Below are 144,179 nucleotides of genomic sequence, written 5' to 3' on the forward strand. Positions count from 1 at the left end.
TTGTGTCCTACTCCATTGACGGAGTCAAATCACAGGGTTGGGGGTCCTGGTGGCTGCACCCCCTAGAATGGCATGCAGCTCATCATAGAAGCGGCATGTCTGGGGCTGTGACCAGGAGCGGCCGTTTACCTCTGTTTTTTTGGTAGGCTTGCCTGAGCTACTTAATTTTCACATGGCACTGCCGCGAGACCCTGTTATAGCCTCTGTCCTTCATGCCCTTGGAGACTTTTTGAAATGTTTTGGCATTTCGTTTACTGGAACGGAGTTCAGCTAGGATGGATTCATCTCCCCATACAGCGATCAGATCCCATACCTCCTGTTCGGTCCATGCTGGAGCTCTTTTGAGATTCTGGGACTCCATGGTCACCTCTGCTGATGGGTTCTGCCAGGTGACCTGTGCTGATCAGCTCACCACGTTGGCCAAACGGGAAATGAAATTCAAAAGTTTGCGGGGCTTTTCTTGTCTACCTGGCCTGCTTCTGAGTTGAGAGCGCTGTCCAGAGTGGTCACAATGGAGCACTCTGAGATAGCTCCCGAAGGCCAATACTGTCCAATTGCATCCACACTACCCCAAATTTGACCCAGCAAGGCTGATTTCAGCACTAATCCTCTCGTAGGAGGTCGAGTAAAGAAATTGATTTAAAAAGCCCTTTAAGTCGAAAAAAGTGCTTCGTCATGTGGATGGATCCAGGGTTAAATCAAGGTAATGCTGCTAAATTCGACCTAAAATTGTAGTGTAGACCAGGCTTAAGACAAGGCTACTGCTGCACAGATGACAGATGTTTCTTTCTCTTTCCAAATGTAGCAGCAGGGTCTTTCCAGGAATTTTCTCAGAAATGCTTCAGGGGATACCCCTCTCAGGGAACTCTAGTGCCAGAAGGAAGTGACATGGCTTAAGTAGTGGGGATGGAGGAATTTTGACAGTTTCAGATGGTTGACTTACGTGACAAATATTTGAAGAGGGTGAACAGGGAAGGAGGACTGAAAAGACCAGGAAGAGCAACAACAGAATTCAGAATGTTAGTGGTTAGAGAGGATAGAAACTACAGCACTGGACAAGTTTAGCCTCTGTCTGCCAGGGGGCATCCACTAACTGCACTTCCCCCATGTCCATAATCCATAGTTAATGTTTTCACCTAAGATTTAATCTGGAAAAGCTATGTTGATCAACTATTGCAACTAGGGGTATCTCAGGCACATAGCATTGTTTCAATGTTTGGGTGAGTACATGAGTTCTTGTAGGTAAACTCCAGGAAAGAACAGAAAAGGAACACAAGCACAATCGCTTACAAATAGTGGTGGAAGTTTATGGACACTGGTGGGCATGACTACTAACTGCTAACCCACCAGGAGATAGAGAACCACATTAAAAAACAAAACAAAAACCAAACAGTTAACATTTGAAATATTAGCATGGAAAATAAACTTTTTAAAACAAAAGCTTAAGGCACTGAGTTTGTTCTTCATAGAATATCAGGGTTGGAAGGGACCTCAGGAGGTTATTTAGTCCAACCCCCTGATCAAAGCAGGACCAATCCCCAAGTAAATCATCCAAGCCAGGATGTCAAGCCTGACCTTAAAAGCCTCTAAGGAAGGAGAATCCACCACCTCCCTAAGCAACCCATTCCAGTGCTTCACCACTCTCCTCCCCCACTGCAACTTGAGACCATTACTGCTTGTTCTGTCATCTGCTACCACTGAGAACAGTCTAGATCCATCCTTTTTGGAACCCCCTTCCAGGCAGTTGAAAGCAGCTATTAAATCCACCCCCCATACTCTCTTCTGCAGACTAAATTATCCCAGTTCCCTCAGCCTCTCCTCATAAGTCATGTGCTCCAGCCCCAATCATTTTTGTTGTCCTCCACTGGACTCTTTCCAATTTTTCCACCTCCTTCTTGTCGTATGAGGCCCAAAAAACTGGACACAGTACTCCAGATGAGGCCTCACTAATGACGAATAGAGGGGAATGATCACGTCCCTCGATCTGCTGACAATGCTCCTATTTATACAGCCCACAATGCCGTTAGCCTTCTCAGCAACAAGGGCACAGTTGACTCATATCCAGCTTCTCATCCACTGTAAACCCTAGGTCCTTTTCTGCAGAACTGCTGCCAAGTCGCTCAGTCCCTACTCTGTAGCAGTGCATGGGATTCTTCTGCCCTAAGTGCAGGACTCTGCACTTGTCCTTGTTGAACCTCATCAGATTTCTTTTGGCTCAAGCCTCTAATTTGTCTAAGTCCCTCTGTATCCTATCCCTACCCTCCAGCGTATCTTACCACTCCTCCCAACTTAGTGTCATCTGCAAACTTGCTGAGGGTGCAATCCTCACCATCCTCCAGATCATGAAGATATTGAACAAGACCAGCCCCAGGACCGACCCTTGGGGCATTCCACTTGATACCGGCTGCCAACTACACATGAAGCCATTGATCACTACCCATTGAGCCTGACGATGTAGCCAGCTTTCTATCCACCTTACAGTCCATTCATGCAGCCCATACTACTTTAACTTGCTGGCAATACTGTGGAAGACCATATCAAAAGTTTTGCTAAAGTCAAGGAATAACACATCCACTGCTTTTCCCTCATCCACAGAGCCAGTTATATCATAGAAGGCAATTAGGTTAGTCAGGCATGACTTGCCCTTGGTGAATCCATGCTGACTGTTCCTGATCACTTTCCTCTCCTCTAAGTGCTTCGAAATTAATTCCTTGAGGACCTGCTCCATGATTTTTCCAGGGACTGAGACAAGGCTGACTGGTCTTTAGTACCCCAGATCTCCTCCTTCCCTTTTTAAAAGATGGGAACTACATTAGCTTTTTTCCAGTCATCCAGGACCTCCCCCGATTGCCATAAGTTTTCAAATATAATGCCAATGGCTCTGCAATCACATCTGCCACCCCCTTTAGCACCCTTGGATGCAGCGCATCCGGCCCCATTGACTTGTGATCATCCACTTTTTCTAAATAGTCCTGAATCACTTCTTTCTCCACAGACGGCTGGTAACCTCCTCATCAATACTGTGCTGCTCAGGGCAGACGACTGGGAGCTGACCTTGTTTGTGAAGACAGAGGCAAAAAAAGCATTGAGTACATTAGCTTTTGCCAGATCCTCTGTCAGTAGGTTGCCTCCCTCATTCAGTAAGGGGCCCACCCTTTCCTTGACCACCTTCTTGTTGCTAACATACCTGTAGAAACCCTTCTTGTTACTCTTAACATCCCTTGCTAGCTGCAACTCCAAGTGTTATTTGGCTTTCCTGATTTCACTCCTGCATTCCTGAGCAATATTTTTATATAGTCCTCCCTGGTCGTTTGTCCAGTCTTTCACTTCTTGTAAGGTTCTTTTTTGTGTTTAAGATCAGTAAGGAATTCCACTGTTAAGCCAAGCTGGTCGCCTGCCATATTTACTATTCTTTCTACACATCGGGATGGTTTGTTCCTGCAACCTCAATAAGGATTCTTTAAAATACTGCCAGCACTCCTCCTTGTACCTTCAAGATTAATCTGGAGGCCAAGAGAAAATATACTGAATTAGGAACGAGAGTATGTATCTCCCAAATAGGCTTCTTTGCCCACCATCTAAACACTATGTTTTCACAACATTTCATATAAGCCATCTTTGCTGTTTCTATGACGAGCTATTTTTGCTTGTGGTGCAGTACAAAGAGTTAAAACTTAGACATGATTATCACTTCCTTTTCTCCTGCATCTTCTCAGAAAGGCACTTGAGCAAATCCCCACAAGTTTCACCATATAGTTCAAAAAACATTTGAACTGGAAGTTACTTGAAAAATAAAAAGCATTTTATTACTGAAGCCAAAAGAATCAAGCTTAGGCTCATTCTGGAAAGCAAAGTTTTAACCTTTGATATGAAAGAGTTACTAGCTATAAGTAAAAAAGGTGCATAAGGACTAGCTAGATTAATATGTGAAAATAAAAACCTATACTGCAAGTATAGGAATGAAAAGTGGTTTATTTTACACACAGATCTTCATTAAAAAGTAAGGCTGGTAGTGGAACTTTTTATTTTGATGCATAAACTTGATAAAAGTTGAATGTTACAGAAACGGTGTACAATGCTGAACAAACAAGTCACATGTATAGGGTTTTGTTTTGTTTTTTTTAAAAATCAGAACCAGTAATTAGCATAGACATTTGTGATTTCTAGTTACATTGTAAAGTGTCTTGTGTAGTCATATTCTATTGTTGGAATGACCGCTTGTACAAATTTCAAGAAAATAAGAAGGTACCTGAATCTCTAGTTAAGGTAAACATGGAGTAAAAGAGTAATTAAACACTTACTTTATATCCAAGAAAACTAGGTGAAATCATGCCTTTTGTAAGTGGCCTAAATCTTATTAGTATTTCATTAGATAGGAAAAGTACAGCTTAGTCTAAAGGGGGCAAGAAAACAATTCACTAATACAGTGAAGAATGGCACTTCAAAACTTATGATTTGAATGATTAGGTATTATTTCAAGTTTAATAAATTCACTTATTTAAAAAAAAAACACTTTACCCTGCTAACACTAAGCCAGTTTTGCATGAAATACTGTGTGTGTACATTGAATTGCTTTCTACGATTTACCTTCCAGTTTAACTTGCTTTAGACATGTTACACCAGATAATCTGTCACATCCACAGGTAGCTGATATGAAGCAGATTCTACAGTTTGTGTCCATCTAAAACTGTAGCAGAATGAGACAGCCACGTGAAGGGTTAAAACCCCACACCATTAGCTTAGTTATCAGCTTACACTAGCTGTAATTTATACTGGTACACCTTTCTTGTTTATTCAAGGCCAGACTAGCTGGTATGAAAGCTGCTGTTGGTGGTTCAGAGCTTTCAGCAGCACCACAGCCCCCCTTCCCTTCTTGTTTTAGGGCAGGAAAGCCAAATGAAGGATTCATTTAATGGGACACTGGTATCTTGAAAGTGACATTTCTGTCTGAAAGTGTTGAACTAATATACTAATTGTGTAATTATTGTACCTACTGTTATTACAAGTATCATTTAAGATCCCTCATCTCAGAGATCAAAGAAAGTACTATTTGTACAAATGCAACTGACCAAAAGAAGAGTGAAAGCGACTAGCTCTAATGTGAATTATTTTCACTGTTCTGTTGGGTCAATTGCATTTGTTTTAGAACTAGCATGAGATCACTAATGAACTTTGCTAGGGGATCTCAGTCAGAACATGCATGCTACTTCCCAGTTCCTGCACATAAGAAAAAATGGCAACTTGGTGTGCCTTGGATGTTATTGCTAATCTAAAAGTGACTTCTATAGCGGTAAGACTCACAAATAACCTGCAAAATAAAGTTTTAGGAATGGGCAGAGGATGGATTAGACCTTTATTAGATCACGTACTCTTCAGAGGTCTCCTGACATTCCATGGAAAGGATACATATGAACTCCAAGTTCTCCCCCGCCGTCTGCAACTGTTTCAATTATTTTCTTCATCACTTCTGCATGTCTGAAAGTAGATTAGGACTCTTAGAGATATCATGCCAAGACAATTAAATCTTCCGTAACTCAATAAAATTAGATTATTTATGCAGATTAATAGCCTTAAGTATGACTGGATGGCTATGGAAAGTGGCATTTGGATAGGAAATTTTTTTAACCTTTAGCTTACTGGCATCAAACAAACTCCAAACCATGATGAAGTTATTACCAACCAACAGCTGTTTGGTTAGGCTTCTGAAAGAATAGGGCATACTTAGTCCACATCAGAAAACACCCTGAAAAATGTTATCTTTGTCGGTAAGTTTCATGCTTCACCTTGGACACTGTTGCACTGTGTCAGAGAGGAAGTACAATTTATTCCAATGCTGTCTCAACAATGGAATTAACTCACCTGGGGTAGGTTGCTTCCATCACTAAAACATTGTTTTAAAAAGTTTTGGTGCTGGGCAAGCAGATCAATGCATGAGAGTTTTCACAGACCAGTTTTAAACCATAAGATGCCCTCCATACTGTTAAGTCTCATACTTTATGGTTTAGTATTAGTGGCAATTGTCAAGCTAGTTATGGCTGAGATTCTTATTCCAGATCATGCACAAGACCTGAAAATCAAATCATACTAACAGAATACACTTCAAAGTTACAAGTTTAAAACTCAGATCTTGCTTTTACTTACCTGCCATATCAGAGTTAGAAAGTTCCAGTTTTTTGCAATAGTTGTGTCAACACCTTAAACTGCAGTAAGATTATCTTATTTTATTTTAGGGGGTTTAAGTTACATTTAACCCTTCCACAAATGGCAGTTTAAATTCACTGTCCCATTAATCAAGTCATTTTACTAGCTGTTAGCATAAATCTGACCATGGAGCACTGTGGCCAGAGTGAGATTAAGATCAGGTTCACTAATTATTTATATCTGTATTTTCAGCTAGCATCTTTCATACATGGTGCTTTTCAAAACTATGAAGAAAGCACTTCATCCACCACTGAAACGGGCTGCAGAGAGATAGGAGCAATTAGAATATGTTTAGGGCCCTTCGTTTTCAGTTTTTATTTTATTTAATTTTTCCCAGGAATTTATCAGCATTTATTACAACAACAAAAACATGTGGAAAAAAAAATCGATGAAAAACAATTTTTCTGGGTAAATATTGGGTTTATTTTGGTGGACAGAAGGAAAGGGGAAAAATATTCAGTAGATTAATGCTTCAATGAATGGAATTTAAATATGGTTTGCTGCAGAACTAAAAACAATGCCATCTCTGAGTTTAAGGAAACACTCTCTCTAATCCCAATAAAACTTTTCATTTGAATAAAACAGTTTACTGTTTTAGACTTAGAACTACTAGTCTGTAAATGTTTACATTTACTAATTGGGCCATGCTGTTTGCAGTGCATATACTCAATTTCATCTTTTCTCCTGTTTTTTGGTTGTTTTTTTGTAAATACTTTCAAATACTTCGTGTTCTGAAACTTATTCCAACACATTTTTGTTTTCTTTGCATTTTAGTGTCTCAGATCTTGAAAACGTTATCTGCTAACAGCTTGAAATGTGAACATGGTGGGCATGAGTGTCATCAGTATGTTCAGATGTGTACACACTTCAGAGCTTGTGGGTGCGCTTGTTTACTGTGTGCATCTTCTAGACTAATACATGGCCTTACTTCAACAGACAGCTTTGCATATACACAAACTAATGAATTATCATAATACATATATCTCATGCAATGTACTGGACTTTCCTAATAAAACAAGTTATTTTTTATATATTTGAATGACAAAGGTAGGGCAAAAATCAGAAAAACACAAAATGCTTTTTGTAAAACCTGGGATATTTTCAAATCAGTTTCAATTGAAAATGAAGGGGATTAAATATGTTGCACCATCGTAAGGGAGGAGAAAGTGAGTATTTCCACTTAATGACACTGGGGCAAAACTCTACTCTTTAAGAATAGCTATGGGATCTTTAATATGTCCACACAGACCACAAACCCAGTTAAAGATTTTATCAAAGCTCTACGTAGTTCACTTTGAATTTATTTGCCCCAGAGAAAGGAAGGGCTTGATCATCCCTGCCTGGATCCAAACTTGTGCTCCCAGATCTGATGCTCAAAATACTAAGAAATATTTTGGCCAGTGGCAATTCTACATTTTACATACACTGTCTGCCATGCAAACCAAGTTATGTAATTTGATGGTCAGTAACTGTTCTTTGCTTGTGTAAACTATCACCACTGTTTTTCTTTTATCTCAAATATGGGCCCAGATGTACTCACTTATTGGCATTCTAAACACTGGAAATGTTTCTCTTTTAAAGTGTTTGGCACTTTAAGCTGGCATGTTTTGACACATATCTGGAGAAACTATTTCAGTAGCTGCATATAGATCTGCTCCTGCCAACGCATCAGAACTTTTCACAACCAGGTACAGTCTCAAAGTAAAGATGGCTGTCTAACACATTTCCAATATAACATTTGTAGATATGGCAGGGCAGGGAGCAGCAGTGAGAAGGGATACAGAGTGGGAAGTAGAGAGGACTGAGCAGACAATATTTCTCATGCAGGATGGCAGGGGAGAGAAGGAGGCAGCAAAAACGACAAAGGTTGTGCTTCACATGAAGATTGCTTTAGCTATGCTTTTATTTTAGGCTTTTGTAGTCAAACCTTAATTTGTGAAAAAATCTTCAGATTATGAAGACGAACCAAGGGAAGACTGCAAAGAAATTAACAGGATTTTTTTTGTAAAAATGGTCATCTCAAACTGATCGCTATTTAGGGGAAGCTTACAGAATTTAACGAAAGGGCTCAGATAGCATCATATAAATGCTTAAGTAGATGGCTATTAATTTGCATTCAGTTACAACTCTGTCAGCTCAAAATCTAGCCATTTTGCTCATGTGAATCTGAGAATGCAAATAAGTGGTTACCATGTTATTAAAACAGATATTGTGAAGTGGAATGAGTCAGAGAGAAGAAGTGGTGTTGGGCAATATCAGAGGACCATCTCTCTCACAAGTTATACTACTTGTCCTTACATGCACTTGCTGGGAAATCATAGTCCATTAACATTTTATTAGTCGCTCTGCAATACTACTGTAGAGTGCATTGACAAAAATTTACACAGCAGGTGCTTTAAATATTTATATTTCAGGAGCAGTCAAGCTTTTAGCCTCTCTGAATTCTCTCATGTCAGTTCAGCCATGCTAAGGCTGTTTCATCCTAGTTCAGAAAGTAAAGGAGTTCATTCCATTGCCATTGAATACTTCATCTCAAGACAACAGAACAATGGTGCAGCTTGGTGGAAGAGTTATTACAATAGCACTGCAATTTTTCATTATACAATCTACCCATAAAATGCTGCCCTTGTGTTCCTTAGAATGCAAGACCTGACAGATTTAAATAATTAGCAGTCCCATAGGAGCCAGCATATTAGTGTCACTCTTTCATCCCTACAGTTTTATAAAAATATGCACAAGCACTTGTGAAAGCAGAACAAAGACTGGAAAGATCTGAAGTGTTAGATTTGAGCACTTCATTTTTAAAGGGAAGCAAAGATCTTATAACTTCAATATCAGCCACAAGCCTCCTCCCTTCAAAGTAGAGAAAGAAGAGAGAGTAGTCCTGCAGTCTGTACTAGACTAAGCCAGAAATTCTAGGCTCAACAGTCCCTCACAATTTTAAAGCGAAACATGTACAAAAAGTAATCCTGGGAAATGCTTTTGAGTGTATGATGAAGGATGGCTACCTGGACTCTCAGGAGTTTTGAAGAAAAGATGGGAAATTGTATCTTTGCTAGACATTATCCTGTATCAAACCACACTTTCTGGTTTTCAATGAGAATGAAAAGGAATGTGAGGCAGCCATGTGAAAACAGCAATCTGAAGAACTGCAACCTAAAAGGGTCTTGAAGGCCTTGTTTAATTTAGAGTTTAATCCTTTTGTAATTAGAGTTAAATGTTTGCCAGTTAACTTGAGCTAGCTAGATACTCCACCAATGTTTATTTCACTACAAACATTTGATCCACCCTGTGTCATAGAACAAATGTTTGCAAATGATGATCTACACATGTCAACCATATTAGTTGGCTTAAATTAACTAGCAATCAATTAACTAGTTACACTAGGACTAAGAACTTTCATCCAGGTAAGGTCAAACATTGCTACTCCTATCAAAGAAGATTTGGTGACAGTCATGCATTGGGCTCTTTCAGTCCCACAGCCTTCAACAAATGGAACAGCCATCAAAATAAGCTTCCTAACACAAAGGCCTCAGTAAACTCTCACTGAGAATTTGTTCTCCCAATTCCAAGGACCCTCTTCCTACCAGTGTAGGAGACCAAATGAACTCCCAGGAAAGTCTTTCAGACTTCCATGCACCTTGAACATATTGTATTAAGTGACTAACTTAAGCACTCAAGTTTGAAAATGCTAGCCTGGTGGCTTAGTTACACTTTGTGAATTGTGTAACTCATGTTCATTAAAAAAAAAAAAAGTTATGTCAAAAGAAAAAAGGTTTTCCAGAATGGAATGAAACAGGACAGTCTGGTCCAACAAAAGTGATTTGTCTCTTGGGCTTTCACCATGACAAACGTCAACAGGATAGCAAGTTTTAATAATGAACTAGGGAAAATTCAAAGATCCTCCATAATAAAAGTGTGTCAGTGTGGAACATGTTTATGAAGATGACTTCTGTAGCTGCTCAAACACAGTGAAGTGAACGAGAACTAGTAGCAAAACCAGCATTAACTTTAACTGCAGCTTCCTGGACCTCCAAACTGACCAACACCAAGCCATCTTGGAAAGCACTGAAGTTGGACACACTAGATGGTCTCCCTCCTCTACTCCCACAACACTCATTATAATACAGAGTGAAATTGCACCATGGACACTGAAGGACATAGGAGCGAATCCTTCAGCTGACAGTATATCACCACTTTTTTTTGGGTTAATTCTTTAAATCACCAAAAAATGCAGTTTTAGGTCAAAAAACTATTTGTGAAATCAACTCAAGTTCATATAAAAGTTTTGAGCAAACAAATATCAAAATGTTTCGGAAAAGTCAAAGTCACATTTCATTTTGACCTGATTCAAGGGTTTTTTATTTTGATTTTGGGCACTGACAGTAGGTCTAGAATTACAAAATGGGAGAGGGGGAAGATAGGAGGAGGGGCAGGGATGGTGATGCCCCCACTCCTTAAAACTCACTGGGATGCAGACTACCCAGGTTCAATTTGCAGAGAAGGAATTTGAACTTGGGTCTCCCACATTGTAGGAGAGGGTCCTAGCCCCTGGGGCAAGGGACTCTCTCAATTTCTCCTCTTGAAACTGTTTTACTTACAAATAGTGGATAAATAATTATTGGAGCAGAGCCTTGAACTTAGTCTCCCACATCCTACATGCACGCCCTAATGAACCCATAGGCTACAGAGTCTCTTTCCCTGACTCAGTCAGTCACTTTTCATTGCCCAATTCCTACATCTACAAACTTGTGGATCAGCATTTATTATTGACAAATTGACTAAATGGCTACCAATTGACTACTTCTAACAGGCTTTCACCCATCAAGCAATTGCCAAAACACAACTTGTGTGACACTGTTGATTGAACTGAACGTTTTAAGTAATGATTCAGCAAGTGGTTAGCGTGCGGCTTGCCATCGTATCTCTTTTTCAGTTCCTCTTTTGATACACATGCTACAAAAGAAAAACTGCTGAGTGAGCAGGCTGCCAGAGTGTTGTGAGCCAACAGGTACTTTCCTAGTTGTCGTCAAGCATAGCCCTACGTACATCACATTGCACAATCTATGGGGTGGGCAAGGCTGTGACAGAGATGAGAGGAAAGACTGGAACTTATTTGTTAAGCAAAGATTAAAGCAGCACCCCTAGCTACCGTTTCTACCTGAAATATCTAGAAGCAGCTTGGAATCCAACAGGCTCTTTTAACTTCAAAAGTTAAGTGACTAGAGTGGGCAATTCCCACTCAATAGTCAGATACCTTTCACCCTCTCCCCCATGCCTCTGCCCCAAATCAAGCACTTCCACACCATCTAATTCAGGGGTAGGCAATTTATGGCATGTGTGCCAAAGGCAGCACACGAGCTGATTTTCAGTGGCACTCTCACTGCCCAGGTCCTGGCCACTGGTCCGGGGAACTCTGCATTTTAATTTAATTTTAAATGAAGCTTCTTAAACATTTAAAAAACCTTGTTTACTCTACTCTACATACAACAGTTTAGTTATATATTATAGACTGATAGAAAGAGACCTTCTAAAAGCATTACAATGTATGACTGGCACGCAAAACCTTAAATCAGAGTGAATAAATGAAGACTCGGCACACCACTTCTGAAAGGTTGCCAACCTCTGATCTAATTCATAGACCTTAAGGTCAGAATGGACCATCATGATCATCTATTCTGACCATGTCCACATTGCAGGCCACAGAACCTCATCCACCCCTAATCTCTGGCTGAGTTACTGAAATCCTCAAATCATGGTTTAAAGACTTCAAGTTACAGAGAATCCACCATTTACAATTCAGCTTGATTTTCTGATGGTTCTGAAGCCCAATCCAGCTGCCTGTCTCCCCTAGGTGTCTCTCTCACACACAGGCACATGCCAGATGAGATGGTAGAGAACTGCATATTAAACAAGCAACAACTGCCCAGATCTCACTCTCTGGCTCTTTGAGAGAACAGCTATTTAATTAAAACCTGTATATGCCTCCCAGAGTCTGTAGTTGCATTAGCACTATCAAAGGCAGCTGGCCAATTTACTAGTATCAGCAATAGTTAAATGCTCCATGTCCACAGCCAGAACATATACTAACAAGACCTGTGGTAGCTGTACCACACACTGGCCTGAAGCCAGACTGACAGGACTCAAGGAAGATCAAAATGCTGGTTAATATTGGAGTGGTCTCAGTATAGTCTCCGCTTTCCCTCTCCAACCCACCATCCCTCCAAACAGGAAGAGCAGCAATTGGAGAGACTATCAGCACGAAAAAACTGCTTCTTAAGCACAGGCCTAAGTTCCTTGACAAGAGTGCTGACACTTTGCTCTGCTGGGGAAGGGTGTGGATGGTGAAAGGTGTGTGACAGTATCTACTGATAGTATTCCCCCTGAGAGATTATCCCAATCTCCCCCATCCACCATCTCTAGAACCTTGCTGAGTGAGAGAAATTCAGCTGAAGAAGTTATGTTGTTTGCCAGCAAACTCATGCTGGTAGGTGCAGGATGCCCAAACACCTCTCAGCAAGAAATTCAACTGAGCAGACATGCTAGATTCAATACACCGGGGTGGTCAAACCTGTGGCTCCGCAGCCACATGCTGCTAGTCAGAAGTGGCTCCTTGTATTAATCGACTCTGGGGCTGGAGCTACAGGCGTCAGCTTTCCAGTATGCCAGGGGTGTTTACTGCTCAACCCCTGGCTCTGCCACAGGCCCTGCACCCACTCCACCCTTTCCCACCCCTTACCCGGAGCCTGTAGTGCTCTCGCTTCCCTCCCCGCAAGCCTCCTGCATGCCACAAAACAGCTGATTGGGAGGTGTGAGGAGGAGGTGCTGATCAGCGGGGCTGCTGGTGGGTGGGAGGTGCCGGGAACAGGGTGGGAGAGCTGATAGGGGCTGCTGACGTATTACTGTGGCTCTTTGGCAATGTATATTGATAAAATTCTGGCTCCTTCTCAGGTTCATGTTGGCCACCCTTGCAATACACTATCCATGCCCCAGATGGAACTGCTGGTTGGGACTTCAAGTGATACAATGGAAGAGAGGACAACTTTTCATTGCTCTCATAGGAACAGCATAAGACATGACTTTTTTAAATGCAACCACCTCCATGATTTCTCCCCAATACTCTGTTCACCTCCTTTCACATTTAAGGCACGTCTACAATTAATGCTACAGCTGTGCCACTGCAGTTATGCTGCCATAGCACTTCAGTGTAGACACTACCTGGGCTGATGGGAGGGAGTTGAGAGGTGGTAGCTAGGTCAATGGAAGAATTTTTCCATCAACCTAGAGCATGAGCCCTCCTTCTGTCAGTGGTGCGCATCTCCACTGGGAGTGCTTCCACCAACTGATGGGGACAGTGTGGGGGGCAGTTGCCTAGGTTTCTCAGGCTTCTTACCTTCCTGAGCAGGGAGCCTCCAGGCAGCTGCAAAGCTAGGAGTGGGGATCTGGGGGCAGCCAGGCTGTCTTATCAATTTCACTGCTCCAGCATGGAAATTGACAAGACAACCAACAGCTGAAGTAAGTAACACTGTGTCACCCTAACTACAAAGACAAATGCTATGCCTCTGGTGGGGGTGGAGTTATCATATCGGTGTAGTACAGCATTTAGGGCAGTCTACACTATAGGGTAAGTCGACCTAAGTTACGCAACTCTAGCTACGTGAACAACATAGCTGAGTCGAGGTAGCTTAGGTCGACATATTGTCATGTCTACACTGCACTGGGTCGACAGGACTTTTCTTGTTTCCGATTCCTGTGGAGTATCGAGTCGACGGGAGAGCGATCTGCTGTCGATTTAGTGGGTCTTCACTAGACCTGGTAAATTGACCCCGGTGGATCAATCGCCACAGCGCTGATCCCTGGTAAGTGCAGACACTCTCTTACATCAGCAGGACAAAACTGTATCATGTACAGACAAAATTAGGTCAATGTAAAGCAACTTACGTCGACCTAACTGTGTCGTGTAGACCAGTTCCTACTGCTATCTATACGTGGACTTAGTTAAACCAACCTAATTTTTTTATTGTAAACTAGGCCTTACTCTACTGCAGTCATCTGAGTACCAAGATGACCCGCAAAGTTGCATACAAGGAGAAGTCAGTTTAGCAGCCACTTGACTGTCAATTGTTAGAGCATCCTACTACAATATCAGTACAGTGGACTGCTGCGTGTATAATACCCATTTAGTGTGACCTCTGTAGGGGAAGGTTAGTTAATGTCAGAGGGCAGCCCAACAACACAGGGCCTGTGGACCCAATAGGAGTAAAGGTAACGTTACACCTTGAGGTGTGTAATCCTCACCCTAATCACTACCATAGTGTGGGACCATGTGTGAGAAGACAGAAGCGCCGTGGGATGGACTCCCTTTGTTAACCTAAGTGTCCACATGGATCACTTTTTCTGTTTGACTTCAGTGCTCATGACCCTCTCGGCAACTCCAACACCAGGCTGGACAAAAACTCAAACTGTACATCTAAGAACAGTAGCTGTATCTATTTTAAATCAATTCTGGATCTTGCATATATGGTTGCTGCACTCCAATTTAATCTTGGAATGAGACTCCTATATTTAGAGTCAGACGCAAACAAGGACACACACAGGTTGGTAAGCATCAATAATTTCTCATCTACAACAGGGTGAAGAAGCGACACTGACTTCATGGCTACGCCAGTTTTTACCATTTCATGATGGCTCCTGCAAGGTGAAAGTGTTTATTTTCTACAGAGAAGTTATTCCAATTTCAGACAAGCAGGACTATTTATTGACCAATGTAATGAGCAGAGCAGTATGAACTTTCCCCTGTGCTACTTTATCAATAGACTATCTTGACTTGCATCACTTCCACTGTTATACTTCTGAGCTTCTCTTGAGGCTGTTAGATATGAATACTAAAGCCATTCATTAGTGGCTAGGCTGAAACCACAGAAAGTGACCAAGCGTAAGATTTGAACTTGAGACTCCAGAAGCAAAAAGGCCAGCATGGTATCCCATTGTGTAACCAAAACAATCCTAATGTCTCTGATGTTTGCGGTGCTGTCTAATGGCAATAGCATTAACGGCACTGTCTGAAAGGACCAACAGGCTGCAGATCCTGTGGCTGCACAGAGGCAGAGATAGTGCTCCTCAACCACACACACTCACCCCCAAAGCAGAGCTATGCTCAGTCTCCAACTAACGCTTGTTTGCTACCAGGTCACGTCAAGAATTTTGATCTGTTCAGTGCAACGAAAGCCACCTCTAATTAGAGAGACATGAGGCAAGAACCATAGGAAGTGGTAGTGATGAGCCAGCATAACAGCTACAGAAGCAATTTAAGCAGGTACTGCTTTACTCAGTGGCAAAGGGGTAAAAGTCAGTCCTGTCAATGCCAACCCTCCCCTCCCTGTATCCCCTAGTTGCAAAACTGCAGAGGAGACACCCCACCCCTGGGGGTGGGGTGGGGGACTAGGGCTCCTGCAGTGTTGCTCCTCACCTCACTCATGTAGGTCTGGGGACATACTGCAAGGAGGAGCCAGTCAGAGACTGAAGCTGGTGGAGCAGATGCAGAAGCATTGGCTGTTTGTTCCAACTGCCTCCCTCCCAGGTCTAGCATACACCAGTAGTTTTCAAACTGTGGGTCGGACCCAGTACTGGGTCACGGCAGCTCTGGTCAGCACCGCCGACCAGGCTGTTAAAAGTCCTATCAGCAGTGCTTCCCAGATAAGGCAGGCTAGTCCCTACCTGTTCTGACACCTCGCTGCGTCTCAGAAGCAGGTCTGGTTCCTAGGTGGGGGGGCCATGGGGGTCTGCATGCTGCCCTGCCCCAAGCACTGGCTCTGCACTCCCAGCTAATGGGAACTGGGGGTAGGGGGATAGGAGGGTGGTACCTGCAAGCAAGAGCCACGTGGAGCCACTTGTGTGCCTCCGCCTAGGAGCCAGATCTGCTGCTGGCCGCTTCCAGGACACAGTGTGGTCCACAGTGCCAGGACAGACAGGAAGCCTGCCTTAGCACCCCTGCTGCACACTGACTGGGAGTTGCCTGAGTTAAGCCCGCGCCCCAATCCTCTGCTCCAGCCATGAGCCCCCTCCCACATGCTGAACTCCTCATTCCTTGCTCCACCCCACAGACCTCACCCCCAAACCCCAACCCTCTGCCCCAGCCCTGAATCCCTCCCACACACCAAACCCCTCATCCCCAACTACATTGGGTTGTGGGCATCAACAATTTTCTTCAAGTGGGTCGCCAGAAAAAAAGTTTGAAAACCACTGGTCCACAAACTTAGAAGCCACCTCACGTCTACCTAATAATGTATGCGTGTACCCTGCCAGGTCCCTTCCACCAACCTGTCTCTTACGTCAACTTAATTACTCCACCTGTGCGAGACATGTCACACTTAATTCGAGGCTGATGGGTCAACAGAGGCAGCGTAGACGCAGTGCTGTATAAGTCAACTCAATTGGCTTTCAGGAGGTGTCCCACAATGCTCTGCTGTGACCACTCTGGTCATCTTTTTCAACGCCGCTGCACAGCAGCCAAGTATACAGGAAACATTTCCTGTTTGATCAACATGGAGAGCTCGCCATCCCAGCGGATCATGGCGACTTAACGCCCAAAATAGGCTACAGTGTGGAGTACACAGGATGTGGTCAATCTTAATGACCTGTGGGAAGATGAGTCTGTGCAGGCACAGCTCTGATCCAGCCATAGAAATGTAGACCTCTATGAAAAGACTATGCGAGAAATGGGGGAGAAGGACTACACCAGGAACACGCAGCAGAACTTTGGCAGATGTACCAGAAGACAAGGGAGGTGAATAATCGTTTTGGTTCTGCACCTTGGACTAGCAGCTTCTACAATGAGCTATGTGCAATTCTCCGCGGCAACCCCACCACTATCCATACACACAGTGTGGGTACCTCTCAGGAGTCTGAGTCCAGGGCAGAAGTTGATTAAATGGCCCTGCACACTTAGATCACAAGAGCTCCCACGGTGGACTTACAAACTCCAAATTGATTCCCCACTGAGCGGTAGCCCTTTGGCATTGTAAGCTTCGACAGAGCAATTGCTACTCTTCTCCACTGTCAGAGCAGATCTCAGTTTAGTGTTTCAGGGCTGGGTAAAGCTCTGCAAAAAGTTCCTGGAAAGTGGTCTTCGGCATTTGAAAATTCTGCAGCCACCGCTTCTTATCCCATAACGGCATAACGATACGATCCCACCAGTCAGTGCTTGTTTTCCAAGACCAGAAATGATGCTCCATCTTGTTCAGCTGCTGCGTGACTACCTTCCTCTCCCAGATGCTTATGCTGTCCCCAACACAGCACTTCTGCAAAGACCTCTCATCCATACTGTTGCTACCCCTGAACAGAGGCTTCCTCTGGCCACTTCCATTTTGTGAGCTTCCTCCAAGGCACTTGTGATGATTTGGTTCTGGCGGGACCCAACTGAGTGCCAATTAAGGACCAATTGCTCAAACAGGGCAGTCACAGCCCAAGGCTGGGGGTTTTCCACCTCTAAGGAAAACCAAACCAGCCAGACAAAGATGACTTCGGTTTCACCCCACTGGCTAACCACAAGTCACACAAGCAATTTCCTTAGACACTCCAGTCTCCCAGTATCACCACCAGTGCCACCCGTCCTGGGGATGAATGGTTATGAAAACCAACACCCCAGTAAAAGAAAAAGGTTCTCTCGATCCCAAAGGACCAAGCCCCAGACCCAGGTCAATATATACATTAGATCTTACCCACAAATCACGCTGTTGCCAATCCTTTAGAATCTAAAGGTTTATTCATAAAGGGAAAAAGATAGAGATGAGAGCTAGAATTGGTTAAATGGAATCAATTACATACAGTAATGGCAAAGTTCTTAGTTCAGGCTTGTAGCAGTGAGGGAGTAAACTGCAGGTGCAAGTCAAGTCTCTGGAGAACATCCCCCACTGGGATGGGTCCTTAGTCCCTTGTGTAGAGCTTCAGCTTGTAGCAAAATCCCTCCAGAGGTAAGAAGCAGGATTGAAGACAAAATGGAGATGAGGCCTCCGCCTTATATAGGCTTTTCCAGGTGTAAGAACACTCCTTTGTTCCTGCTGTGGAAAGTTACAGCAAAATGGAGTTTGCAGTCACATGGGCCAGTTTCTGCACACCCTGCTGAGTCACAGGGCGTAACTGCCTTCTCTCGATGGGACAATTGTGTAGGTGATGGTCCTTAATGGGCCATCAAGCAGGCTAAACAGAGCTGACACCAACTTGTCTGGGATCTTTCCCAGTAACACAACACAAGTTTGAAATACAGACAGCATACAGCCAATATTTATAACTTCAACTACCAAAATGATACAGACATACAGACGCATAATCATAACCAGTAATCCGTAACCTGGTCTTAGATACCTTATATGGCTCCCTTTACATAAGATTTGGTGCCAATACAGAACCTTGGTTGCAAACCATGTTCTATATGGTCCCAATTTATATCAATAACGTCACAGCACTCTTACTGCTGCCACAAATGGCGAATTCCCAGCTGCTTCTTTCTTGCCAAAGCAGGCTTCTGCAGAAACCTCCAATTAGCTTCACGCCTCTTCTTCCCTTTTGCAGTTTCATGCCTCTTTTTCCCTTCTCTTTACACTTCCTAGTCAGCCCTATCTGTTCTGCCTCCCAGCCAGCTTGCCATGTACCTCTGCTTCTCCTACTCCACATCCATGTGTCCTAATCCGAGAGTTATATGTATCTTTAGTTGCAATAATGGGGGGCTCAACCAAGTAGATCCACGGGGGAGGGGGGTGGCATGCAGGATGTGCTTGCACCAAATCTACAAAGAGTCAATTCAGAGATGAGTGATTAAACTGGACACTTTCAGGAAGTCACTTGAACTTGTACCTTAACTGACAACCATACAATTCAATAAAAGGCAGAACCTTAATTGAAAGCATGATCCTGCTGGGTAGATAGCTGACAACCAGTCCAAGTAGCTCAACAGCTGGTAGTTAGAAAACTGCAAGACTTAACAGCAGATAACTGTAACCCAAGAGAACCAACAACACTGGGTTCTAAGGCAGCACCATAGCATGAATACAGTCAAAAAATTAGTTTCTTTACATGTAACAGTCTAAGCCAGAGGTGGGCAAACTATGGCCCGTGGGCCACATCCAGCCTGCGGGACCCTCCTGCCTGGCCCCAGAGCTTCTGGCCCATGAGGCTAGCCCCCAACTCCTCCTCTGCTGTTCCTCCTCCCCTGCAGCCTCAGCTTGCTCACTCCGCCACCGGCGCAACGCTCTGGCTGGCGGGGCTGTGAGCTCCTGGGGCAGAGCAGCTGCAGAGCCCAGCCTGACCCAGTGCTCTGAGCTGCGCGGTGGCGACAGCGTGCTTGTTCCAACAGGGCAGCGTGGCTGTAGCACCGCCAGCCACTAGTGCTCCAGGCAGCATGGTAAGGGGGCAGGCAGTGGGGGGATTGGATAGAGGGCAGGGGAGTTCAGGGGTGGTGGTCAGGGCAGTCAGAGGGCAGGGAACAGGGAGGTTGAATGGGGGCAGGAGTATCAGAGGGGGCAGTCAGGAAGGAGAGGGGGTTGTATGAGGTGGTGGGGGGCAGTCAGGGGACAGGGAGAAGGGATGGTTGGATGGGGCAGGGGTCCTGAGGGGGGCAGTCAGAAGCAGGAGTTCTGGGGGCAGTAGGGGGACAGGGAGCGAGGGGGGAAGGGGTGGATGGGGCAGGAATCTGGGGGGGGAGAGGGCAGCAATATGTGCCAGGCCATGACCCCCTCCTTCCCTTAACTGGCCCTCCATACAATTTCTGGAAAAACAAACAAAAAAACAACATGATGCAGCCCTCAGGCCAATAAATACAAAAAACACAAAAAAAAAAAAAAGTTTGCCCACCTCTGGTCTAAGCATAGCTGTCTGCCACCTTCTGGAGTTGATGTGAAAGTGCAATTGGCTTTTTTTTTTTTTTTTTTTAAATTGGATACACAAAAACAACCTGTAGTAGCTTTCAAAATACAATAGGTTTTTGGTAAAAAAATTTAACTTCACAAAAGATCATGCTAGAGTAGAATAAAGATTTTTTGCAGCAAAAGATCAAAACAAGAATAGCTTGATTCTAGACTTTCTAGAAGAGGAGACTCATGGAGAATACAGTTTTGAGATGCTATTACAAAAGAGGCACAAAGGAAAAACCAAACCAATTCTCTTAATGCACATTTAGCACTGGGATGGCTGCTCAAACAATTGCTGACTCTTCTTACCTCTGCAAAAGGGAACAGCTGATGCAGACAGACAGCTGTGGAAGTGTCCACGAAAGGGGAATTTATGATTGTTTGATAGATCACAAAAGGATGAACAAAAGGCAATTTTCATTAGACAGAATGACCTTTCACAAACATATCCATAAGCTGGACTCAGTAAAGAAATACTGAAAGACTGAAGATACCTGCATGGATGAACTGAACACATAGGTGGTGGAGGAAGATGGGGATGATTTTCAATTGTTACTGTTTTTTTGACATGATCTTGACTAATATCTTCATACATGTAGTCTACCGTTAAAGGCTGCCGTTGCTGAAAAGAAAAGAAATGTGTAGCAAGAACAGTGTCGCACAAACAATCTTTTCCTCCTACTCAGAAAGTAGAATAGCACTAATGTAGCATTTTGCAGGTATATATGTTATTTCTGCTTACAGGACCCTAGAGTACTTTATAAACTAAACATAGCACTGAAATCAAAAGTGGCAAGCAACCATAGGGACAACAGGTGAGAAAGGGGATCTTAATGACAGGGCAAAACTCTATTCTTATGAAAAATGCTGCAGGATCCACAGGATCCATACAGAGTAGATATAATTATAGAAACGTAGAATCATAGACTTTAAGGTCAGAAGGGACTATTAAGATAATCTAGTCTGACCTCCTGCACAATGCAGGACACAGAATCTCACCCACCCACTCCTGTATCAAACCTGTGCCTGAGCCACTGAAGTCCTCAAATCATGGTTTAAAGACTTCAAGGTGCAAAGAACCTTTCAGAAAGTGACTCGTGCCCCACGCTGCAGAGGAAGGCGAAAACCCCCAGGGCTTCTGCCAATCTGCCCTGGAGGAAAATTCCTTCCTGACCCCAGGAAAGAATTCTCTGTAGTAACTCAGATCTCACTCCATCTAACATCCCATCACAAGCCATTGGGCACATTTACCACTAGTAGTCAGACAAATTAATTGCCAAAATCAGGCTCTCCCATTATACCATTCCCTCCATAAACTTATCAAGCTTAGTCTGGAAGCCAGATATGTCTTTTGCCCCCGCTACTCCCCTTGGAAGGCTGTTCCAGAACTTCACTCCTCTGATGGTTAGAAACCTTCATCTAATTTTGAGTCTAAACTTCCTGATAGCCAATTTATATCCATAGTACTTTGTTTATAGTACAGTGGGAGAACTGGGAGCTAAACCTGTGGTTTCAGGGAACCTAGATATTTCTAGAATGAGGCTTATATCACTAAGTCATCAAACTTACAAGATTCCATAGTGTAAAGTGGAAGAAGAATGCTTCCTTACTCAACTTCCTGCTGCCTGTGTACACTTGGTTCTCACACCTTCTTGCTTTACTGACAACAGATTTACTGGTTTTCATTCTTGTTATCCAGAGAAAGCCAACAGCTCAGAGAACTACAGTCTTTTCTTTCACATGCACCATCACAACTGGTTACGAAGATCCAATTACAGTGCCATTCAAGGTGTGGCGAGATTGCTTTTACTTATTCTCACAGGCCCAGTAAATCTTGGCTGAAGTCCTGGCTTTACATTGTTCTCCTCAATTCTTGCCTTAAACATATATTTAATCAAGTAGCAACAAACTGACCTTGCTACCTTAACCGGTGAGTCTTAACACTGGGGGAAAAAAAATACTGGTAATACCTCATCATATCCAAATAACCACAGCCTTGGAGTTTGGTAGTATTTGTCATAAGTGATGTAGAGGTCATAAGTTCTGGTCTGCAGGATGGCATCTTCCCCTCCGACATCAGCTTTAGCTTCTGCTATTTTTCTTGTATCAAGAGTTGCCTGAGGGTAAAGATTTAAGATAAAAGAATAAAGTCAATAACAGTAAAACAAATATTAAGTAACATTATGCCTTTATTCACCTTTGCCCCATACCTAAAAAGGCATCTGAAGACCATGGTATTCTGATCAATGTGTCAATTACAATATTTATTTATAACAAAAATTGGTGCTTTTAAAAGTTTTAGTAAATGCATTTTAAAAAAAAGCATATTAGCCATTTGACAGTGTTACCAGTTTGAGCACAAAGTAGAAAGGGTGTTAATGCTGTGGAGGAGGTAGAGAACAGTTCACTCACGTCATCTGTCTCCAATAGCCCACTCTCTTCATATTCTGAAAGGAAAGAGAGAATGTCTATAAGTTCATGCCAAGCTTGTAATTGGTCATCAGAAGCTTAAAAATAAACAACCAAGAGTGCATCCTTAAATTCTGCAAGCATCTAATATACATGCATTATCCAAGTAGACTTCCTAATTTTCCAGTACCATTAAACTACACCTAGACTCTCTAATACTGTAAATCTGAAGATTGTCTACCATGTGACTCCACTAGACACTCATTATGGACGCCTCTAGGACAGGGGTCTCAAACATGCGGCCCGCAAGGTTATTTTTTGCGGCCTGCAAGCTCCTCGCCCTCCCCCCCCCCGCCCTCCCACAGCCTTTACCTACAGCAGCTCTGGCCCTGCCTCGCCCCCACACTGCTTCAGGAAGCCGAAAGAGTCTGGGGGAGGAGGCGGCGCAGGGGTGTGTGTTGATGTTGCTTCAGGCACCGCCCCCAGCAGCTCCCATTGGCAGCGGTTCCCCGTTCCCGGCCAATGGGAGATGCTGAGGGCAGTGCCCCGGAACCTGGGGGAGCAATTTGTTTCCCGGAGAGGCGCGGGTGTAGGGCAGACAGGCAGGGAGCCTGCCCTGCCCCCGGTGTGCGCCAGGCCAGAGCCCGCCCCCCAAACCCTTCCTCCAGTCGAACCCCCGCCTTGAGCCCCTTGCTGCACCCTGCACTCTGACCCCCGCCACATCCCTCCTGCAACCTGATCCCCTGCTGCATCCCTCAACCCCTCCTGCAACCCACACTGCAACCAAGTGCCCTGAGCCCCCTGCTGCACCCTGATCCCCTGCCCTGACCCCTGCCACACCCCTCACCCCAACTCCCTGCTCTGAGCCCCTACCACACCCCACACTCTTCCTGCACCCTCTGGGGGCAGGTAGGGGGCAGAGTTGGGGTGGGGATTTGGGGAAAGGGGTGGGAAGAGGCAGGGCAGGGAAGGGGCGGGGCTTCATGGAAGGGGTGGAGTGGAGGCGGGTTCAAGGGTGGCGGGGGTGTGTGTGTGTCAGTAATGTGGCCCTGGGGCGAATGTACTAGACCTCATGTGGCCCTCATGGTCATTTGAGTTTGAGACCCCTGCTCTAGGAAGTCAGCATTTTTCACTGGGTGAGTTTCAGAAACTGAAGTTTGTGTTCAAAACAGTCACAGAGTTGCCATGCTAGACCTGTCTATTCCACTGCCTACTGGCCTAATTTTCCAGTCACTGACACTTGTGCATTCCAGTGGAGTTGTGGTGGAGTAAACCCAATGTGAAAGGAGAATCAGATCCAACATGGGACTGTTAATAGGCATTACATGGAAACAAGCAGTAGTTCTTTCCTAGAGTGCTGCCCTAGTTACATGGCTGAAATAAAGTGCATCCTATCCGACTTAAAGGGAAATACCTTCCATGTCAGCTGCTTCCCCTTCATCTTCCTCATCATCTTCACAAGAGGCTGGATGTCCTGGTAGTTTCATACTGTCCTTTTAAGTTAAATTGAAAGCAAATGAGAACAATGCTTTACGGACACTTGAATTGCATATCACATCTCTTGAACCCATCTGCCTTGGAAAATCTATTTACAAATGAGTATTTTCCATTTATTCCTATGAAGTCAATCAACATATATAAGAAAAGTGATATTCACATTAGTAGGTACTACATCCTCAGGCATTTAAAGGTTTTTGTACATTAAAAATCCAAAATCTCTTGCTTCCAGATCAACTCTGTTCAGGCTCAAAGTCAAAGGATGACTTCTGTAACTATCCATGTTGTAAATTCTGCTCTGAAAATACATCTACTCCTATATCACCACCAAGATAGAGACTCTGCTGTCAAAGCATAACTGATGAGCCTGCTGTTTCCCAAGGCAGAACAGAATCCAGTTTGCTCAGAGGCACCACACAGACTATACAGCAAGCAGGAAGAAGTTGTCAGCAAAGAGCAGTGACTTGAAGACATACAGAGCTGGTACATTGGGCAAGTCAATTTAAAGGAATCAGGTACAATTATACTTAAAACTAAGTACCTGGTTTAAAGTTTGTTAGTACCATAGCAAAAGCCAGTTGTCCAATAATTCCACAATTGTTTTAAAGCCATACAAGACTCTCAGCTTGTTTGAGACACTGATCCATAGTCTGACAAGTCAGAGATCCGAGATTGGAAAAGAGATCCTTGGTGTTAATGGCCAGCATAATTCCCTTTCCATATAAAACAGGTTCTAACGTTAAAGGTTCTATACAGGCTTGCTAAGTGCATAATAAACTGCTTTGGGATACACTACCTGTGTACTGAAGACACTACATAAAAGCAAATCTTGTAATATTACTACTACACAGGAACGCCAAGATTTGCCATGTTGTATTGGGCCATTGACCCATCAAACCAAGTATCCTGCAAAAAGCAGATTTTTTTTGGCCCTTCTGATGAAGGCAAAACCCTTGCCACACAATGCGTACGTAGAGCCAGTTACACAATGCATTACGTACAGCGCAGATACTTCACAGTCTGAAAGAGCAGGTGACAAGCATGCCAAGGGCTTTTATTTCTGCTTTGAAAGCGTGTATTTGCCCTGGGCCCCATAAACATTGTAAAAATATTGTTGTACAAGACAATGTTGTTGGTCAGCTACAATAGGCCTGTAAGCACCATGAGGACCACCAAATTAAAGTGGTCTGTTGCACTCCTTACCAATTCCACCCCCAAACACTTCACACACCAGATTTATACTGCTTTTAGATTCAAAGAAGCCTTCCAATTGCAGCTCAGAGGCACAGCTCCATTTTAGTCAGGTTCCTTTTTAAGAGGCATTTCTACAGATGCCTTTCACCCAATAATGCTTTTTAAACATATACATGTTATTGTTGAGAATGGAAAGGTTCATGCTATCTTAAGTGCCTCTTCAGCCTTAGAGGAAGCTGAGAGCAGTTGGAAATTTTCCAGATTTCATCTCGGCCCTGTGATGATTTGAGAAGTATGGTGGCAGTTAATAAAAACGCACTGAAAAAAGAATGAATTTAGCTACATTAGTGCCTCAGCAACTGGAGACAGAAGTTTGGCAGGACATGTGACTTGTCCAAATCAAGATGTACCTTCCCTAGCCTACCTTAAGGGACCAGGATCTTAAAACTATATAAAAAACTTGTTGAATAAGCCCCATTTTACCATATAATAAGTCTTTTTTTTTTTAAATCTAACAATTTGTCAGCATTCTAATAGCTCTGCACATGCTCACCTCAAAGTTGAGTGAAATCAGTTTCTAGTTTATAGGTGTATGTGGAATATTAGTGAATGTGTATGTTGAATGGAAATACTCCAGACAAACAGTGCCTCATTCCATGATAATGGGAGGGGATACATGCTTACACTGATATTATAATGGGTTACTATTTCAGTTCATAGCTCACCCCACCTTCACATATTTCCTGGCCTCTGTACTGGTCTTTCATGTACAGAATTAGCTCACATGGCTGTTTAGGGACACTATCAGACATCTATAGTACTTTAACCTTCTAGTATAAAAGTCAATATTCACAAGCTAACAAATACCTTGCTCTCCAGTGTGATCTCCTTAACTGTTTCTGTCCCGCCTGCAATACCTGTTGATTGAACATCAACATTGAAAATAGTCCAGATTAGAAGAGCCTGTTTCTTTATTGCCAGGATGGTACAAATTGCTCAATTAGGTTTTTATAAAATAACTTTAGAATCTGTAAGGACACGTCATTCAGAGCTGGAAAAGACTATCCCTCCCTCAGGGAGACTTATGTAGGCTAATACAGACTAATCATATAGGGAAGACTTATCATGAGACAAGAGTTTTGATAGAGGAATCTTAAGGAGTTTCTGTACAAGTAATGAGTTGGGGGGAATAATTTAACTGATGACTGATAGCTCGTACCACTGCAAAAAAATCTAGTCGGACTAATAGTCACACTGTACTACTCATGAACACTATCTTACACATAGTAACCTCAAGCACATGAAAGCAAGGTGCACTCCAAGAATAATAATAATTTGAGCATGTGGCAAGAGCTACTGTTCATTCAAAGCATCCTGTCCATGTAGCAGCCTTGACTGTGGTTGAACATGCTTCCTTCTTAGCCAAATGTTATTTCTATAGTGCCATAAGTGTATAAAATAATTCAAATAAATACTGACATGTCCCTGTTCCAAGGAGCTTATATTTAAAAAGTAGCAGCTTGCCACTATCAATTAATAAGCATTAGGAGAACAGCCTGATACTGTAGCTACACTAGAGAGCTTTGTGCCATGTAAACACTTTAGTGTAGCTGCTCTAAGGCAACAGGAGGGAGCTCTCCCATCAGCTTAACTACGCCAGCCCTGGGAGCAGTAGTAGCTATGCTGGTGGAAAGATGCTCTCTGGCCAACATATGCTGACTTAATTTAGTGCTGTCCGCATCAGCATTTATATCACTCAAGGGGCTGGCTAATTCATACCCCTGAGCGACATTACTTACATTGACTTAAGCTGTAATATAGCCGAAGCCTCTGTCATTCAGAAAAAGGAACACCCAATGCATTGTCACTTCTTGTCAACCCATCCCACTTATCCTTCTATTACTTCTTGTTTACTGCTGTTCTTCTCCCCTGTCCTGTAATATTACATCACTTTGTTTCGATACAATCTCAGGTCCAGTTAACCAACTGAAGAGGAAGGGGATCTCAGATGACTTCCTCAAAGATATAGGTATTCTCCTAAGATAATGCACTGTTAGTAGACAGCATACCCTACCACTCAGGAAAGGCACAGTCAGCATACTAGCAACGCAACACATCAGCAAATGAACACTGTTTGAGAACAATCATTTCAACTGGCTAGTGAAGTCACTCCTACATATTGTTTCTCCTGCCAGCACTGAAGATACTCTTAGTTCTTCAATATCCTAGCACTGTCAGATATTTTTGTTTACAGAACTGGTTCACAATATCAGTGAAATTCCCAAAAATCACCAGGAGTGACCAATCAAAAATACAGAGATGTATAGTGACAAAAATAAGAATTAAAACATCAGCAGACACAGGATAAAGAAATTAACTTCTTCTGGGGTATTCCAATCACACTAAGGAGTAGTTTCTCTTAGAGCACGTCTTCACTAACAACATCAGTGTAGTCACGGCACCAGTGCTGGGAGAGAGCTGCCCCAGAGCTACCAAAAAAAAAAACACAACAACCCAGCTCCATGAGGGGAATAGCTACCAGTGCTGGGAGAACTGTTTACATTGCCACTTTACAGCGCTGAAACTTGCAGTGCTCAAGGAGGTGTTTTTTCACACCCCTGAGCGAGAAAGTTGCACAGCTATAAAGTGCCAGTGTAGACAAGCCCTTAGAAAGCCTCTGAAAGGCTACACAGCTACTGAGAGATGTTGCGTTACTCAAGGGGTGAAAATGCTTTGAGTACTTTTGATACATAGAAAGGAGAGAAACTTACCTTTAAGGGCTATTCTCAAACACCTTCATTGTGGAATTTAAAGGTCAGCCTTCTCAGGCTGTGTTAAAATAATCATCTACTCAAAAGAAAAGCTGAAAGGAGTATACTATGGAAGAGATTTTGCTAGGCACTTCGGAGTTAGATTGACTACACAGTAGAATCAGATGAATGGTTATTTTTAGTTTTTGAATCTCTCTCTCACAGTGACAAAGGCATCCACTTAGAGAAGTCTGTTTCTAGGACTAAAGCTTTCAAATTTATGTAAAGTACTAACTTAATTTTCTGTATTTAACTAGTTTCCTTTTATCATACCAATTTATCTGGGGGCCCTTAGATACCAAGGAGACAGGCACCTTCTAGCAACACGGAGCTGTTGGGGCTAGAGATCAAAGGTTCATCTAAGGTAGGGAAATATCATAGTTGTGTCATTGCTTAACTAAGATAGAAACTTAACTGTTGCACGTCTCATACTTAAACTCACTGACAAGGGAGGTCAGTATGCCATTCTTCACATAAGGTGAAGCGAATGGTGCTTTTATTTCTCTCAGTATCTCTTTAGTAACAAGTTTGGTCCCCTGCATGTGGGATATTTACCTTACCAAATATAGTAATATGCATCTCTATTGTGCTTCTCAAAGGACTTAAAGCTTTAAGAATCCACACTTCTGAGGTATTACTTCATTTCATGACAGAAACAGACACAGACTAAGCAACTTGCTAATGTCACACAGAGTACACAGGTATTTAACTGGGAATGTAACTCAGGTCTCTCAAACTGGCTATTAAGACACATCACATATGAGAGACATTTCGAAATTAAAATTAAGAGTCAAGGTCTTTAATATTAGTTAGCAGTGGAAAGTTAAAAACAAGCGTTTCAGTACCTGCATTGTGAAATGTGTCTACCCATCCCCCATCACCATCATCTTCTTCTATGATTGCTTCCAGTTCATCTGAATACTCCATCTGTTTACACCGCTTGTAGCATGGCACTGTAAAGATCAGCAAACTCTTACGAGTAATAGAATAACTGCAGTCAGATACTAGACAGAGCAGAGACACTCACTCTGCAAAGCATTCTGCAGTGAATACGTTTCCCCAGCCCCTATTTGCTTTCTGTGGTACAAGGTTGGTTTTTTTTGGTTTTTTTTTTTTTTTAAATAGGTTAAAAATACAAATTTAGACAAAATACGTTCACATTATACAATTTCAGTACATTTGGGTTAATCTTTTAGGATTTCCAACTTTAATTATTCGTGTGAATTTAGTGCAGGGGAAGGTAAGATGATACTTGGACTCTAGTTAAAGAGCTGGTACGTTCTAGGCAGTGATTACACAATCATCTTATATTTTTCTGCCACTTGTCATTGTGCCTCAATCCTGACCTGTAAGGGTCAAAAGGGAGTTTGAGTCTAGATTTTCTGAGACTGCGAACCATTTGGTGGTATCTGGGAACTACCTATCCATTTGTTTCATGCATGTCACTGAACAGCTTTTAGTTAGTGCAGAACTTGGCTGAATTTGAACATACAACTTTTACTGGTTATCTGCTGGGCAGACTTCTACTTAAAGTGCAGTAGTCATGTAACTGACAGATCAGTTTGTCATAAGCTGACTGTAGACCTTCTACAAAAAACAGGGCATGGGGACAGGGTCAAAATGAAAACTAGAGGACATCCCCCAGGAAACTGGTTAGTAGGGTGCTCTGTGGCATCTTTTCTGCAAGCATTTAACTTAAGTCAGAGGTTACCAGTATATCATGGTCCCAGACAACTGAGTGCAAGAAACATGGAATCCTGGATTTTCTTCCTCTGAAGAGTGACCGGGAGAGAAAGGGCACCAGAAGACCCCACAGAAATTGCAAGTACATCACTTAGCCATGCAGTCATTGCTATTGCCTGCATAGCAAGTTCATTGCAACTGTAGGCAGCACTGGGGTGGGGTGGTAAATAATTCAATTACTTTCTCTGCAGACCACAGGACATTCCACTGGCCCACTGAGGATTTCAAGTCTCCAAAATAGGCAAGTCAAGTCAAAGCATGGAATACCACCTCATGAGGCCATAATTCCTTCTCGCAGGCCTTCAATTACATAGCCCCCTCAGTTCTAGATTACAAAAACTACAATTGCCTATCACAAAAATGCCAAAGTTTGAGACAAAAGACAATGTTTCTTTTGTGAAAAGAAAGCTTCCCCCATAGTTTTGGCTCAGATGCAAGCTTTCCTCTTTTAGAGCAAGTGGGGCAGTCAGCACTACCATTATACAATGCTTTAATTTTGTGACCATCAGCTGACCTGTTTCACAGCAGAATTCTGCAGTTTCACTAATATGGTGATCTGAGTTACATGGTTTGTATGAGATTAAAAGTATGAGTGTTACCAAGTAAAGCATTTTGGAATAATTTTAGTAAGCCAGGAAGAACCAGAAGATCCAGTATTGGGGAGGGTGAAGGAAGAAGAATTTTAAGTTAAAATATCACCCTTGCTAACCATTGTGTGTGGAAGGGCGGGGGAGAGGAGGTGGAGGATTAGAGGAAGCAAGCAAGGAAGGAAAGATAAGGAGAGTTATTTAGTGTTTCTGGACTTAAAGTTTTCAATTTCACAATGCAAGCTGCAATGCTCACCCCAAGCATATATTTATCATCTTCATGCTTGGTGATGACAGATTCTGTGAGACAAGAGATCTGAATACTCAAGTTCAGACAATCTACTGCTTGTGTCACCACAAAATTAAAATGCAGAAGATACAAGGGAAGGTAAGTATTCATTAACAATTTTATGTAGAAGGTAAAATTTGGGTGCACAAGCATGTTCCAATAGGCCTACAATTATTTTCCCCTCGAGTCATTCACAAGAGCCGTACTGCATTCAACTCCAAGAGTCATTCTTACCATTTTTAGTTACCAAAAACTGCTTGTCTGTTGGCAGATAAGCCTTAACCTTTAATTCTTCTCCTGAAGCCCTTTAAAGAAAGCATACCACAAAAAAGTGAAAACTTGTTCTGCAGACAAGAACACTTCTATTTTCAGTCTGTGTGGCCAGAAGACAAAAATACCACCTTCCTGCTTCTATTTGACACTAGTAACCACCACATATGTAGTAGCAGAACTTGAGATATACTGCAAAAACAACCTACCTCTTTGCAATTTGAAACATACCAAGCTGACCAATGAGGTGAGCCCAAGTGTGAGCAGGAAGGGGCTGGGAAGAAGTATATTTAAAAGCTTTCAGCAGAATCACCTCACAATCTATTGTGACGCTTGCCACGCTGATAAATCTAAATCTACTAATCGTATATTGCCCACATGCATTAGTTTTTGGCTTGAACAATAATAATCTAGACACTAATGTTATGTTCTAACCACTAACCATTTCATGATTTATTTTTGTGATGCAAGAAAGACCCTGTTAAAATGTACTGAATACATTTTTTGTACATTCTCATTGCATTCCAGAGAGGTAAAAAAAAGCCTTCTCAGAGTGACTATGGCATGTATATTCAGAGATAGATTAGAAAATGCTAGTCTATAACTCAGCTGGATATGGACTCAAGATCAAATGTAAGTAGTGTAAGCTATTGTTTTTAATATGAAGGTTACAACAAGGCAATGACTTCACAAGTAGCCCCTTGTAGTTAGTAAGTTCAGTGACTCTCTGCCACCATGACAGAGAACATGGTCTCAAGATTTCAGATTCCCCATAACCAATGGAGCAAAGAAAGGCCCAAGGGAAAATGAGCCTGTATTACCATTGGAAATTCAAAGTATTCATACCAGAGTGGTCTGTTTTCTATACCACCTCAGAAGAAACCATCCTAACTGCAGCTACAAATCGTAGGTGATACAAAAGCCTCCCCCACAAAAGTGACTGTAATTTGGATCATGACAAAGATATCAATGGCATGGGATCTATGGCCAGAGTTCACGTCTAGATTTAGTTCTTATCTGCATTAGCTGAGATATACCATACATTTTTGCATCTGATGCAAATGTAATATGACAAAAATGTGCTGTTCCTCTAGCTTTCCGCACCTCTAGCTCTTTGTGCCTCGTTCTCTTTTACTTACCATTGCCAAGTAGGACAGTGGTGAACTAAATGGTCTCCAGCTGCCACAAACTGTTTGGGCACAAAGAAAAAGGTGAAATGCGTACGTAGTATAAGGAAACTCTTATGAACTTGAACAGTATTAACACTTCCGTTGTACAGAGATCACATTTTTGTAAGTGTGTTCCATCTTCATAGCACTTTATGCTTTAGAGATCCAGTGAAAAGAAAAAGCATTTGTTTCCTCCAACTGGTGTAGACACTGATTGATTTCTTTCATCTCAAGGAACCATGCAGTAAAGACAGTCATAACTGCAAAGATGGACAAAACTTCTAAGAGTTTTCTCTATACCTTATGGCAAACCCAAAAAGGTTTATCAACATTTACCAGGCTAGTACATTTAAAATATACTAGTTGTCATAAATATAAAGGGAAGGGTAACCACCTTTCTGTATACAGTACTATAAAATCCCTCCTGGCCAGAGGCACAAAATCCTTTTACCTATAAAGGGGTAAGAAGCTCAGGTAACCTGGCTGACACCTGACCAAAAGGATCAATAAGGGGACAAGACACTTTCAAATCTGGGGAGGGGGAAAAGGCTTTGTTTTGTCTGTTGTGTGTGCTTGCTGGAGACAGATCAAGAAGGCAAGAAATCCAACTGCATTAGAATTAGTAAGTAATAATAAGGGAATGTGTTAGCTTACCTTTATTCTGGCTTGTAATTTTCCTTGTCTAGAGGGAGGTCTTGTCTAGAGGCAGGTTTATCCCTGGATTTGTAACTAAGGTTTTGCCTAGAGAGGAAATCCTCTATGTTCTTGAGTCTTTTGTTATTCTGTAAAGCACTTACCATCCTGATTTTACAGAGGTAATTCTTTTACCTTTTATTTAATTAAAATTCTTCTTTTAAGAACCTGATTGATTTTTCATCGTTTTAAGATCCAATAGTTTGGGTCTGTGTTCACCAGTACCAATCTGTGAGGATATTATTCTCAACTCTCCCCAGGAAAGGTGGTGTCAGGGCTTGGGAGATTATTCTCAAGCCTGCCCAGGAAAAGGGGCGTAGGCAGTTTGGGGGGATATTTGGGGAAGGTAGGGCTCCAAGTGGCCCTCCCTAAACATTTGTTTAAGTCACTTGGTGATGGCAGCATCACTAATCCAAGGAATAGGGGAGTTTTTAACCTAAGCTGGTAAAAATACGCTTAGGGGGTCTTCACGCAGGTCCCCACGTCTGTTCCCTAAAGTTCAGGGTGAGGAGAAAACCCTGACACTTGTTCACTCCACCATGAAGACAGCAATGAAAAAAGCGAGTTTTATTTGCCCATGGGGAAATTTACTCTTGCCTATATCAGGATTTGACAAGACTGCTTTATTAAATAAATTCTTGTTACAGTTAGCAATACAGGCAAGTAGAATTTGGATTGACATTTAATTTTTGTGAAAGCTTTTCTTCTTTAAAAAACCCAAATGGAAGTATTTCCTCATTCTCAATTTTAACTATAAGTTCTTAAAAACATTTCCCTGCAGTGTTCAAAGCCAAACACTGTAAAATGAAGAAACTAAAGTGAAACGGACATCACTTATTCATTGTTGAAGTCGAGAGAAATGCAAGTAAGCAGATACTAGTATTATAGCATGGCAGTGCCCAAAGATGCCAATTATGAATGGATATCAAAAAGTGTGTTAGGTGCTGTGAAAACATATGAAAATAGGTCCCTGTCCTGAAGAGTTAGATTTTAAAAACTCTTAATAAACTATAAATAGTAACTGAGGTAAATAAATTTCTTAATTATGTTTCTAGTATATTTTTAAAAAACAGAAGCATTTAAGAGCTACATAGAGTGAATATTAATGCAGTCTCATGCAGTCAATTGTTTGTCCCTTTATTCTATTCATAATGGGAAGGAACAGTTGAAGTTTTAAAGCCATAGTGAATTTGTTTTGCTTGTTCTTTACAATGTTATTACTTTTGCAAATGACTTACACATCTGTTGTTCCAGTTGCTTCCCCATTTTAAAATACTACTTCACAGTAACATGCTACTCAGATGACAAACTCATTGCAGAATGGCTTCACAGGCTATAGTATAGATTGGCCAACCATTTTCTCTCCATGTGCTCCAAAAACAATGCAAGTCAGCATAACAAAAATATCACAAAGTTTGTTCAGTATGGATAATAGATTTACTCCATGGAAAAGTAATTTCCTCTTTCTAGGAAAGTGTCTGGAGACTGACCTCTATCAAAAGAGATGTTTTACCATAATGGGGAAAAACAGTTTAAAATTAAAACAAAACAAAACAGGGAAGACCTATAAAGTAATTCACTCATACATGAAAACACTCTGTATAATGTAGAAAACTGCAGCATTCTTTAAAATCCTGTACTTGTTTAAAACACATGAATGGATTGTTTGTAGAAATGGGGAAAATAGGTACATCCTAACCATTTTAATGACATCGTCAACATAAGATGTCATTTTAAAGTGTTTTCTTACCTGGGTTAACCCTGCAAATTACTAAAATGAACTTTAAATCTCATTTGTTTTTCATCCTTCAGTTTTTACAGTGAAACTAAGCCAGTCAGTTTCACTTTGATTTCCATGCAGTAGTCCTATGAACAAAGGTTTGTGTTCACAGTACTGCAAGAAAATGTTTAACTTAAACATCCTTAAATATGTTAATACAAATAGTTTTCAGTAAGCATACATTTAAAATTTTATAAAATTAAGTCTGGTGGTGTCCTTTTGAAATGTTACTAGTAAGGATTTAACGGAATACTCATGTGACATCCAAAAAAAATGTTAACATGAATTCAAATATCTATCAATATACTAGAAACAAGAAGAGGCAGGACAGGAGTTTAGCCAGGTGATACAGTGGGTAAATTAGCTAGCTAGCCACCTCAAGAGATATTATTAGACCTAGCTTTAGACCATAGGATCAAGTCACAAAACTGCCATAGAATTAATCACAATCTGCAATCAGCATTTCAGAGACCAAAAAGACTGGAACAAAAGAAAAAAAAAATATGCAAGCATGGAATTGAAATGCATTAGCAAAGTGGTACAAGTTTGTGGGCCAGCAAAACAAGCGTTATCTGGCAGTAGGTACCCCTTCATTGCTTGCGTATATTGCAGTTCACTGACACACTCAAAGAGAACATATGAGCGCTACCATTAACAAGACAGCCTCCTCTTACACACCTGACAGAATCTCTCTTTAATGATAACTGTAGAACAGGGTAAGAGCTACAGCTCCTAGAACAATTAGGCATAGTGGAGGAAGATTTTTCAGAAGCACAAATGGCAGCTGGACCCTTAAAAATCCTACCCTATATTGGTCAAGGCACCCAACCTTGGTGCAATGATTCACTACTTTACTCCTCTGACCATCTGCTTTACTATGGTCTGTTTCCATAGAGAGGAGACACCCTTTTAAAGCAGGTCTTTCACCGGTTCTCTTTGACCTACCTGCACTCTCCCTTTTCATCCCCCTGCAGAAAATAAACTCAGCCACGGAAACCTACCAAATGGTCAAACAAAGAACCAACCGAAAATCAGTTCCTCCATGGAGCTAACGATTGAGGTTAACACAATACATTTGAAGATACTTTATGTGGGACTCTTAAGACACAATGATGCCTAATAAAGAGACACTTTCACAGATTAAGATACACAGAACAGCTCTGAGTCTAAAATAAAATTAACAACATGGGTCATGTTTATGAAGATAAAGTCAGAACAAGGGGTCCAACTGATACAACATACTTGTGGCAGAAAGGCTACCCAGTCAGGGAACCCACCAATGCAGAGTTGGAATAAAAAGCCGTAACTCTTTGAAAGCAAATTGCCAAGATACATGGAGAGCACACGTGCTCTCAATCTCTTGGGAATCACTACCCTTGAGTCTAGAGGACAGGCAGTCTCCTCACATCCTGCAAGAAGAATGTATGCCATAATATATGACACCAGTGGTTCATTAAATCTAAGATCCTGCCTCTGGCATGGATTTATCTCTGATGCTGCAAACGGCAAAGACGCCCTCCACAGTGCATATAGCCAGCTGACCCAAAAGGAAAACCCCTTCTAATTAGATATCCCTGTGCAGCTTTTTGCCACAGATGATGGGGCTAAGTGTCAGTGGTTCAGAGTTATCTAGAATTTTTTTTTGGTGGTCACCATGAAGTTAGAAGAAAATACACAAAAGCTACCTCAAAAGATTGTTTAGCACTAAAAATTGGTTAATTCTATAGTACTCCAGTAGGCTAGCAAAAATAATCTCCTCTGGCATATAGTGTAGCTCTGTAGAAATGCTTCAGATGCCAATATTGGTATAATATTTCTGCCTCATGTATCTTCCTATGTTATTTGTCAGCCTCGCCACCACTATCTTCATTTTTGTCTGATTCTGTCTCCTTCCTTCTCTGCATTTGTCTTTACCTTACCTCTCTCCTTCACCCTCCCTGCTTCCATTTTACTCTTTTGTAGTCTCTGAGTAAACAGTTTCAGAGACAACAGCTTTCAAATGCTAGCCCTTACCATCCTCGTGTAAAGAAGAAAACTAAAAAACACCATTGCATTCGATACAGAGAAGAAACTGGACAGGAATTTGTAATCCTTGTTTCCTTTTACAATAGACTCCTTTGTAAGCTGCTACTACTTACTGGAAACATGGCCAAGCTAGGGGTAGCCTATAGAGGAGTACAGAAAAATGCTTGTGCATGGCAGGTGGCCAACAATATGTTGTGACCCCACCACACACTCAGCAGCAGGGGAACAAAACAGATGGTGGAAAGCAGGGGCTGCTTTAAGCAAGCTTGGGAGGTCCCTGGATTGCTTAAGGGAGGGGGAGTTCTCAGTCCAATGAACTCTTTCCTGCTTCGATTTCAATGCAGAATGGAGCTGCTGACCCAAGAAAACCAAACCATCTAAACCAGGGATGGGCAAACTTTTTGGGCCAAGGGTCACATCCAGGTGGGGAAATTATATGCAGGGCCAGGGCAGGGGGTGGGGTGCAGGAGGGGTGTGGGGTATACAAGGGGGCTCAGGGCAGGGGATTGGGGTGCACAGGGGTGCAGGATGCAGCAGGGGGCTCAGGGCAAGGGAGTGGGGTGCAGGAGAGGTGCAGGCGGGGGCTCAGGACAGGGAGTTGGGGTGCAGGAGGGATGCAAGGTGCAGGCAGGGATCCCAGGACAGGGAGTTGGGGGGTAGGGTACAGGAGGGGTTCAGGCTCCGGCCCGGCATCACTTACCTCAAGTGGCTACGGGGTTACAGTGGCGCGCACGGACACGGTGCCGGCGGCGCCACAGGCAGGATCCAAAGCACTAAGGGGCCAGATCCAGCCCGCAGGCAGTAGTATTCCCACCCCTGATCTAAACAATGTTCAGAGAAGGGTGGGTTCTCCCTCAGCCTATATTAGGATGCCTAGGGCTTGCGCTCCAAACTCCATTCCAAGAGGAATTCTGTTACTGACAGACTGCAACAGCAGAAATACTTCGCACATACAGCTCTACCCCGATATAACACTGTCCTCGGGAGCCAAAAAAAATTATACCGTATTATAGGTAAAACCATGTTATATCCAACTTGCTTTGATCTGCTGGAGCGCGCAGCCCCGCCCCTCTGGGAGCTGCTTTACTGTGTTATATCGGGTCACGTTATTTCGGGGTAGAGGTGTAGTAGGAATAGTAATCACATCCTCAAATTTTCACTAAGTTAGCAGTTGCAAGAGTCAATTTAAGATTGATTATAATGTTATGGCAACTTTTACCACAAGTTATTACTATTTTAATAGCTTCTTTAAGTACATTTCATAAGTCTGAACACTCACCTCTTCAGGAGTGATGACTCCAGTTTCTTTAAACTTTGACTCCTAGAATAAAGACAATTCAGAAACATTTACATCTCTGTTGACATTTGAATCCCATTCTCCAAAGCTGAAGAAACTCTGCTAGGCTATGATCCTGCAACACTCTCTCTCTCTCTCTCTAGGTCAGTGATTCTCAAACTGTGGGTTGTGACCCCATTTTAATGGGGTTGCCAGAGCTGGCTGAGACTTGCTGGGGTCCAGGGCTGAAGTCCTCAGACTTCAGCCCTGAGTGGCGGGCCTCAGGTTACAGGTCCCTTGCCTGGGGCTGAAGCCTTTGGGCTTTGGTCCCCCACATCACCTCATGGCAGTGGGGCTCAGGCTTTGGTTCCTTCACCCAGTGTGTTGGGGCTCAGGTGTCAGTCCCCGCTACTGGGCTCATGTAGTAATTTTTGTTCGCAGAAGGGGGTCATGGTGCAATGATGTTTGAGAACCTCTGCTCTAGGTAGCTCTGTGCACCAGCTTGAAGGAAGCTGTGGGGTCAGTACCCTAGTTTGTAGCCAGCCTGCAGCCATTTTCTACAGCACAGAACATTAGCAAGGAAGCAGTTGTTTGCAGAATCCAAGAGGTTATCAGAACTGCCACATAATCATAGCATATTTTTCTGCAATTATCAATAGTTCAGTTGGCTAATAGGAGAGCTCCTGTGATCAGTGCTATACTTGCTTAAGAGGCAGAAAGCCAATTAGAACCAGGTACTCTCAGCCATGATTTCTGTAACTGCGCCAAGTTCTAAAATAAAAAATATTAACATAATGCATCAGTTTGAGATTACAAAAAGCACAGAAGTTCAGTAACGAAGAATGATTATTCCCACTGCTAATGTGCCTTGGACCCATTTTGTAGAGATATTTTATTATTTGCTTTTTTGGTATTTAGCCATTCCTTTATTGTGCGCCATGTGCAAATAGTTTTGAGTTTCTTGAATTTTCTCATGCTGTTTTCATTAACTTGTTCTCAGTTTGGATAAGGTTCACTGAAATCTTACAGATAACAGTTTACCTTTGCATTCGGACAGACATCTAGAAAGTTTGTTAAGTGTAAAAAACAGGTGTAATTCATGCTCATGTAAACCCAGAACGCACAGAAAGTTTTAGACTCCAGAAGAAATAACATCAGCACTGAAAGACCAGAAGTTTCCCACCAGAATTTTAAGACTACTGAAGAATGAGAGAACCAGTAGTTATCCATATTTGGGATGTATCACCCATCTCTGTAATATCTGAGGTGGATTTCCTTCCTACTGCACTGAACAGCCCTCAGATTTCATTATCAAGTCTCAGGCCTCTTTTCAACCAGTTCTCTGACTCTGGGCTACAATTCCTTGCTGTTCAATCCTCCAACATCATTCAGTCTTCAATTAAACATACGTTCTACTGCTTCCACTGCCAGAGTTAATTGCCATAGATGCACTGCATGGGGCCCAGACAAAGTCTGAGAATGTCCAAATTGTCATCTTCTAACAAGGAAGCTGGAAAAAGCAAAGTCTTGTCCATATCAGCAATCTAGTCTCTCTCGTCCCCTGCTCCAAAGATGAAGGAAAAAATATAAATTAAGTGGATGATTCAGATGAGACAGGCAAAACTCTTGTGGTACCACTGCGAGACAATAGAATATCAACACTGAATGCCAATGAAGATTCTCCTTTTAAGAGTTTGGGATAATAAATCTGAAGACTTTACGGCAGTGCATTGTGTTACGGTATCAAAGTCTCAGAATGCAACGACCTTAGACCTCGTTCCCAAGGTGCATCATAGAAGTCTGGGATCCTGAGAGTGGGTGGAACCAAAAACAGAACAGCCTGGATCCCCTGTCAACCTAGTGAAGTTTAAAAAGCTTAGCGTCTTTAGAAGGTAAGGCTACATTATGCTGCATTCCTAGTGGGTATTTTGAAAATTCCATCCATCTGTAGTAGAAAGAGACTGAAGCAGAGGCCTGGTACAAGGCTTGAAACAAAGTCAGCAAAAGTTATGCTTTGAGCAAAAGTGAGGCCCTCTCAAAAGGAGATACTTGCCTGCAAGTTCACTGTTCGGTACATGAACTCGACGCCAGTATTGCTAGCATTGCTAAAATACACTGATTATGTAAATACATTTCAGCAGGCTAGGACAAGAACACCTCAATCTAGCAGATAAGATGGTTTGACAGAAGTGATGACTAGTGATGTTTTGTCTGAAATATCAGGAGAAAGGTACAGGGGAGCTACTAAATGTCATGAAACATGTAAGGTGATATGCAAGTTGTTTATCCCAGAAGGCTTGTTTCAGTCTATAAATCCTGGAATGCTTCACTTTAATCCTTTGTCCAGCTGCTGGTTCACTGTCATGGGCAAACATTTATTAAGTTTACCTGTAGCACATATAGGGAACTAATACTGTGCTTTGTTGGCAATAAACTTGGCCTAGCACCTTCACCACTGAACAGAGTCTGTGGTCTTCTTCAGCAGTTCAATCAAAGTCTGCTGTTCAAGCTATCTTGTCAGAGCCTGTGCAGCACATAGCAAGAACATACACACCATTCACTTGGTTTTCAGTTGCTGTTTTGTAGCATTCTAGTCTCTCACAAGCAGCTATTCAAAGTGCAAGGATGATGAACAGCACGTGTCTTAGAATCATAGACTATCAGGGTTGGAAGGGACCTCAGGAGGTTATCTAGTCCAACCCCTTGCTCAAAGCAGGATCAATTCCCAACTAAATCTTACCAGCCAGGGCTTACCTTAAAAACCTCTAAGGAAGGAGATTCCACCACCTCCTTAGGTAACCCATTCCAGTGCTTCACCACCCTCCTAGTGAAAAAGTTTTTCCTAATATCCAACCTAAACCTATCCCACTGCAACTTGAGACCATTACTCCTTGTTCTGTCATCTGGTACCACTGGAAATAGTCTAGATACTTTAATACAATGTGTTACAGTGGTTAGAAGGGGAAATTTGGAGTTAGAACTCCTGGGCTCTATTTCTAGCACAGCAAGTGACCAACTCAGTAAACTCAGACAAGTCACTTCACCACCCTCTGCCTCAGTTTCTGTCTCTATATTCTCAATCACAGTGATGGGCAATGTTACAAAAACTTAGCTAGAACATGGACATCACCATAATATTTACTTCACAGGGGCAAGAAAATTCAGTTCATGAATGAAGAATGCTATAAAGTGGTCTACAAACAAGGATCTCTTACGTGAAGTACAAAATATGTAAGGAAGTTACATTACAGAAGCCTGAACTGATCAAGAGGATTGCGTTTTTGATTTTTCCATTAAAAGGGTCCCAGTAGAAACAACTCTTCTGAAAGCATACACTAAAGGTCTGAGAGCAAAACTGTCTTCATTACCTGGACTGAGGAAAATCCAGACACTAAACTGACAGCAAGAGAAGAAAATGGGGATTTTTTAAAAAAAATCATCAGTTTTAATACAAGGAATTATTAGTAACAGAGGCAAGAATACTTTGCAGTAGAACAGCTACATGTAACAAAGAATTAAAGTGACAGTAGTACCTGCATGTGTTACAGCTATATAAAGTACAGAAGTAGATAGAAGTATTTGCACGTTACAAGGGTTTGGCGAGTATTAGGCTAGGTCTAACACAGCAACCAGACACTCATGGCAGGCACAGGCCAACTGCATTGGTTTAGCTACTGTGCAGACACAGCCTTATTTAAAGGCCTTGCCTACACACAAAAACTGTACTGCTTGAACTACACTGGTATGATAAGAGTGGTACAATCCTCCCACCACTCCCCGGAGTGTGGACTCATCAGTTATACCCAGGTGCTTATACCTGCATAGTTTTTTTCTATAAAGGAAGGCGAACAAGCTATAGTGGTTAAGGCACCTAGGGTGAGCAGATAGCAAATGTGAAAAATCAGGACAAATTTTTGGGAAGTGAGACAAGGAAGGTATAGTTGTGTATAAAGACAAAGCCCTTAGTATCAGGACATCTTGTCACCCTAAAGGCACCTTTCCACCCAGAAACTGCACCTAGACTAGTACAACCCCTAGTACAGGGGTCACGCCCCTAACCAACACAGCAACACCGGCACCAAAACTGTCACCGCCCAGGCCTACGAGTTGGTACCCGAGGGCAAGTCACCGTTAAGGGCTCCCGGCCCACCTGTGGCCGAGCTCGGGGGAGAAGCCGGGGCTCTCCCAGTGTCCGGGGCTGCGCCAGCCGCCGTCTCCCGGTCCGGAGCGCCGCGGGCTCCCTCCCCGCGCTGTGACAGCCCCGCACGCCCCGGGGCGCCGCTGGCGACACGGGCAGAGGCAGCCAAGGGGCCGTTTCGCGGCTCTTGCTGGGACACCAGCCTGCTCCAGACACGAGCGGAGCGGGCTGCGCCGCCGCGGGAACCACCCCGGGGGTCCGACGGGAAGAGGCACCTCCGGGCCCAGCCCCTCCGCCCGGGGTCAGGCTGCGGCGGCCCCACCGGGCGGTACCTTGAGCACGGGAGTGAGGTACTCGGCCACCTCCAGCGCCTTCCCCTTCACCGTGTTGATGACGTTCTGCATCCTGCCGGCGCGCGCTGGGCTCCCCAACGCCCACAGCCCCGCTCGCGCCTCAAGCCTTCGGCAGCGCCCACCACCAGCCGGAGTCACATGACCGATCCCCCCCACACACGTGATACAAAAGCCCAGACAGGGGAAAAGCGCCGCTCACAGCTTTATGCTTGCGCGGCAGATTGCCGGCTCGAGCCCAGAACGCGCATGCGCACGTGAAGAGCCCTCTCCCTGCGCGCACGCGTAGAACGGGGGAGGGCCGGATAAGGAAGACGAGAAAGGGACGTGCGCAGCGGGCTGCACGGGGAAGGCATCACATGACTGTATGGGGCGCTCCCCTAACACGTGACTAAGTGTCAAGGGGCGGGCCGCTAGTTGTCTATCACTGCGCGTGCGCGAGTGGTGATGCTGGCTGGGGGAGCTGCTGCTGCCTGGTGAGCTGGGGGGCGGGGTCTGGGAGCGGTGAGGGCGTGTGTCGCTCCCTGACCCCGCGATGCGGCGGTGTCTTGGTGGCGGGGCCGGCGCGGGAGCCCTGGGAAGCGGCGCTCTCTGGGGCGGGGCTGCCTCGCACTGGGAGCGAGCGCGCGGCCCGCGTCAGCCCAGAGCTGCATGTCGGGGCATCCGGTAGCCAGGGCGGCCCGTGCCCAGCGCTCCCCTCCCCCACCGGCACCAGCCAGGGTATTTACTGCTCCCCGTCAGAGGCGGGCCCGTGCGGGTGGCCATGCTGCCGGCGGCCCCTCGCGTCTGTACTGCAGCAGGGCGCCCCCGGGAGCAGCTTTCTGGGGTAAGCGCCGGGCTGAGCAGCTGTACATGCCACGTCTTTGTACCCACGATTTCTGGGCACCTGCAGCCTCTTCTGCACTGACACGTGATTCAGCCCATCGGTCTCCAGGCAGTTTGCCAGCTTGGCTCTCAGGGCATGTCTGCGCTACAAAATTAGGTCAATTTTATAGACGCCGATATTTAGAAATCAATTTTATATAGTCAATTGTATAAGTCCCCACTAAGCGTAGTAGGTCAGCGGAGTTCATCCTCAATACTGTGGCTCGCATTGACTCATAGAGTGGTGCACTGTGGGTAGCCATCCCACAGTCCCTGCTGCCCATTGGAATTCTGGGTTAAGCTCCCAATGCCTGATGGGGCAAAAATGTTGTCGTGGGTGGTTTTGGATACATGTTGTCAATCCCGCCTCCCTCCCTCCTTGAAAGTGATGGCAATCGTTCCGTGCCTTTTTTCCTGGGATACCTATGCAGGTGCCGTAGCACGGCAAGCATGGAGCCTCACTCAGCTCAACGCAGCTGTTGTGAGCATTGTAAACACCTTGCGCATTATTCTGCAGTATGTGCAGTGCTTGGCTAGGAACTGCCAGCACGAGGATGATTGTGAGGAGGACATGGACACAGACATTCGTGAAAGCATCGGCTGTGGTAGTTGGGATGTCATGGCTGCGGTGGGGCAGGGTGATACAGTGGAATGTCGATTCTGGGCCTGTCAAACAAGCACAGACTGGTGGGACCACATAGTGTTGCAGGTATGAGGTGATTCCCAGTGGCTGCTAAACTTTCGCATGCATAAGGGCATTTTCATGGAACTTTGTGAGTTGCTTTCCTCTGCCCTGAAGCACAGGAATACCAAGATGAGACCTGCCCTGATGGTTGAGAAGCGAGTGGTGATAGCCCTGTGGAAGCTTGCAGTGCCTGATTGCTACCAGTCAGTTGGGAATCAATTCAGAGTGGGCAAATATAACATGGGGGCTGCTGTGATCGAAGTAACCAAGGCAATCACTAACCTTCTCCTAGCAAGGGTAGTGAGCCTGGGAAATGTGAAGGTCATAGTGGATGGCTTTGCTGGAATGGGGTTCCCTAACTGTGGTGGGGCGATAAATGGAATGCATATCCCTATCTTGGCACTGGACCACCTTGCCATCCAATACGAATACTGCAAGGGGTATTTCTCAGTGGTGCTGCAAGCACTGGTGGATCGCAAGGGATGTTTCACCAACATCAACGTGGGATGGTCAGGAAAGGTGCCTGATGCTTTCATCTTTAGGAACTCCAGGCTACTCAAAAAGATGCGAGAAGGAACTTACTTCCCAGGCCAGAAAATTACCGTTGGGAATGTTGAAATGCCAGTAGTTATCTTGGGGACCCAGCCTACCCCTTGCTCCCATGGCTCATGAAGCTATACACAGGCAGCCTGAACTGGGGTAAGGAGCAGTTCAACTATAGGCTGAGCAAGTGCAGTTAAGTCCTTTAAACGTTTAAAAGCCTGCTGCCGCTGTTTGCTGACTAGGTTAGACCTCAGCGCAACCAATATTCCCATTGTTATTGCAGCTTGCTGTGTGCTCCATAATATCTGAGAGAGTAAGGAGGAGATGTTTATGGCATTGTGGGAGGTTGAGGCAAATCACCTGGCAGCCAATTTTGAACAGTCAGACACCAGGGCGATTAGAAGAGCACAGCTAGGAGTGCCGCACATCAAGAGAGGCTTTGAAAAACAATTTCATGACTGGCCAGGCTACGGTGTGACAGATGCAAAACCACCCCCTTTGTTGAATGTACTTCCCTGTACAATTTCTCCCCGTTCCGCTTCCCCCCCCCCCCCAGCTGGCAAAGGAAATAAAGTCCCTATTATTTTGAATCCATGCATTCTTTATTTATTTAAAAAAAAAAAGTGAGATCACTGACAAGGTAGCCCAGGTGGGGTGGAGGAGGTGGGAAGGACAAGGCCACATTGCTTATTGCACCTACACTACAAATCACAGCTGTTTGAACGACAGCATTCTCTTGTTTGGGCCATCCTCTGGAGTGGAGTGACTGGGTGACTGGAACCTTCCCCTCTGCGTTCTTGGGCATCTGGGTGAGGAGGATATGGAACTTGGCGAGGAGGGAAAGCGGTTATACGGTGCATGCATAGACTCAGAAGGGACCAATGTGATCATCTAGTCTGACCTGCACAAAGCAGGCCACAGAACCCTACCCATCCACTTCTATAACAAACCCCTAACCTATGTCCGAGTTATTGAAGTCTTCAAATTGTGGTTTGAAGACCTCAAGCTGCAGAGAATCCACCAGCAAGTGACCCATGCCCCACGCTGCAGAGGAAGGCGAAAAACCTCCAGGGCCTCTGCCAATCTGCCCTGGAGGAAAATTCCTTCCCGACCCCAAATATGGCGATCAGCTAAACCCTGAGCATGTGGGCAAGACTCACCAGCCAGCACTCAGGAAAGAATTCTCTGCAGTAACTCAGATCCCATCCCATCCCACATCCCATCACCGACCTCTAAGCATACTTATCTGCTGGTAGTCAAAGATCAATTGCCAAAATTAAGCTATCCCATCATACCATCCCTTCCATAAACTTATCAAGCTTAGTCTTAAAGCCAGATATGTCTTTTGCCTCCACTGCTCCCCTTGGAAGGCTGTTCCAGAACTTCACTCCTCTAATGGTTAGAAACCTTGGTCTAATTTCAGGTCTAAACTTCCTAGTGTCCAGTTTATACCCATTTGTTCTTGTGTCTACATTGGTACTAAGCTTAAATAATTCCTCTCCCTCCCTAATATTAATCTCTCTGATATATTTATAAAGAACAAGCATATCCCCCCTCAGCCTTCTTCTGGCTAGACTAAACAAGCCAAGCTCTTTGAGTCTCCTTTCATATGACAAGTTTTCCATTCCTTGGATCATCCTAGTAGCCCGTCTCTGAACCTGTTCCAGTTTGAATTCATCCTTCTTAAACATGGGAGACCAGAACTGCACACAGTATTCCAGGTGAGGTCTCACCAGCGCCTTATATAACTGTACTAACACCTCCTTATCTCTGCTGGAAATACCTCGCCTGATGCATCCCGGAGGCCAATACCATCTAATTGCACAACACTGTGTCTGCACTACCCCAAATTTGACCCAAGAAGGTTGATTTTAGCGCTACTCCCCTCGTCGGGGAGGAGTATAGCAGTCGATTTTAAGAACCCTTTAGGTTGACGGAATAGGGTTGGTTGTGTAGCCACATTGCTTATAAAATCGACCTAACATGGCTAAATTCGACCTAACCTTGTAGTATAGATCAGCCCATAGTGAAACAAAGTTTGTGGCTTCTGCTCTTTGTCTTAGCAGCACCAATAAGAAACAGGAGAGGGTTTCTGTTTGTGTTCTCATTTCCTAATTTCAGTGCTTCAGATACGTTTAATTTAGTTAAATCTTGATCATGTTAATATATGCTGTTTAGTAAGACATGTTTGTGTAGGGGTTTGGACTACTATAGTTGAAATCTATGGAAATGAATGAGATCCTGTTTCAGCGTGAGACTTAGTAAATTGCCAACGGTAGCAACAAGATTGTTTTTTAAAATGGTGAGAAGTCATCAAAGAATAGATAGATAGATACCAAGAATATGACATTTGTTTAAACCCAGTAGTTATTCAGCATTGTACAAATACATTCATTTTGTTGTCCAAAGGGCATTGACAGCCAGACAGCAGAATGGAGACCAAGTGCTGCAGCCCGTCTTTATGGTGCTCCAAGTCAGCCTTGTACACATTCCTGCTAGGAGGAGCATTTGTTACCTTAGGTTCAAGTCGTATTCTCCTGATGAAATATTCTGCCAACGAAGGTAAGGCAAGATGTTTAATATATAATGCATTACCTGCAGAAATTAGTTTTCTACTTTGGGTAAAACAATGTAGATGCTGAGATTAAACCACTCTATTGCAAATATATTTACTGCTGAATGTGTCATCAAACCTAGTATGTTTATCCTTGCCTTTCACTGGCAGGTTTGTTGGGAGCATAAATGTTTTAATACAGAATCTGTTTCTGGGGGAGCAGTGTTGTCTAGCATAGTGTTTCTCAAATGCAGCCACCAGGGGCTTTTCTTGTGACCACAGCCTCCTGGGTGGTGATTGGTGGGGCAAGGCAGGCACAAAGCAGCGACCTCTCCCCAGGGGCCACCAGGAGTGGTTGGGCCCTGCCCCCCTCCCGGAGAGAGACAAGCTGGAGGAACAGGCAGCCAGTGAGTTCCCACCTTCCCAGGGGCAGTGGGATTGGGCTTCAGTTCTCGGGTGGCAGGCTTCAGCCATGAGGCTTTGGGCTCTGTCCCCTGGGTGTGAGGCTTCAGGCTTCATTCCCTGGTGCTGTGGTGATGGGCTCTGAGCCCATGCTCATCCCCCTTCTGCTCCCTGCTGCCTCTCCCAGTGCCCATCACCGCTGGCCCCTGCTGCCTTTGTACCTGCCTTCTCATGCTCTGAGGCCACCAAAAAAATTGTTTTGAGAACTCCTGGTCTAGTGGATAGAGCATGGGACTCAGGACACTTGGATTCTATTCCTCATTCTGCCGCTGGCCTGCCGGGTAACCTTGGGCAAGTCGGTGCCTCTGTTTCCCCATCTGTAAAATGGTGGTATGACACCTCTTTCATTTAAAGCTCTTTCAGATCTACTGATGACAAGAGTGATATAAGACCTAGTTGTTGTTGTTACTGTGCATTGGAATCTGTCAGAGAGTTTTTTCTAGCTGAAAACCTTCTATTTAGCCCTGATGTGCTGATGTTGGAAGGTGCTATGCCCTCAGCTCTCACAGAAGTCAATCTTTCAGGATCAGGCCTTCTGTTACTATATAGTATTGTGGCTGCCAACTTTAGTAAAAACTGATAAAAAGTATGTGTGAAACAGATTTTAAATACTTACAGCAGTTCTGGCTAACAATGAAAGGGCCTAATCCTTGAAGAAGGGTTAGCCAACTTAACAACCTCAAACTTGTAAAATTGTCAGTTTTGTTTTGTGTGAGCAAAAAAAAAAAAGCTCAAATTTAATTAATTTTGGAAAGTATGATTTTTCATATTTCAGTAGCACTCTGTAATGGCTGAACTAATTGTACTCAGCCTTTCTTGAAGAATTCAAACTTGTGAACTTGAGACTAAGCATGGAAAACGTCAGCCTGGAAAGTGAAATGTTCAAGAAGTTCTGTGCCATAAAAAATGTGGAATATTTATAATTAAAGTCATGAACATAACCTTAAATAATGCACAGTTTGTAAGTTATGGGACCTGGTCAAAACTTTTTTAATGGATGTGTTTAAGCGATTATCATGGAATTGTTATGCTCTTTCTGCTGCTCTAAATGCGATTGGAAAAGTTGGATGAGTAAGAATGTTTATTTGCTATAATAATTTTGCTGAATTTTACAGATAACAAATACGATTACCTTCCTGCAACTGTGAATGTGTGCTCTGAGCTAGTTAAACTGGTGTTATGTATGACAGTGGCACTCTGGATAACAACAAAAAGTAAGTTCATATGGCTAAAAATCTGTTAGGAAATGTTCACCTTATACTTTAAATCCCTCTGCTTTTGTATGATGGATTCAAATGTACAGTAATTGTACTATACACGCGGTATACTATGGTACAGCCTTTTTGCAGTAGGAATGGAGACTGTTATCTTCACTGAGAGTTAACTTGAGTTGCACGCTGCACTCAATTAACTCCTCTTGAGTTAGTGTAGCTCGAGTGACAGAGGCTATACTGTAAAATTGTACAGAGCAATAAGCAGCACAGAATGATTGTGTTAGCAGCTGACAAACTCAAGCTGTAGGCTTGGTCTACACATGGAATTTATATTGGCATAGACCCCACTGTAGACTCAGTTATGTTGACAATACTTTTATCAGTGTAGCTGAAATCATTCGTGGAGGTGGTATTCGTATGCTAACGGAAAACCCATTCTGCTGGCGTAGACTGTGTCTGCGCTACAGGACTATGCTGGTATACTTATGCTGGTATAGTCTCTGTAGTGTAGACATACCCAGAGTCTGTACCAGGGTGGATTTGATTTAAATCAAATCAGGAAGACTCGATTTAATCATGGATTTCTACATAAAAGTGCATTCTTGTTGGTTGTTATAACCTTAATATATATTATTCACAACTCAGATGTAGGTTTCATTTTTAGAAGATACATGCTATATATTTTTAAAGTGATTTATTTTGAAAACTTTTCAGATTAGTTTTACAGTTACATCAGAAAATGAATGATTGTTTGGTTATTTCATTTACCAAAGGTAATTGAAGCAGATTTTTATGAAGTCATTGGGAGGTGAACTGTTTCCAGTTCAACAGGTTAATCATTAATATTTGGAGGATTTTCTTGCCTGTTGTATTAGGAGGAGAACATCACCAGACAGACACATTTAAATTGTTTTATTTAACTAAAACAACGTTATGTATTCTGGATGGCTTTTTTTCCTTCACAGCAAACATCATATTTTTACAAAACAAGAATATGCATTTTTGAATTTAGTTAAACATTCAAGTTTTTAAAATCAGGTTTGTTTTTGTTAAAATTATTTTTAACTAAAATAGTTAAATGAAATATTAAAACAAAAACAAAAATAAATAGACTATGTCAGTAAGGTCAACATGAAAAACTTAAAATATTGGCTTCTGCAGCTCACTCAGTCGTTTTCACCTTAATTTTCCTGTTTGTTCATAATCTGGTCAAGCTTTCCTGCTTTTTCTGGTCTCAAATGATTTCTCAATTAGGAATGAATTAGTCCAAAGGAAGAAAATATGCTTTCTACACCAGCAGAAGAAGCTACTGCTGTTAAAAGTGAGATTATCACATCAACAGTCTCTGAATCCAAGTGCTTAAGGGAATTCCACGAGTTCTTAGGTGTGACTTTTTTTAAAACATCATCAGCAAACATGTATTTCTTGAATGGTTCTTATTCCTAAACTAAGTCTCTTTTATGGCCTGCTGCCATTATAGGTTTTCCCTTCTAGTGAGAGAATGATGTGGTAGATCTCAAATCAGTGAAGGCTACAGTCAGAAAGACCTCAAGACTTTTGGAATATGCTGCTCAAACAATTTCACTTTCATTTCTATTGCCTGTCCCTCTCTTCTCACATTTATCTTCAGACTTCTCCTTGCCCAGATCTTTTAGAGAGAGGTAAGGGATTGACTCTGTGTACACAAATTTGCAGAGGGACAATAGGTCTGTTATTTCTCATCTCTATATATTATTTATTTATTTAAAACATTTTTGCTGTTAACAAGTGTGTTATCTCTGGAGACACAAATTCACAGTTTGAGAACTGCAAAACTAAGCATCTCTGATGGTATCTTCTGGATTGAGCACTGAGTCCCATTGGGTAGATAGAAAGATTAGGTCCTGGAACTCCTAAGATTGGATCCCTAATGCATGAACTATTGGAACTCATTTACAAAATTTTTCTTAAACATTACATGAATATATTGTGTCATACTATAGAATTAGAATTTATAATCCCTATTCCATGATGAGATATCTTTGAGCTATAATGTATCTTAATTAAAACTATCTTTAGATAGATTTTTTCCTCAAAAAGCCTTTAAATAACAAAAATCTGATTTTTTTTTAATCATTTATTTTTATCCACTCTGGTCTGGACACCTTGACAGGCAGCCAACTCAAGTAAAAAGCACCATCATGCTGTAGTGAAGAGTTTTTGTGTATGGATAGGACTAGAGCTAGGGGCAACACTCAAGTTATAACTTGAGTTAACTCTGAAGTGAAGACAAGCCCTGGGTCTGTGATCTCTTCGGATCTTATCAGCTAAGCCAGGGTCAGGCTTGGTTACCTAATACTGTAAAAAGTGCTGATGGCGACTGTTATGGTTCTCGCGATACCCAGGATTGTGAGTCACCTTATTACCCTGTGCCTCCAGCGTGAGGGGAGTCTTGCTTGTGCCTTGTGGGCATCAGTTCCCTAACACCAGCCTGTCAGCCACTGAAGCACTCTCCTCTGAGCTATGCCAGTCCTGTCTTTACCTTTCAGATTAACAGTAGTGCATTTTGGTCCCTGAGTCCCTTCAAGAGTTCCCCGGTGATATCCAGCCGCTGACACTGACTACTCTCAGAAATCCCAGATCCTCTGCCCCCAAAGGCACAGTGTACTGCAGTTCATTAGTTTTACCTTAAATCCTCTCCTCTATATAATGCACAGCACTTACAAGCACTTAAAAGAAGATTAAGAAAGAATAGATGTTAAATGGTTAAAATACAAAGCAAAATCCTAAAGGATGAACCTGGGTCTACGTTCATTAATAATTATCTTTCCTATCTAAAAAAGTAGGTCCCGCCTCCCCTCCCCCCCTCAAAAAAAATAAAAAGAGGACAGTCTGTAGCAGATCTGGCTGGCTTCACAAACTAGGATCCAATTTTTCATGAACATTCCTGTGCCTCAAGATGTTTCCTCCTCAGTGTAAGTATATAGAGTATCTCTCCATGCTCTGTTTTGTACTGAAACAATCTTTTGTCTCTATTCCTAAAGTACATCCATACTACCTGCTGGATCGGTGGGTAGCGATTGATCTATCGGGGATTGATATATCGTGTCTAGACGAGACGCGATATATTGATCCCCGAATGCGCTCCCGTCGACTCCGGAACTCCACCAGAGCGAGTGGTGGTAGTGGAGTTGATGGGGGAGTCTTGGCTGTCGACTCTGTGCCGTGAGGATGGGAGGTAAGTCGAAATAAGATACGTCAACTTCACTACGCTATTCTCATAGCTGAAGTTGCGTATCTTACATCGACCCCCACCTCCCCCCCCAGTGTAGACCAGGCCATAGGCAGGGTAATTCTCTGTCTGTTGTAGTTTCTTTTTTTACCTCCAAGTGGTTTCGATAGTTTGCAGTTGCCTCCGATGGTTTTCCATTGAAAATCTTGAGAGAGAGCAAGGCTAGACAATTGAGCCTTCATCACTAGCTAACCAGGACAGGGGGTGACATTTCCTTCCTGTTTGAATGAGCCATCACAGAGACACATTATCCCCTGGTGACATACTTCTTCTCCAAGTCCATAAAGCATACTTTCAGTATAACTACATTGTTCCTTAAATATTGCCCATACATGCATCTTGCAATGGTTATGAATCTTGACAAGTTACAAGCTTTCCATAGATGCCTTATATATTATTATTTATGGATAATTATCCTGCAAGACATGTTTGCTGTAGTGAGTTTGTCAGGTCTGAAGTGAGTTATTTGCAAAGAACGGGACCCTTTGCCAAGCAGCCTCTGTGTCTCAGCAATTCAGTAGGCTATACTCTTCCTTCTGAGCTGGTGCTGATTCAATGTCGCAGCACAGTCCATGCTGCTTGTGGTACCTTCCCCTTACATCCCCCCCCCCCCCCCCCGATCAGACATCAGTTTCTGATCACTTGTGGTCATTAAAGATTTTATGCTGATCTGCTGAATTTCACTTTAGGTAACTATATTCTGTCTAGCAAATTTCTTCCTGTAGTTTGTTAGATACAGTATTCGTCAACCTTAGAGGGAAGGGAGTGATCCTGTGGTTCAAGTGTAAAACTGGAAACGAGAATTTCTTGTTCTGCTCCTTGGCTCCATCACTGTATACTTTGAACAAATCCCTTAACTACACTGTTCTCCAGTTTTTCCAGTGTACATTTTGTAAGACTTGTTTCATGTTTATAAAGCACTTGGAGAGACTCATAGGAAAGACACAAGAGAATAGTAAAATTATTGTTGATTGTAGTTCCTTCTTTTCCACCCAGCCTCTCTGTAGCTTTTTCATAAAGTGAAAAAGATCAGTGGTTAACCTCACCATTTCAAAAAGCAAAGTAATAGAAGACTGATACTTTTGTACAGGAGAGAACGACAACCTTGTGGGACGTCAACTATTTTGTAATAGAGACTGAAAAGGAACTTGAGTGAAATACTGGTTTCCACAAATGTTAATGAAAAAGCCCAAATTCAAGCAGATCATAAATACAGTGCGCAGCCCGTGTTTTCAAAAATAAACTAAACTGGATTTCTCCCCCCCCCCCACAAATGACTACAGCACCCAACAGGCTATTGTGTGAAAGAGGTAGATAAAAATGGCCTGTCTTCCAAAATAGGTTGATTTCCTAACTGTAGTAGGTTGACCTTTTTCCTTGTAATCAACTATGTATCAAAATATATATAACAATCAATTTCTTTTTTTTTAACCAGAAGCCACTGTGACATGTCTGCTACATGTATTTACTTGAAGGCTCACACATGAAAGCATTGGGCTATCAGCCTGGACAGTGTAGTTATGTCACTACCAATCAGTGTCAGCTGAGTAGAATTTCCAACTTCCCAGTCACAGAAGATGAGGATTATAACATGGCAGTGCCATGTGCATGTGTGTCCTTTTCCATGTGCTCAGCAAATAAATGCTGTTTTTTAAAGTTCACGTTTAAAGGAGTAAAGCCTTTATGGGCAAGTGTCCACGCTGATGATCTAGAGGTGGAAAGACATATTAGGTCATCCAATCCATCTCCCTGATAGTGAAGGTTTTCTACCTACTGCATGTTATTATACGTACAATGTGATGGGGGCTAATTTAGCTACAACTAATCAGGAAAGAAATCTTGGAGTCATCGTGGATAGTTCTCTGAAGACGTCCATGCAGTGTGCAGTGGCAGTCAAAAAAAGCAAACAGGATGTTAGGAATCATTAAAAAAGAGATAGAGAATAAGACAGAGAATATCTTATTGCCCTTATATAAATCCATGGCACGCCCACATCTTGAATACTGCGTACGGATATGGTGGTCTCATCTCAAAAAAGATATACTGGCATTAGAAAAGATTCAGAGAAGGGCAACTAAAATGATTAGAGGTTTGAAATGGGTCCCATATAAGGAGAGATTAAAGAGGCTAGGACTTTGCAGCTTGGGAAAAGACGAGACTAAGGGGGGATATGATAGATGTATATAAAATCATGAGTGGTGTGGAGAAATTGAATAAGGAAAAGTTTTTTACTTGTTCCCATAATATAAGAACTAGGGGGCCACCAAATGAAATTAATGGGCAGCAGGTTTAAAACAAATAAAAGGAAGTTCTTCACACAGCGCACAGTCAACTTGTGGAACTCCTTGCCTGAGGAGGTTGTAAAAGCTAGGACTATAACAGGGTTTAAAAGAGAACTAGATAAATTCATGGAGGTTAAGTCCATTAATGGCTATTAGCCAGGATGGGTAAGGAGTGGTGTCCCTAGCCTCTGTTTGTCAAAGGATGGAGATGGATGGCAGGAGAGAGATCACTTGATCATTACCTGTTAGGTTCACTACGTCTGGGCACGTGGCGTTCTATCCTGTCGGTAGACAGGATACTGGGCTGGTTGGATCTTTGGTCTGACCCAGTATGGCCATTCTTACTTATGTTCTTATGTTTGATACTGATGTTTTTCTCCTTCTGTATATTTCCTGGATAGAGCACCTGTCATTCCAAAGTGCTTTACAAACTTTTTTACTAAGCAATTTAATTCTTTGATTTGAGAATAAAGTGTAGTCAGATCAACGAGAAGAAATGACGTACACCTGCATTCAAAAGACTATTGATTGAGAATGCCTATGGGTACATTTATCTTCCAAACTTTCTCCCCTCAAATCTAATATAGTTTGAAGGGAAGCTGAAACTAGTCAGCCCATTCCCACCTAAATTTCCCCCTTCACCTTCTTCCCCTTGCCTTATCCTTTTGAGCCTTTAAACACATCTTTCTTCTATTCCTCTCATCCGCACCCTCAATGCTAATCACATTTAAAATTACATTATGTTTTAAGACACACATCCCCTGAACATTTAAGCACATGTAATTATTATTCTTTTTTTATTTGTATTACCATAGCACATAGACACCCCCATCACAGACCAGGATCCCAGCATGCTAGGTGCTGTACAAATCTAGAACAAAAGTGATCCCTGCCACAAAGAGTGTACAAACCGTGTGTAATCTTGCATCTTCTCCCCTTGCTCCCTCTCTGTTTTGTCTTGTCTTATGTCATATCGTCATTTAGATTGTAAGCTCTGTGAGAACAGGGACTGTCTTTTTGTCTGTAAAATGCTACTGTACTTTGGGTGCTATATATGCAGGTCTCTTACATCTAGGCTTTTGTTTCAAATCTAGGCATGCTCAGTAGTCAGCAGAAGTCATTTCTATCTGACTGTCATTCTTTAGGCATCAATAATGATGAGTGATCTCATCCTAGTTCCTAGTGAGTATTGTGCAAAAGGACCACCAGCCTTGTTGATGGTCTCTCTGCTGAGGCAGAAGACCAAATGACCGTTGAGATTGAACTCCTGTCCTTAGAGTTTGTTGCTTTAGGTGCTCAGTTAAGGCAGATTGATGAGAGTACTGGGGAAGCTAGTGCTGCCTCTGCTTGTGTTGTGTATCTCCCGTGGATTAATGGAAGACGAAGATCTCCAGGGCTGTCATTCTGACACTATTCATCAAATGCTACATTTGATTTAAAACAAACAAAAAAAGCAGTTGCTGTCAGATGGGGATTAAAACACACTTCTGTTAACATGGAAAGTCTTTTATATAGATTTTCATCATTCTAATCAAGTTCATTTTACTGATTGATTTTTTTCCTTTTCTTTTAGAGGGACGTTCGTATAGTGACTTTGGATGCACCTCATGGAGGGAGTTTTGTAACTACATGAAGTGGTCAATTCCAGCCTTTCTGTACTTTTTGGATAACCTGATTGTTTTCTATGTATTGTCCTACCTCCAACCAGTAAGTATACACAGAGCAAATAAAAGAGCATTGAAATGATCCAAGTCTCTCTCTTGTTGGAAGTTTGCTAGTTGGGGTTTCATGGTCCTGCATTTGATCTGTCTAAGGCTGCCGTGTACACAGAGACCATTTCTATTAATCCCTTCCATCCACCTGCCCATCAGATCCTGTTTTGTAGCTTCCAGTTGAGAGAGAATCTTTCTGCATTATCTACTTCCTTCCTGATTTAGAGATAGTGTTGAATGACTTCACTGTAATGCAAGACTTCGACCTTCCTCCTCCTTTCTTGAGCTCAGTTTGCTTTGAAGGTGGGTTTTTAAGTCCTGTCCCCCATACAGCTCCTACGATTAATGTCTTTATATGAATGACTTAATTCAGTCACTTTTGTATTTTGCTTTCTTCTATTCTGCATTGATACCATTATGATCAAACCTCAAAAGTGAGAGGGAGGGGGAGGTGGAAAGAGTATTGGATGCTGATTTTTTGCATTTAATTACCTCCAGTACCTAAGCTAGTATCCTGTGTGACAGACATTTGCTGCTTTTATTCATAAACCTGGACTCAATCTACAAATGTTCAGAAAACTGTTATCTTCATTTTAAGCCTGGGATTATTGTTTTTTGGTTCAAATTTTATTAGTGTTGACTATAAAATAACAGGGAATTCTCAATATATTTATCATGACACTAGAGAAACTATAGTTAAACTCAATCTAAACTTTTATTTTCACTCTCGGGCTGTCTCAAAAAATTGTCCTTTAAGGCTCAAATTTCTGGCATGGACAGCATGTAGTCAACAGGACTGTTGCTTTTGCCTGGTTTACAAATGTCTGGTTTTAGAGAGGGAAAATTCTGAGTGATTTAAAATAACATATGCACTGTTTTATTAGTTTTTGAAAGGTGAGCACAAGTATAATGCCCTGAATAATTACAAGATCTAATGTTTGAAAGATTATATCCACATGCTGTCATTTTCTTAAATAAGCAACTTGGCTTTTGGTTGAGGGGATCTTTTATAAAGATCGTACAGCAAGCTTATACACACGCTAGTAATTTGTATTTCTTCCCTTAGAGCCAACGCTGTTCAATACCCTTTATATAATTCTTTGTCTTTAACTTTCGATCTGGTATATTTCATAGAGGTTTATTAAATTGTAGCGCTATAATGGAAAAACAAGAATGAATAACTTTAAATCTGACCTCTTGTGTGTATTCATTGCACTTAGTATCTTTGACTAAATGGGAACACAGAACTGGAAAATGTGACCTGCTGCTTGGCAAATAATACATTAGATTATAATGGAAAGGGACTGCCTTTTTACTGGTTAACGCAAGACAACATTAATGTAAAGTTAGAGTTGTGAATTTAAAGACATAAGTCATGAAGGTCAGAAAATACGCACAACATGGAAATTATTTATATAAATATTTGATTAAAATCTATTATGTAATGAAGAGATCTTTCTTCATAAAGGTCTACGGCAGGGGGAGACTCAAGGTAAGTTAAACCCAGATTTCTGTGTTTATCACTCTTAGTTAAACAGGCTGTGAGATAAGGAGAGGCATATGACAGAAAAATATTTTTTAAAAATTATTTTTAACCTCTGTTTCTGTTCGGGATTCATTAGAGTTGCACCAGAAAGACATTGTTCTGGGACATAAGATACTACAAGTCTCATATGGCCACTGGCTCTTCTGGTGCTGATGATGTACTATAAATGATGCATTCTCAGATGTCTTCAATGATCCCTTAATTTGGTTGCTGAGGGCAGTAATTCAGTTTTGAATTTTGCTTGGCAGTTCATGTTTAACGAGGAGAGTCATGGCATGCCAGACATATTAATGGAAACCCACTACTTCCTAGCTAAGTCAGCCTGGAATGACTTTGAGGACATGGTTAGGGTTGTAGAAAGTCCATGTGGGAACCTGAATTAAGAATCTTCTGACTCTTAAGACTTTTTTAAAGTGTGGTTCTGCTCTGAAAAATGCCATTGTTTATGAAGTATCCAAATCAAATTTGTTCCCATTTCCCAAATAAAATGTTGTTGTTTTAATTAATGCTGCTGCAAGCTTGTCCTGGGTTCTTTCCTTCCATGCATTATCACAAATAATGAAGATTTTGCAGACCAAATTCTTCCTTCAGTTACACCTCTGCAGACCCGTTCCCTTCAAATTATGCTGTTACATCTGTGCGACAGCATTAGGCTATGTCTACACTACTCAGCTTTTAACAACACTAAACATTTGTCTTTTGGGGGAGGGTTGTTTTTTTTTTCAATACTTCTGAAAGACAAAAGTTTTGTTGTTCAGGTGCCAGCCTTAGTCTTGTAATTGATACCTAGTTGGCAATTCTGTTGATGAATGAGCCAGAATAGACTTCAGGAGCTGTATTGGTTATGCACAGCTAGCCAGAGTAAAAAAATAGCAGGTGCTCCGTGCTTTTTTTTTCTTCTTTCTTTTTTCTTTCAGTAAAATCAGTAAATCTCACTCTTATACTCACAGACAATAGGATTAGGAAGAGCCATTTTTACACAGTCACTTTCCAGAGTAGAACTGTGATTTATACGTCTGTTTTCATGCACACTCTTGAGATTGTAATAATGCCCAAACATCAGAGTACAAACAGCTGTTATCAGTAGCTACCGGTGTGGTTCTCTGCTCTTGTTCGATGATAACAGTCGGCTGTGTGCGTGTTCCCTCTGTGTGCTGCTCTGGCTCTGCGCAGATAGCTGGCACAGCAAACCCCGAAAGAACCCCCAATGACCACAGACTCTAGTAAGGTACGAAGGAACTCGAGCCAGGTTTATTCTCAAATGAAGCACAGTAATAGTTTCCGATAGACTTTACAGGACATACTACGAATTTGTGCCCCCTAGCAATGGACACAGCTCAGTCAGTGGCAGGACACTCCACTGCACTCTAGGGTGGACAAAGATGCGCACTCCAGGACCTATTTTTATACAGTTACAGGACAGATTACTCATCCCTGCTGACGTATTGAGGTACAGCTTCTTGGTTCGTTAGGGTGCTGTCTCCCTTTTGATCATGTTGTTCCAGACAAACAGATCTATCCATCATACTCTCCTGTCTTTAAGATGCACCTGCCTGTTCCTTATTATGTCTATGGAGTGTCCTTGTATCGGGCTGTCCAGGTGCTATCTTGGCACAAGTTCCCCTTGTTAGCACTTATATGTGTGAATGCACCTGCTTCTAACAACCCTCTTCTTGCCAACTTCTGTGAGTGAGGCCTGCCTCTGGCTCACAGCCCAGCTTTTGCTTCGCAATGCCTGGAAGTGCTTTAGTTCAGGCTTCAGGCCTCAGACTAGGCCTCTGACAAAAGAGTTTATATTTCAGGGCCTCGTCTTACTACAACAGCAAAAAAAAATCTGAATGCACGTCACAATTGAAATGACTGAATATTCTGTGTATTAAAATTCTAACTCATGGCTGTAAAAAAAATAATAATAATAATAATAAAAGAAAAAGAATTGTTAGCTCAAAGTGCTTGATCTAGCGCTCTCTGAAGTCAGTGGAAGTTTTTCTAACTCTGGTTAGCCCGGGGTGAAATCTGCCCCATTGCGGAAAACCCTGGCAAGATTCTGTGCACCACTTAAGCCATTAATGTGAAACTGGCATTTAGGATCTTGTATGGATCCTCCGTGCAAGAGTGAATTTCACCCTGAGTGTAAGGTCTGTACTAATATCACTTTTTGCTGTGGGGTCTTCTGATAGATGAATGCTGTGAGTTGATTTTTGTTGGTCAGATTCTGTCAGGATTGTAACTTTTTCCCTGTCTGCTTTTTCTAGGCCATGGCTGTATTATTCTCAAATTTTATCATTGTAACAACAGCTCTCCTATTCAGGATAGTGCTAAAGTAAGTAGCTATGAAAGCAAATAAAACGTTGGGGAAGTTATGCTGGATTCTTTCTCGCCACATGAGGGTTATAGTATTTTTAATACTCTGTATTTTCTGTAGCCTTTGGCATACACGCACGAATAATGGCTTAGTGGTTTAACTGTTCCACTAGGTATGAAATACTTAGCTTAATTGGAATCACAAGTTTAAATCTGAGCAAATTTGTCTCAGTCTTTCATTCTTCTGTAATGGATAAACAGAATCATAATTGTATTGTATCGTAATTTTGTCTCCATTGTGAGTCATGCAGGAACTCCCTTGGCTCCTTGTAGGCAGCTGGGGAGGCACTTGAGTATACTGCCTCTTTGGGGTCTGAGATGAAGCTCTAGGGAAATCCTCACCTCATGGAAGTTAATGGGAATTTTATCTGCTCAATGGAGCTGAGATTTCACGCTCTCTCTCTTTCTTGACTGTGGTGTGGAGGTTTCTCTGTGCCACGTGTCATTTGTTTTCCAAATGCTGAACACCTGTCCCTGTACTCTAAAGGTTTTGGGTTTTTTTGTCTCCACACAGACGGCAGCTGTCCTGGGTACAATGGGCATCTCTACTGATTTTGTTCCTGTCCATCATAGCTCTGACTGCAGGGACCGGAAGCAATCAGCACAGCTTGGCCACACATGGGTTTCATCATGACATGTTTTTCAGCTCATCTAATCACTGCCTTCAGTACACCAGGCCGGAGGAAGAGTGCTGGGGAGGAGACAACTGTACGGAAACAGGGTTCTTTCCCAGCTTCAAGTGGAATGTCACTGCTACCACTGCAGGAGCATTGAAACCTCTTCGTCTCGGTTTGGGCCATCTGCTGATAATAGTGCAGTGTTTCATCTCCGCTTTGGCCAACATCTATAATGAAAAGATCCTGAAGGAAGGGGACCAGCTCAATGAAAGTATATTTGTACAGAATAGCAAGCTATATGTGTTTGGGATGCTGTTCAATGGGCTGATGCTGGGCCTGCGCTCTGAGAACCGTTGGCAGATAGAATACTGTGGCTTCTTTTATGGCCACAATGTGTTCTCTGTAGCTCTCATTTTTGTCACTGCCTTCCTGGGGCTGTCCGTGGCCTTCATTCTGAAGTTCCGAGACAACATGTTCCACGTCCTGACTGCGCAGATCACCACCGTGATCATCACCATTGTGTCCATTGTCATCTTTGACTTCAAGCCTTCTCTGGACTTCTTCTTGGAAGCACCTGTGGTGCTTCTTTCCATATTTATCTACAATGCCAGCAAACATCAAGGCCTGGAATATGCCACTCAGCAGGAGAGGAACAAACTCCTCGGTGAGATCTGGGAGCGATCCAGCGGGGTAAGGCTTTGAAATGCTTGTGTCTCTGGTTGACTCCCTTTCTCACAGATTGTTTACCCAGTTGACCATTTAGAGTTCACCACACATGAGGTTGTACTCATAATTCAACCAAATTGTCACTTTCATTTAAATGACACAAGATCAATCTCAGTCTTGTGTATAGCTTCCTCTTGTTTCCTGAGGCCTGGTTGAAGCTTTACCTCTCTGCTCTGGCCTCAGGTGATCCTTCAGCCATGTCAGCTTGAACATTCTTTTAGCATTTGCAGCCAAATACCCCATCAAACCCATCCCAGCATTGCACTGGCAAACTGATTATAAACAAGGAAAACTGACTAGTCTATTTTCACTGCCCAGGTTCAGCTAAATGTAGAAAGTAAACATACAGCATAAATGGGAGGAAACTAAATTAGATATTTAATTTTTTTCAGCTTTAACAGTTTAAGATGTTTTAAGAAATTTAGGTAATTTTTTTTTTAAAGAAACGCAGGTAAGGATATTTTAAATGTAAGATTTTCAACATGGTAGTTGCCCTTTCCTCATGAATCAGTTCCTTCAGCCTCCTGCTATAATTCCTGCTCTTCTATGAACGAAGATCCAGAGGCTTAGAGTCTAGGAAAATCTTTGTGGGGAAGCGGCTTGCTCCCAGACTTCATATTCAGGTGAACTGAGAAATAAGTCTGCAGTATTTATAGTATGTTTATGGCCTGTGAGCAGCAGAGGGCATTGTCTGCATTTAGTCCTCGGAAACTTCATTTATCCCAATAAGAGGAGGGTCGATGTTTTCTTGGAATTCTACACAGTGCTATTGCAGAGTGATATTTAACAGTAAATAATGCATATAGTCACGCATTTGTAAAATCAATCACTGCATGTTTCAGCAGATGTAAATAATTAGCTACAGTATAAGCTACTCAGCACCTATGTATGTGTCAACATAGGAAGGGACACATCTATTAATTGAATACAGTGCAATTGGAAAGATTTCAGGAAGGACACCATGGAAAAATGGTAAATATTTAGCTATAAAAAATATCTAGGGACTGTCCTTCAGGAACAGCTATGTAAGTTGTATCTTAAACAAGGATCTTAGTGTCCCAGTGCAAAAGCTTTTAAGTACAGGTCCTTGATTTTGCAGTTGTCACTGAACTGCTTCAGGGTAAGTATTACTAACAAGAAGAAAATTTGCTAATGCTGTTACTATCTTCTTTCCCTCCATTTTTTGGCTCCTGTAGGATGGAGAGGAACTTGAGAGACTGACCAAAGCAAACAGTGACATTGATACAGATGAAGATGCCTTCTAGCATGAGCTTGTGCAACTGAGTGGTGGGTATTCTCCAAGAAAGCAGTGTTGGTATCTTTTTAAACTATGGGATAGTCTTTTTTCTAAGTGCAACAGTTAAAACTGTTCGGATGGTTTTGTGATTCCAGAGGATTTGTATTGTGTTTTTAAGTTGTGCAAATAAAACACAGCTCCAAGATCAGACTAGAGTGTGTCCAGGTTTAGGGCTGAGGTGTCCGTTCAGAAAAAATAAGTAAAGCCCATTGGATTTCAGCAGTTGACAAGGAAAACTAGAGAATTATCAGTTGGAGCCTTATATATTAAGGGTTTTTTTCCTCTTCTCTCACTAGTGTAAATCAGAAGTTAATTCCAGTGAAGTCAATGATAAACTGATAATAAAAGTGATCTGAGAGAAAGGTTTGGCCCTAGCTTAATGATCTGCATCACATGGGAGCTGTATTATGTATAGTAATCCAGAACACTCGGTGTCCTCAATTGTACGTGTTTGTCTATCATACACTAGGGTTGTATGGGGATAATAACATTTCTCACTGGTGAAAGGCCTGATCCTGTAAACCTCACATCTGTGATCCTGACTCAATTGGGAATAGTCCCATTGAATGGGCCCCTAACATTTGTAAAGCACTATAAAGATATGAAGTGTTGTATAAGTGCTAGGTATTCTTATTTCCAGGGGTACATGTTCATTGGTATTGTGCACCCTTCTGCAATTTGATTGAGAGATGATTCCACAGCTGCAGAATGAGTTTCCTCATTTCTGCAGTAATTTGCAGGTGCTGCTGCTTCTGTGTGTCCTGTGGAACATTACACCCAATTATAAATATGTTCTGTTTGTTTGATAACGTGATTAGTGTTGCACAGTGGCAGAGAAACTTTCCAGATATTCAGAATTCAAGCTTTTAAATAAACAGAGGGTTCATATACTTTCCTTTGGGGAAGTAATTTCATTCTTACTTTACTTGGAATTGCAGTTTGCCCATCACAAGACATCAAGGATTTTCATTCTAGTTTACTATAAAAGTAGTTACCTCATGTCCAAATTCACTGTAAGTGTATTTCACCATATCTGTAAATACAGTGTTTTAAATTTAAAAAGATAAACTTGACCCAAAATTTAGATTTTTGTAAAAACAAACTTAAAAAAACCCCAACCCTAAGAAATATTTCTGTAGTCTTAAAAAAAAAATCAGATAAATAGGTTCTGTTTAGACTAACATTTTTCTGCGTTGTTTGCAGCCCAGATACTACAAAACTGCGCTCACGTGCGGGATGGTCTAGGTAACACACAGTCTTGCCTCAGTGTAGGGTCTGGACTTGATGACCTATCGAGTTCCCTTCCAGTCCTACATTTTGATAATTCTATGACCCCATCAGTGAAATTGACTAGAAACTGTCCGGTAATTTGGAAAGTCTATTATCATTGTCCAAGAGGAGAGAAATGGTGAAAAGTCTGTTCAGTTTTGAAAATAATCTTGTTTATTCCATGCAGCATGATCTGGCGGACTCAGCAACTCCTGAGTCTAATGCCTTTTCTTCCACTGCTTCAGTCAGCCACCTTACCTCAGCCATTTCAGCTTCCTGCCTGAGTTTCCCCATTTGTAATATAGAGATAATAATCTTACCTACCTCACAGGTGTGTTCTGAGGATTAATTATTGAATGTTTGTGCGGTACTTTGAACAGTAAAAAACTATACAAACGCTTCAATGTGTTTCAATAATTTAAGCTGTTACTGAGAAGATAAGAACACTTGTGTTTTGGTTTTTAAATATAAGGCCAGATTCACTCATATGTTTCAGCTGCTTTTTGACACTGGCCATACAAAGCACCTGTAAACCCAGCTTAATCATTTGAATTTGGCTCATCATTTTTTTTATTAACCTGACAGTGTCCTCTCAAACATACCATTTGGGTTAGGGATGTATTCCCTATTACAGGTGCGGCTCTTGAATGTGAATAAAGAATGTGTGGTTTGACCATGGTCCAGATTCTGAGTTTACCCCAGATTTATGCCAGGGTCGCTATTGCCTTGTGTAGAGTTCCTCCTTATGTACTCTGGTGTAACTGAGAGCAGAATAAGGCCTGTTGATTTCAGCAGCTCACCCTTATATTGCATTCTGTGTGAGACTCTGCTGCTTTCATATGTACTGGTGCCTATGATATATGACCGTTTTGTAAATAGGTGTTGTTTTACATGTAATTTATTATGCCTAATTGTGAAACAAGCCTGAATAAACTAAAGTTCATTATGAAATGATTGCGTCATAAGTTCTTTTTGGTGTGTGATGTCTTCCTGGTTTCATAGAGGGGGCAGAAAACTAGAAATATAATATTCTTTTTCTCTCCGTTGCCACTAGAGCTATTAAATAAAAACAGAAACACAGTGTATTCTCAATGACTGTAGAACATTTGACAGTTGCAGCATGAGAGAGAGGGTGCAGTACATAATGACATTTGGTTGTTTCTGTAAGGTAAGTAGTTTAAGTATAATTTCTTAGCTATGTAGGGTTTCTCTACACTGGTAGCATTTTATACCCACTCTGCACTGGTATATGTAATTATGCAAGATGCTGGGTAAAGTGAGTTGAAAGTGGCTGCTGGGTGATGAAGTGTTGCTGGAAGAACATCTGGGGATGGGAAATGGGGTCCATATAGTTCAGATAAACTTAGAAGAAGAAATATAGTCAAATTAGTGGGGAAAAGAAGTTATAATTTTTTCCCTTCTAGGAAGTATCTTTCATAGTGGAAACATCCACTGGATAATTCCTCACAATACTATTTCTTAAAGGGTTATTTAATGATCCATGCTCCATTGTTAAGCTATGCCAGAGAGTGCAGCAGCAGCTCTTTGCAGAACGTAATATTAAAGCACTAATATCAGGGTTCAGCAACCTTTGGCACGCAGCCCATCAGGGAAATCCGCTGGTGGGCCAGGACCGTTTGCTTACCTGCAGCATCTGCAGGTTTGACTAATCGCAGCTCCCACTGGCTGCAGTACGCCGTTCCAGGCCAATGGTGGCTGTGGGAAGCGTCAGCCAGCACATCCCTTGACCCATGCTGCTTCTCACAGCCCCCAATGGCCTGGAACGGCAAACCACGGCCAGTGGGAGCTGCGATCGGCCGAACCTGTGGATGCTGCAGATAAACAAACCATCCCAGCCTGCCAGCGGATTTCCTGACAGGCCACTTGCCAAAGGTTGCCGATCCCTGCACTATGTGATTTAATTATTAACCGGTTGGGATGCTTTTATTATTGACCAATTATGTTATCAACTTGCACTAAGGTATTAACTTTATCTATCTATCTCTATAAAAGTCTCATGTTTTAAATATGAATAATACTACGGTAAATGGAAACAATGAAGTCACACTACTGTGACTCTTTTGGGTAATATTGATGGCTAATTTGGCTCCTGAACCACTGAGGTATGAGTATCACTGATTTGTAATATTTTGGGGTGTTGAAGGAACTTAATTTTCATGGAGACTGAACTCTGGGCCAAATTTGAGTTGACAGCATCCTATAAATACACACCCCTTCTCTTTTCTGAAGTTAGACTGACAGCCCACCTACTTCAACTTTGCTTAACACACCCCAAACTCCTGATGAGACAGGCAAAGCCACCGCAATTCACAGCTGGGGCTTAGCCCAGCACCACACCTGGGACCCCCAGCTCCACACTACTTCACAACTCCAAAACAGGTGCCCAGATGCACCTGTCCATTTTCAAGCTAGAAATTCAGAGCAACGCAAACAGGCTTTACAGGGAAACTGCAGCTCCCAGTGCAGGCAGCTGGCTCTGGGTCCCCACGTGTGCTGCTGCAGAGTTTCTCAGTAGGCTGAAGGAAATCCTGCCTTTGAACTTGTGCTCCAAAATTCACGAGGAAATGGGTTCTACAGCTTATTAATGTACACCCTCTGCCACGCTTGATCAGTTCATTGGTCCATCAAGTGTGATATCCAACCTCCAGTTATGCCAATACCTGTCAAGTTGCACTTGGTGTTTCCCTTCCAACTGCTGCAGCAGTCAGCTCCTGAATTGCATGTCTAAATCACCTCCGTGTTAAAATGCTTGATTTTAAACAGCTAAAGCTGGGAGCAATTCAGGGTTAAGGCCCCAATGTGATGCTTTATTCCAGCCCATACTATTTAAAGAGCATTACAACCATGTGGTATGGAGAAATGGTTGCAGATTGGTAGATGGGATACAGTAATGAACAGCCTTGAAGATGAGGATAAAGGCACTTGAGAGGCCTGCTCATCTAATATGAGGTCAAAGGTGGTTTCTTGGACTCAGATTCTATTTTCTATCCAGGTCCTTTTATGTGACCATAGCACGCTCCCATACGTGAGCCATCTTGGTAAGTCCATCTATTAAACTCTTTGTATGCAAAACAAGAAAGTCCTTGGAGGGTGTGAGAGACAGTGGGGCTAGGCCCTGAGGCCCCTTGCTGGAGGCCAAGTGTCCCTGCCACACCCACCCCAGGAAAGGGCAGTAGAGAGGTCCTCCAAGCTGCCTAGAGCGGCTGGTGGGAGGCAGCCAGTCGGGCCCAGCAGGCTGGTATACACAGAGGTGCAGGGCCAGAGCCAGTTCAGTTCCTTGCTAGAGCTGGAGGGGAGTGGGTGGTGCTCTGGGCTGGCTGCTGGGACTCCACCAGGACAAGGCCCTGAGACAGACTGCGTGTGACTTGGCCGGAGGGCTGAGTCAGCGAAGACCCACCACACACACGCACTGGGCTGGGGGTGCTCGCGAGGTGAGTGCAGCACTGTTACAGGAGGAATATGAGCAGCTTTTTGGAAAGCCAGAGAAGGGGTTACAGTTGTCAAAGGTATGAAACAAACCACAATTTGGGGGAGGAACCTATTACAAATGGCCAAGATCCCCTAACCACACCCCTAGCTAATGTCAATGTGCGGGTTTCTGAAGGCTTCAGTGGATATCTCTCAGATTGGTCATGTTAGTTTTCTTATTGCACTTATCAGAATAAGATTTGATTTCCCCCCCCCCCCGTTTGATTTCAGTGGATGTGCTTCCTGCCGTCTCCAGCTGTGTAGTGCAGTCAAACAGCTACAGTGATCCACCCCAGCTGTGGATGAGGTGGTCCTTAGCTCTCCCTTGCCTATTGTACTGGGATGTTTTGAGGCTTAATTAGGATTAAATTGGGTCCCTTGGGATGTTGCTGAGCCATCCTAGGAAAGGAATTGTGGGTCAAGGAGCCACTGTTCCTTCCCTATTTGCCCCCTCCTGTGGTGGAGAATAATTTGCTGCTAGTTTATCCCAGCAACAAGTTGCTACCCACCATGCTGTGCTGGCTCAGCTCTTTTGGCCAGTACGTTGAGGGTGTAGAGTCAGACTCCAGACTGCTCCTCTGGGAGGGAGTAAGTAGGTGTGTAGCACCCCTTGTCTTGGCATCCTTGGACCAATGGTCTGGATTGCCCATGCAGGGGCATCAGGAGGATGGCGACTTAACTCTTTCTCTTACTTCCATATTATATGGGTGTACAGTCCAGGCTACTGTCTAGGAATTTAGGTCTTAATAGTTGTTAAAACATTTTGAGACGCTTGGATGAAAAGCAGTGTGCATGTAAAAGTAGTATTCTGGTTCCTCGCTTTTAAAAATGTTCCTCCTTTCTCTTACGTATTTTAAAGAATCAGACACACCCACAAATTATGGTTGTGATTTATTTATTAGCCATTACTTTCTAAGTGACACTTAGATGTGAAACTTCACAACCAGACTCATATTTTCTATACTTTTACGGTAGCTTATTAACAGAGAGAGCAAATCCTGCCTGCTTTAACCTGTACAGAATGTAACAGGAAAACACATTTAAATGCAGTTTCCAGATGCATATTTTCATTGATGGGTGATGGCCTGTTTTGGAAAGAGAAACCATTAATGCACAAAAAACCCTTAACTGTTAAAATTTCAGTTGCTTTAAGACACATTTCATTGCTTTCCATTACATGCATCTTTGCAGTATACAGTACGTGCCTGAATTTCCTGTCTTTTACAAACATGATAGCTGTCAACCTTAGAATATTTCCAAGAACAACATATGGAACCATTAGCTTTAGATTATATTTCATTTAAAGGAAAGTGACAGCTTTTACATAAACTTTTCCAGAGAGTTTTCCCACATGCAAAGTCTGAGCATATAAATCAGCCCACACCTCTAGAAACTGAAGATCAAACCAGTTCAGACAGTCTCCAGAACCACACTTTTGGCCTCCCTGCCTGAGATTTCTGTCTTAAGACAAATGAGATAGAGAAAAGCCATTTCTGAACTTTATAAAGTGTGCTTAATGTAGTGGTGGCAGTATAAACTAATGGTTAGAGGATGGAGTGGCACTCAGGAGACCTGGGTTCAATTCCCATCTCTGCTACTGACCTGTTGGGTGACCTTGGGCAAGTCATGTCCCCTCCCTATGCTTTAGTTTTGCCATCTGTAAAGTGGAGATAATGATACTGACCTTTGTAAAGCACTTTGAAACCTGCTGATGAAAAGTGCTATATAAGAGCTAGGTATTATTTTTTCCAAGTTTCCCATGTGACAGCGTTAAGCTGGGCTGCTGCAAGAGTGTCATGGAAGGCAGGTATGTGAGCCCTAGAGAGAGAGAGAGAGGCCTTTTTTTCCTATAAACTGTGAAAGGGTTACCTCAGGTCCATTACGGGCACCTGAGACCTTGGAAAGCTCCTCCTCTGATTAGAGAGGGGAAGGAGAGATAAGCTGTTGCCAGGCTAATGGCAGCAGGGAGATAGGCTACTCCAAGGTGAGAGGCTGCTCTCCTCCCTATCATAGGAAACCCCCAAGGTGGATTGCCTGTTTAGGGGAAGGACTGACACCCTGGGCTCAACAGCAGGACACCCCCCCCCCCCCAGCAAAGAGGGCATGGGAAAGATATTCCCCTTTTGCTTTGTGTTTGTAAATTGGTTCCTTTTTGTTTGCTGGAGGAACCGTCCTTGGTCCTGTCTTCAGGCCTACTTTGAAAGGACTGATAAGAGAACATGGAGTGGGAGGACAAACACTGTCTAAAGTGGGACTGATTTAACCCAGGCCCCGCCACTGCCAGAGGAGGAAGTGCAGAGTCCAGCCAGATGGAGAGGCCTTCCACATCCTAAAATCTTGGTTGAAAAATCTGTAAGAAAATTGAATGATGCTTCCGTGCTTGATGTATCTACACCAGGTCTAACCCTATGGAGACATCAGGTATTTAACTCTAGAGATACACCAACCCATGTGTCTGCAACTCTCCAAGGAAGGACAGGACTTTGGGATACTAGGGCCAAATCCAACTCTTGAGGAAGTCTTTCCATTAATTTCAAGAGAGCTGGATGGGGCCCTTAGTGAGATTCTATTGAATTGGAGAGAGAAATAGATAACTTACTAATGGGGAGGGAGACATACCTCGTCTGTGCAGCAATAGGAATATTGACTCCCACCCAGAAATGGGCATACATTTTCATTTACACTGCAGTGAGTAAATGTGCAGCATTGTTGAGGATGGTGTGAATACCATCCTCCACAATGTTTCTCTCAAATGACAACAGAGTGCTTTAGGAGAGCAATGGCTGAGCAGAACATTGGCGTCTGCCACATGGCCTCTAACAAATAAATTGGGCAGATAGCATTACGTCCGAAGACCATTCCAAGCTGGGTTATTTGAGGTACATCTACATGGTCCGTGGCAGTGAGCATCCCAGCTCTGGTCGACAGCCTCGGACTTGCGCTAGTGCTCTAAAAATAGCTGCATAGGCAGTGCTTTGAAGTTGAGAGGTTTTTGTTTCTTTTTCTTTAAAAAAAAACAACATTTGAAAATAGTGTTTCCTTTGGTAAATTTCATCAGTATTGTGAATCCAAACACAACAGCATTGGTGATAGGAGAGAGCCATAGGAAAAATGAACCAAAATCCTAGGAATCCTGCAAACAATCAGAAACTCCAAAACATCGTTCTCGATCTATCATGAAGGATTGCTTCATTAACAGGCATAGAAATATGAACTTAATATACCTGCATGATGGATAGCTAAGCATGTCTCAGTTTCTGCTTGTTCTCTGAGTGCCACTACAGAATGGCAGCGTTATGGTTGTTTGTGAGACTAACATCATTATTTCAAATGTTTGGGGCTATTTTTGGTTTTGGTAAAGTGGAACCTTAATTTGGGAGTTTCCAGCTTTCTAATGTTTGATGGGGGTGTTTTGAGAAAGGTACAATGTTCTCTTAAGGCTTTTTTTGGCTAACTATGGGATAGATTATTTCAACCTTAGCTCCAGGTCAACCAAGTTTTCTGCCCAGGAGACTTGATAAGGTGAGAGGGGCTGCAAAATTCAGACCTGTTCTGGGTATCAAACCCCATCCCTCAACATTTCAAGTTGTTCAGAAAGAGGGGTTAGGTTTGGTCTCTTAGAAATAGGGGTCAGCACCAAAATTTAGACCCATGTTAAGAAAAATCCTAAATCTTGCAGGTATTCAGATGCAGACTTTGTTTGGACAAATCTCTATATATTGACAGCCACATACCTATCTCGACTTCAGTGCTAAACCCATAGAGTGACAGGATCAGCATACATAATTTTAAATTCTCAGGCTCTTGCCTATTTGGTCAAACTTTTCCATTAGTTTTGGCACGTTAAGTACCTTCTCCCCCATCCCAAAGCTGGGCCTTTCTGCTAACTCATGATTTACGCTCTGATTTACTGTGCATTCATTTTGTCATTGCAAAAATACAAAGACACAGAAATGTTTTAAATGACTGAGAAATCTCTTTAAAATGGCATCTTTCATCTAAAGGACGTAAGTATTAGAGAAGCATCTGGTGTATCTTATCCTGCTTCTGCCTTAGGCCAAAAGGATTAAGCAGCTGACCGTTTTGCGCTAAGGCAATCAGTACTTATTTTCTTAAGCTGAGCCATGCTTTCCTCTAAGATGTGCTTCAGTCTGGCTCATTATTTTTTATCATTCTTTCTTGCCTTTTTTTAAAAAAAATCCCTTCTCCCTCCACTTCAGCTGCTGAATTGCTGCAGGCAGCAGCAAACTTGAAAGACAGAAATTACAAAGTAAACGGTCTTTTTAAGATGGCTCCTTCCAGGGCCACCCTTCACCAGCAAGCCCCAGTTACCATTCCCTACCTAGGGAGTGAGGCCCAGATCCTCAAAGATATTTAGGCATCTAACTCCCATTGATTTGAACAGGATTAAGCACCTACAGACGTTTGAGGATCTGAGTGTGAGTGTCAAACTAGTCCCATGATGACTATGCCTCATGGCACTGAGGAAAGCCTGCTCCAGAAGGTGGCTGGGAATCCTGGTGCTGAGGGAAGACTGCTTCAGAAGCCAGTGTTTCACTCTTCCTGTGCTTATCAGGATGACCCAGAACTAGGTTGACCAGATAGCAAGTGTGAAAAATTCGTACAGGGGCTGGGCGGTAATAGGCACCTTTATAAGAAAAAGCCCCAAATATCAGGACTGTCCCTATAAAATTGGGACATCTGGTCACCCTATCCAGAACTAGCATACAAGGCTGGACTTTTTGAGATGGTTTCTAAGGAAAACACCTGGTTTTCAGTGAAGCCCTTGTTTTACTAAATTTTGTTCTCATCTGGGGAGACAAAGATTTCCAGTTACTAGCTTAATGTCACACTGTAGGTTGTACTTTGGCTTCCACTTGTGGCTCTGACCACTGATAAGAATCCTTTTCCAGATGTGTACCTAAGGGTGATGGGTGGGATGAGTATGACAATACCAAGTTTCTGTATAATCAGTGAGGTTAAAGGTCACCTAGATGTGCCTTCCATCATAGCAGTGACTGCTATGCAGCCACTAAATCAGATACATCTTGCATGAGGCCTTCTCATTGGGATATTCCTGAATCTTGCTGTAGGGCCCTTAGGGTTAAAGGCCTGATTCAACTCAATAAAATGGGTAGATAAGACTCCTTCCCATTGATTTGAATGGGAGTTGGTTTGAGCTCTCTATGAATTAATTTTTCCAAGCCCCTTTATTCTAACACAGTTTCCTTGACTAGGGTGGAGTTGGGATGACCAGATAGCAAGTGTAAAAAATGGAGACACGAGTGGGGGGTAATAGGACCCTATATAAGAAAAAGCCCCCAAAATTGGCACTGTCCCTATAAAATCAGGACATCTGGTCACCCTAGGTGGAGTTCATATTTTTAGACTGTATGTTACAAAACATTAGGATAGAAGATTGGTACTCAGGAGTTATTGCCTATGGCATGGTGTGACTAGTACAGTTCTCAACAAAAAATGCCAGTGAACATGCTAGTTACAGAAACCATAGCAGAAACAGAGCTAGCTGAATAAGCAGGTCCAAATTTTCATATGCATTTTTGTAAAAAATAATTGTCTTTTTTAGGGAGGTCGGGGGAGGATGGAGAAAGATGAAAATTTTTGTAAAAGTATCTAACTTTCAAATTCTATCTGGCTCTGGAGATGGATTTTCACCAAAATGTTATTAGAAATTGCTGGTTGAAAAGCAAGTAAAAATGTTCACAAATATTTTTGAGAAATTTCTTCCTTTTCTGCCAAAATTCAATTTTTTTCAACCACCTAGAATTCAAACCCTACTAGCTTATAGCTCTGGCTTAAGCAGAGCTGTAGCTAGGATGGATTTAATTGTCTCATGGAGCAAGAACCCCACCTAAAGAAATAGCAACATGCAGCAAGATTTGTCGTTCAGAGCTTTTTCTTCTGTATTGTATCAAATCCTTTAGCAACCCTTAAGGTTGCATTTTGATAGGTTATGGATGAAACTCAGCTAAGTACAACGCTGATCTGTTATAAAAGAGATGCAGTCTTTTTAGACGAGGCATTTCGAAAGGGTTTTAAAAAAATTATTATAAAAGAGAACCTGTCCCACACTTATTTCCTAAAATCTCCTTTCTCGGGAAAGTCCTGTGGTGTAATCATTTGTGTCTGTTCATCAGCATGACACAAAATTCTCACTTTCCAATAAATATGCTTTGTTTTTCTCCTTGGAAAAAATATATATAAAGTGTTACAATGTCTATTGTACAGTTTGTGTCCTGGCTATAGTATGAGGTCCGTGGCTGAAAGAGTGGGGGGAAAATTTTTTTGTGTTTTTTGTTTAATGCAAACAAACTGCAACTGGTTATGCCCTCTGGTTACAGGGATTAAAAAATATAAAGGAGTCTTTACTGCTTAAAAGCATCAGTGCTACTGGTTTGAAATATTTCACTGTAAAGGCTTGTGGTTTTCAAAATGACAAATACAATGTTTATTTAGGCCCTTGACTGAATACTGAAAGAAAGAGGCATGGGCATTTAGGTGGCTTGAGAAGAATTTCCATGTCTGGCCACTTGCGGCTTGAACAGCTATTAGGATGCAGGCAAGAGACAGCAGTCAAAGGTTAAGTTGCTCTTTTTAGTATGGGTATCCATGGTGGTAACTTTCATGGTGACGGTAGTCATCTTGGTAACCTTCCTGGTATCCCTGGTGATAGCTATGGTAACCATACCCACCATACTCATCTTCTGGGCATCGCATGCCAAGTGATTGCTGAATTGCCATTTCCTGTCGCCGGAGCTGCATGGAATCGATCAAATCATACACGATCACCATGGACCACATTGGGGAAGGGTACCAGGATTTGACGTTTCCATCTTTCCCAACCAGAAGCATGGAGAAATATTCAGGGCTGATTTGGAAATAATTGCGGATGTCTTTCACCAGGTTAGCAGGGACATCTTCTCGCTCCACGTTGGAGCTTCCTAGAAAAGGATAGAATGAGGCACAACGCTGGTGTTTTGGCTGCCCGGCTAAATGATAATTTGGAAAGTATACCCTGTGGCCTTTTCTTGCTATTTTACTGCCCTCTGTAAAAGATCCTGGTCAATATAAGGACCTCACAACCCTCCTCAGCAGAGACTGACTTCAGGATCTCCTATTTCCAAAAACACAGGTCACTGTCATGTGAGCAGAAGAATGTATTTGTTTCGGTAGGGTTTTATCTGTTCTGCAGGCTGTAGCCAACAGAGGGTGATATCACGTATCTGATATTCCGTGCCATTTGGGACAGTGGTTATATACCCCAAAAGAGAGGGAGGGTGGTGAGGTTCCTCCCTTTTTTCACCTCTCCTTTGGTGGATGTACTTAATAGGGTTACGTAGCTGAAAAGCTCCCTGCCTCCAACATGTGCTGTGGTAGTGAGATCTCTAGGGCAAGGCTAAGCCCATGTGGGCCTTGTGGCACTGAAGGAAGCAAGGAATTGAAGATGAAAGGAACCTTGAATGAAGCCAGAGGCCTGCATGTGAGAAGTGGCTGTGACTGTGCTTTATTAGCTTCCCTTATAGAAAATAATGGTATGGACACCCCTTTGGTGGGGGAGGGGGCAAGGAGAAGAGTGCATTTGACCCACTCTATTTTGACTTCAGTGGGAGCTAAAGACATGCTGCATCTAGCCCTGTCCCTACCAATTATGGTGCCCTACACAGCCCGAGCGCCCCCCTCCCAGGCAGAGGGTGTGGGGAGCGCTCAAGGCTTGTGGGGCCACAGAGGCAGGAGATGTGGTGGCTGCTTTGGGGGCCCCCACAGGCCCAGAGCAGCCAGGGGGATTAGCGGGGGGCCTGGCACCAGCATCAGGAAGCGGAACAACCCATCCCCAGCCTGCTCTGCTCCCCCTGCCCCAGCCATGTCGCTCGGGGGAGGGAGCTTGGGGGAAGGGACCCGCCCCCTCCCCCTCGCGCATTCACTGGTGGCAGGAAGCAGAGCGACACAGCAGGGAGCCAGTGGAGTGGAGCGGGCTGGGGCGCTCTGCTTCCTGCTACCACTGGTGAGTGCAGGCGTTGGCCTGATCCCCCTGCAGCGCCAGATCCCCCTGCTGATCCTCTGGCCACGTCCGTCGCTGGGGGAGGGGGCTTGGGAGACGGGGTGGGGTGAGGGCAGGAAGTGGTGAGGCAGGGGCAGAGGGAGTTGTCCTGGGCCCCGCACCCCTCTAGGAACGCACAGTGGGGCCAGCTGGGGGATGGGGCTGGCTGCCGGCACTGCTGCACCGAAGCACACAGCTGCATAGGGCACCATGAAATTTGGGGCAATTTGGTGCCCTACGCAGCTGCATATTCTGCAAATGCCTAAGGATGGCCCTGGCTGCAACTTTCAGGCTCAGGCCCATCGTTTTTATCCTGGCAGCGTGTCTTAAACAGGAATGTTATGAAAGTTAGAAAATGTGCTTTAATTCTAGTCATATCTGTGCCTCTTACCACCCTTTCAAGCAAAGGTCCCAGCTGCCTCTTAGAAACACACAGTCCTGTGTGTGTGCGCCCTTCATGAGCAGTCATTAAAGACCAGGAAACCATTTCTCACCATTGATGGGATACAGTTCTAAGACACCACCGATCTCTTCCCCGAGTCCTAGCAGCTTGAGGATAGTTATGTGGCGCAGACCTGCAAAGGAATGAGAGAGGTTTTGGGTGACACCAGATCTTTCCACTCAGTCATGGACAGATGTTATTTTAACTGTCCAGATCCATGCTTATTTATTGGGGTCCAATCCCACCCTTCTGTGCAGGGACTGACACTGATTTCAATAGGAGTGCTGCACGTGAGCCATAGACTGAAGCAACCATTCTGATAGTCTAGTCTGACCTCCTGCATAACACAGGCTGTAGAATTTCCCTGAAATAATTCTGTGGCATGGTGGGCTTAATCAGCAGTTGGAATTTGGCGATAAACTAATCCATACAGGCAATGTGAAACTTACGTTGTGAAAGCAGAGACATCCAGTGTGGTTCTGCTGCGTGGGAAGGCAATCACAGAGGGGACAGGCACACTGGGGAATTGCAGAGGCCAACTCTGTGAGCATAACTTCTTTTTCCACACAATGGGAGGTGGGCTTGGAGGTGCGGGAAGTGGGGTGGGTGAGGTGCACCAAGAGGGACACAGGGCAGGTGGATGCTACTGCAGTAGTGGTCATGGAGTCTCCTGGTGTGTGCACGGATGGATTCTTCAGAGGCTGAATGAAGGAGCCCTCTTGTCCCAAGCCCAGCCTCTTAAGTTGTTCCCTAAATATTCTCCTAATGTTCTTACACTTGCATAAACCAGAGTACAGAATAGCTCCTGCACACCTCTGGTCTGATATACATAACAATATCTCAGTACTTGTGTTTATTGTTTGACTCGAAGAGTCTTTTATGAGGTCCAAACAACATGTGAGTTGGTGATCTTGTATTAGTTCAACTACCCAGGAATTGAAATGCCATGGGAAGAGCAGCTCTCATGTTGTTTTGGCCTCCACCATGGCTCTACTCAGTCAAAACTGCCAACAACTAAGATCTGAAGGATTTTGCTCTAAGACATTAAAAAAAACAACTGTGAACAAAGTAAATATAATTAAAGACAAATATTAGAACCTTAGCTCACCCTGGCACAAATCCCCCAGGCATTCATGTTAAGGCAGGTAAGCTGGGCAGGTGCAATTTATTGCTCACATTTATAAATTGCTCTTCATTTTCCCAAATTAGGGAACATACGCTCTGCCCCTTGGCTTTAAATGCATGGATTGTGAGCAGTGTTCCCTCCAACTTTTCCCACGCATGTGCGGAATGAATTTTGTATGTGCATCAATATGGAGGTGCACATACAAAATTAATGTGGTGGGGGTGGGCCGAGGGGTTTGGAGTGTCGGAGGGGGCTCAGGGCTGGGGCAGAGAGTTGATGTGCAGGGGTGTCAGGGCTCTGACTGGGAGCGTGGGCTCTGGGGTGGGACCAGGGATGACAGACTGGGGCAGAGGGTAGGGGTGTGAGGGCTCTGGCTTGGGGTGTGGGCTCTGGGGTGGGCTAGAGGGTTTAGGGGGCAGGCTGTGGGGTGGGTCCGGAGATGAGGGGCTCAGGAAGGGGCAGAGGGTTGGGGTGCTTGCAGGGATGCAGACTCTGGGGTGGGGCTGGGGATGAGGGCTCAGGGCTGGGGCAGAGGTTTGGGGAGGGGCTCTGGGTTGAGGCTGATGAGGAGGGGCAGGGGCAGAGGGTTGGGGTGGGGGGGTGAGGGCTCTGGCTAGGGATGCGGGGTTTGGAGGTGCAGGAGGGTGCTTCAGGGCTATGGTGGGGAGAGATAACTCTCTCCCAGCTCTCTCTCCCCACAGCAGCACCTGGGTTTGGGGGAGAGGTGCCTCTCCCCGCTGCGGTAGCTCCGGGGCTGGGGCCAGAGAATAGATGCCCCTCCCCTGGCTGTGGCAGGTCCGGGCCAGGGTTCGGTTGGGGCCGGAGTGCCAGGGCTGAGCTGGGGCTGAGAGAGGGGCACTGTGGCTGGTCCTGGATAGGCGGGTTCCCTGAGCACCTGTGCGGTGCTAAATATGCTGCTGCGCAGCCATGCAGTTTACAGGGAACTTAGGTCGTGGGGGGCAGGGTGCATAATCTCAAGTCAAGAAGCTGTAGGGTCTGGTAACTAATAAGACAGCCTTAGAAGTGTCATGTTGATCTCCTAATACTTGAAGGATGGTCAGAGACCATCACTAGGTGCAAAGCAAAACTATATTACTGTATCAGACCATGAGTCCACTATCCCCTACCCCCACCTCCTGCCATACCAGATCAGCCCACTAGTCCATCTAATCTCATAGCCCTCTAGGGGAGTATCCTGCCATGCTGGATCAGACCATTGGTCCATCTTAGTCTGATATCCTGCCTTTGGCAATAGAAGCATCAAAGAAGGGAAAATCACCCCTCCTAATTACTCCTGACCAGTTGTGCAACCCTACTCATGGGGATGAAAACTCTTTCCTGACTCATGGAGCAGTTGTTGGGGTGAGATTCACAAAGGTATTTTATGTACCTATCTTCCATTGAAATCAAGGGGAGTTAGGTCCCTAAATATATTTGTGAATCCCCCTCTTCATGCCTTGCTGCATGAGATTTTGTTACCTTAGTTTGCAAAAACTCTCAGGAGATCCAAAGAATAGTGAGAGCTTTATTTTAAATCAGCTGAAAGAAATGAAGAGAGAACCCCACCAAATGCATGAAAAAGTCAGCATGCAGAGAATAATGCGCTTATTCATGAGATGTACAGTGGCAAACTGTTTGGAGGTAACATAACCTGTAGCCATCAAGTGGGAAATTACTAAATGGATCAGATTAAATCAGGCGTCCATTTTTTCCTTTTTAGACAGAAGATTGGAATGTTGTCTTTGAGAAAAGATCATAGAGATGCACCAGGGTCCCAGTTAGTGAGGCACCTCTTTCTATACTGGGAAGAGTCCTGGAAGCTACTATTTTAGTGACCCAGAGGCAGGACGCTTGGAAATGCACAGCTTGATTAAGAATATTCAACCATGGCATGAAGAAAAAAGGAGGGTCATGCCTTATTAACTCTCTGGAATTCCTTGAGGCTATCCCCAACAAAAGGAAGAGAGTTAAGTGAATAGTGGCTGTATACAGATCTTCAGGAAGAATGTGACAAAGTTCCACATCACACACTAATTTGGTGACAAGGGAAATGGAAGCAGCTGAGGGTGTGTATTACAGTGTGAATGAGATTAAGAGAGTGACTTTGTGAGGCCTGGTCTGCAGTAGGGAGGGGATCGATCTAAGTTACACAACTTCAGCTACGTTATTCACGTAGCTGAAGTTGTGTAACTTAGATTGATTTACTGGGGCGTCCTCACTACGGTGAGTCGACTGCTACCGCTCCCCTGTCGACTCTACCTGCGCCTCTCCCAGAGCTGGAGTGCAGGAGTTGACGGGGGAGCGCTCAGGGATCAATTTATCGTGTCTAGACTAGATGCGATAAATTGATCCCTGCAGGATCGATCACTACCTGCTGATCTGGCCGGTAGTGAAGACCTGCACTAAGTAACATGTTGGATCCTTGCTTATTCAGGCACCACTGACATTCACTGAAACAGTTGGAGACATATGCTACAGAAGACATTCCACTACATTGCCGTTCAACAGGGAAAAAATCTAGCCCCTGCCGCTACAGCTGCACAGAAGACTCCAGACAGTGTGGAGCTATGATGCATGGAGGAGGCTACACACCAGAAAGCTGGGCAGCGGTGTACTTGCTCTATTTACATGGCTGGTAGGGATAAGACAGGGAATAGACAGAGCTGAGGGAGCCCCCACTGCATGGATTCTCTAGCTCTTCCTTTCCAGTAAGGGCTATGGGCACCCTGTGGGCTCTTCATGCTAAGGGGTTTGAAGTGGCCTCCATGAAGATGCTTTGCATAGTTGGGATGAGGAAGGAAAGAACATAGCTCTCTCCATCCTTCCATGCATCTCCTTGCTGCCCATCCTGGCTCTGTACTGGGCTGATAATTGGTTCCTATAAGCACAACTTGCTTATACCACTAATTTGCTGAGCTGTGACAACAAGATGGACAAGCCTAGGGCTGTTCTATTGCTAAAATGCCCATCAGAGAGAGAGTCTAAGGGGCTTAACTCTTCCCTAACCTAAATGAGGGATTTCAGAGGTGATATCAGCACCCCCAATGGTATGCTTGGGTGGCAGCGGTTACTACGGTTCATGTCAGAGGTTTGTCTTCTTCCATCCCTAGCTGGGTGAATTCGGTTAAGTTTTCAGTTGGACAGACCTCCTCAGACTGTCAGGGTTTAGATCTGAGTGAAGGAATCTGGAAGGATGTGGTGTGGGGAGCAAGAGCATAGTACAATCTGACTTACCAAAATTACAGGCCTGTCCACTGAGGGCAGAAAGCTGCTGGGAATAGGCCCAGTCCTCGTCGTTGGGAGCAGAGATCACCAGCAGCCTCCTCCTCCATCGAAACCTGGAAAGAGATGAGAACACAACAGAGAAGCATTGTTTTGTGCGGCCTCAAGCACCCTGTGCATTGTTTTTAATTGAGGGGTCAGTGTAGATATGGTATTTCACAACCTTCAAAGTGCTTTATGGAGCAGCCAAGGGGGCCCATTAGACGCTACTTTGACTCACATGATGCGCAATGCATCTTGCTCCTAAGGGAACCACAGTGCATCGTGGAAGATGTAGTCTGACCCAGGAGCCTGACCCTTGAAGCTTCCAAACGGCAACTCCGATGTGGCACTGCAGCACCATAAGTAGTTTAATGTCGAACTGACATGAAACAAAATGTTTCTATTCAGTTCTACAAAATGAACTAACCTCACCTGAAACAATGTTTCATTTCTTTTTTTTCCTGATGGAAAATTGAAAAATGTTGGCAAATTCAAAACTTTCTGAATGAAAATTTTGATTTTTGCAGAAATTGCATTTGTTTGTCAAAACATCATTTTGAAGGACAATTCCCACCCATCTCTAGTGGGGAAGCATTTTTAAAAGGTTTGTTAGTGTTAACTTAGGTGCTGAATGTGCTCCCCTAACTTGCTTAGGGGGGGTTATAGAATTATAGAAAAACAGCTTACCTCAGCTTTCATTATTGCTCCATAGTTCATATTTGGGGGTATATCCATACTGGCTGGAGGTAGGTTTGGTAAGCTCGTGTGCTAAAAATAGCAATGGTACTGGCAGCAGCATGGGCTAGTTGCCTCCACTACAGTCTTATCTGAGACCCTAGGTACATACTTGGATGGCTAGCCCATCACACTGCCACAGCTACATGGCTATTTTTAGTGCACTAGCGTGTGTATGTCTACCCAAGCTGGAAATGACACCATCAGCTGCAAAGCAGATGTAGACTTTGAGAGCTTAGAGGAGATGTGCTACAGAACTGATAATCAGACTGCTGCTTTTAACCACAAGTGGCTCTTTAATGTGTCTCCTGCAACTCTTTGCAGCATTTGATATTAAAACACTGTGTGATTTAATTATCAACCAGTCTGTTATTAACCAATCAGGATACTTTTACTATGTTATTAAGCTATCAACTGCACTAAATTATTAACTTATTTGTTGTGAGAATAATAGATAAAAAACTAAATATTTCCCCCATCATTCACACTACTGTGGCTCGTTTGGGTAATGTTGATTGCTAATTTGACTCCTGAACACCAAGGTCTGTGTATCGCTGTGCTAGAGGAAGCAGGGAAAGAAGGCAAGAGATGAAGAATGAGAAACGGGATGGGCAAAGCAGCTTAAAAATAAACCCAAGTTCTCCCCCAACACTCCCTTCTCATATTTATATTTGACTCTACAACCAAATTCAAGACATATGTTTGTGAAGGTTCCCAAATGTTTGGTCAATGTTTTCATTCATTATTTGTATTCGAATTAGAGATGGAGCCTGAGCTGCAAAGTTTGTATCCAGACCTGAGTTGTCTCAAAGTTCAGGTTGTGTTCAGATCTAGGACTTCAGTTCATCCCATTTACAGCTAGGATTCTCCATTAATTTCATAGTGTGGCACCCATCTTAATAAAGGGTTTATCTCCTCCACTCCTGTTTGTCATGATCACCTCCCCCCAACATTCATGAATGTACAAACCACCTCCCCTCCCATTTATGAGTACAATGTCCCTGTAGCAACTAGAGCAATTTATTCCATGGAAAAGGAGGATGAGAGGAACGATGGTGTAGTGATTTAGTGTGCTGACTTAGGAGACATGGGTTCAGGTCCTCGCTCCACCCTAGCTTTCCTGTGTAACCTTGGGATAAGTTATTTTAGTCTCTCTCTCTCTGCCTCAGTTCCTCATCCCGTATAATGTAGGTAATAGCACTGCCCTACCTCAGAGGAGTGTTGGGACACAGTGATAAAGACTGTGAGATGCTCAGATAGTGGGGTAATGGGAGCCATATATATAGCTATGAGAGAAGAGTATTGAGTGTACCCTTGGCTTCATTTTAGCAGTTGGAACAAGGAGGAACCAGCACCATGTGACTAGCCAGCTCCCTGTGGACCAGAATCAGGTGTTCCACAGACGAGCATTTGGGAACCTTTGCAGTAGAGGAATATAGGCCAGATGTAACTTGAGGGTCGAGGTCCAAATCTGAACACACAATATTTGGGGGTGCTGGATTTAGGAGTTCAGTTTCATCTCTAATTGTCATACCTATGTTCTTCCCAGTTCTATCCAGGACTGGAAGAGGATAAAGCCTAATCTCAATTTTGCATATTCATACATCTTGACTAAGCATCTGAATTTTGAATGCTCAGCCATCTTGACCCTCCATATCTCAAGATCTTTACCCATTGCCATCTCTAGTTGATATAATGGCACTGGGAATTGTATTGCAGACTGGGACAGAAAAATCACCATAGAATTTCTCACAATACACGTTAGCTTTCAAGTTGTTCTATGCTGCTAGAAGAGCTCCAACAGGTTGCAGTCATACAGTTTGTATATGGATTAGAGCTGCTCCTTCTAACTGAACATTTCACTGTGAGGACCACCTGGCATTGTCCACCCAAAAAGGGTGGTGACAGGGAAAGATTTGTAACCAGTCTCAAAAACCTAAATGAAAGGTTACTTAGTATTCTAAAACAACACTTTTCTCTGTAAAGGTGCCTCCCCATCCAAAACTAATTAGGTTTAAAAGAATTCACAAAACTGCAGGGATATTTTTGTACCAGGAAATGCTCTTTTAAATGGAGGCAGATGTTGCTATAATACATAACAACAACAACAACGGTATTTACTTTGAGCAGTATGATACAAGCCTATAAGATATCCCAAAGCTTCAGAACCTGTCAATGTCACCATTCACAGGTAACTTTGAACTAGCTGTTTTTCTTTTTGAAATTTTTGGGCTGAGTCCAAAAAGAAAGGTCTACTCTAATTTTCTGGGGAGGTTCTAAGCAGGCCAGTGCTTGTGTCACATCAAGGCCTTCTGGGACAAAAGGCAGGACTTTTGTTGGGGCAGGGAGTTGCTGTTGAGTTTTTCTTATTTTAAGTAAAAAAACAAGTTACATTGTTTTTTAGGCTATTGATGCCAGCTGATGAAGCAATGGCTGAGTTCCTCAGCCATACTGCATAGCAAAGAGATTCAAGCCAACTCTTGACTAGCTGGTCTGCTGATGAGGTAATGGCCCTGCTTCCCCATCCAAGCCCACCCACTTAAGTCCGCTGTAGTCTTTCCACTGCCTTTAATGGGCTTTGGATCCGTTTCCTCATGGACCATGGTGAAGAAATCGAGGGCAGCTTCTAACCAGCTGGTCTGGTGGTTTGGCAATCAATGGCCTGATTTCTTTATTCCCGTACGACTGAAGAGAGACATTCCCGGGAGAGAGCCTTAAGCCCTGAAGAGTGCCGTGCTGGCAGGAGGAAACCTATGTGGAAGCGCATGGGCCGAGTGAAAGAAAGGCAAAAATCATGTCGCCCTTTAAAAAAAAAAATCCAAAAATCTCCTTTGTGATATTTTCAAAACTTAACATGGGAAAAGCCCCATCCTAGCTATAAGTAGGGGCTTAGGATGGAAATTTTGGATTAGATTCTGCCATGACACCTACCCATGCAGCCACATGGACCAAGGTGTAAATCAGGCTGGAATTTGGCTCATAAATGGTGAGAGCCTCTTGCAGGAGTTGTTTATTTAAGAAAAACATTCACAAAGTTAATTCATAAAAAACAAGGGCGGCAGAATTGGAGCAAGGCTGGAGGGAGAGGTTCTACAGGAGATGGAAGAGTAACCACAGTTCTGATGCATAAACGTGTCTGATACACTGAATCCCCTTTTCCCTTGGTCTTCCATCCATGTACCAGCCTGACTCAGCCCAGCCCTCTGGCTCTGCTGGAATGAATCACTCACTCAGCCTATGCTGTCATCGCCAGTGTAAACGTTTGGGGATGGACTTTACCAAGGAACTTGTACCATGAGTCTTCAGCTGTGCAAGGATGAAGATAATAGAGAATACAGTGCTTCCCACAGTTAGTAAGGGACTGGCACCCACATACCCCCTCAACAAGGCCTTATTTCTGATAAGCAGCAGGTCTGGCATTTGGAATCTGAGAGCCTCCAGGCAGCTTTGTATTCAGACCTTCAACCTCTTTTCCCTACAACCACCCTCCATCCTCTACATTAGTCTGCAAGGGAGGTCAATGGTCTCAGTCCGGTCAGTGAGCTCAGACTGCTCCCCTCTCCCCCAATGGACACTCCCCACGAACATCTGTGGGTCTCAAGGGTTCCCAAAGCCAGCTCTGATTAGTGGTTTCCTTCCATGCTATTCACGCAAATTAAGAATGATATTTGCATAGTTTAACTGATTTCCCTGATGAGCGACAGCAGGGGGTGACTCAGTTCTGGCAGTTTTATTCACAGGGAGAGGTATTTTATGGACAAAATAAAATGAACCCTGCTGAGGGCCAGACCAGATTCAGTGACTGGCACGATCTAGCTACCCTTTAAAGACCCATTGATTCCCACTTCCTAGAAAACAAAAAACATCTTTGGAGACAGTTGTGTTTATAGATCCTCTATTTCTGCTTTTCTCTTCCCCTGTATTTTTTTTTTTTTTTATTACTAGGGCTATTTTTAGCAAAACACAATTTTGTGGCTTCCTTCTCTGCTAATATACAGGCTCTTTATTGCCTAGGACAGCTGTTTCCAAAGTGTGGTTCTTCTTGGTGGTGTAGAATGAGTCATTCTGAGAGCAAAGCAGGAGGGGAATGTAGGAGTTTGGAGCTGTGGTGGATCTAGTAAAGGCTCTTTCTCTCTCTCTCTGAGGAAGTGGTCCTCAGAAATAAAAATACTGAAGAACCAATGACTTACGCAGTCACCTCTCCCAGCTGCTTATTCCTTTTGGAGTCACAATCCTCAATGTCCTCTCAGTCATTTTCATAGCAATCAGGCATAAGAGTACAAACTGAGGATTTTGATGGTAGGGGAGGAATATGCAGCAGCAGCAGGTGAAATCCTGAACAACAGGAGATCTCATTTTTGTGCAGATCACCCAGTAATGGAGACGGGCCAGAGCTGCAACATTTAACGTCAGATCTGAATTTCTCCGAAGTCCAAGCACAGTTTACATTCAGGGGTTTTGCTTTGTGGGGAGAAGAGTAATACAGAATATACAGACTACAAGAGCAAAGCTGTCTCTCCAAGCAGGTTTTTTCAGATGTTTTCCAGGAGGTATTTGCAGCTCTTTTATAGTGGCTGGTGACTAATGCTGGGCAAAGAAAGGCAGAATTATTTCAGACATGATAAGAAGGATGTTAGGGAAAATGGAGTCAGTGATCTGCACCACATGGAAGGAGTTGCAGCTGAAATAATGAGATTGTGGCATGAGGCGTCCAGTGATTGAAGTACAGAAACATTGCAGTGCTATTTTAGAGCTTAACAGGTTCAAAGCAGTGCGCAAACATGAGCTAATTAATCCTCCCTTGCCCCTGTAAAGCAGATTAACTTTATCTGTGGAAACAGACAGAGAAAAGTGAAGTATCTTGGCCAAGACTGTGCAGTGAGCCTGTGGAAACAGAACCCAGGAGACCCCATTTCCAGGGCTCTACTCTCCACAAGAGTATGCTGCAGCTGCATCAGAATTAACTGTGGTTAAATCTCATTACTTTGCTGAAAATGATAAATATTGCAAAGTCTATTAAAAAAACCTCTTTCCTTAAAAATAAAGTATGCCAGATATTTTAAATATGATTAATTATCACTAGCAGCTAGAAACAGGTCAGTGCTGAAAGTAATACCTGGATAAGAAGTTTTCCAGGGACTGTTTCTTGTCATCTTTGCAGACAATACCTTCCCTCTTCTGCTTTTCCATATCTTTGATTCGTGACTGGAAGGTGTCAACGAAATCAAATATCGACTTCATTGCAATGGGCACTTCATAATATTGCTATAAAATAAAAGGTAAAGAATAGGTCAAATTACAAGCAAAGCCCATAAGCACATAACATGGCACTGCCAGAAGAGATAGAGAGGGTGGAAACTGTCCCTGATTTCAGAGTCTGATTGTGAGGAACTGGATTATTCCTAGGATTCCAGCTTTAAATGTTTGCCTTGTAGGACAAACTTGTGTGTCAAGACACTGCATGCAGCTCACTAGAATCAGGTTATCTTGCAGTATCATGCTGTGTCCCAGAACATCATTCATATACGATGAAGTATCAGCATGTTGTGTCATTATATCCAATGGCAGCCCCAGGCTGCATTTCAGGACACCACGTGCTGCATTCAGCTCCCCTGATAGAGGTAGTTTTATGCTTGTGGTGAGTTGCCAGAGCACCATCCCAGCACAAACCCAGACCTCCCACTGGAGTTTTTCCATCTTGAAAAGATGGACTGTGCCCTCCACCCTTCCCGTTTGCTGTCAATCTCCCATGCTGTCCACCTTCTAGCTGATGAAATCCTTCTGACCCTCCAAGTAATGACAAGGCCCCAAACCAGCCTCTCTCGAGCATCTCATAACAGTCCACAGCATATTTCTGCTTTGCAATGCCTTTATGTTCAAAGAGCTCAACTCCCCACCTTGACCCTCATGTCAATATCCGTCAGCACCATGAAGAAGTCATTGTAGGTCATCCCATATTCTTTCCTCAGCTCATTGATGAGGTGCTGGTCCACTAGGTCATCATCCTCTACCACCTTCATGGGCTTCTCATTATCTTAAAAGCAAATAAACTGCTGGTAAACATGGAATCACAGAGCAAATTATCATGAGTTTCATCACGTAAGTCACACAAAAGGGGCCCAAACATCGCCCGCTCTCCCTCTTGCTAGTCATAACGGGCTATGGTTTTCAAAAGAGAAATGATTTTGGTTGCCTAATTTGTGGCACCGTAAAGTGGACTGATTTTCAGTCTCCAGCTTCTGAAAATCAGGCCCCTTAAAGGTATCTTGAGCGGGACATCCAAAATTGCCTGTCACTTTTGAAAATCTAGGCCATGTGTAGTTTATCCTGAAGGAACTCAAAGATCTTCACAGATATTTCACGACAACGGAAATGCAGTCACTTCTGGAATGGTATGTAGTGTTTATGTAACAGCGCACTGCAACATTCTGTGAAAAACAACATATCCAAATGAAACAGCACAGAGAATTTAAAACTGTAAAATACAGTTAGCACAGTTGGATTTTAGTTAGAATTCCTGAGTTAACATCCCTATTCTTGCAAAAATTGACATGGGATCTTTAATGGCCACAAGTGACCAGGACTACTGTTTTGTTTCATCCAAAAGGCAGCAGGTCCAGCCCTTTAGTGCCACGTGGGGGTACTGATTTACTACTGAGTGCCACCTACTGATATCTCTCTCTCTCTCTCACACACACACACACACACACACACACACACACACACACACACACACACACACACACACACACACACACACACACACACACACACACACACTTCCCCATGCCAGCACTCAACAATTGAAAGAGAAAGGTCTGCAGGTCAAGCCTGTGTCATAAACAGATAGCTAAGGGTTAATGTCTCTTTCACCTGGAAAGGAGTAACCTGAAACACCTGACCAGAGGACCAATCAGGAAACAAGACTTTTTCAAATCTGGGTGGAGGGAAGTTTGGGTATGAGTTCTTTGTCCTTTGTCTTGGGTCTCACCCTCTCGGCTATGAGTGATTTTTCTATCTGCTGGCTTTCTAATCTTCTGTTTCCAAGTTGTAAGTACAAAGATAGTAAGACAATAGGGTTATATTGTTTTCTTTTGTATTTACATGTGTGTAGTTGCTGGAATGTATTAAATTGTATTCTTTTTGGATAAGGCTGTTTATTCATTTTTTTCTTTTAAGCAAATGACCCTGTATTTGTCACCTTAAAACAGAGAGACCATTTTTATGTCCTTTTCTTTCTTTTTATATAAAGCTTTCTTTTTAAGATCTGTTGGAGTTTTTCTTTAGTGGGAACTCCAGGGAATTGAGTCTGCAGCTCACCAGGGAATTGGTGGGAGGAAGAAGTCAGGGGGAAAATCTCTTTGTGTTACATTTACTAAGCCTGACTTTGCATACCCTCTGGGGGAGGGGGGAAGAGAGATTAGCTCTCTCGGTACTTGTGTTTTCCAGGACGGGAAACAGGGAGGTGGAGTCCCTCTGTTTAGATTCACGGAGCTTGCTTCTGTATATTTCTCCAGGAACCCAGGGAGGGAACACCTGGAGGGGAGGAGGGGGAAGGGAAATGGTTTATTCCCCTTTGTTGTGAGACTCAAGAAATCTGAATCTTGAGGTCCCCCAGGGAAGGTTTTGGGGAGACCACAGGGAGCTAGGCACTGTATAAATCCCTGGCTGGTGGCAGCGTTATCAGGTCCAAGCTGGTAACTAAGCTTGGAGGTTTTCATGCTAACACCCATATTTTGGACGCTAAGGTCCAGATCTGGGAAAAATGTTATGACAGCCTGGTTATGTAAATACACTCATCTCTACTGCGATCACAGAAGACATTCAAAAAGGCTTGCTAAGACACAGAGACAGTATTTTCATTTTGAAAAGAAAGCATCTTTGAGTTACCCACATGCAGCCCACCCTCCCCAAAGTAAAACTAAACTAACCAAAATCTCAAACAGCTGAAAAGATTTTTAACAAGTGAAAACATTATTTTTGTTTTCCTACATCTGAATAACCAAAATGACCAAACTGATCCTGCAGACACTTTCACATATGCACCAGAAAAATAAAAAAAAAAATCACTTCAAAGAAGTGACCATAAGAAACCATAAGAAATTTCAGTCCATTATAAAGAGATAGCCAGGTGACTTTAAAAAGGTTTGAAATAGCAATATCATCGTCATCTCAATCTCAGCCACAGTGTCAATAATGCTGTTCTATAGTATTGCAGCAACGATCTAAAACACTCCACTACACAATAGCATTCCTGCAGTGTTTCGTATAGATTCATAGATTCTAGGACTGGAAGGGACCTTGAGAGGTCATCGAGTCCAGTCCCCTGCCCTCATGGCGGGACCAAATACTGTCTAGACCATCCCTGATAGACATTTATCTAACTTACTCTTAAATATCTTCAGAGATGGAGATTCCACAACCTCCCTGGGCAATTTATTCCAGTGTTTAACTACCCTGACAGTTAGGAACTTTTTCCTAATGTCCAACCTAAATCTCCCTTGCTGCAGTTTAAGCCCATTGCTTCTTGTTCTATCGTTAGAGGCTAAAGTGAACAAGTTTTCTCCCTCATCCTGACGACACCCTTTTAGATACCAGAAAACTGCTATCATGTCCCCTCTCAGTCTTCTCTTTTCCAAATTAAACAAACCCAATTCTTTCAGCCTTCCTTCGTAGGTCATCTTCTCAAGACCTTTAATCATTCTTCTTGCTCTTCTCTGGACCATCTCCAATTTCTCCACATCTTTCTTGAAATGCAGTGCCCAGAACTGGACACGATACTCCAGTTGAGGCCTAACCAGCGCAGAGTAGAGCGGAAGAATGACTTCTCATGTCTTGCTCACAACACACCTGTTAATGCATCCCAGAATCACGTTTGCTTTTTTTGCAACAGCATCACACTTGTTGACTCATATTTAGCTTGTGGTCCACTATAACCCCTAGATCCCTTTCTGTCGTACTCCTTCCTAGACAGTCTCTTCCCATTCTGTATGTGTGAAACTGATTGTTCCTTCCTAAGTGGAGCACTTTGCATTTGTCTTTATTAAACTTCATCTGGTTTACCTCAAACCATTTCTCCAATTTGTCCAGATCATTTTGAATTATGACTCTGTCCTCCAAAGCAGTTGCAATCCCTCCCAGTTTGGTATCATCTGCAAACTTAATAAGCGTACTTTCTATGCCAACATCTAAGTCGTTGATGAAGATATTGAACAGAGCCGGTCCCAGAACAGACCCCTGCGGAACCCCACTTGTTATACCTTTCCAGCAGGATTGGGAACCATTAATAACTACTCTCTGAGTATGGTTATCCAGCCAGTTATGCCCCCACCTTATAGTAGCCCCATCTAAATTGTATTTGCCTAGTTTATCGATAAGAATATCATGCGAGACCGTATCAAATGCCTTACTAAAGTCTAGGTATACCACATCCACCGCTTCTCCCTTATCACAAGACTCGTTATCCTATCAAAAAAAGCTATCAGATTGGTTTGACACAATTTGTTCTTTACAAATCCATGCTGGCTATTCCCTATCACCTTACCACCTTCCAAGTGTTTGCAGATGATTTCCTTAATTACTTGCTCCATTATCTTCCCTGGCACAGAAGTTAAACTAACTGGTCTGTAGTTTCCTGGGTTTCTGTTTGTTTGTTTGTTTCTGTAAAGGAAGCCACAATCACACATGAAGCACCTATTAAATGGGATTAACTCTGGCTCAGCTGTCATCTTTAAAGTGGCTATTACCACCACACAGCACTGAAAGAAAAAGGTGCATAATCCAAAGTGTTTGTAATATCCAAAAGAGATATTAAAAGGTACATGCAACAGAGGGTGAGATCATACTGTACCCCCACTATCTTTTATTGTAATTCCCTAAGAATGCAGGTGGAAACAGGAACAATACTATATATTAAATCTCACAGCACAGGAATCATATTAACATGTAGCAATAGAGAAATAAATACATGAAAAATGACATTAAAGGAAATGTGGGGCACAATAAACTGTGAAAGAGTACAGTAATACCTGTGCTATGCTCTTCTATAGCACCTGCCACCTGAGGATCTCAAAACATTCTGCAATCATTAATGAAGCCCCCCCCAAGATCCCCAAGATGTATATATTGCTATCACCAATTGCACATGGAGAAACTGAGACATAGGTATTAAGTGACTTGCCTAAATCAGAAAAAAGCAGTAGAAGAGCTGCAATAGGACCCAGGAGTCCCACTCCTCTGCTCTAACCATTAGACAATAGTGAATAGGGACGAGGCAAACTGAGTTGGATAAACTAAATAAATACTGATCAGAATATTTGTCTCTGCAAACAGTTTGGTTCACTATTCATTACTTTTCTTGTTCATGCATTTCTGAACATCTCCATGCTATAGGGAATATGGGTGTGGATTCAAAGCTCGCTGCAGGCCCATTGTCTCTAAAACTGGATGCACAAAAACCCTGGATCCTGTTCAGATATAGATCTGAACTTTTTGCAGCTTGGGACTGTTTCTAATACAAACAGTCAACAGTCTGAATGTTCCAGTGGTCACACTTTCTATTATGGGTATATTTATAAATAGTATATGAAGGATTAGTACATGATTCATATGTGCTAAACATGGTCATAGGCACAGCGGTAGAAGATGATGTCATTGATTACAAGCCTTGGTTATAAGCAACCTATTGAGTCCCTGGACTCTGATAATCACTTAATTAAAACATTTATTAAAACAGCTATAAATCATATGAAGTATTTATACATGTATTCTTAAACTGTAAAATTGGCCAGGAGTAAACTTAGGCTGGGAAGTAGAAGAAAGTCTGTAGCCATCTGATGAGTGAGTTTCTGGAACAGCCTTCCAAAAGGAACAGCAAGAGCAAGAAACCTAACGTTGTAAAATGGAGCTTGATAAATTTTTGAATGGGACTATATGATGGGATTACCTGTGATAGCAGGGAACTGGACACAATGACCCAAGAGGTCCCCTACAGTCCTATGTTCTTATAAAATGTGACTTCTGAAACATATACTAATTATTACTAATACTAATTATTAATAAAGGCAAACAACCCTGCAAAGCAAAGACAAACCATCTCAATAGAGTAGGGCAAGAAAGAACAGCGAGAAATGTGACTGCAGCCTGCTCAGTGGTAGGTTACTTGACACCATATAAATGTAAAACAAACATTAACCATGTGTCTATAACCATGGTACTATTTGTTTTGTTAATATTGCAAATGTCAACACTGAGGTGACATTTTAGGGCTTCTCTTCAGGGGAGCCCAGAGAAGACAAACTATTTGACAATGCTCCTCTTCACAACTGATAGCTTAAGGCAGAGAGTAAGACTAGAAATTAAAGGCAGGAGCAGGAGACCGAACTAGACATTTTTGCAAACCGGGAAGAGATTATTAGCCAGAGAACCCAGGGGTCCATTTCAAGACCACTCTATTATTCACCACCTGCCCTCAACCTCCACGGCCAGAGATGGTCTCTAGCAGCAGGACCAGCATCATTCTGCTGTGCAAAGATAGGGCAGAATTGAGAGGGGCCACAGGATCTACTGCCACATGGAAGCCGCTCTCTTTCCACCTCTTTTGGAGGGGTCACAGCAGGAATGTGGGAACCCTGGCACCCTCACGGCTTCAATAGCAGCCACAGAGCAGTTCTGCCACTGGGGAGAATTATTTTCCTCCCTCCCTCACATACATCTCCACAGTGCCCAGCCCAGCTACTTAGGGGCTTTGGAGAGGATTTAGATGAGGTTATAGCGAGGTTGAGTTGCTTGGCTGAGCAGTACAGTGGCCCAGTGCATTAAGTATTGGCTGTGAACCTAAGCAATGTGGATTGTAGCGTTGGGTCCAATGTTTAGTTTGTTAACATGAGGTCCTAGCATTTGGAGTGAAGATGGGCTGTGCAGCCCATGCATATGTGGCTAATTTAGCTACTTGGAATAGGATTTTCAAAATCATTCAGCACTGACCTAACTCTGCTCCTAGGGAAGTCTCGTGGGATACAATAGGAGCAGAGCTAGCCAGTGCTTTTGAAACCAATCTGCTACTGAATGTGTGTATCTTTTCAGATATGCATTGAATGAGGCCAGCTCTGCAGGAGACTTTATGAGTTCAGTCAGTAGTGCTCACTAGTGTCTGGTGAGAGATTTAAATCTATGTTTTCCTTTAGATCCATAGATTTTAAGGCCAGAAGAGACTATTATGATCACCTAATCCAACCTTCCGCACAACACAGGCCAGAGATCCTCACCCATTGATTCCTGCATCAAGCCCATATCTTGTGGTTGAACTAGAGCATGTCCTTAGGCTGGAAATTTCAGGAGAAGAGATTCTCGCATGAGATTATTATATTATTATCATTTAGTTTTTGTATTACAGTAGTGCAGGAATGCCCCATCCGAGACTGGGACACCGCTGTGCTGGATACTAGTGCATCTGGTCAGGCCATAAATATTGCCAGCACAGCTCTCCTTGGGAGATATTGCTGCTTCTGGTCCTGACAAGAAGCCAGACAGGACCAAATAAAAAACAAAAAGGGAAAAAAGAAAAATAAATTCCTATTTTCTGAACATATAAAAGGTTCAGGCTTTGGCACAAGTTCAGGTGGGCTCTTATTTTAACCAAGTTGTTCTTCTCATGTCACTAGCTGAGATGAACCTACAAAAGCCAGTAAGTGAACACTTCAATCTCCCTGGACATTCTATAACAGATTTAAAAGTAACTATTCTTGAACAAAAAAACTTCAAAAACAGACTTCAAAGAGAAACTGCAGAACTAAAATTCATTTGCAAATTTAACACCATTAATTTGGGCTTGACTAGGTACTGGGAGTGGCTGGCTCGTTACAAAAGCAGCTTTGCCTCTCCTAGAATTGACACGTCCTCATCTATTATTGGGAGTGGACTACAGCCACCCTGATTGAATTGGTCCTGCCAGCACTGGTTCCCCTTCTCTTCATGTGTCACTATATAATACCTGCATCTGTAACTGTCACTCCATGCATCTGAAGAAGTGGGTTTTTTTATCTACGAAAGTTTATGCCCAAATAAATCTGTTAGTCTTTAAGGTGCCACCGAACTTCTTGTTTTTGTGGATACAGACTAACACGGCTACCCGCTGATCTTTGACACCCTGTAATTCTTCTGTGTTTCATCACCTAATTTCTTTCTTCTATCTGAGGATTCCACTCTCATACACTTGCATAGTTTCTGGAACTTTGCTGGGTTTGGGTTAAACCTGGAACAGGCTGAAGGAGTATGGTGTATGTCAGAGTGCATTTCTGTTTTATTAGCCAGATTGCAACTAGATACAATCCTTATCAGGGCATTGACATGTGTATGGGCCTAACTCTGCATGGCGTGATCTTGAGTAAACTTAAACTTACTTAGAAAGAGCTTTCCCTGCTCCAGGTGTGCTATAGAGACACAGAAATGCTCTCTAGACTCTGCTTTCAGGGCTCCACTCTGAGTGGCTGGTGATTCCTATTATGTTTGATGGAATAAATGGACCCAGGGAGTCACACCCCTCACAGACGCAGGAACTTAGATCCTCTGCTGAGGCAGCAGGGTGGTAGTAGGCATTCTGTCACAACTTCCTGAACCTCAGACCAGCTGTCTGCCAGCCTTGAAATGCCATGAAAGAGCTGAGCTCATGAGATTTCCAGCCAGACTCCCTTACCCAAGAAGTTTGGAGAAACAGCTAAACTTCCAAAGGAAACTGGGTTTGATGTGGCAGAGCTATGAGAAAGAGCAATAGTTTCTATACAACCTCTTCAAAAGCTGCAATCCAGCAAAGCACATAAACCCATGTGTAACTTTAAGCATAGAGCAGCCCTGTGCTATAGTGGGGCCTGATTGCGCTGAAATGACATACTGGCACTTCTGCCACATGGGGGACACCATTTTGTTCTCAAATGGCATCCTACACACAGCATGACCTCGCATGTGCTGTGCGTCTGAGGTCATGGCCTATAGGGGATACCATTTTGTAGAGCAAAATTGCATCCTCTGCACAGTGTGACCTTGTACGCTCTGTGCGTCCGAGGCCATGCTGGCAGGAGTGTTCCCATGCTTGGGGTATTCTGATAGTACCAGTACTTGTTCATTCAGGACTACACCCCTGGAGTAGCCCTACTTGACATCAATGGGACTATTCACATATTTAAAGTTACACATAAGCTTAAGTGTTTTGCTGGACTGGGAACTAAGGACCTGGTCCAAAACCCACTGAAGTCAACAGAAAAACTCCCAGAGTTCAGTGGGCTTTGCATCAGGACCTGAATTTGTACACTCAGGCCTGGTCTACACTACGCATTTAAACCGATTTTAGCAGCATCCGTCCACATTACGAGGCCCTTTATATCAATATAAAGGGCTCTTTAAATCGGTTTCTGTACTCCTCCCCGACGAGAGGAGTAGCGCTAAAATCGGTATTACCATATCGGATTAGGGTTAGTGTGGCCACAAATCGATGGTATTGGCCTCTGGGCAGTATCCCACAGTGCACCACTGTGACTGCTCTGGACAGCAGTCTGAACTCGGATGCACTGGCCAGGTATACAGGAAAAGTCCCGCGAACTTTTGAATTTCATTTCCTGTTTGGCCAGCGTGGAGCTCTGATCAGCACAGGTGACCACACAGAGCTCATCAGCACAGGTAGCAATGCAGTCTCCTGAGAATCGAAAAAGAGCACCAGCATGGACTGCACAGGAGGTACTGGATCTGATCGCTATATGGGGAGAGGATTCAGAGCTAACAGAACTCCGTTCCAAAAGATGAAATGAAAAAATATTTGAAAAAATTTCCAAGGCTATGATGACCAAAGGCCACACCAGGGGCTCAGTGCAGTGCAGAGTGAAAGTTAAGGAGCTCAGACAAGCCTACCAGAAAACCAAAGAAGCAAATGGAAGGTCCGGGTCAGGGCGGAAAACATGCCACTCCTATGCTGAGCTGCATGCAATTTTAGGGGGCTGCGCCACCACTACCCCATCCCTGTCTGTGGATTCCGAGGTGGGAGTTGTAATCTCAACCATGGCTGAGGATTCTGCAGAGGGGGAAGATGAGGAGGAGGAGGAGGAAGAGGAGGATGACCTTGCAGCGAGCACACAGCACTCCATTAGCCCCAACAGCCAGGAGCTTTTTGTAGCTCAGACAGAATTACCCTCCCAGGCCTCCCAACCCACTAGCCCAGACAGTGAAGCCATGGAAGTGACCTCTGGTGAGTGTACCTTTGTAAATATAAAACATGGTTTAAAAGCAAGCGTTTTTTAATGATTGATTTGCCATGAGGGCTTGGGATGCATTTGTGGCCAGTAAAGTTACTGGAAAAGTTTGTTAACATGTCTGGGGATGGAGCGGAAATTCTCCAGGGACATCTCCATGAAGCGCTCCTGGAGGTACTCCAAAAGCCTTTGCAGAAGGTTTCTGGGCAAGGCAGCCTTGTTCCGTCCACCATGGTAGGACACTTTACCATGCCATGCATGTAGCAAGTAATCGGGTATCATTGCATGACAAAGCATAGCTGTGTATGGTCCCAGTGATTGCTGGCATTCAAGAAACATCCGTTCTTTATCTCACTCTGTTATCCTCAGCAGAGTGATATCATTCATGGTAACCTGGTTGAAATTCAGGAATTTAATTAAGGGGACAGAGATGGCCATTTTCCTACTGGGCTGTTGCTTAAAAGAAATCCTTCCTTGCACGTAGCCAAGGGGGGGGAGGGGAGGAAGGATAGCGCTAAGCTTTTTTGCGTTTGGCTAGCAGGAATCGTCCCAGCTACCAGCCACGCGATGGGGGGCGGAAAGGGGGGTGATTAGCAGTGATCTTCCATGATACCAGCCAAGCAGTGGGGGGAGGGGTAAAGCAATCATCCTAGAGAATTGGATGGGGGGGTTGGCTTCTGCTGCTGGCATCTGGCTGCGTGTAATCAGCGGCCAGGTGATTTGCCTCAGCCTCCCACCCCGCCATGAAGGTCTCCCCCTTACTCTCACAGAGATTGTGGAGCACACAGCAAGCAGCAATAACAAAGGGGACATTGGTTTGGCTGAGGTCTGAGTGAGTCAGTAATGTGCGCCAGTGCGCCTTTAAATGGCCAAATGCACATTCTACCACCATCCTGCACTTGCTCAGCCTGTAATTGAACAGCTCCTGATCACTGTCCAGGCTGCCTGTGTATGGCTTCATGAGCCATGGCATCAAGGGGTAGGCTGGGTCCCCCAGGATAACTATAGACATTTCAACATCCCCAACTGTTATTTTCTGGTCTTGGAAGTAATTCCCTTGCTGCAGCAGTTTAAACAGAGCAGTGCTTCTGAAGACGCGAGCGTCATGAACCCTTCCTGGCCATCCCACGTGGAAGATGGTGAAACGTCCCTTGTGATCCACCAGTGTTTGCAGCACCATTGAAAAGTACCCCTTGTGGTTTATGTACTGGGTGCCCTGGTGCTCCGGTGCCAAGATAGGGATATGGGTTCCATCTATCGCCCCCCCCACATTTAGGGAATCCCATTGCAGCAAAGCCATCCACTATGATCTGCATGTTTCCCAGAGTCACAACCTTTCGTAGCAGCAGCTTAATGATTGCTTTGGCTACTTGCATCACAGCAGCCCCCACTGTAGATTTTCCCACTGCAAATTGATTCCTGACTGACCGGTAGCTGTCTCGTGTTGCAAGCTTTCAGAGGGCTATTGCCACTCGCTTCTCCACTGTGAGGGCTGCTCTCATCTTGGTATTATGGCGTTTCAGGACAGGGGAAAGCAAGTCACAAAGTTCCATGAAAGTGCCCTTACGCATGCGAACATTTCGCAGCCACTGCGAATCGTCCCACACCTGCAAAACTATGCGGTCCCACCAGTCTGTGCTTGTTTCCCAGGCCCAAAATCGGTGTTCAATGGCTAGAACCTGCCCCATTACCAGCAGGATCTCCAAAGTGCAGGGGTCCACGGTATGAGATAATTCTATGTCCATGACCTCATCACTCTCATCGTCGCGCTGCCGTAGCCGCCGCCTCTTCCTCGCCTGGCTTTGCAGGTCCCGGTTCAGCATAGACTGCACGAGAATGTGCGAGGTGTTTACAACGTCCACTATTGCGGTATTGATCTGAGCAGGGTCCATGCTTGCTGTGCTATGGCGTTTGCACAGTTTGCCCAGGAAAAAAGGCGCGAAATGGTTGTCTGCTGCTTTCAGGAAGGAAGGGGTGAGGCTGTACCCAGAACCACCCGTGACAATGATTTTTTGCCCCATCAGGCACTGGGCTCTCAACCCAGAATTCCAAGGAGCGGGGGAGACTGCGGGAACTATGGGATAGCTACGGGATAGCTACCCACAGTGCAATGCTCCAGAAATCGATGCTAGCCTCGGACCATGGACGCACACTGTCGAATTAATGTGCTTAGTGTGGCTGCGTGCACTCAACTTTATACAATCTGTTTTATAAAACCAGTTTATGTAAAATCGGAATAATCCCGTAGTGTAGACCTACCCTCAGATTTGCAAAGCTGCCTAAGGGAATTGGATACCTAGCTCTCATTTGGCGCTTTGAAGATGCCCCCTTTGAAGAAGGCAGCAGAGGGTGTGTGTAGCTGGTTTAGTTGCTTAGTGGAATATGCATGGGCTGAACAAAGTATTTAGAAGAACCTTGGGTTTATTCACTGACAGTTATAGACTCATAGACTCTAGGGTCAGAAGGGACCAATGTGATCATCTAGTCCAACCCCCTGCACAAAGCAGGCCACAGAACCCTACCCATCCACTTCTATAACAAACCCCTAACCTATATCCAAGTTATTGAAGTCTTCAAATTGTGGTTTGAAGACCTCAAGCTGCAGAGAATCCACCAGCAAGTGACACATGCACCATGCTGCAGAGGAAGGTGAAAAACCACCAGGGTCTCTGCCAATCTGCCCCGGAGGAAAATTCCTTCCTGACCCCAAATATGGCGATCAGCTAAACCCTGAGCATGTGGGCAAGACTCACCAGCCAGCCATCAGAAAAGAATTCTCTGCAGTAACTCAGATCCCATCCCATCCAACATCCCATCACCGACCACTGGGCATACTTATCTGCTGATAATCAAAGATCAATTGCCAAAATTAGGCTATCCCATCATACCATCCCTTCCATAAACTTATCAAGCTTAGTCTTAAAGCCAGATATGTCTTTTGCCCCCACAGTTGGGATGGTGCATAATACCATGAGCTGAACAACTTTACACCAGCCACCGACAGTAGCCAGGCTGGTTGTACATTGCTTTATGAGTAAAGAAAGCACGTTTGCTTGAGCCTCTTCTAAGCGAATGAAAAGGCTCCAGATATCCAAAAGAATATCCGCACCACAATAAGTAAACTAAAGCTGCGCTCAGCACCAGATTCAAACTTCCTTCCCCAAATTTTTGCACTGTTTGGTTGGGGTCCATATCTAGGCAAAACATGTTTAACAGAGTGGGGGAAATAATGAAAAGCACACCCTTACAATGACCATGCCTGAGAACACTCATTCTGTGGGCATGCTAAAAGTCAGACATTTGCTAGAGAGGAGAGAGCTGATTCAGAGAAGGGAAGGAACTCTGACACAATAGCTGTCTAGTAAGATTTCCTGTCTGTCCTGGTTTTAGCCCATATGTGTGAGGAAAGCATTTTGCATGGCATTTTGGAAGGGTGCTTCCAAATCTGTTCCAACCAAACCAAGTGCAAAGAGAGGAGAAAATGTAACGTTCAGCAACAGGAAGGGAACCATTTGGAACTTCAGAATGGGAATTGGGTTGGTCTGAGTTGTGAGTAACTTTTTATTTAATCAAAACCAAGTTCCCCCTCTGTTGTGAAATGACTCCTGTTTGTGACACTGGCCAATTTATTGTGGCAGTTCTTACAGCCTAATAGGCTGTAGCCAGCCACTTGCTGCTGATGGTCTGCAAAACAAATCCAGTGATATCACGGACATGTAACTATTCAGTTCCCCAAAGAGATGGATATGTGAGATGTCTACAGGCCTGAACCAAATGATCACCCTGCCCTCCCCTGGTCACACTTTTCTGCTTTCTACTCTTTCGCTGGCATTAGAAACTACCACACTTTTCACTTCACAGTGCTGGAAACCTAAACATGGGAAATACCAGAGACAGCTATGTAAATACAAAGTGCGGACAGTAGGCGGAGGGAAGTTGCCACAACAAAGGATTTCTCTTAGACTTTAACCCCAGCTGGGTTTCTCCCTTCCCTCTACCATGTTCGGCCCACCTTAAAAAAAGAGACAGGAGAGAAATAAATATGTAAAAAAATGAACCTAGTTGAAAGTGGTCAATCTTCATGCTGCTGTTGTTCATGGTGCCAAAAATTGTGATGACTGAGATTTTCCTTGTGGCCATCTTGCAGAAACTCTCCAGGTATTCGTCTCGCTGTTGCACGTACATGGTGTTGTCGGCCTTAGGTGTTGTGATCAGCTAGGGGATGGCAGAGACAAAGAGTTGATTAGTTTTGGAACAAAGCCATAGCGAGCCCCTATGTCAGAGGAGCAGCTCTCCAAAGCAGAAGAGTATCTTAGTCCTTGCCCCTTGACTTTTCTTTTCCACACAATAGCCAGCAGCTCAGGAACTTACATTTATTTGTTTAGGGATAGATTTTGTCTTTAGGCTCAGCCCTGAGCAAAAGGTGATAGGTCAGCTAGAGGAATAGCCCCAGAGACAGCCCTCCAAGACACAGTCGCTCTGGTGCTCCCCTGTTGTGCTGGCAGGAGAAAAGTAAGTTGCTACAGACTTTACTAGGAACAACATACTCCCCTCTTACATCTTTGCCTTTCTGAATCCAGTCAGTTTTCCAGCCCAACCCATCGAGGCGGGAGTAGGTAGGCCGACCCACCCTCACATCCATTTGTTTGTAGAGGCAGGAACACTGGGTACATAGTGTCAGATCATCAAAGGTATTGAGGTGCCTAGCTCCCACTGATTTCAATGGGAGTTATGTGCCTAAATACCTTTGAGGATCTGAGCCAGGGGTCAGCAACCTTTGGCACGCGGCCTATCAGGGTAATCCACTGACGGGCTGCAAGACATTTTGTTTACATTGACCGTCCGCAGGCACTCCCCCTCGCACCTCTGAGTGGCCGCGGTTCACCATTCCCAGCCAAAGGGAGCTGTGGGAAGCGGCGTGAGCTCCAGGGACATGCTGGCTGCCACTTGGCGCAGCTCCCATTGGCCGGGAACGGCAAACCATGGCCACTGGGAGCTGCAGGGGGCCGTGCCTGTGAACAGCCAATGTAAACAAAATGTCTTGCAGCCTGCCAACAGATTACCCTGATGGGCAGCATGCCGAAGATTGCCAACCGCCGATCTAAGCCACAGCCCTTTCTTTTTCCTCTGTGCCCATATTCCAGACGTATCTAATGTGGTCTCTCTAGTCACTTGCATGGCTGCATTAGATCCAGGCACCACCTACCTCATATTTAGCCAAAAATACTTGGAAATTCCCACTTGTAGGCCTTATTTAATTTGTTGAGCGAGGAGGGAGGGGGAAGATATGTAAAGTGGTGGGGGGTGCGGCAGGAGGAAATGATTACAGTAGAATAAAAATATCTTAGGTTCACACCAATGCCTCCTCAAGTGTTTTCCAAAAGATGCAGGTGTGGGAGGTGAGATGACAGCTGTTTAACTATACAGCAACACCACACAACAGTTTAGGATGGGAAGTGGAGGAGAATCCTGCATCCACTTGAAACAGAATAGTTCTAACTAGAGCTAGACTGTCCAAAATCCCCAGATCCCAACTCCGCTGAACATTGGGGGAGTTGAAATCTGGAGCCAGATTTTGTGGTTTAGGCTTATCACAATACATAATAGTGTCTTAACTGTGTAAGGCTTTCTGGGATACTTTTTATGAAACATGCTTTATAAATACAGTTTATCAGTATGTTCAGTTACAAGGACGAGCTATAGGGCTATAGGGCCTGAGTCTCGTTTATACTGAGGCTCTTTTACATCACCCTGGTGATGAAAAAGTGCTTTAGTGTAAATGAGAATCAGGCCCATAGAGGTTATATGAACACAAGACGATTTGATTACTAATCTATAGCACAAGTCGTGTTATTTTAAAGTTGCAGTAAAATGCTTACAAAGAAGTATTTTAAATATTTTGAGAACTCAAATAAGTACCAGAAAACGAGCCAGGTTCTGCGCCCAGTTTTATAGCCAGTGTGTGGATCTGAATGCAAAATTTGGCCTAGTGTAACTGTATGGGTATAAGTGAGCAACGAATATGTCTCACTCTGGGAAATCTTGTCAGATAAAGTGGGAAGCATTTCAGAGGCAAAGAAAACCTCAAATCATAGCTTTAAAATAGCCTGGCATTCTCTGCAAAACAAACAGGGATTTACTTATTGGTTTAATTTTAGGTTGCATTATAACTGCTACTTGCCTATGTCCTCTGTGTGTGTGAATGAAATGCTACATACAGACCCTCAGTCTCCACTTCATCACCACAGAATAACATACAAAAACCAAACTCCCTCAGGCAAAACTTTCTGACCACAGATCTGAACCAGGGTGGGGTTTCAAAATCCAGATCAAGATGTGGATACAGATATTACAGCAGTACCCTATATCTATTAAGGGATGAACCAAAGCCCTTGCTCTGAACACCCTACAAACTTTTGGACGTTTGAAATTCAGATCAGAATCTGCAATTTGAGTCCAGGTCTCTGTTTAGCCAGTTGTAGCACTTAACCCGGCCCATGAAGTGGCTGGTTGAACCACTATAAGCAGCAATTTTCTCTCTAACTTCACGTTTGTGGGGAGGATTGAGACAGGATCTTTTGGAGCCAGGCCCTGTCATCCGAGTGGCCCAAAGGGAACAGTGTAGCAGAGCAGTGGGAAACAGCACAGGCAGAGCTGATACTAGAGAAGCCTGAGCTGATCCTTTTGGGAGGAAGATCAAGGACTCTGGAATGTAAGAGAACTGTACATCTGGGGCAACTGACTGGGAGAATTGGACCCGAGAGGAAGAGATAGCTGAGCTGGATAGAAAAGTCTGCTTGGGGAAAAGGGTACAAGAGAAAGGGTGCAAAGAAAGGTGGTTTTTATTTTAAGGGGCCTGAAATGTCAGTAGATCCAGATTTCAGTTACCTTTAATTTACCTTGTGCATGTGTCACATAAAACAAAGGCAGAGCCATGTGCTGTATCTCCAACATCACCTCCATCAATGACTACTGCATAATGAATCTAGCTTCCAGAAGGAGGAGACTACTAGTAGTAAGTATCGGACTGTGACAAATTCTAATGCAGCTTGGTAGCAGTGTTTGCCTGAAGCCTGTTCCGGCCCGACTACTCGAGGCTGGACGACTCATTTCATTTCTGAGCTCCAGCTGAGAAGTGATCTGATATCAGGAGATTCAAATTTCAGACTGAGTGATGAGTCACCATGGTCCTTGGTGAGGAAAGCAGTGGCTGTCTAGCTTCTGTGATTTCTCTTCTGTACTCGTCACTTTTTTTGGCCTGATGTGACACTAATTTTTGGAAGCCACAACATTCAGAACTAAAGCGAGGTTTCAAAGACCCTAAACTTCAGGGCAGTTCTGATCTGCGGTCTTGGTTTGGCCAAGTATTAAGACCAGGGTCATTTGCAAAATTCAGATTCCCCGGGTCAGGTTTTTTTCAAACAAATGGCCTCCTCCCTGTTTCCAAAATTCAATGCTTTTCAAATCTGCTGTTTTGGTTTGGATCTCTCTCTCTCCCTAGTACAGTGGTTCTCAAACTAGGGCCATCATTTGTTCAGGGAAAGCCTTGGTGGGCCGGGCCAGTTTGTTTACCTGCCGCGTCCACAGATTTGGCTGATCGCGGCTCCCACTGGCTGTGGTTCTCCACTCCAGGCCAATGGGGGCTGCAGAAAGCGGCACGGGCCAAGGGACGTACTGGCCGCCCTTCCTGCAGCCCCCATTGGGCTGGAGCGGTGAACTGCAGCCAGTGGGAGCCGTGATCAGCCGAACCTGTGGATGCGGCAGGTAAACAAACCGTCTCAGCCCACCAGGGGCTTTCCCTGAAGAAGCCGCGGCCCTGGTTTGAGAACCACTGCGCTAGCACATTTATTCCTGTTAGCCCTGCAGAGCTAATACAACTAGGGGAGAGAAAGTTGGATTCTGTGCTGTCTCATGCATCATCAGCGGAACTATCAACTGAACTCCCATGGCAGAATCTTTGTTACAGGCAATGGTATAAGGGGCAGGAAGAGCCTGGCTGGATTTTGGAGCCCTGGTGCTGTTGGTGACACTGGCCACTGGAAAATCCCTGTAAACTGAGCTAACCTATGAGACTGAATGAAGAGCTCCCACAATGCTATTTTTCAAAGAGCTACTTTTCAAAATGAACCTTTAAAGCGAATGCTGCCTACCAAAGAAATCATTTGAACTGGGGCTAAATTGTTCCCTTTCACAGGTGAAATGTTTTTAGATACATACAATGGAAAAACATACAATATTATTAAACCCTGGGAGAAGCAGCTCCAGGCTGTGCTCAGTTTCTAAGCCTTGGAACCTCACCCGAAGAGCCTGTTGTAATTAAACTAGCATAGGGTGGGCTCGCCAGAGAAAACTGAATGCCCAATTCCCATCAGAAATTAATGGCATCTTTGAAAATTCTACCTTCAGCCTGTATACGCGCAGGCATGTGTGCACATATGCATGCTCACACATGCCCATAAGCAGTGCCCCCAACCACTTGACCTGTTTCCAGAGGTTGGACACTAGCATCGCTATGAAACAGATGTCAGCTGGCAGAGCATGCTGGGAACTGGAATGTAGAGGGTAGTGGTAACACCAGCAAGCATTCCAATTTGGTTGATGGACAAAACCCACATTGCAACCTCATTTCATTAATATTCCCAGATATAGAGCCCATCACCGTACAGAGCCAAAACAATGATGGCTGTTCGGTAGCCCATGCAAAGCGAATGAGAAGGCTCCGGTCCAACTCCTCTCAGACAGCTGTCCACCATATCAAAGATGCCAACATGATTGGTGCCCTTTATTGGCTGTTGCAGCAGAAGGTCAAGGAGTGAATGGGCCATGGATGATGAACTCCCCTTTTGCCCCGAGAGAGAGTCCCACCAATGCAAGGTTAAGAACAGGCACAGTGCAGAGGGCAGTGATGCAAGCTTCCCCACTGGAGGCCTTTGTCTCCAAAGCTGTCAGACTGGTACCTTTCACCGCCATTTTAAAAAACAATGTTAAAAAAAATAACCCCACCCCAGATTTCCCATTCACTACAGTCTCACTAGGGGGGAGAATTATTTTAATGGGTAAGGTGATAATGCTCAGGAACATGCTACTTACAATGAGTCGCCGTTTGCCTTCAAAAAAATCCAGGAGGTTTGTCACCGATTTCCTGGAGGGCTGAACAAAAGGCTTTGTGTTTGGCTTCAGGTGGCCCTCATTCTCAGTCCTGCTCCCCTTCTTGTTCTTCTTGCTGCGGTCTTTGTCCTGCTTGTTCTTCTTCTCAGCTTTGTCCTTCTTGGCCTGCTTCTCGCTCTTCTGCAGCTTGTCTGGTCGCTCCTTTTTCTTCTTCTTCTCAGGCTTGTCTGGTCGGTCATGCTTCTTTGTCTCTTTCCCTTTCTTTGGCGGGACATTCCCTGCTGTGATCTCCTGCTCCAAGTGGGGAACAGCAGGCCTGCTCGGGTCATATTTATCCTCATATTCATTGCTCAGGATCTTTTCCTGAGTTCTCTTTTTAGGTGGCTTGGCTTTCGCTGGTTTGTGTTGGCCTGGCGTGACACTGGGATCCCGGTGTATATAGTCCTTCCGGTCTGTACGGTTGTCTCTAAATCTACCTGCGTTTGCCCTCGTGTAGTGCTCTGGGGTGGCCGGGGGAGCCTCTGTGTAGCTGTTGTAGCTGGCAACTTTGCCAGGTCTCCGGGTGGCTACTGGGTGTCTCTCCGGGTGACCATGCTGCCTATCTCTGCGGTTCTCATTCCACACAGGGGAGTAGAAATCATCAGTGGCTGTTCCCCGCGGGGCAGTTACCTCAGGCGCTGTGGGCAGCCTATCATAGTTGGAAGTGGTGTGTGACTTTGGGGCCCAAGTTCTCTGAGTGGTTGGAAGGGATGTGACTGTGGTGATAGGTCTGCTCGGCATCATCATCGTGCGGGTGGTTGCCTGGGTAGTGGTGGTTGTGGGAGGAAGGGTGATGGCCCTTGTTGTAGGGGGAGGAGGAGCCACTGTGGTTGTGATTAGTTTCCTCACTGTTTTGCTCCTTGTTGGCTGAGCATTGCTTCTCCTTGGCTCCTCCTTCCTTACCGACAGCTGGACTTGTCCACCACTTGATGTAGGTCTGGTGCTGCCACCATTGTTACTTTCCTCCACCACTTGCCCCTCCACTCCGGCAGCTTTGCATTTCTGGATGAAGCCCTTCTGCCTCATCTTCTCAATTTTCCTGATGGGGCTCTGATCGATGACTTCGTACATGGCCTCTAGCCTTACAGGGTAAGGATACCTTTCCTCCACCTGTAGAGTCTTCTTCAGCAGCACCATGCCAAATTTCCCCTTCTCCAGTTTCAGAAAGCTCATGAGCTTAGGGATGAGGCTGGGATCTAGAGGTTGTTCCAGGATTTTCCCTTCACTGGTTATCCTCCTGGCTTTCCCTCCTTCCTGCCCTTCCTCATGGAACAATACAATCTGCTGGATGTGCCTCTCGGCCAGTTCGCAGTAGACATCGCTCTTAAGCAGGCTCATCATGAGCCGGTAGTAGCCTTCAGAGGCATGAGGGGCAGAGATGACCCAGACTCTGTTCTTGCCAGCAAAGCTGGCCAGGACATTGGGAGAACTGAACCCTGAAGGGAAACGTACAATCCGTGACCGAGACACGGCAGACTTCCCCTCGTCCTTGATCATCTGAGGCTGGGGATGTTTGGACGCAGTGGTGTGTCTCTGTGTCTGCCTTACTCTGGCCCTGATGTTCCTGGCCTGGGCTGCCACTTCATCTCGCAGCAGGTCAGATTGTACATTTTTTGATGCCGGAGTATCCCTCTTGGCAACAGGACGTTGGAGATTTCCCAGTGAAGGTGTCCAACTCCTCTGGGATGCCTCCGACCTTCTCAGGAAGGAGAGCGATCCATTACTAGCCCTTTGAGAGAAAGGCAAGTAACTAATTCCATGGCTCCCTCTTTCTGCTAGCCTCACGGTCTTCTCAGAGTCACACACTAGCCATGTTGCCCACAGCATGGCTAAACTCAGAATGAGTGTCCAGTTCATTGTGCGATCCACTTCAAAAGAAATGAGGAGAAAAGTTAAATGTTAACGGTAGAATTTTAGATATAGACATATACAGGTATATCTTGCACTTTCTTAGTGACCAGAGAACAACACATAGACTGGGAAGTTTCAGTTATATAAAGTACTAAATACAAAACTTAGTCCTGTCATGGTATTTCTATAAAAAACTTTGGAGGCTAGTTCTAGAAAAGCACAGAGTAGATTAATTTAGGCAAAAAATGAGATAATCAGTCTATAACATGAATCTATTTATCTATCTATCCAAATAAGTAAAAAAATACAATAATTATGTTTACATCACACACACACACACACACACACACACATACACACACACACACACACACACACAGTGGCTCACAGACGTGGTAAGCCAAGAGTTTGTTTTTAACTTAAAACTTACCCTTTCAGGAAAGTTTCTGTTCAGGATACGTATCCCAGCCCTTTCTTTAGAGGGAGAGCAATGCCATGGAGTTTTGCTGCAGCTCACTGGTTTTTATGTAACAAAACAGACTCCAGAGAATGTCCGGTTCACTGTGGAGCTTTTACTTTTTTGTTTTTCTTCACCTTCTTGAGAAGTGGGATGAGGCAAAAGGGAATTTCCTTTGTGATCTTTGCTGCTCCATTTACCTGCAGGTCTGTCTTGTTTCTGTATCAGTCACACACACAGAGAAACACATTTCATCTAATAAAAGTGAACTCTCAGCTGTTTCTGAATCTCTCTCTTTTAAAGTTCCATGATCCTTCTAATCACTCCTTTCCTCCTTACTCTAGTTTAGCTCCTTTGTTTCCAGAGAGGAAAAGCCCTGGGATTAATATATTTTCCAGGCTGAAGCAAAACACAGGAATGCAATGTTGAGAAAAGAAGCCCCCTTTAGCCTGCTCTTTCTCTCCTCACTTTTTTTCCCAATCTTTTCCTTTTCTTCTTCCTTTTTGCTAGATGTGATCCCAGAAATGTCAGGATAATCTCAGCCCTGCTCTAAACCAAACTCAAACAGCAGCCGCCACTGGAAATGAGGTAAACTTCACTAAGAATTTAACAGATCAGCAGAACACCGCCTCCTTCCCACTTCAAGTCACTGAGGGAGGGTGGAGGAAATTTCTTAGGGGGTTGAAACGTTTCACATCATCATCATAAATCACTTTAGAAAAGGATGACTGCAACCTTAACTCTTTAAGCACCTTAAGCTCTCATACTGGCTTGACCTGCCCCCCAGCCCTCCCTTCCTTGTCTTCTTTTCTCATTCCACTAAACTGACACCATCAAGTTAAAAATCACATGCTTAAGAAACTCATTTCCTTACCGGTGTTAATAACAGCACATTGGATAGTTAAAAGCTGAGAGTTTTTTTTTTAAAACCTGATTTCCCCCCCACCCCTTTTCACTGTTTGTTTACTTTCTATATTTCAATCCTGGAAATAAAAAGAGACCAGTCAATTTCACCTTAGTTTCTAGTCAATTTCTCTTTCATATTCTCATACACAACTGCTGTAGTCTTTAATCTGCAAACAAACAAAGGGTGAGTTGATTTTTAAAAACTGGATCAAAAAATTTAAATACATATTTATATTAATTTTTGATTCACAGAAGTGTGAATTATACAAGTCAAAAACAAAAAGATGCAAACTTGCAGAGAGAGAGATGTGCAAAGACTTGATCTCCAGCTGGTTTAAATCAGAGTACATTTGACTATTGACTGCAGATCCTCAGCTGGTGCGAACTGGCATAGTTCCATTGCAAACAGACATACTAAGCTGATTTATACCAGCTGACTAATACCCAAGAGGTGGTAAAACATCACTTATTGGTAATTGATATACAACACTTAAAAGTACTAGAATGGAAGCATTGCTATTGCTCTTTGATTTGGAAAAGATGATGATGCTCATCATCATAATTCCTTTTTACAAAACCTAGTTTTATTTACAAATTCTAGATTAGATGTTTGATCAAATTTAAGTGGCCTTTTAAAAAAATGAAACACCCTACACTTTCCCCCTCTGTTTCAAAGTATTTGCATATTCATTCTCTCTCTGTCTCTTCTTTGCTTTGTTTTTGTTTTAAGTTGGCAAGTGCTATGGAAAACATTGCTGGTGCTTTTATTTTATGCTCATATGGGTGCAATGTTACATTTCTGTGGTTCATGGGTTGCTCTTGATGTAGGGCTGGATCCTGCAGTGTGCCATTAATCCTCAACTCCCTCCAGGATCAGGCTTAATAAGGGAAGCTTATTGCAAAGCGATGTGTTGGAGACAAACAACGGTGGTTGGACCAGTGCCCCATGTGTGTTGTTCCCTGGTTAGCTGGAGCTGGGAGGGTTGTGTCACTCCACCGACCTCCCAACTCTGGCACAGTGAGATGTCAAGGGTTTTTGATGAGCTCAGAAGAGCTGCCTGTCTAGACTTCCTCAGCCAAGGAGAAGCCACCATGCATGGCACAGAGTCATGATGTAGATCTGTTGGTGCAGATCTATTGACTGCAGTAGTTAGGGATTGTCCAACTGTATATTCTAATACACTAATATGCTGAGACATCTGTAGGAATGTGATTTACTCTCACAATATTCCGATAAAAAATTAGCACTAAGCAAAATCAGTGTAGCCCAGTTCAAAACTTGGTTAACTGATAGATCTCAAAAAGTAATTGTAAATAGGAAGTAATCATCCAGCAGGGGTGTTTCTAATGGGGGCCTTCAGGGACCTGTCCTTGACCCAATCCTGTTCAATATCTTTATCAGTACTGTAAAATTTGAAGATGACACAGATATTGGTGGAGATATAAATAATGATTAGCATAGATCAGCTAAACAGGCTGATTTGGGTCTCTTGTTAAGGTGGGCTCATTTAAACAGGGAAGGTAATTAACTATTGGAACAAATTACCTAGAGAGGTGGTGGATTCTCCATCACTGGAAGTCTAAGTCAAGAATGCTCTAACTCAACAGATTTTATGGGCCTGATGCAGAAATATTTGGGTGAGGTTGTATGCTCTGTGTTATGGACAAGGCCAGATTATATCATAATGGTCCTTTCTGGCCTTGAAATCTATGAATGGAAGTTTTGGCTAAACTAAGGAACTGACTCAAAACGTCTAAAAAAATGGATGGAGATTCAGAAAAGTTTATTTAAACACTGTCCAGTAGTTTTCACGTCCACGTGGCCCGTGTATTATCTGGAAGTGACCAGGACTTGAGATGCCATCTTATAGCAAAAAAGGCTGCTCTTAAGGTATTTTCAGCTCTGCTGGGACCAGGAAGTGCTGGACACCTTTTGGGAAAGTCCCTTCCTGCCAAGATTTGCGATCAAAGGCCAACCATTAGAACAGAACCTTTGAAAAGTATTGAAATTTGCCTTTCCCTATAGACCGCCCTTCTGCTCGTGATCTGGTGAGACAGCTGCTCTCATTGAAGATGCTGTCAGTATTACACCCAGGGTGATATTTTTAGGAGTCAGAAGCTGAACATTCTCAGCCGGAATTCCTCCATTGTGGATTTTGGAACAACCAGGCGATCAGGATGATCCCAAACTGGAATGCTTTCTGGGTATGATGAGGTGTCCATGGCCCTACTGGAGGCCCTGTGGTCCTATCACTTCCTGCACCAGGAAGGAGCAGTGAAGGTGGGTTTTTCAAGCCTGCTTAGAAAGGCTACACAGAAGCATCCAGGCTCAGATAAAAGGAGCAGTTCCTAGATGGGGCCAGAGGTGCAAGAAAGAGGGTAAAGAAAACCCGTGGGAAGAGGCCTAAAGAAGTAGCAGCAACTAAATGAAGGGAGCAGTATGTGACTGCTGTTTATAGGGTCCCTAAAGTTGGGACCAGAATAGTGGGCAGGCCTGGGTCCCACCACCAGTGACTGGCAAAGTGGCCTAAGCCCCAGGAAGGGGATAAGGGTCCTTTAGAAGCCTGAGCGAAGGGCTGGATTTAAAGGGCCCAGAGACAGGGCTGAAGACAGTCTGGTGAGGGCAGACAGCTTGTTGAACTCATTGATGTCTGGGAAGGGGTTTATTCTGACTGTATGACTTGCCCAATGGGTTGAGCCACTGAAGATCTGCTAAGCGAGGTCAGCAACTTACAGGTGCCAGGAGCAGGAAAAAGAGTGCAGTACCTCACCCAGCCACTCTGAAGCACTCGTGAGGTTAGTGCCCCCTGTTACACTGTGCATGAACAAATCTTGCCTGGACCAAGCCTTGCTGTGATACAAGAAAAGGATGTACCAAAAGTTGAAGATCAGGTAGGATGAAGTATTCCCTCAGGAAACTTGGTTTAGTCCCGTGGAGGGCTTTGGTGATGAAGACTGAAACTTTAAATTTGACCCAGTATTCCATGGGGAGCTGGTGAAGAGGACAGGGCGCTGGGGTGATGGGCACTCAGGGGGCTGTGTTACTGTGCCAATAAGCATAACGGTTCAGAACGAGTTGTAGTTTTAAGGTCAACGGTTTTATAGCTAGGTTCAGAAAATGACATTTTCAGCCTAGTGGTTACAGACACATGGATCACTATGGTTAAGCCATCAAGATCACCGCAACAGGATGGGGCATAGCATTCTTGTCAGCCGTAGTCCAGAAAGGGTGCTTTTCATGCACCCAGAAGTGGCGCCCAGTTCAGGGTGCACCAAGGCTATGGACTGCCTTAACAATCTGAGGGCGGTTGCCCCACCCACAGAGGGTGATGCTATGGCGCCGGTGAGATCTCTTAGGCTCTTTTACCTTTTCAGTATTTCCTAGGTTGTATTTCCCCAAGCTTTTCTCATTTTTGTTGTTCTCCCTTTCAGAGTTAGAGGCACTTTGCTGTAGCATGTGTCTAGCCTCATACACTTCAAGTACATTCATACTGAAATAAAATTATACAATAACAATGAATACAAATATTTCAAGTTTCTGTAGCACATTTGTCCACAAGGATCTTAAAGTGGATTACAGATTATGGGCCTGACCCGCAAACACTTACTGTGGAGTAGCACTTACTATCTGAAGTCAATAGTCACGGCAGTAGGCCTATGCTCAGTAGCGTTTGTAGGGTCAGAGCCTAAGAACTGAGAGCTTGATCCACAGTGAATGAGAATCTTTCCATTGATGTCAGTGGGATTTGGATCAGGCCCAGAATGAGTATATCCACCTGTGGAGCAATGTACAGGGCAGCTAAAAATACTGGCTTCTTAACATTACTCCCGGAGCTCCATTCCTCTAGCAGTAGGGCCGTGTATAGGATTGTTGTCAATGGGTCCCTTCATGTGTGAAAATGCTTCTGTATGGAGTTGGGGGAGTGATGCTACTTAGACTCAGATACCTTCCCTCTGATGGAGTCTGAGCATTTATAATGCGTTTTCTGCACTCTCTATTCGTGGAGAAAATTTGGAGGGATAATCAGGCCATATAAATGTATTTATATAGGAATCTCTTTCCCCATGAGTGAAACGCTGCCACTGCTGTTAAACAACAACTCTGCACAAAGATTCAGGGAAAATAATACTTTATCCACTTGAACTACAGGGGACAGTTTTAGGAACGCATCATGCAATTACCCTATCGTTAACACTTACAATAGTTGACAAATTCCAAAAATGCAGATCATCCCCACAAAAGGTGAGTTCAGATCTGTTGCAGAATAATAATAATTCTGCTATGCTTTACTTTAAATGCCTGAATTAAAAAACATGGTTTCAAGTTGTTGCCAAGAAGGCTAATGGCATATTGGGCTGCATTAGTAGGAGCATGGCCAGCAGATCGAGGGAAGTGATTTTTCCTCTCTGTTTGGCACTGGTGAGGCCACATCTTGAGTATTGTGTCCAGTTTTGGGCCCCCGCTACAGAAAGAATGTAGACAAATTGGAGAGAGTCCAGTGGAGGGCACCTAAAATGATCAGGGGTCTGGGACACATGACTGACGAGGAGAGGCTGAGGGAACTGGGCCCGTTAAGTCTGCAGAAGAGAAGAGTGAGGGGGAATTTGATAGCAGCCTTCAACTACCTGAAGGGGGGTTCCAAAGAGGATGTAGCTCAGCTGTTCTCAGTAGTGGCAGATAATAGAACAAGAAGCAATGGTCTCAAGTTGCAGTGGGGGAGGTCTAGGTTGGATGTTGGGAAACACTATTTCAGTAGGAGGGTGGTGAAGCATTGAAATGGGTTACCTACGGAGGTGGTGGAATCTCCAGCCTCGGAGGTTTTTAAGGCCTGGCTTAACAAAGCCCTGGCTGGGATGATTTAGTTGGTTTTGGTCCTACTTTGAGCAGGGGATTGGACTAGATGACCTCCTGAGGTCTCTTCCAACCCTAATCTTCTATTATTCTAACATGATATGACAAAAAAATATTGCATGGCTAGTTTGACCAAATTAAAATAAAAAAAGAATCGTTGATAAATATGATGGTCTGTACTGAGCCTTCAGTTTTTAAGTTAAACTCTCCCCTGAAATCCATGGGGAACTCAGCATAAAAACTGATGGCATTGATGCCGACATCTTTTTTTTTTAGAAAAAATAATTCACATCTTGGCAATGTTGTAGCCAAAAGCTCCAGGCTTTATTTTGGATGCAATGAGATTTCAGTGTTTGGGTATTTTTTTGGGCCTGTGTTGGTGCTGTTCCTGAACTCAGCACCTTACCCTGTCAGGTTTACAACACTTCCTCTTGAGAGTGAAACTGTCACATGGACACATCTTTTGTTCTGGGTCTGGCTAACATCTGGAATGGAGTCGTCAGCCAGGGAGATCAAAACATAGTCTGGCCAGCAGTGATATAACTTCTACCCTATATTGACTAGGGCGGCTGGAATTATCTATAAAAAAAGTAAAGCTGAATGTATGTGAGTACATGTAGACAGTTAATGAATATAAAGATCACCATTTACAGGCACTTATGAATATGTAATATTGTTCTTAAGTTTGCTGGGCCAAAAAAGCTGTTGTGTACTGGAAATGACTTTTTCCTCTTTACACGGCTCTGAACAAATAACATTCATTCAATCAGGAAAAAATCTGGCCCTCCCTAGTCTTACCATTTAGGATACTCCAAAATAAATATAGGGCCAAATTATCTCAGTTGCACCAAGTACAGCCACATTGAGAAGTCCTATTATTTGCATCTCTCAAGGTATTACAGCTGAGAAATGTCCCCGAAACTCATAAAATGCAGATGGGTATCTTTTTTAAGCATAATACACTGAGTGAATGTGATCATGTCTCCCTCAAATGGCTCACCCCAGTGACAATAATGAGCCAGATTTCTCAAGTGTGTCTACTTGTGCAGTGGGAGGAGTTAGCTGCAGCTGACTGATGGTAGGGTGATGAGATGTCCCGATTTTATAGGGACAGTCCCGATATTCAGGGCTTTTTCTTATATAGGCTCTTATTACCCCCCCACCCCGTCCTCATTTTTCACATTTGCTATCTGGTCACCATAACTGATGGCGCCAGTGCAGAGCTGTAAAGGAGCTCCATGCCCTCCTTTTCCCCAACATGCTCTCTCCCTCCCTTTCCTCTGGGGGTTGGGGGGAGTGGGGGCAGTATCTGATGCAGGAGGTGACTATGCCATGCCAACTTTCTTTTAGCAGAGAGTTCTCTTACACATAGGAAATTCTCTGCTGGTCATCTCCAATCACTTTGTAGTACAAAATGGTCTTAGACTGAAAGTTCCAGCCCAGAGCACAGCAGCTGCACACAGCTGAAGCAATTCCTCTTAGCTCAAATGGTAGGAGCTTGAATTCTTGGTGCTAAGCTCCTGGGATTGGTCACCATTGACGACTGTGGTGTCTCAGTGTATGAAGTCATGGGTTGCTACACTAGGAAGTGAAATAAACACAACACAAAAACCTCATTCATGTAACAGGCAAAAGTCTCCTCTCAGCTACTCTGGAAGAGCAATTTCAATGGAATTCCACCAGGGTAAATAAGAGACAAATTTAGCCCACTGAGTCACAAATGGTTGATCCACACTCACAATAATCTTGATTACTGTTTCTGTGCCTCACCCCATGTATCCCAGGGTTACAGGAGTGCTGTTGGAGGTGCCATCTTTTCCTGGAGGTGTAAGCCAGAGCAGATGAACCCTTGTGCATGTAAGCAGAGTCAGGATGAGCTCTACCTGACATCTGGTGGTGAATTATGGGAAGTGTGGAAAGAATTTCAGGAAGTGTGAAATCTCAGGTATTTGCATGGTCACACCCAGCATAGCCCAAGGCAGCCTGGGATGGTTATTTTGACAGCTCTGGGATCCCCAATTTCTTTGTTATTGGGGCAGGATAAATAAAGTGTTGCCACCTGATTATGTGAATGAGGAACTACGAGACTGCTTTATGACAGAGATGTCTCAATATAAATTAAGTGACACTTGCTAGACAAGGGACATGGGTTCCAAAACCCAGTGAACTGAGAGAGGTTGGGGACTGGTGTGTGTACCTGATGGTATGGGCCCCCCCTTTGAGGGCCTGGAACACCAATTGCACATCCTCCTCTCTTCACTGTAAAAGAGTAGAGCTAATTTTGTATTCCATTAGGAGACCATCTAGAGACTGTTGAGATGAATTCATGTTCGGCCAATGGTGCACCAGCACTAGGGCTTCCCTACTAAGAGCTGAAATCACTGAGTGCTGTGTTAACTAGTGGGGAAGCCTGAAGACCTATAATTAAGCGGGTGACAGAGCGGAGCAGTTTGCAGCATGTTGGAGCAGCCCATGGAACAGTGAGCGGAGTGAAGTGGTTTGCAGGGACATTTGGAGGAGCGGCATAGCTGGTGTAGTGGAGCTGGTCGTGGTGAAGGCTGCAGCAGAACTCCATGGAGAGGCAGAGCAGTTGGCGCTGGCCCACGTAAGGTGCCCCTTAACACCTTGTGTGGACTTTCCCCCCCGCCATTTCCACCCAGGCTGGGTGGGTAAAACTCTGCAGATAAACTTTTGAATTCTGGGGTGGCACTGACCAGAGACTTTTGGGTTGTTGGGCTTTGGAGTGATTGGGCTTAAGACCCTAAGGGGGAAAGGACATTGCCAAACGTACTTGGAGGTGGGTTTTTGCTTATGGTTTGTGTTATAATCCTGTTTGTGGTGTTTCTCCAATGGGATGCCGCATTGTTTCCTTCCTTTATTAAAAGGATTTTGCTACACTCAGACTCCGTGCTTGCGAGAGGGGAGGTATTGCCTCCTAAAGGTGCCCAGTGGGATGTGGTATGTAAGTGTCCCAGATCACTGGGTGGGGGCTCGAGCCGGTTATACATTGTGTTATTGAAATAGAACCCCTGGATACTGAACCCGGCCCTTGTTGCTGCCAACTCAGAGGGGCAGAAGTGTTACATGCTCATTAAAGAGGCTGATACCACAGAGTTTGAGATTCAGCAAACTCTGCAAGCTATTTTGGGTTACCAGGCCTTGTGTCAACAGTTCCAGTTTGTCAACCTTTTTTGGACTGTAATTTAAATCCATGTTCATTTGAGATTTTTAAAAGCCTGATTTGGTTGATCAAAAAAAGGGTTTTTCAAGATAGAGGATTGCCTGTGTTATGTATTAGGAACTGCAGAGTTTCCAAAGCAAGGCTGGCATGAGAAGGTGCCTCAGATATAGTGTCTGCTTTTTCTTTGTATTTATTTCCTCGCAGGTTTTTTTCCATTGGTTCTTCTCTCTCTGCTCCTTTTTTCAGTCTCTCCTAAACAGAACTCAATTCCAACATTATCTGAATCAAACTGCTTGACCTATGCCAGAGGTAGGCAGCCTATGGAACGTGCGCCAAAGGCGGCGCACAACCTGATTTTCAGTGACACTCACACTCCCTGGGTCCTGGCCTGGATCCGGGGGGGCTCTGCATTTTAATTTAATTTTAAATGAAACTTCTTAAACATTTTAAAAACCTTATTTACTTTACATACAATAGTTTAGTTATATATTATAGACTTATAGAAAAAGACCTTCTAAAAACGTTTAAAATGTATTACTGGCACGCGAAACCTTAAATTAGAGTAAATAAATGAAGACTTGGCACACCACTTCTGAAAGGTTGCTGACCTCTGACCTATACTGTTTAAACTTGGTTCAAATTTAGGCACAGCAAATCAGGTTGGCCCTAGCCCTTGTTTAAAGCTCCCATGATATTTTTCACAGGAATAGAGTGGATTAGCCCCAGTGTCTTGGCTATATGCTGGTTTGGCTATGACTGAGTAGTGCTGATGTGAGCTGTTAATCAGCTGTCACACACCACCCCTCAGATGTGGCTGAAGCTATTTCTGTATGTATCAGCTATGGAAAATACTTTGGGATCATGTGGAGATAATAATAGTTCCTAGTGCTTTTGACCAGGAGAACTCAAAGGATTTACAAAGGTGGTTGGTATCATTATCTCTATTTTACCGATGGAGAAACTGAGGTAAAAAGAGGCAAAGTGACTTGCTCAAGGTCACCCATCAGGCCAGTGGCAGAGCTCAGAACAGAACCCTGATTTCCTGAGTCCAAGTCCAGTGTGTCTAACCAGCAGGTCTCAGGATCACACATCCTTCTCCCTGCCCCTCAAGACAAGCTATTCATGAGGGACACAATATAAGAGGGTTGAGGTACTTTAATATGTGAATTTCTATAGTACCCAAACTATTATTTTTTTTAAATTTTGCCAACATCTAATGTTTGGGCTTTCTAATGTCCGAATTTTTCAAACAACAACATTCTTTGAATGTGCTTCCCTTATTTCCCCATCCTCCACTTTAATTACGTTACTAATTTTTTTTGGTCTGGGAATTCATTATAATGTTCATAGAGGGCTTTGATGGTGAAATATGTAAAGTATAACTTGTATACAAAGATATTACACACACATGTTCGCCTCAAGATTCACTACTGGTCCATGGACAACATTCAAACCCTTTTAGGGTCCTGATTCAGCAAAGCACTCAAGTTCCATTGACTTACAGTTAAGCATATATTTACATGCTTTGCTGAATTTGTGCCTAAGCTGAATGAGAACTAAGCAAATCCCTGTCTCCTTGTCAGTTTAAGGCTTGAAACTTTAGCCAGTGTTATCATCTACAAATCTGAGGAGTGGGAGTAGGAAATAGGATTACGTGCAGATAATAAATTTCTCTTTTGGTCCAACTGAGGCCCACAAACTTTCAGTGAGAGGAAGTCTGTAGCAGGACTGGTAACGGAACTCAAATTGTCTGAGGCCTCAGCCTGTGCCTTAACTGCAAGACACTCCCTCCTCAAAGATAAAAATCTCACTGAGAATTCATTCTAATAACAATAAGCAACATAAACTTTACATAGTTTTGTATACAGATTTTTTCAAATAAATATGTGTTAAAGATGAATATTACCAATATTGATTTTGCTCGCTTATCTTCATGGTTGAACAATCATATCATATGGAGAGAAATTGAAATTCTGGCCCTATTGATGTCAATAGGGTTAGGATCAGGATTTCACCTTGTGTATATAGATAATATTATATAATTAAGATTAACACTTTAGAGGGGCCATATTTTTCCAAACATTAAAGAAAATGGGAAAGAAGAAAAAAGAGAGAAAGAAGTAAGACAGAGAGACAGAGTTATGATATTATGTAAGAGAACCCAGGTCTAAACAGACAAAACAGACAAAGGGTGGGAGAATGAAATACCCTCCTTCCCCTTTTACAGATGCAGGACTGAGACACAACAGAATTAAACAACTTGCCCAATATCACACAGGATGTCTGTGGCAGAGCTAGGTCTATAGCATAGTCTAGTGCCTTAACCACAAAACTAGCCTTCCTCTTTCTCTGAAAGAGTATATACATTTTTCAGTCACACTTTATGTGAAGATTCCATTTATAAATAGTTCATAAAGGGTTAATAAATGATGAAAAATAAATGGTTACACAATTTTCATACATGTTATAGAGGCCAATAGTTCCCTAGGTTACTTACAACGAAGACTATAACTAACTATAATGTCTTTTACGCATGTGCTATTAATTGTTTATTAACCATTTATAAAATGGAGCCATAAAGTGTGACCAGTTTTTCTTCGTTATTTTTAATAGCTTCCAGAACAAGTTCTAAAGATGAAACACCCTTTATACAGATGGGAAACTAAGTCACATAAAGGGCAAATAGCTTTGTCTCAGGCCATGCAGCAAGTCTAGAACAGAGTTGGGAACATAATTTAGGAGTCCTGACACTCAGTTTCTTTGTCCCCCTCAAAAATATCAAAACCTTATCCAGAAAACACAAACACAACATAGATTACATGTTAACAAGGGGAACAGACTTACATTTTGATCCTGAACTGGGATCTCTAGTGCAGACACCTATGGCCATACAGAGTCTCATTGATATCAATGGGACGCTGCACAAGTGCAGGGATGCACATTAATGGATCTTAATTGAGGTTTGGGGTCTCTGTATCATGAATCTGGTTCTTTCTTGTCAATTCTTGATAATATGTCCTATTATATCGTCAGGCCTATTCCTAGTCTATTGATCTGGTCTTTGCTAGCCCTAAATCCAGTCACTGGAAGTACATCACCATTTCTGGTATAACCTCATGCTACTTATTGAGGATCTGGGGTTTTTTAAATGGAGTTTGATTTTTTTTTACTTAATATAATAAGAATAAGAATTGTAGTGAGGTGGTATCAAGGAGCTCATTGTACTTGGTATACAAACACAAATCAAAAAGCTTGCGTGGAGGAATAAGGCAAGGGACAACAGGTGTGTACAGACAGACAGGATCGCAAGGAAACACGGAGACAATATTGGCCAACGTGATTGGCAGCAGTCTTAGCACACCAGGGGCCTGATGTTGACAAGCTTTTTGGGGCATCACTGGAAAGAAGAGTTTTAAGAAGCAATTTGAAGGAGGATAATGAGGTATCTTTGTGGATGTTTTACAGGGAGCACCTCCCAAGTGTGCGGGGTAGCATGGAAGAAAGCACAAAGGTTTGGTCAGAAGTCAACAACAAAAAGGAAAAAAATGAGAGAGAGAGGGGGGGGGGAACCCTCCATTGCTTATTTTTCTTTAAGGTTAGTCCTCAAAGTTTGATGTTAAAGAAGTATTACTTAATTGGTACAGTAGTGGCCAAAAATGTCTAACGTTTGTATGACTAATATCTGCATACCATCATGTACAGCAGAGAGTGGGCTATAAAATGACAAGAACTGATGGGAATGAAAAAAATAACAGCAGGTTGGACTACCAACCTGAGCTATTTATAGAGATGGACTTTACCTATTTTGAGAAGAGCAACACAAATGATTAAGGAGCTGGGGGAATGATTTATGAGGAGAGATTAAAGGAACTAAATACATTTAGCTTGGGCAAAAGACAACTAAGAAGGAGATGTAGTCTCAAAGCCAAAGAGGTAGAGGAATTTTTATAGGAATTTTAAGGGTAATGGGATCAGATTGAACAAAGATAAATGTAGGCTGACTGTTCTGAGATATTTCCTAGTAATGAGATGTGTTAAACCTGTGCGGCAGTATCCCAAGGGAAATGATGGAATTCCTTTAGTGTGAATCATTTAAAAATGGACTGGGCAGTGCACTAGAGAATATTGTGTTGGTGGGGGAATGCGGACTAGATGACTTAATAGGGCTTTTCCATCTGTAACATCCATGATTCTCTTATTTCATTCCTTGAAGTATCAAATACATACATTCCATACAGAGCTTAGAAGGAAGAAATGAAAATAGAGAGACCCACACTATTGAAAGTGTGTTTCTACTCTAAATAAAATATGATCCCTTTCTTACTCAAGAGATCTGCTCCCTGTAAGAATCAGAGTTAGAGCTGCTGATTGGCATGACTGAAATACATTATTCTTTCCTCCTGGTTTCCCCACAGAGCTAGCGCAACCCCAAGAGATGGAGCTGGATTCTACTTTCACTCATGGATCATGAACTGATTTGTTAACTAAACTACTCATGCAATCTAGAAATGTTCCCCCTCCCCAAAAATCATTTTATCTGCCAACCTCATTGTTTCCCATGAGGCATCACAGCATCAGACAGACTTGGAAGACAATTGGCAGTTTTAAGGTAGAGCCAAATCTGGCCTACAGGTCTGTAGTTCTGTTGTTGGTACTGTGTGAAATGGAAGGACACCAGCTTGACTCTCAGATCCCAGGGTGATGTTGCAGGGCTGGCAGTTAGAAAAACAGCTTTTTACTTTTAAAATGAGCACATTTTGATCTGGATTCATTGAGACATGATAAACATGGGATCTGTTTTTACAAAATCACTTTGAGTGTAACTGCACTAACATAGACCCCAACTGGGACCAATGGGACTAGTCAGGTGCTATTAGGCTCATGCCAGAATACCGTGCCAAATCACGGCCATAATCTGAAATATAAAACCTAAGTGTGGATACAGCCTCAGAGTTATTGCCCCAATTCTCATTTTGATGAAGGTACCTATCTTAAAGCCATTTCACACTGCCAGAGCAGTATGGAGTGGCCTTGGACTAAAAGAATATCAGGCCTTTTGTGTATAGAATCCTCCAGTTCCAGAATTCATCTATTCTCCGAGCACACATTCCAGCCAAATATTTATAATGTCAAATACAAATAGGAGGATTCTCAGCTGCTGACTCTGTTTAGCTTGTGAATAGTCCTTTCTAGTTCATTTATCCTTTGGCTGAGTTTCTACCATGTCTTCTTCCATCAAATTCAACAGAAAATGCTCTCAAGTCCATTTATACTTAAGTTAAATAATCTTTAAAAAAAAGGTAGAAAGCTTGAACTCAAACCAGTTTGTGTGAACATGAGTGGTTGCATCTGAAGAAGTGAGGGTCTTTTACCCACAAAAGCTTATGCCCAAATAAATCTGTTAGTCTTTAAGGTGCCATCAGACTCCTTGTTGTTTTTATGGATACAGACTAACACGACTACCCTCAGATTCTTGACATGAGTGGACAAAAGCTTGACATAGTATAATATATAACAACCATAACTTGTTACCGAAGGTTACATTTTAATTAAACCGAAACATAACTGTTTTGCAACGCCATCTAGTGACACATGTGGTTGCCTATCAAAATCTAACTTTCAAAGCCTTCCCAATAACTATTACATTACATTCAATTGAACTGCAAACAGATATGCAATAAAAATTCTCCTCTCACATGCACTGATTCAGCTGCACTGACAGTTACACCAATGAACATAAGAGGAGAATTTGGTCCATAATTTACTTTATACTATCTATGTCGTTTGTTCAATTTTTTTGTTCTTCACGATTCTACAGTTAAATTAGGCTGGTCAATTTCATTATCCATTTCCTCGCAGTTTCAATATCTGACTTCCATGTTTAACCCCTCTCCCTGTTTGAGACTTCAATACTATAGGGGAATGTTCACATTTTTAAAAAAAGTATTTCATTGACAGTAAAATAACATGAAAATATTTCTATTCGGATCCCCAACCAAGGTTAGGGTGTCAATTATATCGATATTCTCCCTCTAAGGTAAAATTAAAATAAGCTTCCACTGGAAAAAATAATAACGTTTTAAAAATAATAAAAAAAACCCCTTCCTTATCAAAAGCCATGTTAAAATAAGAGCCTTACTTAAACAATTGCTCAGAGACACTGCTGCCATTTGACAAGCCTAATGCAAAACAAACATCTGAGTTACATAAAGCACTGGGAATAAAAGGGATCAGGGGTGAGGTAGACCGACAGAAAAGCCAATTGTTCCACCTCCTATTTCTATCTGCCCTGCCAGACACAAATCAAATACACCAGGCCTTTTGGTTTTTTAATATTTGGGAGTTTTGAACTATTGTTCTTTAAACTTTTCATTTTCTAGCATTGACACTTTTTTTTTCTGGAGTTGTACATTTTTTTTAAAACAAAGCTAACGAAAACCGCATGTCTGAAAAAATGTAGTATTTCTGAGCAGTGACAGCTACAAAGCCCTTCGTTTCCTGTGGCTAGATTGTAACTTAACTCCCATCCCTTCCATATTCTGCTCTATTTCCCCACTTCTCTATTGTCTTCTGTACCTTGGACACAAGATTTATTTTGCATGGATATAGTGGTCGTCCCATCCCCCACTGCCCCATCCAAAAGACTCGGGGTATTTTACAGAGCAAACATTTGTTGTTGTGCTTCTTTTAAGATAGCATCAAGCATAAATGCTGAAAACATTCCCTTAATCTGAAACAGACCTGGCTTTTCCAAATTCCAGTCACAAACTGGTTCTTCAGCTGTGGGACATAATTATTAAGGGATATGTTCTCCCATCAGCTCCACCCAAGGGGTTGACTCCAACAAAAGCTGCACATGCTCATCTGAGGGAAGGATATGCCCTACAACCTCTCACTCCAAATGACTGGAGCCCCCACAAAAAGTTAGCACATTCAGACCAGATGGATTCTCCATCACCAGCAGTCTTTATATTGAGAGAGAATGGCTTTCTAAAGCATGGTGCTCTGGCTCAAACAGAAGTGATGAGCTTGATGCAGAGATTACTGGGTGAGATTCTGTGGCCTATATTGTGCAAGAGGTCAGATGATCAGAATGGTGTCTTCTGGTCTAAACATCTATTAATCTCATCTATGAAAATATTAGTACAGTAAATGACTCTAATACCAGGATCCCACAAACCCTTAGGCCTTGCTAACTGAAGTATTCCACTGAAATCAATGGAATTACTTAGGACTGTAGGAAGGGACCTTCAGTTAGCACATATTTATTTACCTGTCTGTGAACAGTATGTGTGGATGCATGTGTAGCTTATGTGGCAAACCCAGGACAAATGGCTACAAAGGGAGGAGTAGTAATTAGTCCCAGGGGGTTAAAAGGTCTCTCCCTATCCACTGAGGAGAGAGAGCCATGGGAAAATAAGGTTCAGTTGGAAAAGGAGTTACCAGGGAACTAATTAGGTTCAGCTGGCCCCAACTGCTGGCGACCTTTTTAAACCCTCACTGGCATGGAAGTGGCGAGGAGAGTGAGAGAAGCAGAAAAGCTGTCAGCAAGTTAGGTGCAGCAAGGCTCTGAACCCTTCCAGCAAGGAAGGCTGCACTCTGTCCCCAGAAGGGGAGAAAACCAGCACAAAGGATGAACTGGGAGGGAATGATCAGCCAGACCCTGTGCTACCTGGAAGGATTTGCTTTGCCCAAGCCGATGTCTCCAAGGCTAAAAAGGACTGAGCCTGCTGAGGAGAAGCAAGTATTTTGCCACATGATACACACATGAGTGTTGGAATTTTGCTGTTAATGACTGAACTGCTGTGCCCGTGCAGAGCCAGTCAGTGGGACTACGTGCCAATGCAGGGATCTGCCCACACACTGTGAATTGCAGGATTGGACCTTCAAAGGACTCGGCCTCTATTTAGTGCATTCAGAGCAATGTTTGGATTTTTGGAAATTCCCAGTGGCCAGGACTAGAGCTGGTTGAAAAACAGAATGGTTTGGATTTTTTTCCAGAAATTTTTTGTAAAAAATGTATTTGTTTTTTGGCTAACATTTTTCTAAATTTGACATTTTTTGACCTGCTCTATTCAGGGCAGAATATGGCCTATATTATTAGCAGTTTGGGACCAAAAACTTTATTTTTCTATTTCACCTTCAAGAAACCATAAAATCATCCATCACTAGCACGTTCCAGCAATGATAATACTTAGCCACATCCATGACATTTTCCATCAGAGATCTCAAGCACAGTTTATGCCTCATGACAAGCCCCATTACCTGCAGTTTACAGTAGAGAGAGAGGGGAGCACAGAGACATTCAATGGTTTGATCTGTGGCTCTTTCTGTTACCTTTGTGGGACTAGAACCCAGGATTCCCAGTGCCATTCCTGTGCTCTAGCTTCCAGACACTTTTCCACACTGACAGCCTTAAAAGTGGATTCCACTTTGAATGATTTTTTTGGCAACCAAAATAAAATGCATTTTCAAAGAGCTATGCAGAAGGCAACAAAAACCCTCAATCGGAATTCTACAAATTTACAGAGTGATTTGCATGCATTCTTGACCCTACCTGTTGAAATACAGCCCTAAGGATATAACATCATTTTCTTCTTTTCTAATCTTAATGTGAATGCTTTACGAATGCACAAAGTCTCCAGTTAATAAAAACAGCCAACTGTAGGAAATTACATATTTTGTTCCATTTTATATACAATTATTTCTAAAAATATATTATTTCTGCCACTGTTACTGGGTCTCCCACCATCTAGTTTGTGTTTTTCTGAGCAACCATTGCTAGGCCTTCCATTCATGCAGGCCTCTCTTCCCAACAGAATAAATGTGACATTAGCTGCTCGATTTCTTATAGAAGAGACAGCAAAGGTCAGTCCCAAAATAACCTGCTCCCATTTAGCTGAGAGCACTACACAGAGGAACAATGACTATGGAAAGCTGATGTCAGGGCTGGTTTGCAGAGTTCAGCAAAACTGGCAGGAAGCCACATGTGAAACGGAAAAACAAAGAGCGAAGCACTAGGAACACACTGAAAAGGCGATGGGGAGTGCAGAGGGCAAGCTTCAAAGCTAGCAAGAGCCACTTCTATGCTTGTACCAGCAGGGTAGGTTCAGGCAATGCTGTCAAGCCTGCAGCTGCTAGGTCCCACTGGCTCATGGATGGGCTGAAAAACTAGTGTGATGTTCACATTTCTTGCCCTAGTGCCATGTGGGGTGGAGAACAAGCTACTTTATGTTGGCTGACAGCTCAGGGTGGGGGAGGAAAGGATACTAACACAGCCCCCTTAGAGAATCAGAGCCTCTTCCCCTTAGTCATGGCTGGGGAGCATGCACCCTCCTGCTGTAAGAACAGGAACCTCATATCCACTGTAACTCTATGAACAGATACCCCACTCCTGATTAAGTTAACTATGCCTCCCCATGGGACTGAACCCTTGTCCATATCAACGTACAATGGGAAATGGAAGCCTGGCACGTTCCCTTGGTGACCCCATTGTTTCAAACAGCGGCGCCCTCATTTCACATACCAAGCACCTGTTGGGTTGGCCATTTAAAATGGGTTGGCCATTTAAAAGGAGGGGCTGCGGTTTTCGGGTTAACGTGCAGCACAAACCCAACTAAACCCCCCATACTCACTCAATTCTCTGGGGTGATCGCTTCATACTTCCCCACACTGTGTGGCTAACAGGCTTTGGGAATACATCCAGGAGAGCTTCTTTGAGATGTCCCTGGAGGATTTCCGCTCCATCCCCAGACATGTTAACAGATTTTTCCAGTAGCTGTACTGGCCGCGAATGCATCCCAAGTCTTCAGGGCAAATTAATCATTAAACACACTTTTAAACCATGTATTATATTTACAAAGGTACACTCACCAGAGGTCCTTTCTCCGCCTTCTAGGTCCGGGAGCCCGCCTTCAGTGGGTTGGGAGGGTACTAGATCCAGGGTGTAAAACAGTTCCTGGCTGTCACGGAAAATGGTTTCTTCACTTGCTTGCTGTGCACTATCTTCAACCTTCTCCTCCTCATCATCTTCCTCATCTCCAAAATCCGCATCCCTGTTGCATGAGAATCCATTGATGGAGTCCATGCACAGGGCTGGGGTAGTTGTAGGGGCACCCCCTAGAATGGCATGGAGCTCATCATAGAAGCGGCATGTCTGGGGCTCTGACCCAGAGCAGCTGTTTGCCTCTCTGGCTCTTTGGTAGGCTTGCCTGAGCTCCTTAAGTTTCACACAGTACTGCTGTATGTCCCTGTTATAGCCTATGTCCTTCGTGCCCTTGGAGATTTTTTCAAATGTTTTGGCTTTTATTTTTTGGAACAGAGTTCTGATAGCACGGATTTCTCTCCCCATACAGCGATCAGATCTAGTAGTTCCTGTTCGGTCCATGCTGAGCTCTTTTGAGATTCTGGGACTCCATGATCACCTGTACTGATGAGATCTGCACAGTCACCTCTCAGCTTGCCACGCTGGGCAAACAGGAAATGAAATTCAAAAGTTTGCGGGGCTTTTCCTGTCTACCTGTCCAGTGCATCTGAGTTGAGAGTGCTGTCCAGAGTAGTCACAATGGAGCACTCTGGGATAGCTCCCAGATGCCAGTACTGTCGAATTTTGTCCACACTACCCCAAATTCGACCTAGCAAGGTCGATTTCAGCGCTAATCCCCATGTCAGGGAGGAGTACAGAAATCAATTTTAAGATCCCTTTAAGTCAACAGAAATAGCTTCGTTGTGTGGACGGGTGCAGGTTTACATCGATCAACACTACTAAATTCGACCTAAACTCATAGTGTAGACCAGTGCATAGTGGCGACAATCTGCCCACAGCACCTACAGTCACAGCACCACCAACCTTCCTGAGATTTCTAATAGTCCTGAGGGCATGAATGGTCTGAGCCTCAGGGTTAAAAGCCTGAGCCCCATCTGCTGGCAGAGTATATGATTTGGGGGAAAGAAGGAAAGATTTGCACACTGGATCATTGGCTCAATCCAAGGGTTTCAGAGGGAGCCTTGCAAATTGGGTTAATACAAAAAGCTTGTGCACATTTTTCTCATTTGTTCCCTACACAGAAACCTTGGCTGTATTAAAACCAATGATTACAATCAATGGCCAAATTTACAAAAAGGCTAGTGATTTTGGGTGCCTCAAAAATCCGGGTGAATTTAATTGCCCAACTTGAAATGCCTTAAAGGAGCCTGATTTGCCAAGAGAGGGTGGGTGGGGGTCTGGCCAGCACTTTCTGAAAAATCAGGGGTCCTTAAAGCATCTCAGACTGGCCACCCAAAATTGCTAGTGGCATTTGAAAATCTTGGCCAATAGGCCTAGCGTCAAGCTGGTGTATGGGTGCAGTTACTCACAGGAGGATATGCTTATTTAGCAGGTCTGCTATCTCAATGTTCTAAGCCATTCCCAACAGCTGCTTAATGGGGTCAGTGGCCTCAGCTTTTGTCCTCTTACAATCTGAGGCCCTTTGCAGCAGGACCTTCTTCTGCTCCACCTGTGACATGCCCCGCCCCTCACAATCCTTATCCAGCCATATCCCCATTCCTCAGCTACTACGTAGAAAAATCTCCCTGGTTTTCATTTGAACTGATACCAGAAAACATTTTCTTAAACTCGTAGATCCTGATTCTCCCCTGCCTTGCACCTTGCATGGTTACTTACACTTCTGCCAGGTGGGTCCAAGACACTACCACTCTGATTTGGTAACATGTTACACCAACCACACAGAGTACAAGGCACTAGAAAATCTGTCCTATATAACTTCCAAATGGTGAATCACAAGTATTACCTTCCACACTAATTGTCTGTTTGCGTGTGCTATCCTGACAGATTGTTATAACTAGCAGTGGTCTCTCATTTCACGCTTGAGATATGTCTATACTTCAAGTGAAGGTCTGATTACAGAGCAGGCTGGAATACTTGCACCAGCTGTATCAAGCTAGCATGAGTAACAATAGTCATGAAGATGTGACAGCACAGATTTTAGGACAGGCTAGCAAGCCAAGTATGTACCCAGGCTCCCTTGGGGCAGGGCAGAGACCGTCTTTTTGTTCTGTGTTGGTACAGCACATAGCACAATGGGGCCTAGATATCACTGCAATGCAAATAAATAATAATTAATAACTACAGTACTACCCTGAATCCTGACTCATCTAACTTTACCTGCCAAAATGCATGTCCCACAACTGATACCAAATATGTTTTTACTTAGGAGAAGGTAGTTGCCACTTCAACAGTTTTCCCTGGATACTGTTCAAATTTTACAGCTTGATTTAAATCACATTGATCAACTCATATCTATACTTTATCTGGCTACTCAGTTACAATCGTGGATTTGACTCAGCCTGAATATACGTTGTTCCACCTTGTCATTAACTCATCTTTTCCATATTATCATAGTCTTTGTTTATCTGTTAAGGCCAATGGAATATTTTTGGTGGATGGATGATGAGAATTCCTGATGTATCTGTCAGTGTGGTATTCTCTGTCCAGACATTCTAGGCACTTGAAGACATCTGAGAATGCTCTCAGTTTACATTCTGCTCTCTGCTAGACATTGTGGCATTTACAGGAAATTAAGCTCATGACTTTCTATCTAGGATGAACAACTTGTCTAATCAATAGGTGATGCCCATGTAATAATCACTGGCAATGTAGCAGCATTCCTTGGTAAACATGCTTTTTAATTCATTGCTCTTCCATCCTAAAAATATGTCCATACCAAGAAAGCTGCCAAAACGGAACTAGTGCTGTTCAAGGTGGCTTTTTGGTTCAGCTACGAATGTCCTTATCATTGATCCTGTCCTGCACTTAATATTTCCCAGTCTTAAGCACTGCTTAAAAATTGATACAATTTTTGAATCAGGTTTCCTTGCAAATCCTATGCACTTGGGGGAAGTAATTGTTTCATCTTTGATCCTATCAATTCTGTCGCAGGAACAAGAACCTCTGTACTTTCTCAGATCCAAGTGAAGGCACAATAAGGAGTGTGAAAAAGCATTTCACACAAAGCCCATGGGATGCAGCTTCAGGGAACACTTTTGTCAAACTGAGGCCTTGTCCACATGCATTTTATGCACCAGTTTAACTAAATGAGTTGGGAAACTGATTTAGTTAAATCCATGCAGCTCCCTTGTGGGGAGCATTTAAAATTGGTTATTTTAAGAACATTGATATAAGGCATTTTTAATCCAAAAATAAGAGTTTCTACAAAAAGGGGTCGCACAAAAGGGTTTAATTTAGGGACATAGGAATTGCTATAATGGATCAGAACTGAGATCCATCTAATCCAGTATTCTGTCTTTGACAGTGGCCAGCACCACATGCTTCAGAAGAAGGTGTAAGATCCCTGCATTAGTCTGATGTGGGATAATCCATCCCCCACATTAGGGCTGCTCCTGATCTCTGATAGCTAGAGGTTGGGTCAAGGAGGGCCTCTTACTGTGTCTGTCAGTCAAAGAGTTTACAATTTAAACAGGCAAGAATGGGAGGAAGGAAGTCTTATTCCCATTTTGCAGATGAAAAAACTGAGGCGCAGTGTGAGTAAGTGACTTGCCCAAGATCACACAGAAGGTCTAGCAGAACTGAGAACTGAAGTCAGATCTCCTGAGTCTCAGTCCAGTGTTTTAAATACAAGAGCATCTTCCATTTCTGGCATTCTAGTAGTTCTTGGACTAGTGTTTGAGTTATTGGACTAGGAGTCAGGACTCCTGGATTCTCTTTCAGCTCTGTCTGGCCACCCTACTTATCTGTGCCCCCTTTAGTTCAGACCATGAGTGATATGGCATAGGAGACATCTGAATGTCTCTTCACTTTCACTCCTTCGGGATGATGGCGGTTGAAGAAGTGGAAGCATCTGGTAAAGCCTGATGGCTGATAGAAGATCAAGCCTTTCTGCTGGTTTGATACCTCGGTGAAACGTTTAGGTATGTTGGATCACTTTGCAGATTACTTTACATGACCCAGACAAGTTGGTTTTTCAACATCATGGCTTTATGGCCTCATAGTGGCTTCCAGCCAGCATCCCCTCCACTGAATCCTATTTACAGTAGCGCTGTAACACATTACTTAACTCAAGTGTCTGAAGTGAGGCACTCACTCACTCCATTCTTGTATTTCTTGATCCCCACCAGCTGGTGAGACTTTCACTGATCATCTTTCTCTGCTGGTCCTGTCCCTCTATTCTGAGACTCAAAGGCATTGGTATAGTGAGGTCAATCAAACTCCAGGTGCGGTTTAGTGATCTGCAAATGACATAAATGGAAAACACTGGCTAACACATTCTGCAACCGAGACCTTGGCACTGATCCAAGGTCCACTGAAGTCAGTGGAAAAACTCCCATTAACTTTAATGGTCATTGCATCAGGGCCCCAAATCCTGGAGTCCTTGAACCCAAAGTGAGCTTTTCAGTATTGTCAGTAATCATCATTTGCACTTTTATTAGTGTTTTTCTTCTGTACATCTCAAAGTAATTTGCAAAGTGGTATTAGTCCCATTTTACAGATGGCAGAAATTCAGGAAGAGAGAGGTTGAGTGACTTGTCCGTGGGCACAGAGCAGATGGAAGATCCTCAGCAGATGTAAATTGACATAGCTCTAATGATTTCAATGGTGCGATCTCAATTTCACTATGGCAGAACTAGAACAGTTCCTGGCTCCACTGAAGTCAGTGGCAAAACTGTCACTGACACACTAAGGCCAGGATCTCACCCTGTGTGTCTGGCTCCAAAGACTAGTTCCCACTGCTTCTCCCAAGTAAAGACTGCAGGATTTAGCCAAAATCAAGTAGTTGTATGTATGCTGTAAAAGACACACTTCTTTAGAGGCTTATTTGAAATGTACATGTTGGTGTATTTCTTTTATTAAGATTTATATGATTTATTTATTTGATTGAAAGTAATTTGGATTTAAACATTCTCCTATATCTCACTGGAAATCCAAAGACACCAACATTGTAGTAGCGCATGAGAACCAGAAAGTGCAACTGTCTGATCTAGTTTAGTGGTCAAAGATGAGTGACCAACACCGTAGACAAACAGATTTGATGAATGAACATAAGAACATAAGAATGGCCATATTAGGTCAGACCAAAGGTCCATCTAGCCCAGTATCCTGTCTTCTGACAGTGGCCAATACCAGGTGCCTCAGAAGGAATGAACAGAACAGGTAATTATCAAGTGATCCCATCGCCCATTCCCAGCTTCTGGTAAACAGAGGCTAGGGATACCATCCCTGCCCATCCTGGTTAAGAGCCATTGATGGACCTAGACTCCATGAACTTATCTAGTTCTTTTTTGAACCCTGTTATAGTCCTGGCCTTCACAACATCCTCTGGCAAGGAGTTCCACAGGTGGACTGTGCATTGTGTGAAAAAATACTTCCTTTTGTTTGTTTTAAACTGGCTGCCTATTAAGGAAGCATCATTATTCACATGGGGAACTGAGGCACAGAGAGACTAAACAACTTACCTAAGATCACACAGGAAGTTTGTGGCAGAGCCAGGGACTGAACATAGGTCTCCTGAGTCCCTGCTTTAATCAAAAAGCCACTTTTCCTTCCTTTCTAAACCTTTCCTGGGACACTGTTGTTCTAACACCCTTTTTTTAAAGTAAACTTCCCTATCTCTCTTTCAAACAACTGCTTAGATTATTAACATTGAACGAATGTTAAAAATCTATTAAGGAAATTGTCTAAAAACTAGCCTTATTGCAATGGCCTTCCTTTATTTGGGACACGTGGTTATCTCACACCAGTCACACACAGACTGGAGAATTGTGGGACACAGGTTGCAATAGATTCCATCTTAGTGGACAGTAGCATGGCCTAGTGGTTTAAAGCAGAAGTCTGGGTGTCAGGAGATCTCTGTTCTTTTTCTTTCTATGCCATTGGTTCATTGTGTGACCATGGACAAGTCACCTAAGCTCTCTGTGACTCATGTGAAATGGGATAACACATACCTGCCATATAGGGCCCAGGGCTGTAGGGGTGTGTAAAGTACCTGTATATCCCCAGATGAAAAGAGCTATGGAAGTGAAAAGCATTATTATTACTACTACCCTTCTTCGGGTTATTCTCCCACTTGTAATTTCCAACTCTGCAGTCTTGTTTTTCTAAGATGAAACATTCATGCTCAGAGGGTGGGGAAGCTCCAGGAGGAGAATGGAGAGACATTTACATGCCTTTCTTTAAGATGAGCAAAGGGTGAAGAGAAAGTCCAAGGTGAACATGATGGCCCTCACATGGAAAAGGATGGTGGTTGTCTGCTGTTATGGTGCATATGAGTAGAGGAATAGCAGCAGGTATCTTGTAGCTGTTATATTTCTGTATTGCAGTACTTCATTGTGGGTGAAGCTCACTTCTTCCTCCTGGAGATGCAGGCTTTTGCCCCTTGGTCTCTATTTAAGTGCTACGAGCCAAATGTAGGAATGAATCTAAGATGGTGTAATTTATACCTTCTTTTGTATCCTTGGCATGTAAATTACACCAACTTCAATTATCACTCACTTATTGACAGGTAATTTATACTCCCTTACACATCATTTCAGGAGCTGATCCACTGAGTCTGAACTGGAATAATTTACCGGGTGAGTGTCTGGAAGAAGGTGCAAATGGGACAGCACAGACTCACTTAAACTCACCTCAGAACTTGGCCCTGTTTCTAGTCATGAAAGTAGTCAATTCAATGGCTGCGAGGGCACGGTCAGTCAATGACAGGTGAACTTCAAAGGATCTGGAGGTTTATTTGGCTATATCCCAAAATTCGAGCGCTTTTTTTATTTTTTAACCTCTTTGGTCTAAATTTGAGCTGGAAATCTCATGTGAATAGGCTCCTTCACAAAGTTTCCAGCTAACTGCTGATGTGCATGTTGTTGGAATTACCACATGAAGAGCATTTTTTACTTCTGCTTTGGGCCCAAACCATCCAGGACAAAACCCACTGAAGAAGGCCCCAAGCTTTTCATAAGCATAAAACTTCTGGCTGCCATACCACCTGCTGGGCCCTATCCAACATACCCTTGTAAACTAATGAGGAAGAGCCATAAGCCATTGTCATTAAACTTCCGTTCTTAGCGGTTCATGCACAAAGCCGAGTTTCTTACTCCTGTTCCTACAGGATATGACCTACTTCCTGACCACAAGCGATTGTGAAAGTAAGTGAATAAAAGCATACATACATAGTTAGAGACGGGCCTGACTCACCATCCCAGGATCTGGATCTGAACTTTCCCAACAGTTGGGTGTGTTCACATCCAGGATTTTGGTTTGGGCTCACATCTAAATTTTTCATGCGTTCTGTGGGGATTGGATAGCTAAGCTTCTCAATCCCATTCCCAAACCCTCCTTTCAATGCTGCCCCAGCTCAGCTTTCAACCAGATGCCAGCTGGTGACCTGTGTGAAATGAACTGATCTCAGGCCACTTGCTGGTGTCCAGTTGGTGCTTAGGTACTATAATGTAGGGCCCAGTGATGAAGTGTTCACCCCATGCAAGCCCTGAGCAGGTTAATGTGGACCAGAAGGGGCCAAATAACCTTAGGTGCTGCACCTGGAGGGGAAACCAAGAGTTGATATGCAATAATTGCAGATGAAGCCCATCTGGGGGAAGAACTGGGCTAGGAGTATAAAGCCAGGGAATGAGAGCAGGCAGGGGCTGCAGGGAGGAGGCCTGCACTCAGTCTCTGGAGGGCAAGGGAGTTGGCCAGACTCAGAGTCAAGGAGGCGATTTGGAGTGGCAGTAAGCCTTGGTTCCTGCCCTGGACCAGGGAATTTGAGAAGGCTGAAATAGCTACATGAGGGTGGTGGAAGCTCTGATGGTAAACACAGAGATAGGCAAGGTGCTAGAGGTAAGTAGGAAGGAGCCCAGGGGGTCTGAGACTGAGCAGACCTAGATTGCTAGTCACAGGATCTCTGGATTGCAACCCACAGTAGCAGGAGGGTCTGAGTTCCCCTGGCAAAGTGGCACAGGACTTGGAGCTGTAACAGGACTGCCTGAGATGGCATATGGACAGCTTGTCCAGGGAGACTTAGTTACCTCACAAGCAGGGACTATGTAGGGTATGTCTACACTGCAATTAAAAACCCATGGCTGGCCCATGCCAGCTGCTTAGGGCTTGATTGCTTAATTTCAGTGTAGACTTCCAGCACAGGGCTGCAGACCAAGCTCTGGGGCCGTTCCATTTTGCAGGGTCCTAGAGCCCGGGCTCCAGACCAAGCTCGGAAGTCTACACTGTGATTAAACAGCCCCACAGGCTGGGCCCTGTGAGCCCATCATCTGGCACAGGCCATTCAAGGGTTTCTAATTGCACTGTGCATATACCCATAGTGACCTGGCCAGAGGGCTGAGTCATGAAGAGGGAGCACTGCAAGTCATGGAGACAAAGAGGGCCAGAGTGTGAGCTGCTGATGGAAGCGGGGACCAGAGGGGTGAAAGCTAATTCCCAGACCCAACCACAAGGAGGAGCCTCTGCAGTGTGTGGGATTCCTTCACAGGCACCTGAAAAGAAAGATATAGACTGCAAGTATAGATGTAGATGGGTGGAGGACAGGTGTCCACCTCGAAAACAGCACCATCAAAAGTGTTACCAATTGGCCAGAGGGGACAAGGACTAAGTGGGCCAAGGAGAAATGGGGATGAGTGGGAAATTAACAAATGAGATAATTATAATAATACTTTTCACTTCCATAGCATCTTGTGCCTAAGGATCTCAAAGCATTTCATTTTGCCCTAACACCCTCCACCCTGTATGGTGTGTAAGTGTTATTCCCTCTCACTCAGAGAGTTAGTCCCTCTAGCACCAGGCAAAGGCATGTTAGTGGAAGATGGTGGGTGTGGGTATGAACTGTACTTTGCTGCTGCTTGTTGAAGTCATCAATCACTTTTGATCTGCCCTAAATCCCCACACATGTTTTAGACATCATTCAAAAGCTGTTTAACACATGAACCTATTTTTCTTGAAGATAAAGAAGACAACGTTGTAACATCATTCATTTAATTCACCTCAGCTACTCAGTGCCATTTTTCTTCTCCAGGGTCTCAGTTCTATGTGTGAACCCAAGGGGTTTAGGACCACTTGCAACACAGAACCTTGCATAGAAGGCTTTGAGCAGCCTCTTCTTTTCTATAAATTCTACTGCAATCCCTCTCTCATGTAAGATTTCAGACAGGGAAAAAAAATATGCAGTGGATGTCCACATTTTTCATCTGCAAATGCTTAAAACAAAAAGTTGCCAAAAGGGCAGGTCTTTATCTTATGGTATTTTTTTTTAAAGTTCTGATTCCTTTTTTGGTGTGCATGCATACAGTGAAGACTGAATCAGAATGATGTCTGAACCACAGAAAGGAAGCCTACCATGCAATTTCCTGTTTTCTTTCCTACAAACTGTATCTTCAGATGCTACCATGGAGTGAAATAAAAGCAGAGATAGAAGCTGAAACATGGTCAAAGACTTCAGAAAAGATTTTAAACAAGGATCTGATGAGGCAGAGAGATCCACAGAGGTCGCTGCAGGTGGCAGGAGCTGCGGAGGAGAAGGATCTTGCATCACAACTGTGAGACAGTATGAAGGGACATCACGGAGGCTGCCAGTCGGCGCTAGATAAGAAGAGAGAGCGGAAACTGGGGATGCTGGACACCATTGCCTTTCACCTCTGGTAGCCGCACCAGTACAAACTAAGTGCGAAGTGGGTGTGGAATGGTGCCCTTCTGGGACCAGATCCTCAGCTGGTGTAAATCGGCACATCTTTGTTGAAGTTGATGGAGCCAAGCTGATTGACACTAGCTAAGGCTTTGTCCCCTCATCAGGGAGTGTTTTACAGCCACTCTGTGCTGGTGTAAATGGCTACAGAGGGAGCAGGGCAGTGGTGAATCAGGCGCTAGGTCGCTGAGATAGCCTGGAGAGAAAACCTAGGGACATCAAGGGAGAGTTGAAGACAAGTTGGGCCATTCAAACAATAGTCTGAAATGAGCAAGGTGACAGGCGAGTTGTCTGGGGGTTGGGAGCAGTGTGGTCAATGTAACGAATTAGAAGAATGAGCCATCTGTTTGTGCATATGGCTGGCTGTCCATTTTCCCTTTCCTGAACAGCACAGTTTGGATCACAGCCTATTTTCAACAATTACCCTTCCTTACTTCCCATAGTAGGGGTCAAGCGAAGTCAAATAATAAACAAGCCGTAGACTCATTCTTTCCTCTATCACTTATCCTGGAGGAAAACACTTTGTTTTTTTCTCACACTACTCATCTTCCTCTGTCCAAGGCTCCCAATACTCATGCTTGAAGATATACACTGACTGAGAGCTGGGTCAGGGAGAAACTAACGTCCATGGTATAACAGGCACAGTTAGATGCATTATTAAGTTGCAGGAGAGAGGATAACCTTATCTCTCTCAGACATCTGGCATCTGTCACTGTCTGAGGCAGAATAACAACTAAAGGCTAATCTAAAGCCCGTGGAAACCAATGGGAAAAGTCACATTGACGTCAATGGGCTTTGGATCAGTGCACCATTGCAAGATGTTGGGAAGCTCTCCCATCTTCACTGCTGGCAACAAACACAAGCCAAACAGGACACAGAATAGCTCTATTTGGAAGATGGCCCAATGGTCATTCCTGGTGGACACTGGAAAGGGAGTGCATTGCAAAGTCACAGGCCCAGGCCCACAAAAGAGAAGGTGGCATCTCTAGCAGAGCCAGTGCTAGGCATAAGCAGATTAAGCAATTGCTTAGGGCTTTGAGCTACTCAACGGGGCCCCCTATTAATTATTAGTAAGTGTAGTGTGTGTAAGGCCCTCATTGGGCTAGCACAGCACTGGAACTCTCCAATGTTTTGAGGGTAGTAGGTCAGGGTGTTCAGATGAAGAAGAATGAATGTTGTGAGGCTGGGCTGCATTAAAGTCAGATCCTTGCAATCCAGCCCTTGAGGTCAGTGGTAGGGGAGACGAAGGTTCAACTGTGAGGCAGAGGCAAGGCAATAGACAGTGATAGAGTGCACCACTAACGGTCTGCTGGGGTGTGCTTGAACTGGCCTGACTTGGGAGTGGTTTACGGTGGGGAGGGCAGGTAGGCTAGGAAGAAGAGTGTGTGTTTATTGATGGCAGAGGGTGTTCCCTGAAATCTGTTGACCCACAGTCTGTTTAGTCTTAATCCACCCCTGTGTGGGGAACAATGGCAAATATGACAAATGAGATGGACAGACTGGGACCCCCTCTGTCTTTACTGTGGATGTGAGATCACATGCTATAGCTGCTGCTTGTGTAGGCCCCAATGTGAAATCAATTGAGTGGGGACCCCAGTTAATTTTCACAATCCACATAATGTGGTTGGGGTTGGGTGGAGGGATTGGAAGCTGGGCAGGTTGGAGGTATTTGCCATTAGGAAGGTGATGGTGAGGGAAGGCTTGGGGAGCTGGAGCGGTCAGATGAGCCAAAGACAGAACTGTTTATCCAATCCCCTATTTCAAGATCTGAATAAAATAGGACCTAGATCCAAACCTGAAATCCAATTGGCTTGATTTATGTCTAGTCAGTCTGGGGATGATCAGGAAGGTTTTCTTCATAGAAAGAGGCATCAAGGTACTTATCACTCTGGGAGCAGGACAGAATTTCACCACCTGGTAGGGGTGGTTGGATCTGGGTGATTGTCACTGGAATGTGGGGATAAAAGGGCTCCCCACATTCCTCTGTCAGAGGTGGGATCTGGAGTGATGAGCACAGCAAGCCAGCAGGTAGGGGAGGTGTGTGCTGGGGCAACAGGCTCACAGAGGAGAAACGGGGCAGCACAAGTGAACAATAAGGCATTGACTTTCAAGTTTTGGAAAGAGCTGGAAAGGAAGAGGCAGACAGCAAATGCTATCTGCTTTCCTCCTCATGGAAAATGTCCAAAGTCACAAACCTGCTGGAGCTGCACGTTACTGCTTAGGGAAGTTGCTTGATCTTTGTTTTCTGAAGCTCAAAGGCTGCTGGCGGTTTCCAGCTGTGTCAGTTTAGGCCTGTCACAGGCCTCCTCCCTTCCTCAGGCCCTGGCTAATGACTTCTGTGACACATGCATTCAAAAAAAGAGACTCTCAACCTAGGCCATCTACCAATAGTACAGTGCCCAAGAGGCAGGCTAGTTGAAGAAACTGCTCAGCACTTTTATTTGCTGCACAAATACCTGGTCTGCATCTCCTTAGGCTTCTGCATGCATTTTCAAAAAAAACAAAGTGATGGAGGGTATGTCTACACAGAAGCTGGGGTGTGATTCCCAGTCAGAGACATAGTTGAGCTAGTTCAGATTGACCTAGTGCGCAGGAGGGGCTAGGTCAATCCAAATACATGCCTATCATCTCTGATGGGTACAAACTCAGGGTAGCTAGCCCCTCCTGCTGCTTGTGCCACCACAGTGACTATTTTTAGCATGCTAGCATGATCAGAGCTAGCTCCTGTATGTTGCCTTAAATTCAGAACCACACCCACAGCTCGAAGTGTAGCCATGCCCTTCAGCGCCTAAGTCCTATTGGCCTGTAATAAGGCTCAGTCATTAGTAAAGCTACTCCCATACAATCATGACCTCATCTCATCAGCATAAGGTCTCCCATACTAGTAACAAGATACTTAACCTTTCCCCACTGCCCCCTTCACTTGAATGTTTCTAGCAATGTTACGTTGACTACTTTCCAGTTGTTAGGAGAGAGCTGTGCCGGAGATGGGTAAGTGAAAGGGGTGGAGCGGAGCAAGGGCAGCAGGAACAGCCAGTCACCACCTCTGCTTCCTCCTTCCATCTCCAATCCTCACCCAGCCCAGAGCACTTATAGAAACTAGAAATGGAAAAGATACATTCGGTTCCATCCAATCCATCTCCCTGCTAATGCAGGATTGTCTCCTACAGGACAACTTCTAGCCTTTAGTTTGATATGTTCTAAGCTCTTTGGGTCAGGGTCTGTCTCTTTGTTCTATGTTTGTGCAGCGCCTAGCACAATGGGGTCCTTGTCCATGACTGGGGTTACTAAATGCTACAGTAATTCAAATACTAGCATACAACAATACAGTAGAGATTCCATCCCTTCCCATTTAAGACTATATAATGTTTTCACCCCTCAGCTAACACATCTTCCTACCAGATGTTTACCTGCTATTCAGCTTCAATTTATCCTTTTTTTAGTTTTACCCCATTATTCCCAGTCACACTTCTATGTACCAACCCCCATCCATTCCTTTCTCCATAGCATTAATAACCTTAAAATATTCATAAGCCATTATCTTGTACCCCCATCCTCCACATCTCTTACATATCCCTTAACCACTCTACACTAAATTAGCTCCATTATTTCCTCCTATGTCATTGCCTTCCACCGATCGAGATCAAAAGACTGTGTGATCATAGATGCAAGTGATTCTACTCATCTCTACAGTTGAGAGCCAATTGTAGGGACTTTTAAAAACATCATACATACTGCACGTTTAATCTTTATACTCTGATCTTTTGCACAAGGGAACATGGCTCATCTTGTTGTTCTGTGTTTGTACTGTACCTAGCACACTTGGATCCTGGTCTGTGACTGGGGCTCCGAGCTGCTCCTGTAACACAATAATATGTAATAATATTTGCCCTTTTCCTGCATCAATAGCCTTCTTCATGTGTCAGTTTGTTTTGAACTGTTGATGAAATGTGAAAGCTAATGAGCTTGTGTGATTATTGCAGACATGATGTGTAGCCCAAGGCGAATGAATTACAGAAGGTACAGTGAGTTGCAGAGGTGGTGGCTGGTTACATAATATTGCGTGGGAAGCACATCTCATCTTTCACAAGTATTCAACAGAGAGCAGCAAGTCAGCAAGAAATACTTTGCTTTGGAAAAATACACTCTGCTGCATACTCATTTTTTTCTTTGAACTTATGTAACTAGTCTGACTTGAAAGGAATTGACTGAAGCCACATTATGGAACCACCACTTTATACGTAACCTACAGCAGATGCCTGGTTAACAGAGTAGTGTACCATTTAAGGCTATTTTAGGTCAGCTACCAATATCAACTAAAACAGATTAGAGGCAAAGGAAGAAGTCTTGTTAGAGCAGGAGGCTGAATCAGGAGTTTGGGGTTGTACTATGTGACCTTTGGACAAGTCACACCCTCTCTTGTGCCTAACTCTCCTTACCTTAATCATAGGGATAGTAATGGCTTTGGAAAGGGCTGAGTCCCACCCCATCCTCAGAAGTGCACACTGACTCTGAGTCCGTGCCCAAACTGAGGGTTGTTGGGCTTTAGGGGTATCTCAGAAACAGTAACACAATGTAAATCTTTGCCTGGATTTCCCATCTGGAACCTGGCTGTCTTTAGGACTTCCTTCCAAGACCGCCTCGGTTTTAGGTCCCTAGTTCTTTACAGCTCCCGCTGGAGCTAACTGGACCGACCTGCTGACATGGATGAGCAATAGTTGCCCTAAATACAGGTTTTTAACACCAGAGCCTAGGCTCACTCGGTGGGGGAAGCCTGCATTCCTATACAGAGTCTTGGACTTTGCCCCCATTACCATATGTGCCATGTGGGGGTGTTGTGCGTGTGGCTTCATTAGTTAAGACCAAAATTTGGATCAATTCTTGGGGGCCCAGCTTGAAACACCTTAATGCTGACAGCTGGGCAACCCAAAATGGAGGCATCCAGAATGAATGAAGATTGGGCTGTCAAGTTTTAAAGGACTTGGAGACTCTTAGTTGCAATTTGCTACAGAAGTGCAAAATATAGGCCAGGTATTCCGCTGTTGTAAATCAGGGTAGCTTCATTTGCCCAGGCTCTCTGGTCTGCTAAGGCCACTTTGAACTGCTGGAGAGAGCTGGTGAAGAAAGCCCCTTGGCAGAAAATTATTGCCTGGTTTGCTAGCTGCCCCAGTCCCCCACCCTGCTGGGAGGGGATGGTGGTGGTGGTGTGCTCTGAGGTAGGGCCTGGCCAGGAGGGGCTGTGATGGACTCAACCTTGAACCCATGGTAGTAGTTAGCATAGGCCCCCATCTGCTTTAACTTCTGCCTGAGCTGGGCAGCTGAGGATCAGGGAGCTGCAAGTGGCACCCTCCAGGCACCACTCCCCACTATGTCTGAGCACAGCTTGGTGGTAATAGGGAATTGAAATAACTGATGTCAATAGAGTGCTGCCAATTTACACCCATTGAGAATTTGGCCCTATACCTGCATGTAGTGATAGCTGCTCTACTTTGGTCGAACTGTCCCTCTGGGAGGACAGCAGTTTTGCTATATGATCTTTAAGGGAATGATGTCCTAGGCTTTCAGAAGTGAGTAATGATTTTGGGTGCCTCATTTTTTTGGGTGCCCAACTTGAGATGCCTTAACAGAGCTGGATTTGCAGAAAGTGCTGGGCACTCACTCTCTGAAAGTCAGGCCCCTTTCAGGCATTTCAACTTGGGCGCCCGAATTCTGAGGCACTCATAATTATGTGTCACTTTTTAATACCTTGGCTGTTGTTTCCAGGACTGATTTTTCACGGCCCTTTAGACACGTATACTGCACTGTGCCTTTGTGAACATGTTTCCTTTCCTTTTGTATCTGCCTTCTGACTTGTGGGAAAAGGGAATGGACAGTTCTAAGCATCTAAATAAATAGCAGTTGCCACATGAGCTTCTGTTTTTCAGGGTATTCAGTGGTGGAGGCAGCGAGAAGAGGCTGGGATTTAAATTAGCCCATAGTGTTTTGATGACACTTCCCTTTATGTGTTTAGGCCATGCTGGCTCAGGCCATCTTGCATCTGTCCAAAGTTACTGCAAAGCAAACAAGACAGCCATTGATCTCTCAAAAACTGCAGCAGTGTGTGTCTGCCTGTGTGTCTGACTCCCTCCTGTTACTGCTGAGCCTGAAACATGATAACTCATATAGGGTTTTCGAGTTTAGATTAAAACCGATTTCACTGATTTCACTGAAGTACTGTCCCATAAGGAAAACCCAAGGTTGGATTTAAAGGGCTAGACAATGGAGCAGCTGTGACATTTAGATATTGCTTTTGGAACAACACTCATAATATATCACTTTATTCTGCTGGGTTATGCTTCCCTCTTGTTCATGGTAGAAATCACAATATCAAAATTAGTAAAAGAGCTTAAGTGTTGCTTGTTATGGAGCATGTTAAAAGTGAAAATGCTGCTGAAAAAGCTGAACCTCACTTCCCAGACTTCTCCATCTCTTTCACATTCATTGAGCAATTGGTGCACGAAGAAAGAAATATCACTCTACACTCGATAGAAAGATGGGAGCTGGGTGTATTTCTTTCAAGTTTTCGCAAGATGAATTTAACATCACCAATTATAGTAATAATCAGGGCATGCGTGTTCGGTAGCCATGGTACCAGCCATTTAATCCACTCCTTACCACTGAATTGGGCTCCAGAATCTCAGCAGTCATTCAAAATACTAGAAACTTGTAGCCCTTGTGGTTGCAAAAGTAACCTTAAAAACCATAAACCAAGTGGAACCAATGACACAGTCTTCCTGAATCTGCAAAGAGCAAGAAACAATAGCTGTGTGACATGTGACCTGCCTCTTTTTTTTTCCAGTGGAACGTTAACTGTAAAAATGCATGACAGCTGAGATGGTTGAAATTTATTGAACAAAAAGTTTTTTCATCAAAATAGTTGTTTTATTAAAGCAATTTTTGGGAGGAAAATTGTCACAATTGAAAATGTTTAATTTAATAAAATACTAGTTCTTCCATAAACCTTTTAAAATAACAATATTGTTAAAAATCAAAAGAGCCTATATTACTGAAAATTGGGGTTTGTGTTTATGAGAAATTTCAATGACAATTTTGATAATGTTTTTGATACAATTTTTAGATAGCTGCAGAACATGTGAAAAAAGTCAGAAAAAAATGAAACACACTGAAATGCAAATAACTTCAGCATTTCAAACTTTTCCACAAATAAGGACAAATGCAAAGTACTCCATTTAGGAAGGAACAAGCAGTTGCACACATACAAAATGAGATATTACAGCCTAGGAAGGAGTACGGCAGAAAGGGATCTGGGGTCATAGTGGATCACAAAGTAAATATGAGTCAACAATGTAGCACTGTTGCAAAAAAAGCAAACTTCATTCTGGGATGTATTAGCAGGAGTGTTGTAAGCAAGACACGAGAAGTAATTCTTCCGCTCTACTCCGTGCTGATTAGGCCTCAACTGGAGCGTTGTGTCCAGTTCTGGGTGCCACATTTCAGGAAAGATGTGGACAAATTGGAGAAAGTCCAGAGAAGAGCAACAAAAATGATTAAAGGTCTAGAAAACATGACCAAGAGGGAAGATTGAAAAAATTAGGCTTGTTTAGTCTGGAGAAGAAAAGACTGAGGGGGGACATGATAACAGTTTTCAAGTACATAAAAGGTTGTTACAAGGAGGAGGGAGAAGAATTATTCTTAACCTCTGAGCATAGGACATGAAGCAATGGGCTTAAATTGCAGTAAGGGAGATTTAGGTTGGACATTAGGAAAAGCTTCCTAAATGTCAGGGTGGTTAAGTACTGGAATAAATTGCCTAGGGAGGCTGTGAAACCTTTCTTGAGCTCCCTTCCAGTCCTATGATTCTAAATATTGGTTTTCATTTTTTGACCGACTTCAGTGTAAATAGATGCATTATTAAATATTTCAAGGAGCATTTTGGAAAAACATCTGGTTGGCATGCTTATCCTGCAGTCCCAGATCACCTTTGATGTATCCTCAGATG

At 43.5% G+C, this 144,179-nt stretch overlaps 3 protein-coding genes across 10 annotated transcripts; 1 reads left to right on the top strand and 2 right to left on the bottom strand.

Annotated features, from left to right (window-relative positions):
- Positions 1-3,954: 3,954 nt before the first annotated feature.
- Positions 3,955-42,596, bottom strand: ATG3 (autophagy related 3). 3 transcript variants are annotated; one of them, XM_030583595.1, is made up of 12 exons: positions 42,538-42,596; positions 37,851-37,892; positions 32,044-32,093; positions 30,869-30,939; positions 28,861-28,968; positions 26,073-26,122; positions 23,929-24,007; positions 22,518-22,552; positions 22,076-22,222; positions 20,600-20,727; positions 5,407-5,475; positions 3,955-4,249 (listed from the first exon to the last, which is right to left on the bottom strand). In XM_030583595.1, the coding sequence occupies exons 5-12, from the start codon at positions 28,940-28,942 to the stop codon at positions 4,168-4,170; spliced, it is 672 nt and encodes a 223-aa protein (XP_030439455.1). In that variant the 5' UTR covers positions 28,943-28,968; positions 30,869-30,939; positions 32,044-32,093; positions 37,851-37,892; positions 42,538-42,596; the 3' UTR covers positions 3,955-4,167. The 3 variants fall into 3 exon arrangements, with proteins under 3 accessions (XP_030439455.1, XP_030439452.1, XP_030439454.1); XM_030583592.1 differs by lacking the exon at positions 42,538-42,596 and adding an exon at positions 42,318-42,528; XM_030583594.1 differs by lacking the exon at positions 42,538-42,596 and adding an exon at positions 41,998-42,034.
- A 166-nt stretch (positions 42,597-42,762) lies between these two features.
- Positions 42,763-64,692, top strand: SLC35A5 (solute carrier family 35 member A5). Of its 6 annotated transcripts, none has more exons than XM_030532776.1 (9): positions 42,767-42,808; positions 43,726-43,731; positions 46,837-46,989; positions 48,559-48,657; positions 55,784-55,917; positions 57,391-57,414; positions 59,724-59,791; positions 60,347-61,139; positions 62,372-64,692. In XM_030532776.1, exons 3-9 carry the CDS (start codon positions 46,860-46,862, stop codon positions 62,438-62,440), a joined length of 1,317 nt encoding a protein of 438 aa, XP_030388636.1. In that variant the 5' UTR covers positions 42,767-42,808; positions 43,726-43,731; positions 46,837-46,859; the 3' UTR covers positions 62,441-64,692. The 6 variants fall into 6 exon arrangements, with proteins under 6 accessions (XP_030439456.1, XP_030388645.1, XP_030388636.1 ...); XM_030532767.1 differs by having other exon boundaries at positions 42,799-42,811; positions 43,717-43,908; XM_030583596.1 differs by lacking the exon at positions 43,726-43,731 and having other exon boundaries at positions 42,763-42,811.
- A 4,208-nt stretch (positions 64,693-68,900) lies between these two features.
- On the bottom strand, positions 68,901-108,176 carry CCDC80 (coiled-coil domain containing 80). The gene is made up of 8 exons (XM_030532797.1): positions 107,521-108,176; positions 105,183-107,107; positions 100,151-100,307; positions 86,754-86,890; positions 85,973-86,121; positions 80,092-80,195; positions 75,784-75,864; positions 68,901-74,192 (listed from the first exon to the last, which is right to left on the bottom strand). Exons 2-8 carry the CDS (start codon positions 107,094-107,096, stop codon positions 73,846-73,848), a joined length of 2,889 nt encoding a protein of 962 aa, XP_030388657.1. The 5' UTR covers positions 107,097-107,107; positions 107,521-108,176; the 3' UTR covers positions 68,901-73,845.
- Positions 108,177-144,179: the final 36,003 nt, after the last annotated feature.

The sequence above is a fragment of the Gopherus evgoodei genome, chromosome 1 (assembly GCF_007399415.2).
Source record: "Gopherus evgoodei ecotype Sinaloan lineage chromosome 1, rGopEvg1_v1.p, whole genome shotgun sequence".
Lineage (NCBI taxonomy): Eukaryota > Metazoa > Chordata > Testudines > Testudinidae > Gopherus > Gopherus evgoodei.

Coding starts and splice junctions, on each gene's coding strand:
- SLC35A5 (XM_030583596.1), top strand. CDS start 46,860: ATGGAGACCAAGTGCTGCAGCCCGTCTTTATGGTGCTCCAAGTCAGCC. Junction 55,918..57,390: donor TATTGTCCTACCTCCAACCA/GTAAGTATACAC, acceptor TTCTTCATAAAG/GTCTACGGCAGGGGGAGACT. Junction 59,792..60,346: donor CTATTCAGGATAGTGCTAAA/GTAAGTAGCTAT, acceptor GTCTCCACACAG/ACGGCAGCTGTCCTGGGTAC.
- ATG3 (XM_030583592.1), bottom strand. CDS start 42,389: ATGCAGAACGTCATCAACACGGTGAAGGGGAAGGCGCTGGAGGTGGCC. Junction 32,094..37,850: donor GAGTCATCACTCCTGAAGAG/GTGAGTGTTCAG, acceptor GTGCCCAAACAG/TTTGTGGCAGCTGGAGACCA. Junction 26,123..28,860: donor AGACACATTTCACAATGCAG/GTACTGAAACGC, acceptor TTCAATCAACAG/GTATTGCAGGCGGGACAGAA.
- CCDC80 (XM_030532797.1), bottom strand. CDS start 107,096: ATGAACTGGACACTCATTCTGAGTTTAGCCATGCTGTGGGCAACATGG. Junction 100,308..105,182: donor AAGGCAAACGGCGACTCATT/GTAAGTAGCATG, acceptor GCCATCCCCTAG/CTGATCACAACACCTAAGGC. Junction 74,193..75,783: donor AGAACTGTATCCCATCAATG/GTGAGAAATGGT, acceptor ATCCTTTTCTAG/GAAGCTCCAACGTGGAGCGA.